We start from the raw sequence: 144179 nt of genomic DNA, 5'->3' as shown, positions 1-144179 counted from the left end.
AGAATTACCGCGTCGTCCGCATATAAAAGGAGAGGGCAGCGGTAGTCCGCAAGTCTAGGCGCGTGTGTACTTGGAGATGAGTTAACTAGGGATGCTCGCATGTCGCTGATGAATAGGTTGAATAGACAGGGAGCCAATATACATCCTTGGCGCACTCCCTTGTTTATTGGTATCGGATTAGTGAGGTCGCCCGCAGGAGTAAGTCTCACTCTAGCAAGGTTACCTTCGTGGAGCTGACTTATAAGCCATAGGAGTCTTCTATCAAGGCTGTGGCTCTAGGCTCCGTCTGTGGCTCTGGCTCTCTTTCAGGGTGTGGTTCTGAATGAAGATCTGGTTCTGACTCTGATTCAGGGTCTCATGATGGCTCCTCCTCTGCCTCTGACCCAGCTATATTTCAGGGTCTGGCTCTCTTTCAGGCTCTGGTTCTGAATTAGGGTTTTGTTCTGGCTCTGGCTGTGTCTCTGGCTCTGGCTCCGGCTCCAGCTCCGGAACTGTATCAAGTACTGTTGCAGACTCAGGCTGTGGCTCTAGGCTGTGGCTGCAGCTATGTTTTGCGCTCCGGCCCTGTATCAAGCCCTATTTCTGGCTCTGGCTCTGGCTCTGGCTCTGGCTCTGGCTCTTGGTCTCACTCTGACTCTGATTCAGGGTCTCTCTCTGGCTCTGGCTCTGGCACTCTATCAAGGACTGTTTCAGACTCAGTCTCTGGCTGTGGCTGTGGCTGTGGCTGTGGCTCTGGCTCTGGCTCTGGCTCTTGGTCTCACTCTGACTCTGATTCAGGGTCTCTCTCTGGCTCTGGCTCTGGCACTCTATCAAGGACTGTTTCAGACTCAGTCTCTGGCTGTGGCTCTGCCTCTGTTTCAGGCTCAGGCTCTGTTTGAGGCTGTGTCTCTGTTTCAGGCTCCGGCACTGTATCAAGTACTGTTGCAGACTCAGGCTGTGGCTGTTGCTCTGGTTCGGGCTGTGGCTCTTTTTTAGGGTCTGGTTCTGAATGAGGGCTTGGTTATGGCACTGATTCAGGGTCTCGCTCTGTCTCTGGCTGTGTCTCTGTTGCACCACAAAGGGTGGGTTGTTGTTCTTGTTGTTATTTTCTTTCTGGGGTGAGACAAATGTTTAGTTGGGGCGGGGATTATTTTAAGTTTAGCATAACTGTTTCTTGCTTTGTTTTTCTTTTACTATTTTTTTAGGTTATTGTATAGTTTGTATTTTGCATTTTAAGGGGAAAGGGTCAGGGCTTCCTGGGAGGGGGCCTCAGCCAACAGAATGGCTGGGGCAGGTTCCCTACGGGGGGATGTATTGGAACACCCAATCTCTGTTATTGTGGGTGGGAGGAGCAGTTGCGCTAAGACCAGACCACGTCTTTACCGAAGATCTGGTTCTGACTCTGATTCTGATTCTCTGATTCTGGCTCTCTATCAAGGGCTGTTTCAGACTCAGGCTGTGGCTGTGGCTGTTGCTCTGGCTCTGGCTCTGGCTCTGGCTCTGGCTCTGGCTCTGGCTCTTTCTCAGGCTCTGGTTCTGAATGAGGGCTTGGTTCTGGCCCTGATTCAGGGTCTCGCTCTGGCTCTGGCTCTGGCTCTGGCACTCTATCCAGGACTGTTTCAGACTTAGGCTGTGGCTGTGGCTGTGGCTCTGTTTCCATTCCTACAATGGAATGTACACAATGGAATATACTTCATAGAAATGCCTCCGTTTTTTTCGTAAATGTTATCCCCAACATCTTTTTTAATTCATCGTATATTCCCCCCCCAAAATCTTAATCTTTTCACACGTCCACCACATGTGGCTCATGTCACCGTTATTTCCTCCACATCTCCAACAAGCATACGCTAAATTTTTATACATTCTTGAAGGAGTGAGGTACCACCTATGAGCCATTTTCATCATGTTCTCTCTTATATTATAGCTGGCTGTAAATTTCAAATTTACATTCCATCAGTTTTCCCCATCTTTTAGCATAATTGGACGGCCCACATCTTGGGCCCACTTTATCATTGAAGCCTTAACCTCCTCATCCATTACTTCGTAGTCTAAAAGAAGTCTATAGATTTTTGCAATTAATTTGGTTTTACTATTCAGTAGTTCTCTTTCAAATCTTGAAGGCTCCTTTTCAAAACCTATCTGCTTATCGTGTCTGAACACTTCATTCACCTGGAAGTAATCTAGCCTACTAGAAAAGTGATCTTTTATTTTCTCATAACTTATCAATATTAGTTGACCCTCCTCCTCCCCCCTTAATATTGTGTTTAATGGTTATATGGGGTTGCGCTTGGGAGCCCTGCCTCCACTTCTGGCTCCGATGTCAGTTCACTGACATCCACCCTCCCCAGGACCCCCTCCACCCCCGGCCCGACCTTTTGACCCAACTACGTCCTTTTCCTCAGCCGACGTTGCAGGGAATCCCTTGAAGGAGCTGTCGCCATCCCCTGATGATTCAAACTCCGCTTCCCACCCGCTCCGATCTCTTCCCGCCGGGTGGCCCTCCCAGTCCGATTCCTCTGACACCTCTACTCCCTCCTCTTCGGAGGCAGGAAAACCCACAAAATCCTCTTCATCATCTGTGGTTCCAAATTGCTCCTCCCAGAATCTCGCTAGTGGTTTAGGTTTATCTGGGAACAGGCTGTGGAACTCCTCCGCAAGATACCCATCATTGATAGCCTCCGCTGGAACCCACATGTTTTCTGACTCGGGTTCTCCCTCCCAAGCTACCAAGTACTCCACCTGGCGCCCTCACCATCTTGAATCGAGTATTTCCGTGGCTTGGTTGTGGTGTTCCCTCTCCTCTACCTGCGGGTGTGTGGTGACTTCTCCCTCTCGCCCCGGGAATTCCCTGTTGGGGTAAGCAGTGTCCAGTGCACAGCGGAATGATGAAAAATATGTGCCAACATGCTCTATACTACTTTATTTACAGTTCAAAGCTGGTAAGTTACAGAAAAACATCTTCCCTCTGCCGGAGCAGAGAAAGCGTCATCTCTCCTCTGAAGCACGGAGAGAATCACTAACTGAAACTGCAAAGAACAGTGAAAAACAGGAAACCAGTGTACGTCATATCCAGTCTCCCGTTCCCGTGGGAAAACCTCCAACAGTGCATTTACTGTGGAATGTAAACAACCTGTCTCGTGACAAGCACTTCGCTGCACAGAGAAGAAAGCAGAAACCAACATCCTCCCCCTTTCTGTGAACATCACTGGGCAGCGTGTTCGTACAATATCAGTACAAACCCAACTTCTGCACATAGGTACAGTGTTGATCCCTTGATACAATCTTGGACAATACATCAGCAGGAATTTCATTACCTGGCATATAGGACACCGTTACGAGTCCCTTCTGAATACATTCCCTAGCATGTTGCAACTTCAATTGCAAGTGCTTCGTGCTTTGCTTACAACCTTCAGAATTCAGCAAAGCCAAACATGCTTTGTTGTCCTGGTAAACCTGGATTGGACATTTGACAGGAATTTTCATATCTTTGCACAATTGTAACAACCATTCACAATCCTTACGTGAATAAGACAGTGCATTCAGTTCAGCTTCACAAGTACTTAAGCTAACTGTTGTTTGCTTCTTGCATGACCAATCAAATAGACCCTGATTGTACTTATAGCAAACTCCAGACGTACTTTTCCTGTCTGTAGTGTCACTTCCAAAACTTGCATCTGCAAATATCTCAAGACCACCAGACTTCTGATTGTTAAATCTTAGTCTGTAATGCATAGTGCCTTTCAAATACCGCGCTATGCGTTTCAGAGCTTTCCAATCCTTAACAGTAGGATTGTTGACTTGTCTGCTTAGCAAATTACAGCTAACAGCAATGTCTGGTCTTGAACATCTAGCAATGAAGTTTAGCTTGCCTAGCACACTTCTGTACAGTGTAGTGTCAGAAAATGCTTCTTCAGTGTTATCTACCTGATAACCTGTTGTCATTGGTGTGTCTACAGGGTTAGCATCCATCAGGTTTAGCTTGCTTAACACATCAGCAATTTTCCGTGACTGGTGTACTAGAATGTTACCATCTTGATCTCTCTCTATTTCCAGAGATAGGTAGTTGTTTACCTCACCAAGATCTTTCATGTCAAAGTGCTCTTTCAGTTGAGCTAGGGCGTTATTGTACATTGTGACATCTTTCCAAAAGAATAAAAGATCATCAACATAAAACAAACAATACAGTTTCTTTTGCCCCTCCTCTTTGACAAATACACATGGATCAGATTTCCCTTGCTTAAAACCTAGAGAAAACAACACTTCAGTGAGTTTTGTGTGCCAACACCGTGCACTTTGTTTGAGACCATAAAGGGACTTTTTCAGAGCACAAACAAATCCCTGTTTTACCTGTACGCCATCAGGTGGAAGCATATAAAGTGATTCACCTAGAGATCCGTACAGAAAAGCTGTATTCACATCATGGTGACTAATGTGTAGATTTTCTTCTGCAGCTAGCTTGAGCATAAGCCTAATGCTCTCATACCTCACTGTAGGTGAGTAGGTCTCGTGATAGTCTTCACCTGGTACCTGTGCAAATCCTCTGGCTACCAATCTGGCTTTGTGTCTGACTATCTTGCCATTTTGATCAGTCTTCGCTTTGAAGACCCATTTGCTTCCAAGCAGTTTCATTCCTGGAAGTACTGGAACTAGGTCCCATGTTTTGTTCCTTTCCAAGGAATCAAGCTCAGCCTTCATGGCATTTAACCATGGCTCAGCTTCCTTTGAATCCAAATCCTGGATTTCTTGGAAACTTGAAGGTTCAAAAACCTTCTTGGAGCTTTTAACAGCTGTTACTGCTATCTTAGCAAACTCATCAGCAAATCTCTTTGGAGGTCTGCCTTTTGTGGCTCTCTGTGACCTGTGAATTAGCCTTAAGTCTTCAACACTCTCCTCTTCCTTCTTAGGAGAAAAGTGACCTATTGTGAACAATGGTTCCTCCAATTCTTGATCAGAGCTTTCAGAGGGTCGCATAGAGGCTTTCGCACTCTTGAAATCCTCTGAATCATCTGATTCAGTTTCAGACTCAGAATCAGAACCTTCATCAGTGGGTGTGGGTTGTTGCGGTTGCTTTTGACTATCCTCAGTCTCATCACTGTCATCAGGATAACATTGGAAAATTCCCACATTCTCCCCCCACTTGGCATTGTACTCAACACTTCTTGTGAGCTTAATTTCCTTAGAGTCAGTCATCATTATTCTGTAAGACCCTTTCTGATAACCTAGAAAGATACCATGCAATCCACGCTTGTCTAACTTGGAGTGTTGTGGTGAGTGAACCCACATGTCCGAACCAAAAATTTTCATGTGTTTGATGTATGGCTTCTTGCCAAACATCTTCTCATAGGGGGTACAACCAATCGCTGAAGATAACCTGCGATTATAACTGTAAGTGAAACATGAGAGAGCTTCGGCCCAATAACTCTCTGGAAGATTTGCATCATGCAGCAAGGTTTTTAACCCTTGAAGCAATGTTTGATTTGCTCGTTCCGCAAGTCCATTCTGCCATGGCGAGCGAGGACTAGACAAATCGTGTTGAATTCCTTTCTCAGCCAGAAAAGCTTCAAACTGCTGAGAAGTGAATTCTCCCCCCCGGTCAGTGAAAAGAATTTTTATCTTCTTACCATGCACATTTCCCAACCAAGCACAGAATTCCTTGAACCTAGGAAAAGCCTCTGATTTCTGCTTGAGATTGTACACATAAATATACCTGGAAAATGCATCAATAAGAACCATGAAGTACCTATTTCCACCCAAAGAGGGCGCTAGTGGTCCAACCAAATCAGCATGAATAATTTGGTATGGTTCTGTAGCTTGCCTACTAGACACCTTACCTTTTGCAGCCATTTTCACCTTGTTTGCTGCGCATGCCTTGCACTTCATGTGGTACCTGCAGGGTTTAATAGTCATACCTTCAACCAAGGCAGGCATTTTTGATACTGCCTCAAAATGCAAATGACCAAATTTTCGATGAAAATCGTGAATACATTCTGCATGCAAACTTTTGTTAGAACCTGCAATGCAACAAGTGTCATCCTGCACAACATCATCATAATACAAAAGAAACAAACGACCAACAAATTCAGCATACAATTGATAATCATTTTTCTTGGTGATGATGCATCTATTGTTCTTAAAGGAAACGTCAATTTTCTTCTCAATCAGCTGTCCAACGCTGAGCAGATTATGTTTCGCATCCGGCACATAAAGAACATCCTGTATCGATAAGTCCAAACTGTGAAGAACAACAGTTCCGTAGCCTTTACTGGGAATGGTGTGGTCATCCGCCTGGTGAATCGCACCTTCCTGCGGTGTAAAAGACACGAACAGTCGCTTATCGTTGCACATGTGATGGGTCGCCGCTGAATCAACAACGAAGAAAGATCTAGACGTCTTCTGGACCTCTGCAACCTCTGCAACCTTTGGAGCGTAGCGTGAGACCATTGCCTTGTGCTGCGTTGTCCTGGACACCGGACCTTTGCCTTTGCTCTGGCCTTTTCCACGCGATGAGCTTTCGCTGCGCTGCTCTGTCTTGGCCCTGGGATATTTGCATTCCCTCTTCATATGGCCTAGACGTCCACACGTGTAGCATTTCACTGCCTTCAAAGCTTTGGCGCCATCTGGTGGTTCCACTGCACTATGGGATGACGACTGTGAAGTCTCCCCCTTGTTGATGCAGCTAGCACCCCGCCGATCTGCTTCATTCTGAATCATGGCAGTATCACAAGCTACTGTGAGTTGAGCATTTGGCTGATCAGTGGTATCAAATTCCCCACTTGCTTCATCCAGCCTTCTGCAGCTAGCCATCATGACTTTGGCATTTGCCTCTTGCGTCATCTATGCTGCTTTAAATCAAGCTGCTGTATACATGCTGCTTCTGTGTACAGCTGCTTCAATCCAAAAGCAATTTCAAAACAGCCTCTGCCTTGTCTGTGCTGCTGTTCTCTTTAACTGCTTTGCTTATCTGCAGCTGCTTGAAACCTCATTCCCAAAGGCAAGTTCAATAGCGAAAGTCCCCAAGTGCTTTCTCTACTGCCCTAAATTCTTGCTGCGTCACATCTGCAGCTGCTTTGAAACTGCAGCATTTGTAAAAGTTACTGTCAGAGACTGCCTCCAGGTCCCAGCTCACAGAAGACCAACGCTAGCCAGCGGAACTGTACAAAGTCTTTATTGAAGTTTAGTTCCCATTTTCAAACCCTAGCGTGCATCTCTACGTCTAGACCCTAGACCAGCGAAGCCTCATCTGAGTCTCCGCCCCCTGTACACCAGTTCAACACTCTAGCCTTACTCCACCTTCTGCGTTTCTCCTTCCGCCTCTGGGTCCTACTACCCCCCTGGGTGCCTTCCTTCCTGGACGCTTCGGATGCGGACCCCTCGGACTCCTCCCCCTCTCTTCGGCGGGCTTTGGGACCCGGCTCCCTCTCCGGGCTGCTTATGGCGCCACCCTCTTGTACATTTGAACTTGGCGCGCGCGCGCTGCCCCTGACCTTCCTTTTGACCGTTTCCTCGCTCTCTGATGCAGGCGTGGCTAACCCTGACTCCTGTCCTTCCGCTGACGGAGAGCTGCCTGCTCCCGATGCCTGGGGCTCCTCCCCCCTACTGCTCTCCGGTGGGGAAGCTGGTCCCGATTTCCAGCTGCTGCTCTCTGAGCCCTCTCTGGCCCCTCCCTCCTGGGGTGTTCCCCTTGGCAACCCCCTTGCTCTGATCACGGGAGCCCCTTTCTGTGAATCCTCTGATTCGCTGGAGAGACTTAGAGACCTCGGACGGCTATCATCGCTGACTTCTCCCTCGGATTCCTCTCCCTCGGTCTCTAATTCCTCCCTTCCCTGTCCCTCTGCTCCTGAACCCCTGACATCCATCCCCCCCTCGAAGCCCCCCCTTCCCCCCTCCCCTCCTTCCGGTGTGGGTACTGGGTGCTCCGTCGTAGCGGGGGTGCGTGCAGGATACAGTTCGTCCCCCATGTACTCGTCGACATCTCTCTCCTCTGCTTCCATCTCTCTGTCTCCGTGCTCGAACCCCACGTCTTCCCCCAACACGTCCATGTCCGTCTCGCCCCCCTCCCCCTCTTCGGGTGATCCCAGCCAAGGACCACTCAGCCACTTCCTGCGCCACTGCTCCTCTGGTCGATCGTCCCACCAATAAGAGCTGTCTGAGGCAGACCCCGGTGGCGAACCCACCCGGGAGCTCGGGACTGGGGCCTGTTCTTCGTCCGAGTCGAACCCCTGGAATGTGCTGGCCGAAAGAGTGGTTGTGAAGAGCCAGTCGTCAAAATACTCGGCTGGCATGGGCCTGTGTGGGAAGAGGGCATGAAACTCCTCTTTGAGCAGAGGCTCCTCCAAAGCATAGTCCGGAACCCAGCTGTTCGCAGTGGCCGGGGTACCCTCTCTGGCTAGGAGATATTCTACTCCTTCTTCCCCCCATCTCGAGTCTAAAATCTCTGTGACCTCGTTGATGTGCCCCCTCCTTGGCGACCCCCCCTGTCTGGGCCCTTCTCTGGGCGGGTCCGGTGCTGTGTCTGGCTCCTGAAATCTATGAGGTGCTTTGTAGGGCGTGAGCACTGATCTATGGAACACCGGATGCATCCTGGAACCCTCCGGAAGCGCTAACCGGAAGGCCACTGGATTGACCTGTGCCTGGACTTGGTAAGGTCCTAGCTGCTTATGTCCTAGCTTCTTCTTCGCTAACGATCTGGTCGGCACTGCTTGCGCTGCTAACCAGACCCAGTCTCCCACCTGTATGTCTTCCCCAACTCTTCTGTGTCTGTCTGCCTGCACTTTGTATGCGTGTTTTGCGAGTTCTAACTGCCTCCTGAGCTGTTCGTGGACTTCCTGCAACTCCGACGCTAAGGCTTCCGCTGCCTGTGGCTCCCCCTCCCCCACTCTCTCTAAACTCGGGAAGGTTCTGGGATGCCTCCCGTTGTTGGCAAAGAACGGCGTCACCCCCGTCGACACGTGCTTCGTATTGTTGTAAGCGAACTCAGCGAGTGGCAGGTAGTCCACCCATGTCGTGGGCTGCTGATTGGCGTAGCATCTCAGGTACTGCTGCATGATGGCGTTGACCCTCTCCGCTTGTCCGTTGGTCTGTGGGTGTCTCGCCGACGCCAAATTGACTTTGACGTTCAGAATGCCCATCAGCTTCTGCCAGAAGTTCGAGATGAACTGTCGCCCCCGGTCGGAGAGAATAGATCGTGGCAGACCGTGAACCTTGAACACGTGGTCAATGAACAGTTTGGCGGTCTGCTCTGCCGTGGCTACCTTCGCACACGGAATGAAGTGTGCCATTTTAGTAAACATGTCCACCACCACTAGCACTGCTGTCTTTCCCCTCGAACTGGGCAGATCCGTGACGAAGTCCAGGGCCACCCTCTCCCACGGTTCAGCCGGTGTTTGCAGCGGTTCCAGCAATCCCGCCGGCGGTTTGTGAACTGACTTGGCCCTTTGGCAGGTGTCACATCTCGCGACGTAATCCGCGACTTCCCCCCGCATCTTGGGCCACCAAAAGTCTCTGGCTACTAGTTCGACAGTCTTTTCTTTGCCAAAGTGCCCGGCTGTGGGAGCGTCGTGTAGCTGCTGCAGAACCCTTGCGCGGAGGTTGTCTCCCGGCACGTAGAGTGCTCCCTTGTGGAGGAGCAACCCATCGCGTATCTGGAACTCGTCGGCCCTCGCTGTGCCCCTGTGCACCTCCTCCATCCTGGCCTGTGCGAAGGGGTCTTCCCGCAGCGCTCGACGGACGGCCTCCAGGTCCACGGTTGCCGACGCGCATGCCCACGCTTCCGGTGCGAAAATGTGCTTGGCCGCCGGCGGTGCCGCCTCCTCCAGGTATTGCGGCTTTCTGGACAAAGCATCCGCCATCACGTTGTTGTCGCCCGGAATGTACTCTATCTTAAAGTCGAAGTCCGCGAAGAACTCCGCCCATCTAATGTGTCGCTGGTTGAGGAACCTAGCCGTGCGCCAGTACTCCAGATTCTTGTGGTCCGTGTGGACCTGCACTGTGTGTCTGGCTCCGATAAGGAAGTGCCGCCATGCCTTGAACGCTGCATGGATGGCTAGCAACTCCCTGTCCCAGATGGTATAATTCTGCTCCGACTTGCTGAGCTTCCTCGAGTAGAAGGCGCACGGCCTCCAGTCCCCCTGCTGGTCTTGTTGCAACAGGACAGCTCCCACGGCTCTGTCTGAGGCGTCTGTCTCCACCCTCATGGGTCTGCTGGGATTCACATGCAGCAGCTGCTCCTCTGACGCGAAGAGCCGCTTGAGTCTCTGAAAGGACTGCTCCGCTTGCTCCGTCCAGATGAATTTCTTCTTCTTGGAGCTGAGCGTGTCGGTGATGGCCGCTGTCTGCATGGCAAATCCCTTGATGAACTTGCGGTAAAAGTTGGCAAAGCCGACAAACCGCTGGACTTCCTTCCGATTGCGTGGGCTTTTCCAGTCCAAAACTGCGCTAACCTTGGCGCTGTCCATGGCGAGCCCCTTGTCTGACAGCTTGTAGCCCAGGAAATCCACCTCCGTCACGTCGAACTGGCACTTCTCCAGCTTGGCGTACAGCCTGTGCTCCTTCAGTCTCTGCAGAACTTCCCTGACATCCCTCTCGTGCGCCTCGCGCGATTCTGAAAAAATCAGGATGTCGTCCAGGAAGCATACGCACTTCTTGTAAAGGAGCCCCGCCAGCACATGATGCATAAAGGCTTGGAAAGTGTGAGAGCCATTTTGCAATCCGAAGGGCATAACTCTGTATTCGTAGGTGCCCAGTGGCGTGAACATGGCCGTCTTCCACTCGTCGCCCTCGCGCATGCGAATCAGGTTGTACGCCCCACGTAGATCCAACTTGGTGAAAACGCGTCCTTTCCGCACCGTCGCGAGCAGGTCGTCTATCTTGGGCATGGGGAAAGCTGAGGGCTTGGTTTTCGAGTTTAAGATCCTGAAATCCACCACCAGCCTCCGTTGGGGCGTGTCCCGCTTCTTCACAAAGAATACTGGACTGCCTCCCACCGCTTTCGACTCCCGGATGAACCCACGCTGCAAATTGTGATCTATGAACTCCCTGAGTTCCTGCAGTTCATCCTCAGACATGGAGTACAGTTTCCCCGTTGGCAGCGTCGCCCCCGGCAGGAGGTCAATCTTGCAATCATAGGGTCTGTGAGGAGGTAGCTTGTCCGCCTCCTTCTCGCAGAAAACCTCCAAAAACTCCGCATACTTGTGGGGTACTGCTTGCAGCGTGCCCAACTGTAACTGCGGGTCCTCCTCTTCCTCCTCTGGGCTGGGTATGATGCAGTGTTCTGCACAGTAGGAGGATCCAAACGTTAGTTGGCGCTGGTACCAAGCCAACGCTGGGCTGTGCCTGTGCAGCCAACTCATGCCTAATACTACAGGCGTGTCTGACAGTTGGGTGACATTGAAGCTGATGACCTCCCGGTGATTCCCAATTTGCATCACCATCGGCGGCGTCTGCTGCACCACCTGCCCCCCTAGCAGTTCCCTGCCATCCACCGTGACAACCTTCAGGGGCAGCGTGGCTGGCAGTAAAGCTATGTTGTGTCGTTGAATGAACTCCAGTCCTATAAAGTCTGCATTACTGCCAGAGTCAATTGTGATAGGCACTTCTAAGGTGAGTCCATTGGGCAGCTGGAGCGATGCGGTGAGCTGCACCACTGGTTTGGGCGGGAGGGGGTCTGTGGGCTGCAAAATCTCCGGGGACTTCTTCACTGACTTGTCTGGCTGGGCCCCAGTGCCTCCTATTCCAGCCAGACTTCGTCGTTTCCCTGCTGTGGTTCTCTCTGCTGAGTTGTTTCCAATACTGTCACTGAGGCTGCAGTTTGCTTGCGGAGCCTCTGGGGACACTCTTTCGCCAGATGCTCCTCACTCTCACATATATAGCACTTCCTGTTCCTTCTAGGCAGCTTCGGTTTTACTGCTCCCGGTGTTAAGGCTCTATTAGCTGAGAGAGCCCTAGCACCTCCAATCTCCATCTGCTCTTCGCCCCCTCCCTGTGGAGGCGTGGACTGCGCACGCGCTGTCTCTCTAGACAAGAGGGGGGGCACCCTCCCTGGTGTGCGTCCCCAACGTCCTTCTTCTTTGCTCCATGGCCGTTCTTCCTGCCTCACCCCAATCGACAGCGCTCTTTCCACCACTTGCTGAGTGGTTGTGGGTCTCTCTCCCCGTGCCATCTCATCTTTGATCTGTGGGCTCAATCCCTCCAAAAAAAGGTCTCTAACTGGCGGAGAATCCTTATCCCAATTCAGCGCGTTGACCAATGCAAAAAACCTGGAATGATACTGCCTGACGCTGGCTTTCCCTTGTCTTAGCCCAAATATGTCCTTTCTGGCAATATCAATGTCTATGTTTGATAAGAAACAGGAATCCATCGCCTTAATGAATGCATCTGCGCTTTGGAGCGCTGGATCCTTGTCCCTCCACAGATTTCGCAGCCATGCTTTCGCGTCCCCATGCAAATGGGACAGGATGAACCCCACTTTCTCTTGCTCATCTCTAAAGTCTCTCTCCAACAGCTGCAGCGCAAACAGCACGTCTGCTCGGAAATTGGGGTACTGCTGCAAATTCCCATCAAAATGAGATACAATGCTGGCTCCTCTTTTCCCCAACCCAATCCCCTCGGATCTGGGTCCCGGTAGCCCCTGCTTCGCAAGCCCCTCTAACCTGGCTTGAAGATCTCTGCAGGCAGCCGCCGCTTCTTCCTCTCTCTTCCTGGATGCGATTATTTCAGCGCTGAGTTGTGTCACCGCTTCTTGCAGGGAAGCTATTTTCTGTTCTGTAGTCATCTCGCCTGACTTTTGTGAGCTCGCAAGGCACCAGTCTTCTGCCCTCCCTGCCTCGCTCCCGTAGCGATGCTTGAGGCGAAGAAAACCGGTGAAAATTTGAGATGAGGCTTACTGTCAGAGACTGCCTCCAGGTCCCAGCTCACAGAAGACCAACGCTAGCCAGCGGAACTGTACAAAGTCTTTATTGAAGTTTAGTTCCCATTTTCAAACCCTAGCGTGCATCTCTACGTCTAGACCCTAGACCAGCGAAGCCTCATCTGAGTCTCCGCCCCCTGTACACCAGTTCAACACTCTAGCCTTACTCCACCTTCTGCGTTTCTCCTTCCGCCTCTGGGTCCTACTACCCCCCTGGGTGCCTTCCTTCCTGGACGCTTCGGATGCGGACCCCTCGGACTCCTCCCCCTCTCTTCGGCGGGCTTTGGGACCCGGCTCCCTCTCCGGGCTGCTTATGGCGCCACCCTCTTGTACATTTGAACTTGGCGCGCGCGCGCTGCCCCTGACCTTCCTTTTGACCGTTTCCTCGCTCTCTGATGCAGGCGTGGCTAACCCTGACTCCTGTCCTTCCGCTGACGGAGAGCTGCCTGCTCCCGATGCCTGGGGCTCCTCCCCCCTACTGCTCTCCGGTGGGGAAGCTGGTCCCGATTTCCAGCTGCTGCTCTCTGAGCCCTCTCTGGCCCCTCCCTCCTGGGGTTTTCCCCTTGGCAACCCCCTTGCTCTGATCACGGGAGCCCCTTTCTGTGAATCCTCTGATTCGCTGGAGAGACTTAGAGACCTCGGACGGCTATCATCGCTGACTTCTCCCTCGGATTCCTCTCCCTCGGTCTCTAATTCCTCCCTTCCCTGTCCCTCTGCTCCTGAACCCCTGACAGTTACTTTCGATTTCCCCCAGCATAGGAAATTGTTGCTTTTAGCCATTTGCCTGTGCCACGGCAAAACCGGCTATAAAAGTTCAAAGTCCAGCCATAAAGCCATTAATTAGAAGCTGGCAGGCTGCCCGGAGCAGTAGCACATACCTTCATCAATCATTTTGACGCGCAGAGCAGATACCGTGATCCGTCCCTCTGCTGCTGTTCCGATGCTTTGCCGGCACTTCGTTTCTTGCTCCTTTGTTCCTTTGCCAGGAGCCCGACTTCTAGAGTCCATTCTCAAAACACTGCGTTTTTCTGGGCCCGGAACCAAATGTTGGGGTAAGCAGTGTCCAGTGCACAGCGGAATGATGAAAAATATGTGCCAACATGCTCTATACTACTTTATTTACAGTTCAAAGCTGGTAAGTTACAGAAAAACATCTTCCCTCTGCCGGAGCAGAGAAAGCGTCATCTCTCCTCTGAAGCACGGAGAGAATCACTAACTGAAACTGCAAAGAACAGTGAAAAACAGGAAACCAGTGTACGTCATATCCAGTCTCCCGTTCCCGTGGGAAAACCTCCAACAGTACAGACTCTGTGGAATGTAAACAACCTGTCTCGTGACAAGCACTTCGCTGCACAGAGAAGAAAGCAGAAACCAACATTCCCGCCCGTCCCTGTACGGTGAGAGTAGGGGCCTATGGAACACCGGGTGTATTTTCATGCTGTCAGGCAACTTGAGCTTGAATACCACGGGGTTCACCTGCTGTGTTACCTCAAAACGTCCCAGCCGCCTTGGCTGCAACTTCTGACACCCCCCCTAAAAGGGTAACCCTTGGGTTGACAACCACACCCAGTCTCCCACCCTTATGGTCTCCCCTTCCCGACGGTGCTTGTCTGCCTGCCTCTTGTAAATTTCCTTGGCCCGTTCCAAGTTCATCTTAAGTTGCTGGTGCAAGGCCTCCATTTCTTCCACAAACTGCTCTGCCGCAGGTACGCTCCCCCCTTCCTCCCCCCTCCCCGGGAAGGCCCTGGGGTGACACCCATAATTGGCCATGAACAGGCTCATTCCCGTGGAAGCCCACCTCGACCTGTAGCAAGCCCATGAGCTTCCTCCAGAACCGGGAAGTAAATTGTTTCCCGCGATCCGAGATGACCCTTGAGGGAGCCCCATGCAGCCTGAAGATGTGATCTACAAACAACCTGGCTGTTTCCTCTGCCGTTACCGCATGCGAGCAAGCTATGAAATGGCACATTTTTGTTAGCAGATCGACTACTACCATGACTGCTGTCTTCCCCCTTGATTTGGGCAAATCTGTCATAAAATCTATGGATACCACCTCCCAGGGTCTTCCCGGCGTGGGTAAGGGTTCCAGTAACCCTGCGGGTGCAGCCCTCTCCCCCTTTGCCCTCTGGCAGCGGTCGCACCCCCGTACATATTCCCGTACATCTTCCCTTACCCTTGGCCACCAGAACTGCCTGGTGACAAGCAACATGGTTTTGTGTTGACCAAAATGTCCCGCTGTTGGGTTGTCATGGAGTTGTTTGAGTACCCTTCCCCTCAAGGTCTCCCCCGGTACGTACAGTGCTCCCTTGTAGTACAGTACCCCTTCCTTTTCCTCAAACCCTCCCTGGTTTTCCCTTCCGTTCCAGAGTTCCCTGATTTTTGTTTGAGCGAATTCGTCGTTTCTAGTAAGCCCGGCTAGTTCTCGTTTCCCAACCAACACTCCCCCCCACACCCATCGGTTCTCGGGGAACACGTGTCTGACTTCCGGCGGTCTCTCTCCTTCCATGTACTCCGGCTTCCGAGAGAGAGCATCTGCTCTTACGTTCTCCTCCCCCGGCACGTACCGGATCTCAAAGAAAAACTTGGAGAACTCCTGTGCCCATCGAATCTGTCTCTGGTTGAGTACTCGCGCAGTCCTCCAGTATTCCAAGTTCTTGTGATCCGTACACACCTGGATCTCGTGCTGCGCCCCTATTAGCAGATGTCTCCATCGTCAAAATGCTGCATAAATTGCAAGCAGTTTGCGGTCATACACCGTGTAGTTTTGCTCCGACTTGCTCAGCTTCCTCGAGAAAAAGGCGCACGGCCTCCAGCTCTGCTGGGGCCCCGGCTGCAACAGTACCGCTCCGATGGCCCGGTCTGACGCGTCGGTCTCCAGCCTCATTGGCTTCTGCAGATCCACGTGCAGGAGCTGCTCTTCCGAAGCGAACGCCTTCTTCAGCCTTTCGAAGGATTGCTGGGCACTTTCTGTCCAGACGAACTTCTTTTTGCTACTGAGACAATCTGTGATAGGCGCTGTCAAGTGGGCGAAGTTCCTGATGAACTTCCGGTAGAAGTTGCTGAACCTCTGCCCCTGACTACGTTTAAGCGTCAGGCTCAGTTTCAGACAGTATCTCTGTTTCAGGATCCAGCACTCTATCAAGCACTATTTCAGACTCAGGCTGTGGATCTCGGCTGTGGCTCTAGGCTCCGTCTGTGGCTCTGGCTGTGGCTCTGGCTCTCTTTCAGGGTCTGGTTCTGAATGAAGATCTGGTTCTGACTCTGATTCAGGGTCTCATGATGGCTCTTCCTCTGCCTCTGACCCAGCTATATTTCAGGGCCTGGCTCTTTTTCAGGCTCTGGTTCTGAATTAGGGTTTTGCTCTGGCTCTGGCTGTGTCTCTGGCTCTGGCTCCAGCTCCGGCACTGTATCAAGTACTGTTGTAGACTCAGGCTGTGGCTCTAGGCTGTGGCTGTGGCTGTTGCTCTGGTTCGGGCTGTGGCTCTTTTTCAGGCTCTGGTTCTGAATGAGGGCTTGGTTATGGCACTGATTCAGGGTCTCGCTCTGTCTCTGGCTGTGTCTCTGTTGCACCACAAACGGTGGTTTGTTGTTGTTGTTGTTATTTTCTTTCTGGGGTGGGACAAATGTTTAGTTGGGGCGGGGATTATTTTAAGTTTAGCATAATTGTTTCTTGCTTTGTTTTTCTTTTACTATTTTTTTAGGTTATTGTATAGTTTGTATTTTGCATTTTAAGGGGAAAGGGTCAGGGCTGCCTGGGAGGGGGCCTCAGCCAACAGAATGGCTGGGGCAGGTTCCCTACGGGGGGATGTATTGGAACACCCAGTCTCTGTTATCGCGGGTGGGAGGAGCACTTGCGCTAAGACCAGACCACATCTTTACCGAAGATCTGGTTCTAACTCTGATTCTGATTCTCTGATTCTGGCTCTCTATCTGGAAGGAGCCATTTTCATCATGTTCTCTCTTATATTATAGCTGGCTGTAAATTTGAAATTTACATTCCATCAGTTTTCCCCATCTTTTAGCATAATTGGACGGCCCACATCTTGGGCCCACTTTATCATTGAAGCCTTAACCTCCTCATCCATTACTTCGTAGTCTAAAAGAAGTCTATAGATTTTTGCGATTATTTTGGTTTTACTATTCAGTAGTTCTCTATCAAATCTTGAAGGCTCCTTTTCAAAACCTATCTGCTTATCCTGTCTGAACACTTCATTCACCTGGACGTAATCTAGCCAACTAGAAAAGTGATCTTTTATTTTCTCATAACTTATCAATATTAGTTGACCCTCCTCCTCCTCCCCCCTTAATATTGTGTTATACGTTATCCAGTTCTCTTTGATGTTGTTCCTTTTTTTAACAGCGATTGCTTCTAGTGGAGAGTTCCATCTTGGGGTTTTCTGTTCCAAATATCTTTTGTATTTTCCCCATACCTTATTGTAATGGGAATTGGGGTTGCTTGTGCGTAAGCCACAAACTGCTCCAAGCTGGTTGTATGGCTAAACCTTTCCCTGGCTTGACAGCCCTTACAACGCGACTGTCTCAGTCACTGGCAGAATCCGTCAGTGGGCGTTTCCTGAATTTCTTCCAACATAAAAATTCCTTGACTCCAAGTCCGCCTAGTCTCTGCGCGGAAGGTTTCTGCGCAGCGTAGGCGTGCCAAGCGGAGGTCCTGTGTGTTACCATAAAGCACCAAAGCTGCAGCAAGCAAAGGCTCTAGCAGCTCAGTCAGCTGCTTGTGGCTGGAAAGCCAAACAGGATGTTTGTGACTGTTGCCATGGGAACAAAGGGGCAGTCCATTCTGTACTGAGCACCGGATGTTAGCTCAGTGTGTGTGTCAGATGACCCGTACTGGAAGTACATGGGTGGAGTTTATTCTTACTGCTGTGGAGTGCAGACATGTTTCTCTGTACTGATGTAAAGAGACAGAAATAAAGGATGTAAATAGATTTCTGTCTGAATCTTTCCCCTCCCTGGGGGACACCAAAGGGGAGAGAGGAAGAACGGTGTGTTCCTCTCACACATCTGAGATGAATCACCGAGACCTCGCCTGCTTATCAGCAGAGTGGCGCAGCGGGGAGGTCGACAAGGAATATCTGCCGGTGCCTACGTTGTGGCACATTCCTCTGACCCAGGCAGAATTCCAACAGTGGTAGCAGATGCCGGTTGCTGGTTTCCTCGATCCATGGAAGTCTGCAAAAAGAGTAGCAGAGCTGCTGTTTTCATCACTCCATGGAAGCCTGAGGTGAGAAAGCTGATCCTCTGCAGCCAGAAGCTGACCAGAAGAAGCTGACAGCCAAAGCCACGGAGCCCAAGGTATGAGATTTTCGGGCTTAAAAGAGTGAACACAGATTGAGTTATTCTCTGCTTCACGGGGAGCAGCGTTTGGGAAAAACAGCTCCGAGTGGGAAGAGGCTTGCATTCCAGAGATTCTTGTGGTTTCCTGTACAAGGGAAGGAATGCACTGTTGCTAAGCAACGCCCGCCAGTCAAGTGGAAAGTTACTCGAGAGGGCTGGACAGTCAGGCTATGCCTCAGAGAGGCAAAAGCAAAGTTTGTTGTGACTAGGCTCTCATGAAGTCCCTTTTGAAAGGGACTTTCCAAAGCAGCTAGCGTTAAGAGCTGCCAGGTGCACAAGAGTGCAAACAAACAAGCTTTTGGATTTTAGAGGCTTGTGTTTGAGAGTTAATGCAAGGACTCAAAAATGGATGCTAAGAAGGGCGGAGGCTTGCCTTCTCCACCCCTCCTGACCAATGACAATTATGCATCTTGGTCTATTAAGATGAAGGGCCTGTTGCAGAATCAGAGACTATTTCAGGTGATTGAGAACCCCATCCCTGCAGCACCAACACGTGCTTGGGAGTCACAGAATGTGAAGGCCAGAACGGCTATAATTCTGTGTGTGTCAGACTCGCAGCTTGTGCATATTCAGGATTTAGAGCACGCGAAAGAGGTTTGGGACACGCTGAGAAGGACACATCAGAGAGATGCAGGTTCTTCAGCGTTGCTGTATTTTGAGAAGCTGACCAATCTGAGGCTTGCGCCTGATGGAGATGTTCAAGAGCACCTGACGGAAATGAAATATCTGCGTCAACAGATGGTGGAACGTAATTTCCGTCTGCAGGAGGAAGTGTTTTGCTTCATGGTGATAAACAGCCTGAATCGGACTTACAAATCCCTTGCCAGTCAGCTTGGTTCGCTACCGGTGGCGCAGTTAACTTCGGAGAGGGTCTTTGCTGTGGTTCTGAATGAACATTACAGACTTGCTGCCCTGGAGGTCAAGGACAGGGGGAGGGAAGAACGGAGTTCTAACGCCCCCACTGCTGTTGCTACTGGAGAAAATGCTGTAGCTTTAAACGTTGTCCGATGTTACAATTGTGGCCAGACTGGGCATCTTCAGCGGTACTGCAAGAAGCCACGTCAGCACAAAGGAGCCAAGGCGAGCTCTACAAAGTCTGAGGCGTCAGGCAAAGGTCATACCATCCCAAAGGCAAAGACTGCAAAGGCTTTGATGTCGAAAGGAACCACGCCAAAAGTGGAGTTGAAGTTCAATCTGCTCAGCGTTTCGCAGATTGCCAAGAAGGGACTAAAACTGTCCTATGATGATGAGAACTGCGAGATCTACAAAGATGGAGAGTTGTATCTTTCTGCCAAAGAGAAAGATGGACTATATTTGTTGACTTTTGATCAAAGTGATTACATGGAATGTAATTCTTGTGATTCTAACATGATCTCTTTTGCAGGTCTGACCAAGAAGAACACCAAGAAGGTGACCTCGAGGGTCGACAGAGAATTTCAGCGGGTGTATGCTGATGTGATTGGTCCTCTAGCACCATCTAGAGGCAATGCAAAATATTACCTTGTGTGTGTGGATTCTTTCACAAATTATGTCTGGATTTATGTTTTGAAGAGACCTAAAGAAGCCTTAGAAAGGTTTAAAGAGTTTTGTGACAAAGTTAAAAATATGCATGATGCTGACATAGATTGTCTTTGCACAGATAAGATGCCAATTTTTCTTTCACAGGATTTCCAGAGGTTCCTGAAGAAGAAAGGGATAAGACACAAAATTGCTAGTTCCGAAGAATCTTGGAAAAGATGTGTCTGTGTTAGGGTGAACAAAGAATTGCAAAAGGGAATGCATGCGCAATTGCTTAGTTCGCATCTGCCAAATGAATTCTGGGTGGAGTCGCTAATGTCATTTTGTAATAATAATAATAATAATAATAATAATAATAATAATAATAATAATAATAAATTTTATTTATATCCCGCCCTCCCCAGCCGAAGCCGGGCTCAGGGCGGCTAACAACACCAAAATAGTGCGACATTATAAAAACATTATAAAAATTAATTAAAATCAAGATTGATGGCAGCCATAAAGTTTTGTAAAGGTTGCCAAAGGAGGGCGTCAGGCTGCGCCCTAACCAAAGGCCTGGCGGAACAGCTCTGTCTTGCAGGCCCTACGGAAAGATGTCAAGTCCTGCAGGGCCCTTGTCTCTTGTGACAGAGCATTCCACCAGGTTGGAGCCGCAGCCGAAAAGGCCCTGGCTCTAGTTGAGGCCAGCCTAACCTCTCTGTGGCCTGGGACCTTCAAGGTGTTTTTGTTTGAAGACCGTAAGTTCCTCTGTGGGGCATACCAGGAGAGGCGGTCCCGTAGGTACGAGGGCCCTAGGCCGTATAGGGCTTTGAAGGTTAAAACCAGCACCTTAAACCTGATCCTGTACTCCACCGGGAGCCAGTGCAGCTGGTATAGCACCGGATGAATGTGATCTCTAAGCGAAGACCCCGTAAGGAGTCTCGCTGCGGCATTCTGCACCCGTGGTTGAGAAAGGTTTCAAAAGAGTTGGGATGTTCTCCGTTTGAGAAACTGTTCCATAGAAAACCTTCAGTTGCCCATTTCAAGGTTTTTGGGTCTCATGTGAGAACAGAAACTCCAGGTGGGGTAAAGAATGCCAGAGGCATTTTTGTGGGTTATGAAAAGGGTCTCTACAGAGTAATTTTGTCTGAATCTGGTCACGTGATTCTCACAAAATTTCTAGAGAGTGCTCCTGAACAGGAGAGAGTGATTGATCACACATTTCTCACTGCAGATGATTCTGATGATGATGATGATGAGTTTGATCTTATTGAGTTCAGTAGTACTGATGATGACAGCGATAGCTCAGGGAGCTCAGTTGACACAGTCATTGAGAGGAAATCTCACATAATGACAAGACCCTCAGAAGAGGAGGATGAACCACTGATTAAGCTTAGTACTGGTTCTCCAGAGAGTTCAAAGGTTGAACCAGAAAGCAAAGAAGAGCAGCAACTCTTACGTAGGTCTGAGAGAGCAACGAAGGGTGTACCACCCAAGAGGTATTCAAAGGAATTTGCCAACCTAGCTATTGCATGTGTTGCTGTTGTAAACGACCAAGGACAAATTGAAGCTGTGTCTGAGTCAGAGACAAAGGCACAACAGAAAGTTGTTAACCAAGGTAATGCAGAAGCACTCATTCCTTGGAAGTCACACAACCAGAGAGGTACATTGGTAAAACCAGTGGTGGGTAGTTCCAAGGGTGGAACTGAAACAACAGGGGAATGTTATTAGTATAACAACTGTTTGTTTCTCTGGATGACGCTTTGCTCGCAGCACGCATTGATACTTTAGGGGGAGTATGTTACCATAAAGCACCAAAGCTGCAGCAAGCAAAGGCTCTAGCAGCTCAGTCAGCTGCTTGTGGCTGGAAAGCCAAACAGGATGTTTGTGACTGTTGCCATGGGAACAAAGGGGCAGTCCATTCTGTACTGAGCACCGGATGTTAGCTCAGTGTGTGTGTCAGATGACCCGTACTGGAAGTGCATGGGTGGAGTTTATTCTTACTGCTGTGGAGTGCAGACATGTTTCTCTGTACTGATGTAAAGAGACAGAAATAAAGGATGTAAATAGATTTCTGTCTGAATCTTTCCCCTCCCTGGGAGACACCAAAGGGGAGAGAGGAAGAACGGTGTGTTCCTCTCACACATCTGAGATGAATCGCCGAGACCTCGCCTGCTTATCAGCAGAGTGGCGCAGCAGGGAGGTCGACAAGGAATATCTGCCGGTGCCTACGCTGTGGCACATTCCTCTGACCCAGGCAGAATTCCAACACTGTGCTCTCCCCGCTGATCTCACTGGAAGAGTCTCGGAGCCTTCCCTCCGAAGTACTCTCAGCCTCCCCTTTCTTCCTGGTGTCACCTTGATTTCCTTCCCCAGCGGAAGCTCTCCCTCTCTCCTTGCTAGTTCCCTCTCCGGCATCATTGGGGAGCCTTACCTCTCCTCTTGGCTCCGATGGCAGTTCCCTGACATCCACCTCCCCCCCAGGGCCCTCCTCTCCCCCCGTCCGTTCCTTGGACGGTGATGCGGGGAATCCCTGGAAGGAACTATCCCCTTCCTCAGATGATTCAAACACCGCTCTCCACCTGCTGCTGTCTCTTTCCGCTGCCCAATCTCCCCAGTCGGATTCCTCTCCCTCGGATACCCCCCCTTCCTCCTCTTCGGAGGCTGGAAATCCCATAAACTCTTCTTCATCATCCGTGGTGCCAAATTGCTCCTCCCAGAACCTCCCTAGTGGTTTCGGCTTCCTTGGGAACCTGCGATGAAACTCCTCCTGCAGATACTCATCCTTGATCTCTTCTGCAGGAACCCAAGTGTTTTCCGACTCGGGCTCCCCCTCCCAAGACACCAAATATTCCACCCGTCTCCCTCTCCACCTTGAATCGAGAATTTCCGCGGCTTGACTACTGAGTTCCCTTTCCTCCACCTGTGGGTGCATGGGGATTTCTCTTTCTCGCCCCAGAAATTCCCTCCCTTCCCGGTACGGTGAGAGTAATGACCTGTGGAACACCGGGTGCAGTTTCATGTTGGTGGGCAAGTTGAGTCTAAAGGCCACAGGATTCACCTGTTGTGTTACCTCGAAAGGTTCCAGTCGCCTTGGCCGTAATTTCTTACAACCCCCTTTGAACGGTAGCCCTTGGGTTGACAACCACACCCGGTCCCCAACCCTTATTGTCTCCCCTTCTCTGCGGTGCTTGTCTGCCTGCCTCTTGTACGCTTCCTTCGCCCTCTCCAGGTTAACCTTAAGTTGTTGGTGTAAAGCCTCCATTTCTTCCACAAACTGCTCGGCCGCCGGCACACTCCACCTCCCCTCCCCCTCCCCTGGGAAGGCCCTGGGGTGACACGCGTAATTGGCCATGAACGGACTCATCCCCGTGGACACATGTTCAGCGTTATTGTATGCAAATTCGGCCAGCGCTAGTTTTTCCACCCAATCGTTCTCCCTTTCGTTGACGTAGCAGCGTAGGTACTGTTGGAGTATGCTATTAGCTCTTTCTGCTTGTCCGTTGGTCTCCGGGTGTCTGGCCGTCGAGCAGCTCACCTCGACGTCCAGCAGGCTCACAAGCTTCCTCCAGAATCTGGAAGTAAATTGCCTTCCTCTGTCGGACAAAACCCTCAAGGGGGCGCCATGCAACCTGAAGACGTGATCTACAAACAGCCTAGCTGTTTCCTCTGCCGTCACTGCATGCGGGCAAGCAATGAAATGGCACATTTTGGTCAACAAGTCAACTACCACCATGACTGCTGTTTTCCCCCTGGACTTGGGTAAATCGGTCATAAAATCTATGGATACCACCTCCCATGGTCTTTCCGGGGTGGGTAAGGGTTCCAGTAACCCTGCGGGTGCTGCCTTCTCCCCTTTTGCCCGCTGGCAGCATTCGCACCCCCGTACGTATTCCCGCACATCTTCCCTCACCCTTGGCCACCAGAACTGCCTGGTGACAAGCAACATGGTTTTGTGTTGACCAAAATGCCCCGCCGTGGGGTTGTCATGTAGTTGTTTGAGTACTCTTCTCCTCAAGTCCCCTTCTGGTATGTACAATGCTCCCCTATAGTACAGTGCCCCTTCCTTTTCCTCAAAACCCCCCTGATTTTCTTCTGCGTCTCTGATCTCCCTGATTTTTGTTTGGGCGTACTCGTCATTCCTTGTCAACCCGGCTAGTTCTCGTCACTCTACCACTACTCATCGGTCCTCCGGTATCACATGTGGTAGTTCCGGCACTCCCTCTCCTTCCAAGTACTCCGGTTTCCGGGAGAGGGCGTCTGCTCTGACGTTTTCCTTCCCCGGCACGTAGTGAATTTCAAAAAAAGAACTTGGAAAACTCCTGTGCCCATCGCACCTGTCTTTGGTTGAGGACTCGTGCAGTCCTCCAATATTCCAGGTTCTTATGGTCCGTGCACACCTGGATCTTGTGTTGTGCGCCTATTAGAAAATGTCTCCAGCGTCGACAGGAAGTTTTTTTTCTTTCCGCCCGACTGTGTGAGTTACTAAGTAACTGTCTTGGACTTCTAATGTAACGAACGTAAAAATTTGAAACATTCCACAACCCTGGACAGCCAGCCTCTTTGGAGAGGAGCGGCTTAAATCTAAAATCTAAAAAGAGAGAGTAAATAACGGAAGGCTGCAGAGCAGTTTGAAATGGAGCTTTGCAGATCAGGAGAGAAGAGCTGCCTATGGAACTCTATGTAGACGGTCACAGAAAAAACGGCTCGAGAAAACCGTCGGAAATATTAATAAAAAGAACTCTCCCTAACTTGTTGGCTCTCGTGGACACGCTGGAGGTTTGCTCAAGGCCTCTACGACTGAAACTAAAAACCATACGAAGCTAAAATATATTCCTCCAGCCTACCTCTGTCAAAACTGTACATATACCATGCTCATAAGTTCGTGATTATCATTCTTTTCCCCTCCCCTGGTCCCCCCTTCTATCCCACGTTCTTGCTAAGAAGGTAAAATATCTAGGAGTGTGGATCACAGCAAAAAATATAAACTTATACAAAGATAATTAATAGACTACTTGGAAGGGTATCAAAAAAGATTTAGAAATCTGGGAGAGATTGAAACTTTCCTTCTTAGGGAGGATATCGGATATTAAAATGAATGTCCTGCCCAGAATGTTATTTTTGTTTCAAACTATACCAGTAATGAAAGGACTAAAACAGTGTAAAGATTGGCAAAGGATCTTAGCGAGATTCATTTGGCAGGGGAAAAGATCACATATAAAAATGAAAATTGTGCTGGTCCCGGGGGGAAGGTTACCGTTGGCGTAGTCAAAGTCCGGTCCTGGGTCACTAGCCTGGAAACAGTTCACAAGGAGCGGGGCGAGGTCCGAAGCAGGAAGCCGGGCGGGGACAGGAACACTGGAGGGTCAGGTCCGGGTCCGGGCAGGAACAGGTACTCAACAACGACGTTGCTCCCACAACCTGGGACCGGGCTGACTGGCCTTTATCTTCTCTGAGGCCAGGGGTGGTCCCGGCCCCCAGGAGACCCGCCTCTCCTGGCCTTAAGGCGAGCACTCCTCCTGGGAGAAATCAGTTCCCTTCGCCTCTCTGCCCTTCGCCTCTGCAGTTCAGGAGAGGCTGAAGGGTTACTGGGCCCAGGGGGAGACTCACCTGTAGGCACTGAGTCCTCAACCACCTCTGGAGCCAGAGTGGATTCACCTGGTGCCTGCTCCTGAGGATCCGGCACAGGTGCAGGCGCTTCAGAATCAAGGCTCTGCCCCAGTTCAGCCGGCCCTGGAGGCGGGGACTCCGGTGCAGGCTGGGATTCCTCCGGTTCAGCCTCTGAATCGGATTCCCAGGCCATCACAAAATTACTTGTAGATAAAAAAGAAAGAGGGGGTTTTTTATTACCAGATTTGAGTTTATATTACGAAGCGGCTTGTTTAACGTGGGTGAAAGACTGGCTAAAGCTAGAGAATACTGATATCTTGGATTTAGAGTGCTTTGATAACAGGTACGGGTGGCACTCGTACCTGTGGTACGAAAAGGTGAAAGTTCATAGAGGCTTTCTAAATCATATAATTAGAGGACCATTATTTCAAGTATGGGAAAGAAATAAGAACCTGCTGGAAAAGAAAACCCTGTGGTGGATCTCACTAATAAATGCCTTAACTGTCAAAAAAAACTAACATGGAGGGGGGGAAAGCTACCTATGAAGATCTTATCAATAAAACTGATCAGGGCATAAAACTTAAGCCCTATGAGGAGGTAAAGAATGTACTCACAGGGTGGCTGCAATACCATCAAGTGAATGATCTGTTAAAAGATGTTAAAAAGAAACTGGGATTTGAAGATACAAAATCTAAATTTAATGTGGAAGTCATAGAAGGTAAAAACAAAACATTATCTAGGATGTATGACCTCTTACTGGATTGGTATACAAAAGACGAAGAGGTGAAGGAGGCCATGATAAAATGGGCCATAGATATTGGTTACAAAATTGACTTTGTGAAGTGGCAAGAATTGTGGAATGTAAATATGAAATTCACGGCGTGTACAGCACTAAGGGAGAACCTCTGGAAGATGATTTATAGGTGGCATCTCACACCAGTGAAATTGGCTAAGATTTATAAACCGAAGATTAAGAAATGCTGGAAATGTGGAGAGGGGGATGGTGAGTTCTATCATATGTGGTGGACATGCAGTAAAGTAAAAGGCTTTTGGGAACTGATTTACAACGAACTTAAAAAAAAAATTAAGTATACTTTTCCCAAAAAGCCTGAAGCTTTCCTGCTAGGAATAGTTGGCAAGGAAATCAAAAGAGGACAAAAATCTTTTTCTATATGCCACAACGGCCGCTAGAACTATGTTAGCCCAAAGCTGGAAAATGGAATTAATACCTACTATAAATGACTGGCAGATCAAGATGATAAATTATGCTGAACTAGCTAGAATAACAGGAAGAATAAGAGACCAGGATGACCAGAAGTTTCATGAAAATTGGAACAAATATCTGACGTATATAAGAGATAGGTATAGAACTTCGATGACTCTGGCAGGGCTGGAACAACTCTAACAGTGTTTGGCAACTATGTAAAGGAGATAAAACACGTAACTTTAGAAATTATCTGATACTTACCAATGAAGTGAAGAGAAGTCCGAGGCTCGGCGGAGCCCAAAATAACGGTGTACTATATAAATGATTCTTGTAACAGCTATTTATATAGAAAGGATTATTGTTTTGTGTACATTCCATTGTAAGAATGGAAACAGAGCCAGAGCCACAGCCTGAGTCTGAAACAGTCCTTGATAGAGTGCCAGAGCCAGAGCCAGAGCGAGACCCTGAATCAGTGCCAGAACCAAGCCCTCATTCAGAACCAGAGCCTGAGAAAGAGCCAGAGCCAGAACCAGAGCAACAGCCACAGCCTGAGTCTGAAACAGCCCTTGATAGAGAGCCAGAATCAGAGAATCAGAATCAGAGTCAGAACCAGATCTTCGGTAAAGACGTGGTCTGGTCTTAGCGCAACTGCTCCTCCCACCCGCGATAATAGAGATTGGGTGTTCCAATACATCCCCCCGTAGGGAACCTGCCCCAGCCATTCTGTTGGCTGAGGCCCCCTCCCAGGCAGCCCTGACCCTTTCCCCTTAAAAAGCAAAATACAAACTATACAATAACCTAAAAAATAGTAAAAGAAAAACAAAGCAAGAAACAGTTATGCTAAACTTAAAATAATCCCCGCCCCAACTAAACATTTGTCCCACCCCAGAAAGAAAATAACAACAACAACAAACCACCGTTTGAGGTGCAACAGAGACACAGCCAGAGACAGAGCAAGACCCTGAATCAGTGCCATAACCAAGCCCTCATTCAGAACCAGAGCCTGAAACAGAGCCACAGCCCGAACCAGAGCAACAGCCACAGCCTAGAGCCACAGCCTGAGTCTACAACAGTACTTAATACAGTGCCGGAGCCTGAAGCAGAGACACAGCCTCAAACAGAGCCTGAGCCTGAAACAGAGGCAGAGCCACAGCCACAGCCTGAGTCTGAAACAGTCCTTGATAGAGTGCCAGAGCCAGAGCCAGAAATAGGGCTTGATACAGGGCCGGAGCACAAAACATAGCTGCAGCCACAGCCTAGAGCCACAGCCTGAGTCTGCAACAGTACTTGATAAAGTTCCGGAGCTGGAGCCGGAGCCAGAGACACAGCCAGAGCCAGAACAAAACCCTAATTCAGAACCAGAGCCTGAAAGAGAGCCAGACCCTGAAATATAGCTGGGTCAGAGGCAGAGGAAGAGCCATCATGAGACCCTGAATCAGAGTCAGAACCAGATCTTCATTCAGAACCAGACCCTGAAAGAGAGCCAGAGCCACAGCCAGAGCCACAGACGGAGCCTAGAGCCACAGCCGAGATCCACAGCCTGAGTCTGAAATAGTGCTTGATAGAGTGCTGGATCCTGAAACAGAGACACTGTCTGAAACTGAGCCTGACGCTTAAACGTAGCCAGGGGCAGAGGGAGAGGCAGAGCCTGATACAGTGCTTGAAACAGCGTAGGAGCCTGAAGCAGAGACACAGCCAGATCCAGAGACACAGCCAGAGCCAGAACAAAACCCTAATTCAGAACCAGAGCCTGAAAGAGAGCCAGAGCCAGAAACAGTGCTTGATAGAGTGCCAGAGCCTGAAACAGAGGCAGAGGCAGATACAGGGCTTGAAACAGTGTCGGAACCTGAAACATAGAAACAGCGTGAAACAGAGACAAAGGCTGAGACACAGGCCAAGCCTGAAATAGAGCTAGAATAGACTAAGAGGTTAAATCGGTAATGATACAGTGGGCAAAAGATTTTGGGTATAATATCCACTTTGATGAATGGGGAAACTTGTGGAAAGAGAATATAAAATTTACTGCATGCACGATATTGAAAGAAAATGTTATGAAAATGTTTTACAGATGGTACATCACACCTGTAAAGTTAGCAAAGATGTATAAGACGTGTAACAAATGTTGGAAATGTAAAGAAAAAGAAGGGACGTTTTTTCATGTGTGGTGGGAATGTAAGAAAGTGAAAAGCTTTTGGGAAATGATATATAATGAAATGAAAAAAATGTTAAGATATACTTTTGTAAAAAACCCGGAGGCCTTTCTTTTAGGGATTGTAGGAAAGGATATAAGAAGAAAAGACTGTAAACTCTTCCAATATGCAGTAACGGCAGCCAGAATCTTGATGGCCCAGAAATGGAAACAAAAGGAAATAGAAGAATGGAGACTGAAAATGACAGACTATGCGGAATTGGACAAATTAACTGGGAAAATCAGATACACCAAAGACCAAAAGTTCATCGAAGACTGGGGAAAGTTTGTAGATTATCTGAAAAACATATGTGGCGTGAACACAACGCTAGTGGGATTTCAAGAGGCACTGTAAAAATGGAGAAGTATTGTTAATATGAAATAGTGGGAGAAGGGAAGTATAATGGCAATACGAAAGAAGGGAATGTGTAACCAAAGTTATAAATACGGATGATTGTCAGAGACGCTGAAGGAAGTTCAAAAAAGAAACAATTTGTTGTATTTTGGGTAAAATTGTATAACTGTTTGGAAAATCAATAAATTTATTTATATATATATATATATAAAAGAAATAGAGCTAGAATAAGACTTCCAGATATAGCGCCATCGGTAATGGCGGAATCCTTCTGACTAGGGGGGATTTGCCTCGGGGGAATCGGGTCTTACAGCTACGGCGAAACCGGAGACCCTTCAAAAACCACAGGCAGGCGAAGCCTGTGAGCGTGGGATTCAGCGGGCACCCTTTGCGCCCCCCAAATTCGCGGGGAACCTCGACTACGGGTTCCGGAGCGAAGCGGGTGAGCGGCGCGGTGCTGTGAATTGATTGCTTCTTCCCCGGAGTGAAGCCACACAGCCGTTACTGGAGAGCGCTGACTTCTTCTTGTGAAAATTATAAAAGCAACTACCTGTGAGTAGGGGAAATTTGGAAGTATAAGAGAGACTTAATTTGACACCGAAGTGGGGAAGGTTTAAACAGGAAGTCCGCCTTCCTCTTTTGTAAATAGATCAAAGCAAAGAGAAAACAAGCTAAAGCCTGGGAAAACTGACTGGAAAGGACTAAATTTCTAACACTAAAATATCGTAACCCCCCCCCCAAGGAAGCAGGGGCAGGAGGGGGGAAGTTTTGGACCGTATATACCTACAAGAGAGAGGGGAAAAACCTAAAATTCACCGCTCTAAACTTGGGAACGGCTGCCAATAGACAAAGACTGCCGTGCTTTGAACTGAGCTTTGACTGTGAACAGGGGACTTGCTGACAGTTAGTTCAGCAAGAGAGATACATTGTGGCCAGTTTCCTCTGCTGCTGCTAAGAAAGAGGGAAAGTAACTGAAAAGAGGGAAAGTAACTGAAAAGTAACAAAAATTTGAACTGTTTATTTCTTTTATTGCTTGAGTTTAAAAAGAGTTTTTCCTGGATTATTGCAACTGTTTCCCCCTAGAGGAAGATTCTGAAACTGTTAAACTGTTACCAGGGGAATTTTCCACTTGTAAAGACAAACTGCGTAGCTGGGATTGACCTTAGCCTCTCTATTGTTTAAGTGTTATGGCAGATGGGAGAGAAAAAGTAGATTCACAATTCCCAGACAAAACAACAAGATCTGGGAAGAATTGGGCACGAAGACAATCAGTTGCTGGCCTTCCCACTTCATCAGTGACTGTACCATCACAACCTAAACCTAGTGGAATGTCATCAGAAGATACTCTGGTGGCTGCATTGGCTAAGATTAATGAATCTTTGGAGAGACTTAATAAAAGGGCTGAAGAGACAAATAAGAGGGTCGAAGAGACAAAGGTGATAGTGGATGAGACAAAATCGAAGGTAGATGCAGCAACTACTAAAATTGATTTAAATACAGAAAGCTTAAATAGTTTGGGACAAAAGGTGAACACCAACACATAATCTATTCAGAAATTGCTGCAGGAATCAACTCTGACCCGACAGACCGCAGAGGAAGCCAAGAAGAAAGCTGATGCCGTGGAATTCAAGACAACTCAATTGGAAACGGAGAAAGTCCCAGATTTGGAGAGGCAAATTAAGGATCAGAAATTGACGCTTTCTATGATTGAACTCAAGGGAAAACAGACGAACTTAAGGATTAGAGCAGTACCTGAATTGGAGAAGGGCAGTTTGATAGACTTTTTGACACAGGAATTTGCAGAGTTTTGGAAGTCGGATTTGAAACAAGAAGACTTTAAAATCGTGAGGGCCTTCAGACTGGGAAGAGGAGGAAAGAAGATTAAAATAAGAGATTGTCTGATTACTCTCCGATCTAAGGAAGAGAGAGATAAAATCTTGGGTCTGCACTTTCAGACTCCTTTGACAATTCTGCAGTAAAGAGTGGAAATCTTTAAAGATATACCGAAACATCTTTTGGATCTTAGGTCCAACTTTGGAGATTTGGTTGCCCTTCTGAGAAGGAACAAAATTATCTTCAGGTGGGAATTCCCCCAAGGCCTATTCTTTAGCTTTAAAGGAAGGAAGATAAAAATAAGATCAGTTGAGGAAAAATACAAGTTTTTGAGAGACCACGGAGAAGATCTGCAGAAAGAACTTGGAAAAGAGCCAGGAGTTTTGGACAGAAGCCCACCAAAAGGAGGGAAACCAACATCATTGTTAGAACTAAAGCAACTACTAGGTGCTGAAGGAGGAGAAGCAAAGTAACTACATCATGGCACTGCAAGTATTAAGCTGGCATGTGAATGGACTTAACTCCCCAGAAAAGAGACGGAGAGTCTTTCATTTTTTAAAAAATGAACAATTGGACCTGATTTGTTTACAAGAAACACATGTGATAAGGCTACACAGGAAGATTCTAAGTAATAAAAGATTAGGACATGAAGCCTATCACCGAAATTTTTATTTAAAGATGATCAAGGAAGATTTGTTGCAATTGAAATTCAATCACAGGGAGAGAAATTTTTGATATTAGGTATTTATGCACCAAATGAGGGGAAATCGGAGTTTTTCAAGAAGCTACACGAGATTCTGATGGACTATTTGGACTATAATATGATTTTGATGGGAGATATGAATGGAGTAGTGTCCACTAATATGGATAAGGCACAGAGACAGGTAGTAACAAAAGATGGTAGACTACCAAAGATGTAATTTGATATGACTGACAATATGGACATAGTTGACATTTGGAGAACTAAGAACCCCATGGGAATAGAAGGAACTTTCTATTCTGAGGCCAAAATGACATGGACAAGAATTGACCAAATTTGGCTAACTAGGGGGCTGGCCCCGAAGATTAGAAAAGTGGAAATTTGCCCTAAAACTTGCTCCGACCACAATGCGGTGAAGATGGAAATGAAACTAACACCAATTGGTTCCTTTAGATGAAGGATGAATGACACATTGTTTAGGAATGAAGAAGTGACTAAAAAGGCTCAAAAGAACTTGAGAGACTATTTTGGGATAAATTTGAACACCACAGTTGAAAAAAGAGTAATCTGGGACGCCAAGTAAAGCAGTCATGAGAGGGTTTTTGATACAGCAGAACGCAATTAAGAAGAAAACCCAAAATGAAAAAAAAGGATAAAATTCTGGAGAAAATAAAGGAAGGAGAAAAGAGACTGAGAGCAAAACCAAAATCACAGGAAATCCTGAAAGAGATAAAGTTATATCAAGTACAATACACGAAACTGATCAATCAGGAAATCAAATGGAAGATCAAACAGATGAGACAAAAGACATTTGAATCGGCAAATAAATGTGGGAAATTGTTGGCCTGGCAAATGAAAAAAAGACAAAAGCTTAATACTATTACCAATTTGGAAGTGGAGGGAAAGAATATACAGAATCCAGTGGAGATTAGGACGTGCTTTCAGAAGTATCTTAAACATTTATATACACAAGAGACTCAGAAAGAAATTGACATTGACCGATTTTTGAAAACAAATGGATTACAAAAAATCTCTCAAGAAAATAAGCTAATGCTGAACTATAAAATAACAGACCAGGAGGTTGAAGGAGCCATTCAGAACATGCAATTGGGCAAATCCCCAGGGCCGGACGGCTTGACCTCAAGATATTACAGATCCTTGAAAGAATGGTTAGTACGGCCTTTAAATGATATCTGCAATGAAATACTGGAAGGGGGAAAGGCACCAGAGTCGTGGAAGGAAGCATATATTACACTTATACCGAAAACGGAGTCTGAGAAGACACAGCTTAAGAACTACCGCCCTATATCATTGCTCAATGTGGATTACAAAATTTTCGCTGATATCATGGCTAAAAGGTTAAGAAAGATATTGGTAGAAGAAAGCCATAAAGACCAAGCGGGCTTTCTCCCGGGGAGACACTTGTCTGACAATACGAGGAATATAATTAACATCTTAGAAAAATTACAAGTGAATATCAATACAAAAGCAGTTTTGATATTTGTGGACGCGGAGAAAGCCTTCGGCAATATTTCTTGGAGTTTTATGAAGAAAAATTTACAGGGAATGGGGGTAGGCCAAGGTTTTGAAAACGGTATAGGTGCAATTTATTCAGAACAAAAAGCTAAATTGATTGTGAATAACGTAGTTACAGAAGAGTTTAAGATTGAGAAAGGAACACGACAGGGGTGCCCATTCTCTCCATTGCTTTTTATATCGGTCCTGGAGGTTTTGCTAAATATGATTAGAAAGGACCAATTGGTTAAAGGTATACAAGTCGGAGCTAAACAGTACAAATTGAAAGCATTTGCGGATGATTTGGTATTGACATTACAGGAGCCAGAATCTAGTACTAAAAGAGTATTGGAATTGATTCAAGAATTTGGTCAGGTAGCAGGTTTTAAGTTGAATAACTTGAAAACTAAGGTCTTAGAGAAAAATCTAACACCGGTTGAGAGAGAGAGGTTTCAGAAAGAGACAGGATTAACATTGGTTAAGAAAGTGAAATACCTTGGGGTTAACATGACTGCTAAGAATGTGAACCTATTTAAAGATAATTATGAAAAATGTTGGACGGAAGTGAAAAAGGACTTAGAAATATGGTCAAATTTGAAGTTTTATTGCTAGGCCGAATTGCAGCGATAAAAATGAATGTATTGCCAAGGATGTTGTTTTTGTTTCAAACATTGCAAATTTTGGACAAAATGGAATGTTTCAAGAAGTGGCAGAAAGATATTTCTAGATTTGTCTGGCAGGGCAAGAAGCCCCGAATAAAATTTAAAATACTAACTGATGCTGAAGAAAGGGGTGGTTTTGCCCTGCCAGACCTTAAACTATATTATCAGTCAGCCGCATTTTGTTGGCTGAAGGAATGGCTATTTCTTGAAAACACTGATGTATTGGATTTGGAAGGGTTTAATAATGTATTTGGTTGGCATGCATACTTGTGGTATGATAAGGTCAAAGCACATAAAGTGTTTAAAAACCATATTGTCAGGAAAGCTTTGTTTATTGTTTGGATAAGATTGATTGTCACCAATGGAAGCAAAGGCTCTGAAAAAGCTCAATATGGAGGCCAATTGGCCGAAATATTGGGAGATATTGGAACAAGAAGGATACAGGTTAAAGCTGCAGAGTTTTGAAAAATTAAAAAACAAAGTATGGGATTGGCTTCATTATTATCAAATAACGGAGGTTTATAATTTGGATAAGAAAATTGGGTTTCAGGTGGAGAAATCAAAATTGGAAACAGAATTGTTAGATCCTAAAACTAAGAATTTGTCAAGAATGTATAACTTGCTGTTGAAATGGAATACTCAGGATGAAATGGTGAAATCAGCTATGATTAAATGGGCTCAAGATGTTGGACATAACATTATGATGGCTGACTGGGAACAGTTATGGACCACAGGTATTAAGTTTACGGCATGTATTTGTTGATTGTGCAGAGTCCTTTACACAGCAGAAGAATGAGTAGTACATGCTACATGCTTAAGTTTTCGTTTATTTACACTTCAATGCTGAGAGATTACAAGCAGGCATCTTGCCTCTGCTAGAGCAGAGAGGCAACCCCTCTCTCCTCGGAAAACAAAGAACTCCGAGAGAACTGTGAAAAACAGGAAACCAGTGTACGTCACATCCAGTCTCCTCTTCCCGTGGGAAACCAACAGTGCATTTACTGTGGAATGTAAACAACCTGTCTCGTGACAAGCACTTCGCTGCACAGAGAAGAAAGCAGAAACCAACATCCTCCCCCTTTCTGTGAACATCACTGGGCAGCGTGTTCGTACAATATCAGTACAAACCCAACTTCTGCACATAGGTACAGTGTTGATCCCTTGATACAATCTTGGACAATACATCAGCAGGAATTTCATTACCTGGCATATAGGACACCGTTACGAGTCCCTTCTGAATACATTCCCTAGCATGTTGCAACTTCAATTGCAAGTGCTTCGTGCTTTGCTTACAACCTTCAGAATTCAGCAAAGCCAAACATGCTTTGTTGTCCTGGTAAACCTGGATTGGACATTTGACAGGAATTTTCATATCTTTGCACAATTGTAACAACCATTCACAATCCTTAAGTGAATAAGACAGTGCATTCAGTTCAGCTTCACAAGTACTTAAGCTAACTGTTGTTTGCTTCTTGCATGACCAATCAAAAAGACCCTGATTGTACATATAGCAAACTCCAGACGTACTTTTCTTGTCTGTAGTGTCACTTCCAAAACTTGCATCTGCAAATATCTCAAGACCACCAGACTTCTGATTGTTAAATCTCAGTCTGTAATGCATAGTGCCTTTCAAATAGCGCGCTATGCGTTTCAGAGCTTTCCAATCCTTAACACTAGGATTGTTGACTTGTCTGCTTAGCAAATTACAGCTAACAGCAATGTCAGGTCTTGAACATCTGGCAATGAAGTTTAGCTTGCCTAGCACACTTCTGTACAGTGTAGTGTCAGAAAATGCTTCTTCAGTGTCTTCTACCTGATAACCTGCTGTCATTGGTGTGTCTACAGGGTTAGCATCCATCAGGTTTAGTTTGCTTAACACATCAGCAATTTTCCGTGACTGGTGTACTAGAATGTTACCATCTTGATCTCTCTCTATTTCCAGAGATAGGTAGTTGTTTACCTCACCAAGATCTTTCATGTCAAAGTGCTCTTTCAGTTGAGCTAGGACGTTATTGTACATTGTGACATCTTTCCAAAAGAATAATAAATCATCAACATAAAACAAACAATACAGTTTCTTTTGCCCCTCCTCTTTGACAAATACACATGGATCAGCTTTCCCTTGCTGAAAACCTAGAGAAAACAACACTTCAGTGAGTTTTGTGTGCCAACACCGTGCACTTTGTTTGAGACCATAAAGGGACTTCTTCAGAGCACAAACAAATCCCTGTTTTACCTGTACGCCATCAGGTGGAAGCATATAAAGTGATTCACCTAGAGATCCGTACAAAAAAGCTGTATTCACATCATGGTGACTAATGTGTAGATTTTCCTCTGCAGCTAGCTTGAGCATAAGCCTAATGCTCTCATACCTCACTGTGGGTGAGTAGGTCTCGTGATAGTCTTCACCTGGTACCTGTGCAAAACCTCTGGCTACCAATCTGGCTTTGTGTCTGACTATCTTGCCATTTTGATCTGTCTTCGCTTTGAAGACCCATTTGCTTCCAAGCAGTTTCATTCCTGGAACTACTGGAACTAGTTCCCAAGTCTTGTTCCTTTCTAAGGAATCAAGCTCAGCCTTCATGGCATTTAACCATGGCTCAGCTTCCTTTGAATCCAAATCCTGGATTTCTTGGAAACTTGAAGGTTCAAATACCTTCTTGGAGCTTTTAACAGCTGTTACTGCTATCTTAGCAAACTCATCAGCAAATCTCTTTGGAGGTCTGCCTTTTGTGGCTCTCTGTGACCTACGAATTAGCCTTAAGTCCTCAACACTTTCCTCTTCCTTCTTAGGAGAAAAGTGACCTATTGTGAACAATGGTTCTTCCAATTCTTGATCAGAGCTTTCAGAGGGTCGCATAGAGGCTTTCGCACTCTTGAAATCCTCTGAATCACCCGATTCAGTTTCAGACTCAGAATCAGAACCTTCATCAGTGGGTGTGGGTTGTTGTGGCTGCTTTTGACTATCCTCAGTCTCATTACTGTCATCAGGATAACATTGAAAAATTCCCACATTCTCCCCCACTTTGCATTGTACTCAACACTTCTTGTGAGCTTAATTGTCTTAGAGTCAGACATCATTATTCTGTAAGAACCTTTCTGATAACCTAGAAAGACACCATGCAATCCACGCTTGTCTAACTTGGAGTTTTGTGGTGAGTGAACCCACATGTCAGAACCAAAAATTTTCATGTGTTTGATGTATGGTTTCTTGCCAAACATCTTCTCATAGGGGGTACAACCAATCGCTGAAGATAACCTGCGATTGTAACTGTAAACAAAACACGAGAGAGATTCGGCCCAATAACTCTCTGGAAGATTGGCATCATGCAGCAAGGTTTTTAACCCTTGAAGCAATGGTTGAATTGCCCTCTCGCAAAGTCCATTCTGCCATGGCGAGCGAGGACTAGACAAATCGTGTTGAATTCCTTTCTCAGTCAGAAAAGCTTCAAACTGCTGAGAAGTGAATTCCCCCCCCCCCCCCCGTGATCAGTGAAAAGAATCTTTATCTTCTTACCATGCACATTTTCCAACCAAGCACAGAATTCCTTGAACCTAGGAAAAGCCTCTGATTTCTGCTTGAGATTGTACACATAAATATACCTGGAAAATGCATCAATGAGAACCATGAAGTACCTATTTCCACCCAAAGAGGGCGCTAGTGGTCCAACCAAATCAGCATGAACAACCTGGTATGGTTCTGTAGCTTGCCTACTAGACACCTTACCTTTCGCAGCCATTTTCACCTTGTTTGCTGCGCATGCTTTGCACTTCATGTGGTACCTGCAGGGTTTAATAGTCATACCTTCAACCAAGGCAGGCATTTTAGATACTGCCTCAAAATGCAAATGACCAAATTTTCGGTGAAAATCGTGAATACATTCTGCATGCAAACTTTTGTTAGAACCTGCAATGCAACAAGTTTCATCCTGCACAACATCATCATAATACAAAACAAACAAACGATCAACATATTCAGCATGCAATACATAATCGTTTTTCTTTGTGATGGTGCACCTCTTGTTCTTGAAGGAAACGTCAATGTTCCGTTCATTCAGCTGCGCAACGCTGAGTAGATTATGTTTGGCATCCGGTACATAAAGCACATCTCGTATTGATAAGTCCAAACTGTGAAGAACAACAGTTCCGTAGCCTTTACTGGGGATCGTGTTGCCATCCGCCTGGTGAATCGCACCTTCCTGCGGTGTAAAAGACACAAACAGTCGCTTATCGTTGCACATGTGATGCGTTGCAGCCGAATCCACCACGAAGAAAGATCTAGACGTCTTCTGGACCTTTGCAACCTTTGGTGTGAAGCGTGAGACCATTGCCTTGTGCTGTGTTGTCCTGGACACCGGACCTTTGCCTTTGCTCTGGCCTTTTCCACGCGATGAGCTTCCGCTGCGCTGCTCTGTCTTGGCCCTGAGATATCTGCATTCCCTCTTCATATGGCCTAGACGTCCACATGAGTAGCATTTCACTGCCTTCAAAGCTTTGGCGCCATCTGGTGGTTCCACTGCACTCTGGGATGACGTCTGTGAAGACTTCCCCTTACCCATGCAGCTATCACCCTGGCGGTCTGCTTCATTCAGAATCACGGCAGTATCACAGGCTACTCTGAGCTGAGCATGTGGCTGATTGGCATCAGATTCCCCACTTGCATCAGCCAGCCTTCTGCAGCTAGCCATCATGACTCTGGCATTAGCCTTCTGCATCATCTCTGCTGCTTTAAATCAAGCTGCTTTATACAAGCTGCTTCTCTGCTGCTTCAAACCTCATTCCAAAGGCACTTTTAAACGTTACTTTCGCTTTCCCCCAAGCCTCTACGCTTGTGCCGTGGCAAACGGCCTTAAAAAGTTCAAAGTCCAGCCATAAAGCCATTAATTAGGAGCTGGCAGGCTGCCCGGAGCATGAGCACATACCTCTCAATCAATCAACTTGACGCAGAGAAGATAAGACCGGTCCGTTTCTCTGTTCCTTTGCCGGAACTCCCACTCGACCCACGGAGTCCATCCGTCAGATTGATCGCGTTTTTCTGGGCCCAGGACCAAAAATGTTGATTGTGCGGAGTCCTTTACACAGCAGAAGAATGAGTAGTACATGCTACATGCTTAAGTTTTAGTTTATTTACACTTCAATGCTGAGAGATTACAAGCAGGCATCTTGCCTCTGCTAGAGCAGAGAGGCAACCCCTCTCTCCTCGGAAAACAAAGAACTCCGAGAGAACTGTGAAAAACAGGAAACCAGTGTACGTCACATCCAGTCTCCTCTTCCCGTGGGAAACCAACAGTGCATTTACTGTGGAATGTAAACAACCTGTCTCGTGTCAAGCACTTCACTGCACAGAGAAGAAAGCAGAAACCAACAGTATTGCCTTAAGAGAGAATATAATGAAAATGGTGCCAAAGAAGGATAGAACCTTTTTTATGTATGCAACAACAGCAGCAAGAATACTCATCGCAAAGTATTGGAAGACACAAGATTTACCCACCCGGGAAGAATGGCAGATGAAAGTGATGGACTATATGGAACTGGCGGAGATGACTGGCAGAATCCGAGACCAAGGTGAAGAGTTGGTGGAAGAAGATTGGAAAAAAATTAAAGTTTATCTACAGAAACATTGTAAAATTCAGGAATGTTAGAAGGATGTTGGAATGAAGTAATGTGGTATTAGCAGAAATGATACAAAAGATTAGGTAAAAATTGATTTTTTAACTGTTGAAAGATCAGAATGTAATATTATACTACATTAGGATAAACTATTAGGATAAAAACCAAGTTGGAAAGGATTTGCTGGAATACTTAAGTGAACTAGAGTACAAAAAAGGGAGGTGTGAGAAGGTCAGGGAAATAAGTCAATGAAAGATAAGACATGGAAATGTTTTTAACTGCTTTTATTTTTCTGTATTTTGTATCCTTTTTTCTTTTTTCTTTTTTTCTTTCTCATTTTTGTAACTTTTTTGAAACTTTAATAAATATTTTTTTAAAAATGAAATAGAGCTAGAATAAGTGCTAGAGCCAAAGACTGAGACAAAGCCTAATAAAGAGCAGAAGCCTGAGCCTGAGCCTGAAACAGTGCTTGATACAGTGCCAGAGCCTGAAACAGAACCAGAGCCACAGCTACAGCCATAGCGCCACAGCCTGAGTCTGCAACAGTGGTTGATACAGCGCCAGAGCCTGAAACAGAGACACAGCCCGAAACAGAACCTGAGCCTGGTTATTAGCATGGCAATTAAAGAAGAGAGAGGCAGAAAGGCTTATAAATAGAGTTAAGGGCGAAGGCAAAATAATAAACAACCCTAAAGAAATAGAGAAACGATAAGGATAAATCTATAAGGAAGGAAATGAAACAAGAAGAAGTTAAAGAACATTTAGAACACAACTGTCTTCCGAAACTTACTAAAGAACAAAAAGAACTGTTGAATGCCCTTATTACATCGTACGAAATTCAAAGAGCAATTAAGGAAGCAAAGATAGGAAAGCCACCAGGGCCAGACGGCCTACCGGCAATATATTATAAAAAAATTAAAGAATTACTGTCTGACCCATTAAGAAGTATCTTAAAAGACGGAACCATGCCGGATTCTTGGAAAGACAGCCTTATTGCATTAATTCCAAAACAGGGAATGGACAATCTACTTATTAACAACTATAGGCCTATCGCACTTCTAAATAACGATTATAAATTAGAGGCAAATATTTTAGCCGAAAGATCAAAAAAAGTCTTCCAGATGATGATACACAATGACCAAGCTGGCTTTTTGCCCGGGAGGCACATTTATAGCAACACTAGAAACATTATAAACTTATTAGCGTATTTAGACTTAAGAATAGAAAAGAAGGCTGTCTTAATGGCTATAGATGCAGAAAAGGCTTTTGACAGGGTATTCTGGAAATTTATGAAAGGTCTATTACACCATATGGATTTTGGTATACAGTACAGTATATAAAAGGGATTGAAGCAATATAATCAAAACAAAAAGCTAAAATCATAATCAATGGAAATTTATCACAGGAGTGTGAAATCAGTAAAGGGGTCAGACAAGGTTGCCCACTATCCCCCTTAATTTTCATATTAACATTGGAAGTTTTATGTAAACAAATTAGGGAAGAAAAAGAAATAAAAGGGATTATGCTAGGAAATAGAAGTTACAAAATGAGGGCATTTGCTGACGATTTAATTATAACTACGGAGCAACCAAAACAGAGTTTAAGAAAGGCGTTGGAAATAATATATGGCTACGGTAAAGTTGCGGGGTTCAAAATGAATTTAAACAAGACAAAACTATTAGTTAAAAATATGTTGCCAGATGAAAAAGCAGAATTAGAACAAATAATACGCATTAAAATCTACCCCCAAATCAAGTATTTAGGATTATGGATAACACCAAAGAATATTAACTTATAAGAAGATAATTATACCAATTGTTGGAAAGATATCAAAAGACAGTTGGAGACATGGACAAGGTTAAATTTATCATTCCTGGGCCGTATTTCGGTAATTAAAATGATAGTTTTACCGAAGCTACTCTTTCTATTCCAAACGATTCCAATTACAGGAAAGACCAGCAGTATCAACAAGTGGCAAAAAGAAATTTCTAAATTTTTGTGGAAGGGTAAAGGACCAAGAGTAAAGCATAAGATATTAATAGATACTGTAGAAAGAGGTGGCTACGGGTTACCGGATTTGAAGCTATATTACGAAGCCTCATGTCTTCTCTGGTTGAAAGATTGGTATTTATTAAAAAATTGGGATATTTTAGATCTAGAAGGTCATGACACCCGTTTTGGGTGGCATGGCTATCTTATTTATGGGAAAATAAAGACGCATAGGAGTTTTTCAAATCATATAATAAGAAATGCTATATATAAGGTATGGGGAAAATACAAAAGATATTTGGAACAGAAAACCCCAAGATGGAACTCTCCACTAGAAGCAATCGCTGTTAAAAAAAGGAACAACATCAAAGAGAACTGGATAATCTATAACACAATATTAAGGGGGGAGGAGGAGGTGAATTACTTCCAGGTTGCTTCCAGGTGAATGAAGTGTTCAGACAGGATAAGCAGATAGGTTTTGAAAAGGAGCCTTCAAGATTTGATAGAGAACTACTGAATAGTAAAACCAAAATAATCGCAAAAATCTATAGACTTCTTTTAGACTACGAAGTAATGGATGAGGAGGTTAAGGCTTCAATGATAAAGTGGGCCCAAGATGTGGGCCGTCCAATTATGCTAAAAGATGGGGAAAACTGATGGAATGGAAATTTGAAATTTACAGCCAGCTATAATATAAGAGAGAACATGATGAAAATGGCTCGTAGGTGGTACCTCACTCCTTCCAGATGATCAAGAATGTATAAAAATTTGGCGAATGCTTGTTGGAGATGTGGAGGAAGTAACGGTGACATGAGTATTTTAGATAAAGAGATCCCAAAAAAATCTAAGAGAGGATTATTGTTTTGTGTACATTGCATTGTAAGAATGGAAACAGAGCCAGAGCCAGAGCCAGAGCCAGAGCCAGAGCCAGAGCCAGAGCCAGAGCCAGAGCCAGAGCCAGAGCCAGAGCCAGAGCCAGAGCCAGAGCCAGAGCCAGAGGGGGGTCAACCTTGTGTCGGAACCAGTGACCTTCCCAATGCCCAGAATTGATGACATTTTGAGCAGGGTAAGGAAGGGGAAGGTTTTTACCAAGTTGGACCTTCGGGGGGAGTACAATTTGATAAGGATGAGGGAGGGGGATGAATGGAAAACCACCATGTTCACCCCTCTGGGGGCCTTTGAGTACTTAGTTATGCCCTTCGGATTACAATCAGGCTCGGCCTGCTTTCAAGCTTTCATGCACCACGTGTTGGGGTCCCTGCTGTACAAGAATTGCGTGGCTTTCCTAGATGACGTGTTAATCTACTCGGAGAACGAGGAGCAGCATGTTAAGGATGTCAGGGAAGTGCTGAAAAGGCTGCAGGAGCACCAGCTGTGGGTCAAACTGGAGAAATGCCAATTCCACGCCCGAGAGGTTGAGTTCCTGGGCTACAGGTTGTCGGACAAACGCTTAGCCATGGACCCAGGCAAGGTGCAGGCGGTGCTAGAATGGAAGACTCCCAAGAACCGGAAGGATGTGCAGAGGTTCCTGGGGTTTGGGAACTTCTATAGGAAGTTTATCAAGAACTTCGCCCACTTAACTGCACCCATCACCGATTGTCTCAGCAGCAAAAAGAAGTTTGAATGGACAGAAGAGGCACAGCAGTCCTTTGAAAGGCTAAAGAGGGCGTTCGCTTCGGAAGAGCAGCGCTTACACGTGGATCTGCAGAAGCCTATGAGGCTGGAGACCGACGCGTCAGAAGTTGCATGAGACTTTAATGGACTTTATGGACTTTAAAATTATATTGATGGGCGATTTCAACGGAGTTGTCTCCACAAATATGGACAAAGCACAAAGACAAGTAACATCTAAGGACGGGAGACTACCAAAGACTTTCTTTGAACTGACTGACACCATGGACCTGATCGATATTTGGAGAACAAGGAACCCTCTGGAAAGAGAGGGGACCTTCTTCTCTGAAGCAAAAATGACCTGGACTAGAATTGATCAAATTTGGATTTCTAGCAATCTGGCACCAAGAGTGAAAAAAACAGAAATCTGCACAAAAACCTGTTCCGACCATAATGCAGTTAAGATGGAAATGAAATTAACAACGGCTGGAACCTTTAGATGGAGAATGAATGACACCCTATTTAGAGATGAAGAAATCTACCAAAAGGCCCAAAAAATATTGAAGGACTACTTTGAGATAAATTTGAGAACGGAGGTGGAAAAAAGAATAGTATGGGACGCAAGTAAGGCCGTGATGCGTGGATTCCTAATTCAGCAGAATTCTATAAAGAGGAAGAAACAAAATGAGAGGAAGGAAAAGATTTTGAACCAGATAAAAGAAGGAGAGAAGAAATTGAGATCTAAACCAAAGTCTCATGAGATTTTAAGAGAAATAAAATATTATCAGACGCAATACATGGAATTGATGAATCAAGAAATAGAATGGAAGATAAAGCAAATGAGGCAAAAGACATTTGAATCGGCAGATAAATGTGGAAAACTGCTGTCATGGCAACTGAAAAAGAGACAAAAGCTAAACACTGTGACATCCTTGGAAATAGATGGGAAACTTATTAACAAACCAAATGAAATAAGTAACTGCTTTCAAAGTTTCTTTAAAAAATTGTATGCACAAGGGCCTACAAACGAACAAGAAATAGAGGAATTCGTCAAAAAATATGGATTATCAAAGATTTCAGAACAAAACAAAAGGATTTTGAATGAAAAAATTACAGAACAAGAAATAGAGGGTGCCATCCAGAATATGAAATTGGGGAAATCACCAGGACCAGACGGTCTGACTGCGAAATACTACAAAGCTCTTAAGGAATGGTTAATACAACCATTGAAGGAAGTATGCAATCAAATATTAGAGGGGGGAAAAGGCTCCCGAATCGTGGAAAGAAGCATTCATCTCACTTATACCGAAGACAGAAACTGAGAAACATCAAGTTAAGAACTACCGCCCTATATCACTCTTGAACGTGGACTATAAAATCTTTGCAGACGTTTTGGCGAAAAGATTTAAGAGAGTTTTGGTGGAGGAGATTCATAAGAATCAAACAGGCTTTCTCCCAGGGAGACACATGTCAGATAATGTGAGGAACATTATAGACATTTTGGAGTTGCTGGAGGTGGACATTAACAGAAAGGCAGTTTTAATATTTGTGGATGCGGAGAAAGCCTTTGACAACATTTCTTGGAATTTTATGAAGAAGAATCTCCATGGGATGGGGGTAGGCCAAGGGTTTGAAAATGGTATAGGTGCAGTATACTCTGAACAAAGAGCTAAACTAATTGTGAACAATGTGGTAATGGATGAAATACCAATAGAGAAAGGGACACGACAGGGATGCCCTATATCTCCTCTACTTTTTATATCTGTCCTGGAGGTTTTGTTAAATATGATAAGAAAGGACCAGCTGGTTAAAGGAATACAGGTCGGAGCCAAACAATACAAATTAAGGGCATTTGCAGATGATTTAGTGTTAACTTTGCAACAGCCAGAAGCTAGTACCAAAAGAGTCTTAGAATTAATTGAGATATTCGGCCAGGTAGCAGGATTTAAACTAAATAAACAGAAAACAAAGGTGCTGGAAAAAAATTTAACAAATGAAGAAAAAGATAGGGTTCAAAGTGAAACTGGGTTGGAAATAGCAAAAAAGGTTAAATACCTGGGGGTAAATTTAACATCTAAAAATGTGAACTTATTTAAAGATAACTATGAAAAATGTTGGTCAGAAGTAAAAAAGGATCTAGATATATGGTCTAGGCTGAAACTTTCCTTGTTAGGCCGAATTGCTGTTATCAAGATGAATGTATTGCCGAGAATGCTGTTTTTGTTCCAGACGTTGCAGATCCTAGACAAAATGGACTGCTTCAAGAAGTGGCAGAAGGATATATCTAAATTTGTCTGGCAGGGCAAAAAGCCCAGAATAAAATTTAAGATTTTAACTGATGCGAAAGATAGAGGGGGCTTTGCCCTGCCAGACTTAAGACTTTATTATGAATCAGCAGCATTTTGCTGGCTGAAGCAATGGCTACTTCTGGAGGATGCAGACATTTTGGACTTGGAAGGATATGACAATAGTTTTGGTTGGCATGCATATTTGTGGTATGACAAGGCAAAGGTGTATAAAAGTTTCAAAAACCATATTGTAAGGAAAGCACTGTATAATGTTTGGAATAGATATAAGGATTTATTGGAAAGTAGAACCCCCAGGTGGTTGTCACCAATGGAAGCAAAGGCAGTGAAAAAACTTAACATGGACTCTAATTGGCCCAAATACTGTGAAATCTTAGAACAAGATGGTGAAAAGTTGAAGCTTCAAAGTTTTGAGAAGCTAAAGCATAAAGTTCGAGATTGGTTACATTATCGTCAGATAAATGAGACATTTAAGCAGGACAGGAAACTTGGCTTTCAGAAGGAGAGGTCAAAGTTAGAAACAGAATTGCTAGAATCCAATACTAAGAATCTATCTAAAATGTATAATTTGCTGCTGAAATGGAATACACAGGATGAAACGGTGAAATCAGCTATGATTAAATGGGCACAGGATATTGGTCATGATATTATGTTTGCTGACTGGGAACAGTTATGGACCACTGGAATTAAATTTACGGCATGTACTGCCTTGAAAGAGAATATAATGAAAATGATCTATAGGTGGTACATGACCCCAGTCAAGCTTGCAAAGATCTACCATTTGCCCAATAACAAATGTTGGAAGTGTAATGAGACTGAAGGCACTTTTTACCATCTTTGGTGGACCTGCCCAAAGATTAAGGCCTACTGGGAAATGATATATAATGAAATTAAGAAAATCCTTAAGTGGACATTTGTAAAGAAACCAGAGGCTTTCCTCTTGGGCATGGTCGGCCAATTGGTACCAAAGAAAGATAGGACATTCTTTATGTATGCAACTACAGCAGCAAGAATCCTGTTGGCAAAGTATTGGAAGACGCAAGAACTACCCTCTCTGGAAGAATGGCAGACGAAGGTGACTGAATACATGTGTGTTTTGATGTGTGTGTTTTGTTTTGTATTGTCTTTTATTTGTGTAAAAAACTAATAAAAATATATTTTTTTTAAAAAAAAGGAAGACTCCCAAGAACCGGAAGGACGTGCAGAGGTTCCTGGGGTTTGGGAACTTCTATAGGAAGTTTATCAAGAACTTCGCCCACTTAACTGCACCCATCACCGATTGTCTCAGCAGCAAAAAGAAGTTTGAATGGACAGAAGAGGCACAGCAGTCCTTTGAAAGGCTAAAGAGGGCGTTCGCTTCGGAAGAGCAGCTCTTACACGTGGATCTGCAGAAGCCTATGAGGCTGGAGACCGACGCGTCAGACAGAGCGGTGGGGGCCGTACTGCTTCAGACGGGAAATCAGTCCGAGTGGAGGCCGTGCGCTTTTTTTTCAAGGAAGCTGAACAAGTCAGAACAGAACTACACGGTGTATGACCGGGAACTGCTTGCAATTCATGAAGCTTTTCGACGCTGGAGACATTTTTTTTAAAAAAATATTTTTTATTGCTTTTTAACATACATATCATACATATCACAAACATACTTACACAGCCAAGATAAAAGAAAAAAAGAAAAAAAAAGAAAAACGAAACATGTAATACATAAAAACATAGGCAACTCAACTTACATTGACAAACACTCATCGACTTCCCTTTATCTCGAATTCGGAATAAAGTTATCATATTTTTTATCTGCAGTGTCTCATTTTTCAAGCAATTTTTACGTAGTAAGCGTTATCTCATACCTACTGTGAATTTTTCAAATATATATTTGTTTTTTATCAACATTTTTATTTTCCTTTTATTTCTGATTCCATATATAACTTAAATTTATCCCATTCATTATTAAATTTTGTACTTTTTTTATTTATTTTCTGTGTCAATTTTGCCAGTTCTAAATAGTCAAATAGTTTAGATTGCCACGCTATTATCGTTGGGATTTTAGACGTCTTCCAATACTGTGCTATGAGGGTTCTGGCAGCCACTGTTGCGTATTGAAAAAATGTTTTATCTTCCTTTTTAATTTCTTCGCCAATTATCCCCAGGAGGAAAGCTTCAGGTTTTTTGCTAAAGGTGTATTTGAGGACTTTTTAAAATTCATTATAGATAGATTCCCAAAATTTTTAAAGTGTCTCACATGACCACCACATATGTATAAAGTCGCCCTCCTTACTCTTGCATTTCCAACACATTTTATCACCTGTTTTATAAATTTTATCCAATTTTACCGGCGTCATGTACCATCTGTACATCATCTTATACATGTTCTCCTTGAGTGTTGTACATGCCGTGAAGTTCATACCTTTACACCATAAAGCCTTCCATTTGTCAAATTCTATATTATAACCCAAGTCCACTGCCCACTTCACCATCACCTCCTTCACTTCCTCATCTTTGGTGTCCCACTCAAGTAACTGGTTATACATTTTTGATAATAATTTTGTTCTTCCTTCTATTATTTCAATCTGAAATCTAGATTTCTTCTCATTTATCCCAATCTTTTTATCTTCCGTCCACATGGAGTTAATTTGGTGATATTGAATCCAGCCAGTCAACTTGTTTTTTATTTCTTCATATGGTCTGATTCTCCACCCGGATTCATTTCTAACTAATAGATCTTCATATGTCCATCTTTCCCCTTCAGTGTTTATTTTCTTTTTTGTCAGTATATCGATTGGTGATAACCACCAGGGGGTTTTCTGTTCCAATAATTTTTTATTCCTTTCCCACACTTCTAACAGTGGCCCTCTAATAATATGGTTAGAAAAATCTTTATGTTTCTTTCCATTATCCTGCCACAGATAGTCATGCCATCCAAATCTTAAGTTAAAACCCTCTAGATCTAACAAATCTTTATTTTTAATGACAATCCATTCTTTTACCCAACAAAGGCATGCTGCTTCATAATATAACTGTAAATTTGGGACAGCAAATCCCCCCCTGTCTTTTTGGTCTGTGAGCAATTTGAATTTAATCCTTGGTCTTTTTCCTTGCCAAATAAATTTAGAAAGTAGTCTCTGCCAATCTTTAAATAGTGAAACTCCCCTAATTATCGGTAAATTTTGGAATAAAAAGAGTAATTTTGGTAATAGATTCATTTTGATCGCAGCCATTCTCCCCAACCAAGAGAGGTGTATTCTGTTCCAAGTATCCAAGTCCTTTGTTATTTCTTTCCATGTGTTCTTGTAGTTATTTTCAATCAGATTTATGTTCTGCCTCTAGGTCCCAGCTCACAGAGGGCTGCCTCTAGGTCCCAGCTCACAGAGGACCAACGCTAGTCAGTAATAACGTACAAAAGTCTTTATTGACGATTAGTTTCCACTTCCAAACCGCAGCGTGCAGCTCTACGTCTAGAAGCTAGACCGGCGAAGCTCCATCTGAGTCTCCGCCCCCTGTACACCAGTTTAAGACTCTAGCCTTACTCCACCTCTTCCGTTGCTCTTTCCTCCTCTGGGTCCTTCTGCCCCCTGGGGTTTCCTCCTTTCTGGACTCTTCTGACGCTGACCCCCCTGATTCTTGCCCCTCCTTTCGGCGGGCTTTAGGACCTGGCTCCCTATCCGGGCTATCTGCTGTGCCGCTCGCCTGTACATTTGAACTTGGCGCGCGCGCCCAGCCGGCAACCTTCCTCTCGACCGTTTCCCCGCTCTCCGATGGAGGCGTGGTCAATCCTGACTCATCTCCTCTCGCTGGTGGTGGGAATACTGGTCCCGATGCCTGGGATTCCTCCCCCCCACTGCGCTCTGGTGGGGAAGCTGGTCCTGATTTCCAACTGCTGCTCTGGGAGTCCCCGCTGGCCCCTTCCTTCTGGGGTGTCCCCCTTGGCACCCCCCTTGCCCTGGCCATCGGCGCTCCCTTCTGCGAGTCTTCTGATTCGCTGGACAGACTCCAGGAATCCCTCGGGCCACTGTCACCCCCTACACTGCCCTCGGATTCCTCCCCCTCGCTCTCCATTTCCTCCCTCTCCTGTGCCTCTGCTCCTGAGCCCCTGACATCCATCCCCCCTCGAAGCCCCCCCTTCCCCCCTCCCCCTCTTCAGGCGCGGGTTCTGGGTGCTCCAGTGTCGTGGGGGTGAGTGCAGGATAGAGTTCGTCCCCCGTGGTGTGCATCCAGCCGGATAAGTCCGGGTAGTCCTCCATGGTCTCGTCGACGGTGATCTCCTCTGCCTCCATCTCCTGGGCGGTGTGTTCGAAACCGGGATCTTCCCCCAACTCGCCCATGACCCCCTCTTCCCCTGTCTCCTGGGGTGACGCTGCGTGCAATGGCCCTCTCGGCATTTCTCTGCGCCACCCCACCTCAGGTTGATCCTCCCACCAATAGGAGCCCCCTGTGCCAAACCCCGAGAGTGATCCCTCTGGAGAGCTAGTCTCTAGCGTCGTGTCCTCAGCTGAAGAGAACCCCTGAAACGTGCTGTCAGAGAGTGTGGGTGTGAAAAGATATTCATCGAAATAATCTGCCGGCATGGGCCTGTGTGGGAAAAGTGCGTGGAACTCGACCTTGAGGTAGTGCTCCTCCACCGCATAATACGGTACCCAGCTGTTGGCGCTGGCCGGGGTACCTTCCCTGGCGAGGAGATATTCAACCCCCTCTTCCCCCCATCTTGAGTCCAAAATCTCTGTGACCTCGTTGAGCGGCTCCGCCCTCGGCGACCCCCCTTTAGTGGGCGCGTCTCTGAGTGGGCATGGAGCCTTCCCTGGCGCCTGGAACCTGTGAGCTGCCTTGTAGGGCGTGAGCACCGATCTATGAAAGACCGGGTGCATTCTGGATCCCTCCGGGAGTGTCAACCGGAAGGCTACTGGGTTGATCTGTGCCTCGACTTGGTAAGGGCCTAGCTGCTTGTGTCCGAGCTTCTTCTTAGCTAACGATCTGGTTGGCACTGCCTGGGCCGCTAACCAGACCCAGTCCCCCACCTGGATGTCTTCCCCCACTCTTCTGTGTCTGTCTGCCTGCATTTTGTAAGCGTGTTTTGCTAGCTCTAACTGCCTTCGGAGTTGCTCGTGGACTTCCTGTAACTCCGCTGCTAAGGCCTCTGCTCCGTGTGGCTCCCCCTCCCCCGCTTTCTCTAATCCCGGGAAGGTTCTGGGATGCCGCCCATTGTTGGCGAAGAACGGTGTCACCCCCGTGGACACGTGCTTCGTGTTGTTGTAGGCAAACTCGGCCAGCGGTAGGTAGTCCACCCATGTCACAGGCTGCTGATTAGCGTAGCATCTCAGGTACTGCTGCATGATGGCGTTGACCCTCTCCGCTTGTCCGTTGGTCTGCGGGTGTCTCGCCGACGCTAGGTTAATCTTGACGTTCAGGATGCCCATCAACTTCTGCCAGAAGTTCGAGATGAACTGGCGCCCCCGGTCGGACAGGATAGACCGCGGTAGACCGTGAACCTTGAACACGTGGTCTATGAACAGCTTGGCGGTCTGCTCCGCTGTGGCCACCTTCGCACACGGAATGAAGTGGGCCATCTTGGTGAACATGTCCACTACCACGAGAACTGCTGTTTTGTCCCGCGAACTGGGCAGATCCGTGACAAAGTCCAGGGCCACCCTCTCCCACGGTTCGAGCGGGGTCTGTAGCGGTTCCAGCAGTCCTGCCGGCGGTCTGTGTATTGGCTTGGCCCTTTGGCATGTGTCGCACCTCGTGACGTAATCTGCGACTTCCCCCCTCATCTTGGGCCACCAAAAGTCTCTGGCTACTAATTCTACAGTCTTCTCTTTGCCGAAGTGTCCAGCGCTGGGCGCGTCGTGCAACTGCTGCAGTACCTTCACGCGGAGATCGTCTCCCGGCACGTAGAGGGCCCCTTTGCGGATGAGCAGTCCGTCGCGTATCTGGAACTCGTCGTCCTTCGCTGTCCCACTGCGCACCTCCTCCATCTTGGCTCGTGCGAAGGAGTCCGTCTGCAACGCGAGACGTACCGCATCCAGGTCCACCGTGGCTGAGGCGCATGCCCACGCTTGCGGTGCGAAAATGTGCTTGGCCGCCACCGGTGCCTCTTCCTCGAGATACTGCGGCTTCCTGGATAGCGCATCCGCCATGATGTTGTTGTCCCCCGGGACGTATTCTATCCTGAAGTCGAAATCAGCAAAAAACTCCGCCCAGCGGATGTGTCTCTGGTTCAGGAACCTCGCCGTGCGCCAGTACTCCAGGCTCCGATGAGGAAGTGCCGCCACGCCTTGAAGGCCGCATGAATGGCCAGCAACTCTCTGTCCCAGATGGTGTAGTTCTGCTCTGACTTGCTGAGTTTCCTGGAGTAGAAAGCGCACGGCCTCCAGTCCCCTTGCTGATCTTGCTGCAGTAGGACTGCCCCCACGGCTCTGTCGGAGGCATCCGTCTCAACCCTCATGGGTTTGCTGGGGTTCACATGTAGTAGTTGTTCTTCGGACGCGAAGAGGCGCTTGAGCTTCTGAAAGGACTGCTCCGCCTGTTCCGTCCAGATGAACTTCTTCTTCTTGGAGCTGAGGGTGTCGGTGATGGCCGCCGTCTGCATAGCGAAACCCTTGATAAACTTGCGATAAAAGTTGGCAAAGCCGACAAACTTCTGGACCTCCTTTCGATTGCGTGGGCTTTTCCAGTCCAGCACTGAGCGGACCTTGGCGCTGTCCATGGCGAGCCCCTTGTCGGACAGCTTGTAGCCCAGGAAATCCACCTCCGTCATGTCGAACTGGCACTTCTCCAGTTTGGCGTAAAGCCTGTGCTCCCGTAGCCTCTGCAGGACTTCCTTGACGTCCCTCTCGTGCGCCTCCTGCGATTCTGCGAAGATCAGGATGTCGTCCAGGAAACAGACGCACTTCTTGTAGAGGAGACCCGCTAAGACGTGGTGCATGAAGGCTTGAAAACAGTGGGAACCATTTTGTAATCCAAACGGCATAACTCTGTACTCATAGGTGCCTAGCGGCGTAAACATGGCCGTCTTCCACTCGTCGCCCTCCCGCATGCGTATGAGATTGTACGCTCCGCGTAGATCCAACTTGGTAAAGATGCGACCCTTCCTCACCGTCGCCAGCAGGTCATCGATCTTGGGCATGGGGAAGGCTGTGGGCTTGGTTTTCGAATTTAAAATTCTGTAATCAACTACAAGCCTCTTTTGGGGCGTGTCCCGCTTCTTCACAAAAAACACGGGACTGCCCCCCACTGCCTTGGACTCTCGGATGAATCCCCGCTTCAAGTTGTGATCTATGAACTCCCTGAGTTCCTTTATTTCATCCTCAGACATGGAATACAGCTTCCCCGTCGGCAGCGTCGCCCCCGGCAGGAGGTCAATCTTGCAGTCGTAGGGCCTGTGGGGAGGTAGCTTGTCCGCCTCCTTCTCGCAGAAGACCTCCAAAAACGCATTGTACTTGTCGGGTACCGCTTGCAGCATGCCCAGTCGTAATTGTGGGTCATCCTCTTGCCCCTCATCTTCCTGGTTAGTCAGGATGCAGTGCTCTGCGCAGTAGGAGGAGCCGAAGGTCAATTGGCGCTGGTACCATGCTAATGTCGGGCTGTGCCTGTCGAGCCAACTCATGCCCAACACTATGGGGGGTGTCCGACAGTTGGGTGACGTTGAAGCTGATGACTTTGCGGTGATTTCCAATGCGCATCACCATTGGCGGCGTTTGCTGTACCACCTGCCCCCCCAGCAATTCTCTTCCATCGACTGTCACTACTTTCAGGGGCATCGTGGCCGGTAGGAGCGCTATGCCATGTTGATTGATGAAATCCACTCCTATGAAGTCTGCATTGCTACCAGAGTCAATGGTAATAGGGACTTCCATGGTGAGCCCATTGGGTAGCTGGAGGGATGCAGTGAGTTGCACCACTGGTTTGGGTGGGAGGGGGTCTGTGGGCTGCAAAATTCCTGGGGACTGCTTCACTGACTTGTCTGGCTGGGCCCCAGTGCCTCTGCTTCCAGCCAGACCCTGTCGTTTCCCTGCTGTGGTTCTCTCTGCTGAGTTGCCTCTGTTACTGTTGCGGAGGCTGCAGTGTGCTTGTGGAGCCTCTGGGGACACTCTCTTGCCATGTGCTGAGCACTGTCGCAGATGTAACACTTCCTGTTCCCTCTAGGAGGCTTCGCTTTGACTGCTCCCGGCGTTAGGGCTCTGGCTGCTGACTGAGCCTTAGCACCACCTAACTCCATCGGCTCCTCTCCCCCTCCCAGTGGAGGCGTGGATTGAGCGCGCGCTGTGTCCCTGGGAAAGAAAGAAGGTGCTCTCTCTGGTGTGCGTCCCCAACGCCCTTCGTCTTTGCTCCAAGGACGTTCCTCCAGCCGCACCCCAATCGTCAGCGCCCTCTGGACCACTTCTTGAGTGTTTTGGGGTCGTTCCCCCCTTGCAATTTCGTCTTTCACAGCCCCATTCAACCCCTCCCAGAACAGGTCTCTGACGGCAGCTGAATCTTTCTCCCATCCCAGCGCGTTGACCAATGCAAAAAAGCGGGAGTGATATTGTCTTACAGTGGCTTTGCCTTGTTTTAATCCATGTATCTGTCTTCTGGCGATATCTACATCTATTTCTGATAAAAAGCACGCATCCATCGCTTTAAGGAAGGCATCCGCACTTTGGAGGGCTGGATCTTTATCTCTCCAGAGATTGCGCAACCACGCTTTAGCTTCTCCATGGAGATGACTTATTATAAAGCCCACTCTCTCCTGCTCGTCTCTAAAGTCCTTCTCCAGCAGCTTCAGCGCAAAAACCACGTCTGCTCTGAAGTTAGGGTATTGCTGCAGATTCCCATCGAAATGAGACACAAGGCTACCTCCTCTCTTTCCCAGCCCAATCCCTTCTGGTCTGGCTCCCGGTAGCCCCTGTTTAGTCAGCATGTCTAACCTGGTTCGCAGATCCTGGGAGACAGCGGCTGCGTCTGCTTCCCTCTTCCTGGATGCTAGTATTTCCGAGTTGAGTTGTGTCACTGCTTCTTGCAGGGCAGCTATTTGTTCTTCTGTAGTCATCTTGTTCCGCTTGTGTGAGCTCGCGAAGCACCAATCTTCGCCCCTCGCGGCGTCCACTCACGTTGCGAGGTTTTATTTTTTTAGAGATGGAGCTTACTGTCAGAGCTGCCTCTAGGTCCCAGCTCACAGAGGACCAACGCTAGTCAGTAATAACATACAAAAGTCTTTATTGACGATTAGTTTCCACTTCCAAACCGCAGCGTGCAGCTCTACGTCTAGAAGCTAGACCGGCGAAGCTCCATCTGAGTCTCCGCCCCCTGTACACCAATTTAAGACTCTAGCCTTACTCCACCTCTTCCGTTGCTCTTTCCTCCTCTGGGTCCGATGGAGGCGTGGTCAATCCTGACTCATCTCCTCTCGCTGGTGGTGGGAACACTGGTCCCGATGCCTGGGATTCCTCCCCCCCACTGCGCTCTGGTGGGGAAGCTGGTCCTGATTTCCAACTGCTGCTCTGGGAGTCCCCGCTGGCCCCTTCCTTCTGGGGTGTCCCCCTTGGCACCCCCCTTGCCCTGGCCATCGGCGCTCCCTTCTGCGAGTCTTCCGATTCGCTGGACAGACTCCAGGAATCCCTCGGGCCACTGTCACCCCCTACACTGCCCTCGGATTCCTCCCCCTCGCTCTCCATTTCCTCCCTCTCCTGTGCCTCTGCTCCCGAGCCCCTGACAACCAGATTTCGAGATATTTTACTTTTTTGGCAATTTTAATCCCTGTTTGAGTTTCAAGATCATTTTTTGTCTTTTCTTCCAGATTTTTGGTCATTATTTTGGTTTTTGCTCTGTTCAATTTAAAACCGGATAGTTTTCCAAATTCCTCTAGTAGTCCCACTACTTTACCAACACTCTTTTTTGGGTCTTCCAGCGACAACATAAGATCATCAGCATATGATTTCAATTTGTGTTCTTTCACTCCTATTTTTATACCCCGAATATCTTGAGTTTTCCTTATCTTATTTGTAATTATCTCTAGCACCATAATGAACAGTAACGGGGACAGAGGGCACCCCTGTCGGGTACCTTTCGCTATCTTTAACGGATCTGTCAAATTGTTATTTATGATTAGTCTAGCACTTTGTTGTGTATAAATCGCTTTAATTCCTTCCAGGAATGTGCCCTCTATCCCCGACCTTTCCAAACATTTTATCATGAAAACCCAAGACACATTATCAAATGCCTTTTCGGCGTCAACGAACATTAAAACTGCTGGAATTTCATTATGACATTCTAGATATTCAATGATGTCTATTGTATGTCTTATGTTGTCTTTAATTTGTCTATTGGGTAGAAAACCGGCCTGGTCAGTATGGATGAGATTACTCAGACACTTTTTAAGTCGGTGTGCCATTATATCGGCAAAGATCTTATAATCATTATTCAATAATGAGATCGGTCTGTAGTTCTTGATGTTAAGTTTGTCTGAATCTGGTTTCGGAATCAACGTGATGTATGCTTCTTTCCAAGATATTGGTGTTTTTCCTCCTCTTAAAATCTCATTCATTACATCACATAATACCGGTGTTATATATTCTTCTAGGGTCTTGTAATACTTAGCAGATAACCCGTCTGGGCCTGGGGCTTTCCCCAGTTTCATCCTCTTAATTGCCTCTCTAATTTCCTCTACTTTTATAGGTTTATTTAAATCGTTTCTTTCCTCTTCTGATATGTTATTTGGGCTGTTTTCTTCTAAATATTTTTCTATACTTGTTAAGTCTTCTTCCTCTATTTTATATAACTTTTCATAGAATTTAAGGAAGTTCTTTTTTATTTTGTTGGGGTCCTCTAGCACTTGCTCTTCCACTTTTATTTTGTTGATAAGACCCCATTCTACTTCTTGATTTATTAATATTGAGTATTGTGTTTGGAGCATCTTATATTCTTGTTTATAACCATTGTTGTTCGAATTTTTTATCATGTTTTTCTCACATATTCTCATTTTATTAATTACTTCTTCTTTTTTCTGTTCTTTGGCCTTTTTTCTTTGAATATTTTGCTGTATCAGGAGGCCTCTTAACACTGCCTTGCTAGCGTCCCACACTACATCTATGTCTGTCCCTTTATTCATATTTAGGTCAAAATAGTCTTTTATAGTAGTTTTTGCTTTTTCAATCACTTCTTCTGTTTCAAATAAGTAGTCATTCATTCTCCATCTGTATAGCCCCTGGGTGTTCCACTTTAGTTGTAGTGTTATTGGGTTATGGTCCGACAGAGTTCTGGGTTGGATCTCACAATTCACCACTCTTGTTGTTAATTCTCTTGAGATCCAGATCTGATCCAACCTACTCCAGCTCTGGTGTGGTTCAGAGAAGTGGGTGAATTGTTTTGTCGTAGGGTTTTTGTATCTCCATATATCTATTAGATCTAAATTTTCCTCAAGGTCATTGAAGGATTTTGGTAATTTCCCTTGGTTTAACTTCTTTTTTCTTACACTTCTATCTAGTTCTGGTGTCGGTACTCCATTTAAATCTCCAAGTAAGACCAATTTGTTGTTATCTAAGTCTAATAAGATTTGCTCCAATTTTTTAAAAAACTCCAGTCTATTTGAGTTTGGGGCATAAACTGTAACCACATTTATTTTTTCTCCCTGGTATTTAATTTGTACTCCTAGGATTCTTCCTTCCTCATCCTTACATATTTGCTTGGGTTCTAATTTTTCTTTCACATAAATTGCTACCCCTCTTTTCTTTTTTGAGTCTGAGTTGATAAATTCTATTCCAAGCTTCTTATTTATTAAAATATGCTTGTGTTTTTTGGCAACATGAGTTTCTTGGCAACAAATGACATCAATATTTTTTTTCTTTATAATTTTTTCAAATTTATTCCTCTTGGACTTATCGTTAAAGCCATTCACATTCCACAATATAAACTTAATGGTCATTTCAAGTTATGACTAAGTACACTTTATCCTACTTTCTGATTTAAAGTCTGGTGCTTCCCTTTCTGTTGAACTCTCTGTCTTCTCCCTCCTCCTCTTCCTCCGATCTAAAATCCTCCGTTTCCTCCTCTGACTCCCCCCCTCCTCGACTCCACCCCCTCCACTCCCCCCTGTGACCAAGTCGCCTCCTCGCTGTCCTACTTCTTCTTTACCCAGGTCTTTCTCGTATCTTCTCACGAACTTTTCTGCTTCATGAATATCTGTCAGCTTGAATTTTTTATTTTTATGATAGAAAGAAACCCCCTCTGGGAATTCCCATTTGTATTGTATTGCGTTCCTCTTCCAAACACTTGTTAACTGTCTGTATCCTTCCCTTTTGCGCAGGATCCTAATTGGAATTTCTTTAAAGATGGTGATTGGACGGTCTCCAATCATCAACTTTCTTTTAAAACTATTTCTTAATATTATATTTTTCATTTCAATGGAGTTGAATATTACTAAACAGTCTCCGGGGATTCTTTTGGAATTAAATTGTTGTGGTTTTCCTCTTATTCTAAACGCGTTCTCTATTGTATATGCTATTTGTTCTTCTTTCATCTCCAACCATTTTGCAAGTTCCTGAACTATTTTTCCTCTTATGTTTTCATTTGCTTCTTCGGCGATCCCTTTAAATTTTAAATTAAGATTTTTTTGACGCATTTCTGTCATAGCTAAATTGTCCAATAATTGGTCTTGTGTTTTATTTAATTTTTTTATTTCTTCCTTCAGCTTTTCTGTTTCCTTCTTTTGGTCCCTCAAATCTTTTTGTGTTTTTTTTATTGGAGTTTTCAATTATTTTTGATTTAACTGTCAAATCTTGTATCTTTTTCGAGAGTTCGCCTACAGCACTTTCTATTTTCCTATCAATTTGCTCCTGTATTTCTCCTAGTTTGTTTTCCATGTGTGTTTCCCTTTGCTTAAATTCCTCTTTAATCTTAAACCACAAAAAGTCTAAGTCTTTAATTTCCTCTTGTCGAGATGTTTTTCTTTCTCCCGGGGTCCCTCCAGCTTTTTTACCATTTTTCCCCGACATCCTGTGGTTTATATTTCTCTCCCCTAGAGGGCTCACAATCTGTTTTTCCCCCTTTTTTATGTTTTCCAAACCATAAACACCTTAAACTGTATTAGTTTAAAACTCTTGCCCTCCTGACCTCCTATCCTCTTTTGTTTTCTTAATATCAAGGGGGCTTCCAATACCTTATTTCAGTTTACTTACATCAATTATTCACACAATATTAACCAGTCCCACTTATATTTCCAGAAACTTTTTGTTGTTAAATATTTGCTTTGTATTAGTATATTAGTATAATTGTTTCAGAGACAGAGGGGGGATGAGCAAAAAATAAGAAAGCGTAAACAAAAATCGGTGTCTTTCTGTTATATTCCAGGGGGGAAAAAGAAGAAGTTGTATAGTCTCTATATATTCAGTAGTTTCAGCCACTTGTATAATCCTGTAATTTTCAGCCACTTATTTATTTAGTCCAGTTCGCGGGGGCTGTGCAAAGTTTTATTGCACTCTGGGGGCTGTGCGAAGTTTCATTGCACTCTGGAATTTCCAGTTCCAAATTCCAATGCGTCTCTTTGTTCGGTCTTGGTGAGGTGTAGTTATATCCAGGAAACCACACTGGGTGCCTCAGATGTTAGCTGTTATCCCATTGGTTGTGTTTTCAGGAGATAAGGGATCATCCTAAATTAAATGTTATGATTCCGATGATTTAGAGTTCCTCCAAAAATTGGTGAGTAGAAAATAGGTTGGATAAGTTGTTAGTTATGTTATTAAAATAAAGAGGAAAGAGAAACAGACAGTAAAACAGAGTTGGAGGGGAGGGAGGAGGGAGAGAGGGGACAGGAGAGGGGAAGGAAAAAAATATAGAGTAACCAATTTATTTTTTGACTTAACGCAAAAATGTAAATGTCATAAATGGTATAACAGAACGTGGGATAGAAGGGGGGGGACCAGGGGAGGGGAAAAGAATGATAATCACGAACTTATGAGCATGGTATATGTACAGTTTTGACAGAGGTAGGCTGGAGGAATATATTTTAGCTTCGTATGGTTTTTAGTTTCAGTCGTAGAGGCCTTGAGCAAACCTCCAGCGTGTCCACGAGAGCCAACAAGTTAGGGAGAGTTCTTTTTATTAATATTTCCGACGGTTTTCTCGAGCCGTTTTTTCTGTGACCTTCTACATAGAGTTCCATAGGCAGCTCTTCTCTCCTGATCTGCAAAGCTCCATTTCAAACTGCTCTGCAGCCTTCCGTTATTTACTCTCTCTTTTTAGATTTTAGATTTAAGCCGCTCCTCTCCAAAGAGGCTGGCTGTCCAGGGTTGTGGAATGTTTCAAATTTTTACGTTCGTTACATTAGAAGTCCAAGACAGTTACTTAGTAACTCACACAGTCGGGCGGAAAGAAAAAAAACTTCCTGTCGACGCTGGAGACATTTTCTAATAGGCGCACAACACAAGATCCAGGTGTGCACGGACCATAAGAACCTGGAATATTGGAGGACTGCACGAGTCCTCAACCAAAGACAGGTGCGATGGGCACAGGAGTTTTCCAAGTTCTTTTTTTGAAATTCACTACGTGCCGGGGAAGGAAAACGTCAGAGCAGACGCCCTCTCCCGGAAACCGGAGTACTTGGAAGGAGAGGGAGTGCCGGAACTACCACATGTGATACCGGAGGACCGATGAGTAGTGGTAGAGTGACGAGAACTAGCCGGGTTGACAAGGAATGACGAGTACGCCCAAACAAAAATCAGGGAGATCAGAGACGCAGAAGAAAATCAGGGGGGTTTTGAGGAAAAGGAAGGGGCACTGTACTATAGGGGAGCATTGTACATACCAGAAGGGGACTTGAGGAGAAGAGTACTCAAACAACTACATGACAACCCCACGGCGGGGCATTTTGGTCAACACAAAACCATGTTGCTTGTCACCAGGCAGTTCTGGTGGCCAAGGGTGAGGGAAGATGTGCGGGAATACGTACGGGGGTGCGAACGCTGCCAGCGGGCAAAAGGGGAGAAGGCAGCACCCGCAGGGTTACTGGAACCCTTACCCACCCCGGAAAGACCATGGGAGGTGGTATCCATAGATTTTATGACCGATTTACCCAAGTCCAGGGGGAAAACAGCAGTCATGGTGGTAGTTGACTTGTTGACCAAAATGTGCCATTTCATTGCTTGCCCGCATGCAGTGACGGCAGAGGAAACAGCTAGGCTGTTTGTAGATCACGTCTTCAGGTTGCATGGCGCCCCCTTGAGGGTTTTGTCCGACAGAGGAAGGCAATTTACTTCCAGATTCTGGAGGAAGCTTGTGAGCCTGCTGGACGTCGAGGTGAGCTGCTCGACGGCCAGACACCCGGAGACCAACGGACAAGCAGAAAGAGCTAATAGCATACTCCAACAGTACCTACGCTGCTACGTCAACAAAAGGGAGAACGATTGGGTGGAAAAACTAGCGCTGGCCGAATTTGCATACAATAACGCTGAACATGTGTCCACGGGGATGAGTCCGTTCATGGCCAATTACGCGTGTCACCCCAGGGCCTTCCCAGGGGAGGGGGAGGGGAGGTGGAGGGGAGGGGGAGTGTGCCGGCGGCCGAGCAGTTTGTGGAAGAAATGGAGGCTTTACACCAACAACTTAAGGTTAACCTGGAGAGGGCGAAGGAAGCGTACAAGAGGCAGGCAGACAAGCACCACAGAGAAGGGGAGAGAATAAGGGTTGGGGACCGGGTGTGGTTGTCAACCCAAGGGCTACTGTTCAAAGGGGGTTGTAAGAAATTACGGCCAAGGCGACTGGAACCTTTCGAGGTAACACAACAGGTGAATCCTGTGGCCTTTAGACTCAACTTGCCCACCAACATGAAACTGCACCTGGTGTTCCACAGGTCATTACTCTCACCGTACCGGGAAGGGAGGGAATTTCTGGGGCGAGAAAGAGAAATCCCCATGCACCCACAGGTGGAGGAAAGGGAACTCAGTGGTCAAGCCGCGGAAATTCTCGATTCAAGGTGGAGAGGGAGACGGGTGGAATATTTGGTGTCTTGGGAGGGGGAGCCCGAGTCGGAAAACACTTGGGTTCCTGCAGAAGAGATCAAGGATGAGTATCTGCAGGAGGAGTTTCATCGCAGGTTCCCAAGGAAGCCGAAACCACTAGGGAGGTTCTGGGAGGAGCAATTTGGCACCACGGATGATGAAGAAGAGTTTATGGGATTTCCAGCCTCCGAAGAGGAGGAAGGGGGGGTATCCGAGGGAGAGGAATCCGACTGGGGAGATTGGGCAGCGGAAAGAGACAGCAGCAGGTGGAGAGCGGTGTTTGAATCATCTGAGGAAGGGGATAGTTCCTTCCAGGGATTCCCCGCATCACCGTCCAAGGAACGGACGGGGGGAGAGGAGGGCCCTGGGGGGGAGGTGGATGTCAGGGAACTGCCATCGGAGCCAAGAGGAGAGGTAAGGCTCCCCAATGATGCCGGAGAGGGAACTAGCAAGGAGAGAGGGAGAGCTTCCGCTGGGGAAGGAAATCAAGGTGACACCAGGAAGAAAGGGGAGGCTGAGAGTACTTCGGAGGGAAGGCTCCGAGACTCTTCCAGTGAGATCAGCAGGGAGAGCACAGTGTTGGAATTCTGCCTGGGTCAGAGGAATGTGCCACAGCGTAGGCACCGGCAGATATTCCTTGTCGACCTCCCTGCTGCGCCACTCTGCTGATAAGCAGGCGAGGTCTCGGCGATTCATCTCAGATGTGTGAGAGGAACACACCGTTCTTCCTCTCTCCCCTTTGGTGTCCCCCAGGGAGGGGAAAGATTCAGACAGAAATCTATTTACATCCTTTATTTCTGTCTCTTTACATCAGTACAGAGAAACATGTCTGCACTCCACAGCAGTAAGAATAAACTCCACCCATGCACTTCCAGTACGGGTCATCTGACACACACACTGAGCTAACATCCGGTGCTCAGTACAGAATGGACTGCCCCTTTGTTCCCATGGCAACAGTCACAAACATCCTGTTTGGCTTTCCAGCCACAAGCAGCTGACTGAGCTGCTAGAGCCTTTGCTTGCTGCAGCTTTGGTGCTTTATGGTAACATACTCCCCCTAAAGTATCAATGCGTGCTGCGAGCAAAGCGTCATCCAGAGAAGAAAACAAACAGTTGTTATACTTATAACATTCCCCTGTTGTTTCAGTTCCACCCTTGGAACTACCCACCACTGGTTTTACCAATGTACCTCTCTGGTTGTGTGACTTCCAAGGAATGAGTGCTTCTGCATTACCTTGGTTAACAACTTTCTGTTGTGCCTTTGTCTCTGACTCAGACACAGCTTCAATTTGTCCTTGGTCGTTTACAACAGCAACACATGCAATAGCTAGGTTGGCAAATTCCTTTGAATACCTCTTGGGTGGTACACCCTTCGTTGCTCTCTCAGACCTACGTAAGAGTTGCTGCTCTTCTTTGCTTTCTGGTTCAACCTTTGAACTCTCTGGAGAACCAGTACTAAGCTTAATCAGTGGTTCATCCTCCTCTTCTGAGGGTCTTGTCATTATGTGAGATTTCCTCTCAATGACTGTGTCAACTGAGCTCCCTGAGCTATCGCTGTCATCATCAGTACTACTGAACTCAATAAGATCAAACTCATCATCATCATCAGAATCATCTGCAGTGAGAAATGTGTGATCAATCACTCTCTCCTGTTCAGGAGCACTCTCTAGAAATTTTGTGAGAATCACGTGACCAGATTCATACAAAATTACTCTGTAGAGACCCTTTTCATAACCCACAAAAATGCCTCTGGCATTCTTTACCCCACCTGGAGTTTCTGTTCTCACATGAGACCCAAAAACCTTGAAATGGGCAACTGAAGGTTTTCTATGGAACAGTTTCTCAAACGGAGAACATCCCAACTCTTTTGAAACCTTTCTCAACCACGGGTGCAGAATGCCGCAGCGAGACTCCTTACGGGGTCTTCGCTTAGAGATCACATTCATCCGGTGCTATACCAGCTGCACTGGCTCCCGGTGGAGTACAGGATCAGGTTTAAGGTGCTGGTTTTAACCTTCAAAGCCCTATACGGCCTAGGGCCCTCGTACCTACGGGACCGCCTCTCCTGGTATGCCCCACAGAGGAACTTACGGTCTTCAAACAAAAACACCTTGAAGGTCCCAGGCCACAGAGAGGTTAGGCTGGCCTCAACTAGAGCCAGGGCCTTTTCGGCTGCGGCTCCAACCTGGTGGAATGCTCTGTCACAAGAGACAAGGGCCCTGCAGGACTTGACATCTTTCCGTAGGGCCTGCAAGACAGAGCTGTTCCGCCAGGCCTTTGGTTAGGGCGCAGCCTGACGCCCTCCTTTGGCAACCTTTACAAAACTTTATGGCTGCCATCAATCTTGATTTTAATTAATTTTTATAATGTTTTTATAATGTCGCACTATTTTGGTGTTGTTAGCCGCCCTGAGCCCGGCTTCGGCTGGGGAGGGCGGGATATAAATAAAATTTATTATTATTATTATTATTATTATTATTATTATTATTATTACAAAATGACATTAGCGACTCCACCCAGAATTCATTTGGCAGATGCGAACTAAGCAATTGCGCATGCATTCCCTTTTGCAATTCTTTGTTCACCCTAACACAGACACATCTTTTCCAAGATTCTTCGGAACTAGCAATTTTGTGTCTTATCCCTTTCTTCTTCAGGAACCTCTGGAAATCCTGTGAAAGAAAAATTGGCATCTTATCTGTGCAAAGACAATCTATGTCAGCATCATGCATATTTTTAACTTTGTCACAAAACTCTTTAAACCTTTCTAAGGCTTCTTTAGGTCTCTTCAAAACATAAATCCAGACATAATTTGTGAAAGAATCCACACACACAAGGTAATATTTTGCATTGCCTCTAGATGGTGCTAGAGGACCAATCACATCAGCATACACCCGCTGAAATTCTCTGTCGACCCTCGAGGTCACCTTCTTGGTGTTCTTCTTGGTCAGACCTGCAAAAGAGATCATGTTAGAATCACAAGAATTACATTCCATGTAATCACTTTGATCAAAAGTCAACAAATATAGTCCATCTTTCTCTTTGGCAGAAAGATACAACTCTCCATCTTTGTAGATCTCGCAGTTCTCATCATCATAGGACAGTTTTAGTCCCTTCTTGGCAATCTGCGAAACGCTGAGCAGATTGAACTTCAACTCCACTTTTGGCGTGGTTCCTTTCGACATCAAAGCCTTTGCAGTCTTTGCCTTTGGGATGGTATGACCTTTGCCTGACGCCTCAGACTTTGTAGAGCTCGCCTTGGCTCCTTTGTGCTGACGTGGCTTCTTGCAGTACCGCTGAAGATGCCCAGTCTGGCCACAATTGTAACATCGGACAACGTTTAAAGCTACAGCATTTTCTCCAGTAGCAACAGCAGTGGGGGCGTTAGAACTCCGTTCTTCCCTCCCCCTGTCCTTGACCTCCAGGGCAGCAAGTCTGTAATGTTCATTCAGAACCACAGCAAAGACCCTCTCCGAAGTTAACTGCGCCGCCGGTAGCGAACCAAGCTGACTGGCAACGGATTTGTAAGTCCGATTCAGGCTGTTTATCACCATGAAGCAAAACACTTCCTCCTGCAGACGGAAATTACGTTCCACCATCTGTTGACGCAGATATTTCATTTCCGTCAGGTGCGCTTGAACATCTCCATCAGGCGCAAGCCTCAGATTGGTCAGCTTCTCAAAATACAGCAACGCTGAAGAACCTGCATCTCTCTGATGTGTCCTTCTCAGCGTGTCCCAAACCTCTTTCGCGTGCTCTAAATCCTGAATATGCACAAGCTGCGAGTCTGACACACACAGAATTATAGCCGTTCTGGCCTTCACATTCTGTGACTCCCAAGCACGTGTTGGTGCTGCAGGGATGGGGTTCTCAATCACCTGAAACAGTCTCTGATTCTGCAACAGGGCCTTCATCTTAATAGACCAAGATGCATAATTGTCATTGGTCAGGAGGGGTGGAGAAGGCAAGCCTCCGCCCTTCTTAGCATCCATTTTTGAGTCCTTGCATTAACTCTCAAACACAAGCCTCTAAAATCCACAGCAGTAAGAATAAACTCCACCCATGCACTTCCAGTACGGGTCATCTGACACACACACTGAGCTAACATCCGGTGCTCAGTACAGAATGGACTGCCCCTTTGTTCCCATGGCAACAGTCACAAACATCCTGTTTGGCTTTCCAGCCACAAGCAGCTGACTGAGCTGCTAGAGCCTTTGCTTGCTGCAGCTTTGGTGCTTTATGGTAACACAGAGGACCTCCGCTTGGCACGCCTACGCTGCGCAGAAAACTTCCGCGCAGAGACTAGGCGGACTTGGAGTCAAGGAATTTTTATGTTGGAAGAAATTCAGGAAACGCCCACTGACGGATTCTGCCAGTGACTGAGACAGTCGCGTTGTAAGGGCTGTCAAGCCAGGGAAAGGTTTAGCCATACAACCAGCTTGGAGCAGTTTGTGGCTTACGCACAAGCAACCCCAATTCCCATTACAATAAGGTATGGGGAAAATACAAAAGATATTTGGAACAGAAAACCCCAAGATGGAACTCTCCACTAGAAGCAATCGCTGTTAAAAAAAGGAACAACATCAAAGAGAACTGGATAACGTATAACACAATATTAAGGGGGGAGGAGGAGGGTCAACTAATATTGATAAGTTATGAGAAAATATAAGATCACTTCTCTAGTTGGCTAGATTACGTCCAGGTGAATGAAGTGTTCAGACAGGATAAGCAGATAGGTTTTGAAAAGGAGCCTTCAAGATTTGATAGAGAACTACTGAATAGTAAAACCAAAATAATCGCAAAAATCTATAGACTTCTTTTAGACTACGAAGTAATGGATGAGGAGGTTAAGGCTTCAATGATAAAGTGGGCCCAAGATGTGGGCCGTCCAATTATGCTAAAAGATGGGGAAAACTGATGGAATGTAAATTTCAAATTTACAGCCAGCTATAATATAAGAGAGAACATGATGAAAATGCCTCCTTCCAGATAGAGAGCCAGAATCAGAGAATCAGAATCAGAGTCAGAACCAGATCTTCGGTAAAGATGTGGTCTGGTCTTAGCGCAACTGCTCCTCCCACCCGCGATAACAGAGATTGGGTGTTCCAATACATCCCCCCGTAGGGAACCTGCCCCAGCCATTCTGTTGGCTGAGGCCCCCTCCCAGGCAGCCCTGACCCTTTCCCCTTAAAAAGCAAAATACAAACTATACAATAACCTAAAAAAATAGTAAAAGAAAAACAAAGCAAGAAACAATTATGCTAAACTTAAAATAATCCCCGCCCCAACTAAACATTTGTCCCACCCCAGAAAGAAAATAACAACAACAACAACAAACCACCGTTTGTGGTGCAACAGACACACAGCCAGAGACAGAGCGAGACCCTGAATCAGTGCCATAACCAAGCCCTCATTCAGAACCAGAGCCTGAAAAAGAGCCACAGCCCGAACCAGAGCAACAGCCACAGCCACAGCCTAGAGCCACAGCCTGAGTCTACAACAGTACTTGATATAGTGCCGGAGCTGGAGCCAGAGCCAGAGACACAGCCAGAGCCAGAGCAAAACCCTAATTCAGAACCAGAGCCTGAAAAAGAGCCAGACCCTGAAATATAGCTGGGTCAGAGGCAGAGGAAGAGCCATCATGAGACCCTGAATCAGAGTCAGAACCAGATCTTCATTCAGAACCAGACCCTGAAAGAGAGCCAGAGCCACAGCCAGAGCCACAGACGGAGCCTAGAGCCACAGCCGAGATCCACAGCCTGAGTCTGAAATAGTGCTTGATAGAGTGCTGGATCCTGAAACAGAGACACTGTCTGAAACTGAGCCTGACGCTTAAACGTAGCCAGGGGCAGAGGTTCAGCAACTTCTACCGGAAGTTCATCAGGAACTTCGCCCACTTGACAGCGCCTATCACAGATTGTCTCAGTAGCAAAAAGAAGTTCGTCTGGACAGAAAGTGCCCAGCAATCCTTCGAAAGGCTGAAGAAGGCGTTCGCTTCGGAAGAGCAGCTCCTGCACGTGGATCTGCAGAAGCCAATGAGGCTGGAGACCGACGCGTCAGACCGGGCCATCGGAGCGGTACTGTTGCAGCCGGGGCCCCAGCAGAGCTGGAGGCCGTGCGCCTTTTTCTCGAGGAAGCTGAGCAAGTCGGAGCAAAACTACACGGTGTATGACCGCAAACTGCTTGCAATTTATGCAGCATTTTGACGATGGAGACATCTGCTAATAGGGGCGCAGCACGAGATCCAGGTGTGTACGGATCACAAGAACTTGGAATACTGGAGGACTGCGCGAGTACTCAACCAGAGACAGATTCGATGGGCACAGGAGTTCTCCAAGTTTTTCTTCGAGATCCGGTACGTGCCGGGGGAGGAGAACGTAAGAGCAGATGCTCTCTCCCGGAAGCCGGAGTACATGGAAGGAGAGGGACCGCCGCAAGTCAGACACGTGTTCCCCGAGAACCGATGGGTGTGGGGGGGGGATTGTTGGTTGGGAAACGAGAACTAGCCGGGCTTACTAGAAACGACGAATTCGCTCAAACAAAAATCAGGGAACTCCGGAACGGAAGGGAAAACCAGGGAGGGTTTGAGGAAAAGGAAGGGGTACTGTACTACAAGGGAGCGCTGTACGTACCAGGGGAGACCTTGAGGGGAAGGGTACTCAAACAACTCCACGACAATCCAACAGCGGGACATTTTGGTCAACACAAAACCATGTTGCTTGTCACCAGGCAGTTCTGGTGGCCAAGGGTAAGGGAAGATGTACGGGAATATGTACGGGGTGCGACCGCTGCCAGAGGGCAAAGGGGGAGAGGGCTGCACCCGCAGGGTTACTGGAACCCTTACCCACGCCGGGAAGACCCTGGGAGGTGGTATCCATAGATTTTATGACAGATTTGCCCAAATCAAGGGGGAAGACAGCAGTCATGGTAGTAGTCGATCTGCTAACAAAAATGTGCCATTTCATAGCTTGCTCGCATGTGGTAACGGCAGAGGAAACAGCCAGGTTGTTTGTAGATCACATCTTCAGGCTGCATGGGGCTCCCTTGAGGGTCATCTCGGATCGCGAGAAACAATTTACTTCCCGGTTCTGGAGGAAGCTCATGGGCTTGCTACAGGTCGAGGCGGGCTTCCACGGGAATGAGCCCGTTCATGGCCAATTATGGGTGTTACCCCAGGGCCTTCCCGGGGAGGGGGGAGGAAGGGGGGAGCGTACCTGCGGCAGAGCAGTTTGTGGAATAAATGGAGGCCTTGCACCAGGAACTTAAGATGAACTTGGGAACACCACAACCAAGCCACAGAAATACTCGATTCAAGATGGTGAGGGCGCCAGGTGGAGTACTTGGTAGCTTGGGAGGGAGAACCCGAGTCAGAAAACACGTGGGTTCCAGCGGAGGCTATCAATGATGGGTATCTTGCGGAGGAGTTCCACAGCCTGTTCCCAGATAAACCTAAACCACTAGTGAGATTCTGGGAGGAGCAATTTGGAACCACAGATGAATAATAATAATAATAATAATAATAATAATAATAATAATAATAATAAATTTTATTTATATCCCGCCCTCCCCAGCCGAAGCCGGGCTCAGGGCGGCTAACAACAATAAAACAGTACAAAAGTACAGCACAAACAACACTCTAAAATCATTCATTATAAAATTGGTTCAAATCAAGCCACTGGCAACCATTGTGCCAGAGCTCCATGAAGATTGCCGAGGGAGGGAGTCAGGCTGTGCCCTGGCCAAAGGCCTGGTGGAACAGCTCTGTCTTGCAGGCCCTGCGGAAAGATGACAAGTCCCGCAGGGCCCTAGTCTCTAGTGACAGAGCGTTCCACAAGATCGGAGCCACAGCCGAAAAAGCCCTGGCTCTAGTTGAGGCCAGCCTAACTTCTCTGTGGCCTGGGACCTTCAAGATGTTTTTATTTGAAGACCGTAAGTTTCTCTGTGGGGCATACCAGGAGAGGCGGTCCCGTAGGTACGAGGGTCCTAGGCCGTATAGGGCTTTAAAGGTTAAAACCAGCACCTTAAACCTGATCCTGTACGTCACCGGGAGCCAGTGCAGCTGGTATAGCACCGGGTGAATGTGGTCTCGCAGCGAAGACCCCGTAAGGAGTCTCGCTGCAGCATTCTGCACCTGCTGGAGTTTCTGGGTCAGTCTCAAGGGCAGCCCCACGTAGAGCGAGTTACAATAATCCAGGCTGGAGGTGACCGTTGCATGGATCACAGTGGCTAGGTCAGGGCGAGAGAGGTAAGGAGCCAACTGCTTAGCTTGGCGGAGATGAAAAAATGCTGCCTTTGTTATAGCTGCAGTCTGCACCTACATGGAAAGGGAGGTGTCGAAGATTACACCCAAACTCTTAACGGATGGTGCTGGCACTAAGTGCACCCCCGCAAGAGATGGGAGTTGCCCCCCCCAATCCCATATCGTCCCGTCCCAGCCACAGGACCTCTGTCTTCGAAGGATTTAGCTTCAACCGGCTCCCTCGTAACCATCCAGCCACAGCTTCCAAACATCTGGTCAGTGTGTCTGGGGCCGAGTCAGGATGGCCATCCATCAACAGATAGAGTTGGGTGTCATCAGCATACTGATGGCAACCCAGCCCAAAACTCCGGACAAGCTGGGCGAGGGGGCGCATAAAGATGTTGAAAAGCATCGGGGAGAGTATTGCACCCTGAGGTACTCCACACACCAAGGAGTGGCGCGATGACAATTCCCCCCCAAGCGCCACCCTCTGTCCCCGACCAGAGAGAAACGAGCGCAGCCATTGAAGGACTGTGCCCTGAATCCCCACGTCGGCAAGGCGGTGGTCCAGGAGTTCGTGATCGACCATGTCGAAAGCTGCTGACAGATCTAGAAGAATCAGCAGCCCTGACCCGCCTCGATCCAGCTGTCTACGAAGATCATCTGTTAGGGCAACCAGAGCCGTCTCGGTCCCATGACCCGCGCGGAAGCCGGACTGGAATGGATCCAGAGCCGATGTTTCATCCAGAAACCTACCAAGCTGTTCGGCAACCGCTCTCTCAATCACCTTACCCAGGAACGGAAGATTTGAAACCGGGCGGTAATTGGATAGATCTAAAGGATCTAATGATGTTTTCTTTAAGAGCGGGCGCACCACTGCCTCCTTCAGTTCTGCAGGGAATGTCCCCGTGCCAAGGGACAAATTGATGATATCCCCCAGGAGGGCCCGCACCTCGTCTGGACACGCTCTAATCGGCCAAGACGGGCACGAGTCGAGAGGACAGGTGGTGGCCTTTCCAGCTTGGAGGAGTCTGTCCACATCGGCTGGGGATATCCGGTCGAAGTGGTCCAATACTGGACCCGAGGACAGTCGAGGGTCCTCCAGTTCCTTTATTGTATCCAAATTGGCAGGGAGGTCATGGCGGAGCACCAAGACCTTCTCCGCAAAAAAGCTCGCAAATGCCTCACAGCTATGTGCCAAATTATTATTTAAATTTGGCTGTCCCTCAAGGGACGTTAAAGACCTGATTATACTAAATAATTGTGCCGGGCGAGAGCTAGCGGATGCAATGGAGGCCGAGAAGTAAGACTTCTTAGCAGCCTTCACCACCATCTCATAGGTTTTCATAAAAGCCCTATAAGATGTTCTTGAGGCTCCGTCACGGGCACCCCGGCATACTCGCTCTAGCCGTCTGAGGTCCCGCTTCATTTTCCGGAGCTCTTCGGTAAACCAGGGAGCCCGGTTTCTGCGGGGTCGCAGAGGGCGCTTAGATGCGATCTCATCAATGGCTGCCAGGAGCTGGATATTCCAGCCCTCAACAAGCTCAGTCAATGAGTCGCCAGGGGGAGCAAGGTCCTGCAAGGCTTGACGGAATCTATCAGGGTCCATCAGCCTCTGCGGGCGAGCCCAAATTGGCTCGCCACCTAAGCAGGGTGGGGGTGGAAAGTCAATCCTGGCTTTCAGAGCGTAGTGATCAGGCCATGGCAGTTTCATCGAAGGAGACATGATCACATCTATACCTACGCCAAAGATCAAATCCAGCGTGTGGCCTGCTTGATGTGTGGGGCCCGAAACAAACTGGGAGAACCCTAGTGTCGCCATGGAAGACACCAGGTCAAGAGCATGTGAGGAGGGAGTGGCATCAGCATGGATGTTGAAGTCCCCCAATACCAATAGGTTAGGGAACTCCAAGGCCCAGCCAGCCACCGCCTCCAATAGGCCTGACAGGGTGGCTGCTGGTGCGCTAGGTGGCCGGTACACCAGCCAAACAGCCAAGCTCTCCTCGGAGCCCCACACTAGGCCAACACATTCAATGCCGGGGATCGATGGCGATGGTAGAGCCCTGAAAGGACAATCTTGAAGAGGATTTTGTGGGTTTTCCTGCCTCCGAAGAGGAGGGAGGAGAGGCGTCAGAGGAAGAGGAATCGGACTGGGAGGGCCACCCCGCGGGAAGATATCGGAGCGGGTCACTTTTCTAGTTGACTAGATTACTTCCAGGTGAATGAAGTGTTCAGACAGGATAAGCAGATAGGTTTTGAAAAGGAGCCTTCAAGATTTGAAAGAGAACTACTGAATAGTAAAACCAAAATACAACAACAACAACAATATTTATTACGGCCATAGGCCCATACAAGTAAAAACAACACATAAATAACAGCTTGTGTGCGTGGGAAGAAAAAAAAAAAGCCGCTAGAACACCACAATAACAATAAAATACTATAAAATAGAATGGCATACTACGCCTTAGTTAGCTTGTAGTGCTCCTTGGCGTCGCTTTTGGGTAAGGACAGCGACCAGGAACCTTGCCACTTTCAGGGTCGTATGAGTATCCTTATCCTGCAAGATTTGGGCAAGGTGGAATTTTGGTGGGGTACCCTCTAGTTTCTGTATGATTGATCCCAACAAATTTGCCCGTGGCACATTGAACAGGGGGCAAGTGAACATGATGTGCTGGAGCGACTCCGGCGTCTCCTTATCACAAAACCAAAATAATCGCAAAAATGTATAGACTTCTTTTAGACTACGAAGTAATCTAAGAGCAGAGTCAGAGTGAGACCATGAGCCTGAGCCAGAGCCAGAGCCAGAGCCAGAGCCAGAGCCAGAAAAAGGGCTTGATACAAAGCCGGAGCGCAAAACATAGCTGCAGCCACAGCCTGAGTCTGCAACAGTACTTGATACAGTGCCGGAGCTGGAGCTGGAGCCAGAGCCAGAGACACAGCCAGAGCCAGAACAAAACCCTAATTCAGAACCAGAGCCTGAAAGAGAGCCAGAGCCAGAAACAGTGCTTGATAGAGTGCCAGAGCCTGAAACAGAGGCAGAGGCAGATACAGGGCTTGAAACAGCGTCGGAGACTGAGACAAAGCCTAATAAAGAGCAGAAGCCTGAGCCTGAGCCTGAAACAGTGCTTGATACAGTGCCAGAGCCTGAAACAGAACCAGAGCCACAGCTACAGCCATAGCGCCACAGCCTGAGTCTGCAACAGTGGTTGATACAGCGCCGGAGCCTGAAACAGAGACACAGCCTGAAACAGAACCTGAGCCTGGTTATTAGCATGGCAATTAAAGAAGAGAGAGGCAGAAAGGCTTATAAATAGAGTTAAGTGCGAAGGCAAAATAATAAACAACCCTAAAGAAATAGAGAAACGATTTCTCGAATTCTTTAGAGAAGAAGGAAAGAAATGAAACAACATTTCATTTCGGCGCCAGCGCTTAATGGCGGCTCTCTCTCTGATCTCCGGAGAGAGGGCTGCTCCACGAGTTCGGGTCTGACCGCTACGGCAAAGCGGGGACCCCTAAAATCACAGGCGCAGAAGCCTGTGAACAAGGAGACTCGGTGGGCACCATTTGCGCCCCCCCCTTACTGCAAAAGAGCCTTTTTAAAGGCTCCGGAGGAGCATTGGGGGATCGCGCGGTGCTGAGAGTCGCTACCCAGCCCGTGGAGTGAAGCCGCGTCGCCACAAGCGGAGAGCGCTGACTTCTTCCTGAAATTTGGACTGAAATTCAACATCCGTAAGTAGGATTGAGAAACCTATTGGGACTATAAAATTTCTTTGAAATTCGGCTGAAAACGGGGACGGTAAATAAAGGAAGTCTGCCTCCCCCCCCCCCCCCCGGCTGCATGATCTTTAAAGCAACGGAATTTAAAGCTGCAATTGAAGGAGAAGTAATTTTGAACTTTTTAAAGTGGTTTAACCCTGGCATTGAGTTTGAACCTCCCCCCCAGCAAGCAGGAGCAAGGGGGGAAGAAAAGGGAACTTGATTTAACCTGCATGAAAGGAAGCAAAGGGAAAAACTTTCCGCTGTCTCTGACTCTGGGAGCGAGCTGCCTGGGTGAAACACTTGACAGGGACTGTCAGAAAGGATAGACTGTGACTTTATTTGATACAATCTTGGTTTTCGTGACTTTGGGATTTTGCTGAAAGATCAATTTGATAGCTTGTTGCAACTAGAAGACTCTGGTTAAAAAATTTCCTCTTTGGGGACTTTTGGCTTCTTTGTCTTTTCTCTGCCTTGTGGATACATTGAATTGCTCCCTCTAGAGGACCTAAGGACAATAGTTGCAACATAGACTGTAAAAAAAATAAAATAAAACAAGTCACTGGATTTTTCCATTCAAAGCTGCTCCTGTGGGAACGACCTTGGGACATGAGCGGCCCAGCAGAGGAGATAGCAACAAGGTCTAAAGCTAAAGCCGCACAAAAGAAAAGGGGCTCTACATCAGGTACATTGTCAACAGGCGCAGCAGGACAGGAAAGAGGGACAGATATATTGATGGATTCAGTGACACAAGCTTTGCTTAAGATAAATGAATCTTTAGAAAATCTGACAAAGCAGAGTACGGAAAATACCAAACAGCTGACAGAACTTACTACAAAATTGGACTTGAACACCAAAAGTATAACATCCAACACAGCAACTATAAATAAATTAATTGAGGAAAATGCAACAACCCGAAAAATAGCGGAAGAAGCGAAATCCACTGCAGACAATACACAGGAAAAATTAGCACCAGTTTGTAAGAGGTTGGACGAACATGAGGCCGCTTTGTCTTTATGGGAGATGCAGAGGAAAGAGAGGAATTTAAGACTTAGATTGGTCCCAGAAAGTTAGGGGGACAACTTAGTGGACTTTCTCACCAAAGAACTTTCAGAATTCTGGCAGGTAAACACAGAGGAGGAAGATTTTAAGATAACGGCAGCCTTCAGATTGGGGAGAAGGCAGAATAGAAAGATTCCGAGGGATTGCCTGATAACTTTGAGATCAAAGGAGGAAAGAGATAAAATATTAGATCTACACTATCAAAGAACCCTTGAGATTGAGAAGGTTTTTGTGCAAATTTACAAGGACATCCCGAAATATATTCTGGAGGCTAGATCTCATTATAAGAACCTGGTTTACCTGCTGAAACAGAATAACATTCCTTTCAGGTGGGAGTTTCCACAGGGTTTGTCCTTTAGTTACAAAGGAAAGAAAGTCAAGATAAGAACAGTACAAGATAAAGAACAATTTCTGGACAGAAACGAAGAGGACCTACAGAAAGGAGTGGTAGAATTGACCTCTGAGACAGATCTTGGAAACCTGACATTTGGACTTAAATCACCAACGGAAGAAGAACAGCCGCAGGGAGCGGCTGGAGGTAACTAATTAATGATGTCTCTGCAATTTTTGACTTGGAACTGTAATGGACTGAACCTTCCCAGAAAAAGGCGCGAAGTTTTCCATATTCTGAAAAGAGAACAATTGGATTGGATTTGTTTACAAGAGACCCACATAACAAGGACACATAGAAAATTGCTTATAAACAAAAGGTTAGGACAGGAATTCATTTCGTCGGATAAAGTTAAGAAAAGAGGAGTGGTGATCTATGTAAAGGAGAAATTGGCCCCTAAATTGATCTTTAAAGATGAACAAGGAAGATTTTTGGCAATTGAAATACAAATCCAGGGAGAAAATTTTTTGACAGTTGGCATTTATGCACCTAGTGAAGGGAAGGCAGAATTCTTTAAGAAACTGCATGAGACATTAATGGACTATCTGGATTATAAGGTAATTTTATTAGGAGACATGAATGGTGTGGTTCCCACTAACATGGACAAAGCACAAAGACAGGTGGTCTCTAAGGATGGGAGATTACCCAAGACTTTTTTTTGAAATGACAGAGAATTTGGACTTGATAGATATTTGGAGAACTAGAAACCCTCTTGAGAGAGAGGGAACGTTCTTTTCCGAGGCACAAATGACATGGACAAGAATTGATCAAATTTGGATTACGAGTGGCATGGCTCCAAGGATAAAAAAAGTAGAAATCTGCCCAAAGACATGCTCCGACCATAACGCGGTGAAGATGGAAATGAAACTAACAACAGCTGGCTCCTTCAGATGGAGAATGAATGACACCCTATTTAGAGACGATGAGATCTACAAAAAGGCCCAAAAAACTTTGAAGGATTATTTCGAGATAAATTTGAGGACGGATGTTGAAAAAAGAGTGATTTGGGATGCAAGTAAAGCCGTGATGCGAGGTTTTTTAATACAACAGAACACTTTAAAGAGGAAAAAGCAAAATGAGAAGAAAGATAAGATTCTGGAAAAAATAAAAGAGGGAGAAAAGAGATTGAGGTCTAAACCAAAGTCTCATGAGATTCTGAGAGAAATTAAATTTTACCAGATGCAGTATATGGAACTGATGAATCAAGAGATAGAATGGAAAGTTAAGCAAATGAGACAAAGGACATTTGAATCAGCAGATAAATGTGGGAAACTACTCGCATGGCAATTGAAGAAGAGACAAAAACTGAATACAGTCACAAATTTGGAGGTGGATGGAAAGAACATCATCAAACCAAATGAGATTAGCAACTGTTTTCAGAGTTATTTCAGAAGATTATATGCACAAGGGCCGGAGAATGAACGAGATATAGAAGACTTTCTTAAGAAATATGGACTACAAAAAATTTCTCAACAAAGTATGTTGGTTTTAAATGAGAAAATAACAGATAAAGAAATAGAGGGTGCCATTCAGAATATGCAACTAGGTAAATCTCCAGGACCAGATGGATTAACCTCCAGATACTACAAAGCTTTGAAAGAATGGATAATACAGCCGTTGAAGGAGGTTTGTAATGAAATATTAGAGGGGGAAAAGGCTCCTGAATCGTGGAAAGAAGCTTTTATTACACTTATACCAAAGTCTGAAACTGAAAAAAATCAGATTAAGAACTACCGCCCTATATCATTACTTAATGTGGATTACAAAATATTTGCTGACATTTTAGCAAAAAGACTTAAGAAGGTGCTGGTGGAGGAGATTCATAAAGACCAGGCAGGCTTTCTCCCGGGAAGATACTTGTCGAACAATGTAAGGAATATAATTGATATTATGGAAATGTTGACAGTAAATATCAATACGAAGGCAGTTTTAATATTTGTGGACGCGGAGAAAGCCTTTGATAATATTTCTTGGAACTTTATGAAGAAGAATCTCCATGGGATGGGGGGTAGGCCAAAGGTTTGAAAATGGTATAGGTGCAATATATTTGGAACAAAAGGCAAAGTTAATTGTAAATAATGTGGTGACTGATGAACTTCCGATAGAAAAAGGGACACGGCAGGGGTGCCCAATATCCCCATTACTCTTTATATCAGTCCTGGAGGTTTTATTAAATATGATCAGGGGGGACCAGTTGGTAAAAGGAATTCGGGTCGGAGCCAGACAGTACAAATTAAAGGCATTTGCAGATGACCTGGTATTGACTTTACAAGAGCCAGACACTAGCACTAAAAGAGTTTTGGAACTAATTCAATTCTTTGGCCAGGTTGCAGGATTTAAACTGAATAAACAAAAAACTAAGGTCTTGGGAAAAAATTTAACAAATGGCGAAAGGGAGAAGTTTCAAAGTGAAACTGGGCTGATGGTGGCCAAGAAAGTGAAATATTTGGGGATTGACATGACATCTAAAAATGTGAATTTATTTAAGGACAATTATGACAAATGTTGGACGGAGGTAAAGAAAGATCTAGAAATATGGTCGAAATTGAAGCTTTCCTTGTTAGGCCGAATTGCGGTGATCAAAATGAATGTTTTGCCAAGAATGCTATTTTTGTTTCAGACATTACAGATTGTGGATAAACTAGATTGTTTCAAGAAGTGGCAGAAAGATATATCTAGATTTGTCTGGCAGGGCAAAAAGCCCAGAATAAAATTTAAGATATTAACTGATGCAAAAGATAGAGGGGGGTTTGCCCTGCCGGACTTAAGACTTTATTATGAAGCAGCAGCTTTCTGCTGGTTGAAGGATTGGCTACTTCTTGAGAATACTGATATTTTGGATCTGGAAGGGTTTGACAATAGGTTTGGTTGGCATGCTTACATATGGTATGACAAGGTTAAAGCTCATAAAGGTTTTAAAAATCATGTGGTTAGGAAAGCATTATATAATGTCTGGATTCGATATAAGGATTTGTTGGAAAATAAAACTCCTAGGTGGTTATCACCAATGGAGGCTAAAGAAGTGAAGAAACTTAATATGGAATCTAATTGGCCAAAATATTTTGAAATTTTAGAACAAGAAAGTGGTAAATTCAAACTAAAGAGATTTGAAGAAATAAAGTCTAAGGTAAGAGATTGGCTCCATTATTATCAAATAATGGAGACCTTTCAACAAGACAGGAAAATTGGCTTCCAGGTGGAGAAATCTAAATTAGAAACAGAACTGTTAGAACCCAATACTAAGAATTTATCAAGAATGTATAATCTGTTGCTGAAGTGGAATACAATAGATGAAACAGTCAAATCAGCTATGATTAAATGGGCACAGGACATCGGTCATGACATTATGTTTGCGGACTGGGAACGGTTATGGACCACCGGTATTAAATTTACGGCATGTAATGCCTTAAGAGAAAATATTATGAAAATGATTTATAGGTGGTACATGACTCCAGTCAAGCTTGCAAAGATCTATCATTTGCCCAATAATAAATGCTGGAAATGTAATGAAATTGAAGGTACTTTCTTCCACCTTTGGTGGACCTGCCCAAAGATTAAAGCCTTCTGGGAAATGATCTATAATGAAATCAAGAAGATACTTAAATGTACTTTTCATAAGAAACCAGAGGCATTTCTCTTGGGCATGGTTGACCAATTGGTGTCAAGAAAGGATAGGATTTTTTTTATGTACGCTACCACAGCAGCAAGGATACTTCTAGCAAAGTATTGGAAGATGCAAGAATTACCCACACTGGAAGAATGGCAGATGAAAGTGATCGACTTTATGGGATTGGCAGAAATGACCGGCAGAATCCGGGACCAAGAGAAAGAGACGGTGGAGGAAGATTGGAAGAAATTTAAAGTTTATCTTAAGAACAGTTGTAAAATTGTTGAGTGCTAAAATGTCAAGGGGAAGGAAGATGCAGAATTGCAGCTGAAACTGTCTGATAAATTATGATGAAACTCAAAAAATAAGTTATTAATATAATGGGACCAAGGGGTTGCTGAAAAATTGTAAAATAAGGATGCAGAGAGGGGGAGGTATGGGGAAGTTCATGAAAGAAGGCTTATGAAAAGGAGGATATGAAAATATACATGTTTGTATGTGTTTGTTTGTCTTGCTTGTTTTAAAATGAAAAACCAATAAAAAAATTTATATATAAAAAAAGAAATGAAACAACAGAAGAAGTTAAAGAACATTTAGAACAGAACTGTCTTCCGAAACTTACTAAAGAACAAAAAGAACTGTTGAATGCCCCTATTCAGTGGCGTAGCGTGGGGGTGCAGGGGGGGCCGGCCGCACCGGGCACAACATCTGGGGGTTAGGGTTAGGGGGCGCAAATCCACGGGTTAGGGGGCGCAAATTACTTGCCTTGCCCCGGGTGCTGACAACCCACGCTACGCCACTGCCCCTATTACATCGTACGAAATTCAAAGAGCAATTAAGGAAGCAAAGATAGGAAAGATAGGAAAGCCACCAGGGCCAGACGGCCTACCGGTAATATATTATTAAAAAATTGAGGACTTACTGTCTAACCCATTAAGAAGTATCTTAAAAGATGGAACCATGCCGGATTCTTGGAAAGACAGCCTTATTGCATTAATTCCAAAACAGGGAACGGACAATCTACTTATTAACAACTATAGGCCTATCGCACTTCTAAATAACGATTATAAATTATATGCAAATATTTTAGCCGAAAGATTAAAAAAAGTCTTCCAGATATATAATCTATATAATCTATATAATAATATATAATTTATATAATATAACATATATAATATATAAAATAACCGCAAAAATCTATAGACTTCTTTTAGACTACGAAGTAATGGATGAGGAGGTTAAGGCTTCAATGATAAAGTGGGCCCAAGATGTGGGCCGTCCAATTATGCTAAAAGATGGGGAAAACTGATGGAATGTACATTTGAAATTTACAGCCAGCTATAATATAAGAGAGAACATGATGAAAATGGCTCATAGGTGGTACCTCACTCCTTCCAGATGATCAAGAAAAGATTACCGTACAGGAATTGGTGGAGACGGCTCAATTGACTAGCAAACTCAGAGGAATCTCAAAGCAAAAATTTGCAGGAAAATGGGATGGTTATACAAGATATGTTCAGATAGATAATACTTTATTCGGCTATAAGCCCACAAGGTAAAACAAATCAATAGATAAAATAGCATTTTACAATCTAAAATATCAACTAAAATATTTCAACGCATAATCTCCTTCACATTACTTACAATCTCTAGATGTACCGTGTTATGGCCTTGAAGATAAAGATGGTGCATAGAGTTTACTGGATTTTTAATAGTCATGCAGCATTCCATGAAGTCTTTTATATGAAAGAACTGAAATCAGGAATCTAGCAACCTGTAATGTTCTGTAAGAGTCAGTGTCCTGGAGTAGATAGGCTAGATGTAATTCAGGTGGTTTAGCAGCAATTTCCAGAATGATTGAACTCAGGATCCTTGATCGGGGAACAATGTATAAGGGGCAATTAAACAAGATGTGATAGAGGGATTCTATTGATTTGTTGTCACATGCGCATAAAACAGAGGTTTTACCGTTAGAAAATCTATTGCTCAGCACATTTGAGGGGAACACATTTAAATCTGGCTCTAACAAATGCGAGTCTATGCGACGCAGCCGATAAAGTACACAGATATCGAGGTATCTGGGACATAGATGTAATGCCCTGATTTATCGGGGAACATGTACCTCCACCTGTAGTAAGATTTTGTTGCAAATCTACCTCCTCCAATCTTTGTTTGATGACCTTTTTAGCAGTAATTAGATCTAAATTAAGTATATCGGAAGGAGAGATTCCATAAGACAACAGTTTGGAATGGATTTTTGTTGCCCATGGGCTGGTGAATTCATCTCTCCAAAGGCACTGAATAAGATGGTAGTTTGGCAATTTATGCCAAAGGGACAGCCAATAATTAAAGTCATGTCTCCACATCAGAATCTCTAGGGAGGGGATCTTAAGTTCTAGGCGAATGGCAGAGTTGCTTACACAGGAGGGTAGTTTCAAAAGGCGTCTTAGAAAAAGATTTTGCAATGTCACCAGAGGCAAGAGGTTTACAAAGGGTTTATAAAGGGACCGCATAGGCCATAGTTGCAACCACTTTCGCACTATAAACTTTTAAGGCAGATGGAACATGCATAGCCCCCTCCGTAAAGAAGAAGCGTAATAGAGCATAGATAAGGGCTTTAACCTTATTTTGTAAATATGTGATATGCGCTTTCCATCCCATATTATACTGGAAGTAAATTCCTAGATATTGAAATTTGTAAACTTGTTCAATTGGCTTCCCCTCGAGTTCCCATCTATACAGTTTACGACTCCTGGAAAAAATTAGGACTTTAGATTTGGAATGGTTAATAGTAAGTAAATTTGTTTGGCAGTATAACGCAAAAATCTTAAGGGCCCTCCTCAAACCGATTCGAGAATAAGAGAGGATCACCGCATCGTCAGCGTACAATAATAAGGGGCAGCGATAGTCTGCAAGCCTGGGTGCATGAATGGAGGTTTGGGCCTCAGCTAGGGGCGTTCTCATGTCACTAATATAGAGGTTAAAAAGATAGGGGGCAAGGATGCACCCTTGTCGTACCCCCTTATTTATTGGTACAGGGTTTGTGAGATCGCCCTCAGGTGTTAACCTCACCCTAGCGGGTGCCTGCTCCTCACCTTTTATAGACCCTTCAGGTCTATAAAAGCGGCACATAGAAGACCATGAGTAGGGGAAGAATACTTCCGCGCCAAATGATATAGAATTATAGCATGGTCAATAGAAGCGCGATTTGGTCTAAACCCGACCTGTTCATGACCTATCAGATTGGAATCTTCGGCCCATTGGGTTAGTCTGGTTAGCAGGAAGCGAGTATAGATTTTCCCGATGATTGATAATAAACTGATGTTACGATAGTTTCCTGGGTCCTCTGATGGTCCTTTTTTATATATAGGAATTATGATGGACTCCTTCCATGATCTAGGTATCTGGCCCGTGGCATTGATTGCATCAAAGATTTTTGCAAGAATTTTAGCCCACCATGTTGGGTGTTGTTTAATAGCTTCCGCCGGGATCAGATCGGGCCCTGGGGCTTTATCAGTTTTCAGTTTAGCAATTAAATCTACTATTTCCTCCGGGTCAGTATCTGGCCATATGGGCAAGTGACTTGAAAGAGTATCAGATTGAGTGTTAGAGATATCTGTCTGGGAGAAATATTTTCTTAGAAATTGTTCCCATGTCGGGGCTGGGATAACCGTCAATGGGTATTTCCTCGATCTTTTGTTGATTAAATTCCAAAAACCGCGAGAGCTGTTTCTTTTTCTAGGTACATTCATGTGTTTATGCTTGAGCAGAAATCGCAAGCATTCCCTAAGTTCAAGGCATTCTGTGCTTGGTTGGAGAATGTTCGTGGTAAACGTATCGGCTGTCTTTTTACCGATCGGGGCGGGGAGTTCACTTCTCAGCAGTTTGAAGCTTTCCTGACTGAGAAGGGAATCCAGCATGACTTGTCAACGCCTAGATCGCCATGGATGAATGGACTTGCGGAGCGAGCAAATCAGACTTTGCTTCAAGGCCTGAAAACCTTGTTGCATGATGCCAACCTCCCTGAGAAGTTTTGGGGGGAAGCTCTGTCAACGGTTGTTTATACCGTTAATCGGAGACTGTCATCGCCCATAGGTTGCACTCCGTACGAAAAGATGTTTGGTAAAAAACCGAACGTCAAGCACATGAAAATCTTTGGTTCTGACATGTGGGTACACACCCCACAAAGCAACAAGCTTGGGAAGTGTGGGGCACATGGTTTGTTCATGGGGTACGAAAAGGGTGCATACAGGGTATGGATGACTAACTCTAAGTCCATTAAGTTCACCAAGAGTGTTGAGTACAATCCTAAGTGGGGGGGAAATGTGGGAATTTTCCAGAGTTACCCAGAGCAGGATGAAGGTGATGTGAAAAAGGCAGATGATGTTGAGGAAGCTGAGGATGATGATGATGATGATGATGATGATGATGATCAGAGTTCGGATTCCAGTTCAGTTGGTGGCGCTGCTGCTGGTGTCAGTGACAGTGATGACACAGCAGACTACAAGAGCACAAAAGCCTCAGTCAGACCATCTGATGCGTCTGACAATGAACTGGAAGAACCACTGTTCACCATTGGTCACTTTTCTCCTAAGAAGGAGAAGATGAGTCCAGAAGACTTACGTCTAGTTTGCAGGTCTGAAAGGGCGACCAAAGGCAGACCTCCAAAGAGATTTGCTGATGAGTTTGCTAAGACAGCAACTGCTGTTCTTAGTAGCTCAGAGAAGGTGTGGGAACCTTCAAGCTTCAAAGAGGTTCAGGAGTTAACCTCTAAAGATGCTGAGCCTTGGCTTAATGCCATGAAGGCTGAAGTTGATTCCTTGAATAGGAACCAAACTTGGGAATTGGTACCAGTAGTCCCAGGAATGAGACTGGTTGGCAGCAAATGGGTCTTCAAGGCCAAGACAGACCAGAATGGCAAGGTTGTCAGACACAAAGCCAGATTGGTTGCCAGAGGTTTTTCACAGGTACCAGGACAGGATTACCACGAGACCTACTCGCCCACTGTCAAATATGAGAGCATTCGACTGATGCTCAAGATCGCTGCAGAGGAGAAACTGCATGTTTCCCATCATGACATTAATACAGCTTTTTTATACGGGATTTTGGGGGAGGAGCTGTATATGCTTCCACCTGATGGAATGCAGATACAGAAGGGAATGGTCTGTAAACTGCGGAAATCCTTATATGGTCTCAAGCAGAGTGCCAGGTGTTGGAACACAAAGCTCACTGAAACATTGCTTTCTCTAGGTTTTCACCAGGGCAAAGCTGATCCATGTGTGTTTGTCAAGGAGGAGGGGCAAAACAAACTGTATTGTTTATGTTTTGTTGATGATCTTCTGATGTTTTGGAAGACTCAGGCTTTTTACCAAAGCACCCTAGCTCAACTGAAGGAGCACTTTGACATGAAGGTGAGGTATCCAACTATCTTTCTCTGCAGGTGGAGAGGGACCAAGCAGGTAATTTTCTGGTACACCAAACACAGAAAATTGCTGATGTATTAACCAGGTTGAATTTGGTTGATGCAAACCCAGCAGACACACCGATGGTGACAGGTTACCAGGTAGATAGTACTGCTGAAGCGTTTTCTGACACTACGCTGTACAGATGCATTCTAGGCAAGCTGAATTTCATTGCTAGATGCTCAAGACCTAGAGTGAAGGCCTTCTGGGAAATGATATATAATGAGCTGAAAAAGGTGTTTAAGTATACCTTTACCAAGAAACCAGAGGCCTTCCTTCTGGGCATTGTCGGCCAGAATGTGTTAAAGAAGGACAGAACATTTTTTATGTATGCAACAACGGCAGCAAGGATACTGATCGCTAAGAACTGGAAAACTCAAGATCTACCCACACTGGAAGAATGGCAGATGCAGCTGATGGACTATATGCAACTAGCTGAGATGACTGGCAGAATTCGAGACCTGGGAGAGGAGAAGGTTGAAGAAGATTGGAAGAAATTTAAGATTTACTTACAAAAGTATTGTAATTTGGCTGAATGTTAACAAGGATGTCAGAGTAGAAATAACTGTCTACCATCAAACAATATTTGAGTTAAACCTAAATTTTTGGATTTAAGATTGTAAACAAAATGATAATTTGCTTGGAAACAATTTTATAACGATACAAGTGGAAGCGGGAGGCGTGAGGGAGTCCACAGTAGTAATGAAAAGATGTTATAAAAATAATGTGGTTTGTTAAATATGCATTTGTATTAAAAAACCTTAATAAAAATTTATATTAAAAAAAAATGAAGCGTTTTCTTATATTAAAAAAAAAATGAAGCGTTTTCTGACACTACGCTGTACAGATGTATTCTAGGCAAGTTGAATTTCATTGCTAGATGCTCAAGACCTGACATTGCTGTAAGCACTAACCTGCTTAGCAGACATGCTAACAATCCTACTGTTCAGGATTGGAAAGCTCTGAAGCGCATAGCCCGCTATCTGAAAGGGACAATGCACTACAGGCTGAGGTTCACCAGTCAGAAGACTGGAGGTCTTGAAATCTTTGCAGATGCAAGTTTTGGAAGTGACACCACGGATGGTACATGCGCTTCTGGAGTGTGCTACATGTACAACCACTGTCTGTTTGACTGGCTGTGCAAGAAGCAGACGACAGTGAGCCTAAGTTCCTGTGAAGCAGAACTCAATGCTCTGTCATTTTCACTCATGGATTGTGAATGGTTGATGCAACTGTTTAAGGACATTGGGGTTTCTGTGAAATGTCCTATACAAGTGTATCAAGACAATAGATCCTGTTTGGCTTTGCTGAACTCAGAGAGTTGCAAGCAAAGAACCAAGTACTTGCAGATTAAGCTACATCGTGCAAGAGAGTGTATTCAGAAAGGACTCATTCAAGTGTCCTACATGGCAGGAAATGAAATTTCTGCTGATCTGTTGTCTAAGGTTGTTAACAGAGAACAACTTAAGGTTTACGTACAGAGGTTGCAATTGGGTTGAACCACAGGTACTACAGGTTACACGGAAAGGGGGAGGATGTTAGGATATTTCCGTTCCACCTTAAGAGAGAGCAGGCTTGTGAGACACAGAGTCTGCGCATTTCCTTTTACAGGATGTTTATGTTTGCTATTGCTTTCGTTTTTTCTCTCTCTGCGCCAGAACACGCTAGCAGGCGGTCATGCTTTTCTTTGTTCTGACCAACGCTGAATAAACATTCTAAATGATACCCTCCTGAGTGCAACTTTTGCTGTGTGAATTCTGCTGACAGAGTGTGCACCAGCCCAAGAATGTGGCAAGCTATTTCTTAGGCTTCGTGTCGCTAATTGCTGATACCTACGGGAGGTCGATGGATCGTCCGGCAGCCGGCTTGGGGGCTCAGATGGACTTTATCTCCCTGGCAGTATCCCAACATTATGGTCCCGGTATGTCTATACCCTCCAGGTGGGCCCTGGATTCTTACCCATGCTCTGGTGGATTCGAGGGCAACCCGCTCCTATATGGACGCTGCTTTTGCTGCCCATCACCAGCTGTCGGGAAATTCAAGCCCTTCTCAGGAGAAGCTGGCAGCAGTCCCAGGCACCCGGCTTGATTCCCTGTTGACCTCCCTGGCTGCATTCCCCAGCAAGCGCAGCCAAGGTCTCGATCGGCGATTCTTCTCAAATGTGAGAAGAACACACACCCTCTTCCCCTGGCAGGGGAAAGAGATAGACAGAAACGTATTTACATGCTTTTATGTCTGTCTTTGCAGTGTTACAAAAAACATGACTGCTCTCTCCATACTCCAGCAGTGTTGAGACAAAACACTTCCTGTACTTCCTGTACAGCTCATATTACACTCTGAGGTAATTCCGGTGCTTCGCACTGTGAAATGACTGCCCCTCTGTTCCCACAGACAGTCCCATCACGTTTACTCTTCAAGCTAGGACTTTGCAGCAGCATTGCTTCATTATCGTAACATCAGGTGCCACTTCAGAACAAGCCAGAACCGGTACAGGTGGAGGCAATTGACGGACGGCTCCTGCGTTCAGGTGCCATTACTCAGGAGACCCAGCCCTTGGTCCTGTGTCTCCAGCAGCACCGGGAGATGCGAACTTTGGACATTGCCTCCATGCCCCGGTTCCCCCTGGTGCTCGGGATGGACTGGCTGGAGGCTCACAATGTTCAGATTGACTGGGTCAAACGGACTGTGCACTTCCCAGACCCATGTTCCCATGCTCAGTCCGAGATGCTAGCAGCTGCGCCCACTGAGGAGGCTGCATCAACGCTCCCCGCCAAGTACCGGGACTATCACGACGTGTTCGAGGAACGGGGGGCAGACCAGCTGCCGCCGCATCGGTCTTTTGACTGCGGCATAGACCTCCAGCCCGGAGCGTCCCTGCCGGTGAGTCGCTTATACTCTCTAACAGAGCCAGAGCGCGAAGCTTTGCAGGACTTCCTGCGCAAGAACCTGGAGCGTGGTTTCATTAGGCCTTCTACCTCGCCCACCGCTGCACCAGTGCTCTTCGTTAAGAAGAAATGTGGGGAGCTTCGCCTTTGCCATGATTACCGGGCCCTGAACAAAATTACCATCCCAGACCGGTACCCCTTGGCCCTTATTTCGGAGTTGCTGGAGCGGGTGCAAGGGGCGCAGGTGTTCACCAAGCTAGATCTCCGGGGGGCCTACAATTTAATTCGGATCCGAGCCGGGGATGAGTGGAAGACAGCATTCGGGACCCGGTACGGGCAGTTCGAATACCTGGTTATGCCCTTCGGATTGTGCAACGCGCCCGCTGTGTTCCAACGGTACACAACCACATGTTCCAGGACTTGCTAGACAAGTACGTGGTGGTGTCCTTGGATGACATTCTGGTTTTCTCCCGTGACCCGGCTCGCCATGAGGGTCAAGTCCGGACCGTGCTGCAGCGCTTGCGGGAGCACCGCCTGTATGCGAAGCTCAGCAAGTGCGAGTTCCATCAGCGGTCAGTGGACTTCCTTGGTCACCGACTCTCTCCAGATGGGGTGCAGATGGATCCTGGGAAGGTGGCAGCGGTTCAGGATTGGGCAGCACCTCGGAACCGCAAGGACCTACAGCGATTCCTGGGGTTCGCCAACTATTATGGACCTTCATTGCAGATTATGCTCATCGCACCACCCCGTTGACCTGGCTACTGCGCCCCAAGATGCCGTTTTCCTGGGACAAGGAGGCAGAGGAGGCGTTTCAGGGGTTGAAGGCCTGTTTCCAGAGAGCGCCGATCTTGCAACATCCTGATCCCTCTCGACCCTTTGTGGTAGAGACCGACGCCTCCAGTACAGCTCTCGGTGCCGTCTTGTCTCAGCAGTACGGACCTGATGCGCCACTCTTACCCTGCGCCTTCTATTCCCGCCAGCTCCTTCCAGCGGAGCGTAACTATACCGTGTGGGAGCGGGAACTACTGGCCATCAAGGTGGCCTTTGAGGTCTGGTGCCACCATCTTGAGGGGGCACGACACCCGGTGGAGGTGAGAACCGACCACCGGAACCTGGAGTACCTCCAGACCACCCGCAAGCTGAACCAAAGGCAGATCTGGTGGGCGTTCTTTTCCCGTTGCCAGTTCCGGATCCGCTACATCCCTAGCTCCCAAAACCAGAAGGCGGATGCCCTGTCCCGGAAACCTGAAGACAACGCAGACACGGTACAGCAAGCAGTACCCACCACAATCCTACCACCGGCTGCATTCCTGGCCACCCAGGAGGCTGAGCCACTGTAGGCTCGGGTGCTGGAACAGCAGCGGGTCGACGCTTGGGCCCAGGAACGACTCCGGGAACTGTCCAAAGGGTCATGCCCTCAGTATCCAGGGCTGGTCTTGCATCAGGGCCTTCTGCTGCACCACGGTCGCCTGTACATCCCGCCAGGGCCACTGCGGGCTGAGGTTCTCCGGATGACCCATGATGCCCCAGCAACGGGACACTTTGGGCGGTATCAGACCACCCATCTGGTAAGCCGTGAGTTTTGGTGGCCCCACCTGAAGGCTGACGTGGCTCGCTACATCGCTGGTTGTGATGTCTGCCGGCGGGCCAAGGGCCCTACCGGGCGACCCCCCGGCCTTCTTCAGCCGTTGCCAGTTCCACCACGTCCTTGGCACACGGTTTCTCTGGACTTTGTAGTGGACTTACCCCCGCCTCGTGGCTGTACCTGCCTTCTAGTTTTTTCCGACTATTTCACTAAGATGGTGCACTGTGCCCCCTGCCCATCCGTACCCTCAGCTCAGGAAACCGCTCAGCTGTACCTTCAGCATGTCGTCCGCCTGCATGGCCTACCTGTGCGTGTGGTGTCCGACCGGGGCGTTTAGTTCACATCCCGGTTCTGGCGAGCTTTGCACCAGACCCTCGGGACAGAGGTCTGTCTCTCATCAGCCTACCACCCACAGACCGATGGCCAGACGGAACGGGCGAACGCGGTGCTGGAGCAGTACCTCCAGTGTTACTGCAGCTACCAGCAGGATGACTGGGTCGACCACCTAGCATTGGCGGAGTTCGCCTACAACAACGCGGTGAATGCGTCCACCCAGCAGACCCCATTCCAGGCCAGTTACGGTTATCATCCACAGCTGTTTCCGGATGTGCTGCCGGCATCCGCGGTCCCTGCTGTGACGGAGTGCCTTCAGGAGCTCCAGTCCCAGCAACAGCTATTGATGGAGCAACTGCGCCAGGCCAAGGAGGCGTACAAGGCCCAGGCTGACCGCCACCGCCAGGTGGGGCCGGAACTCCACGTCAGTGTCCTGGTATGGCTCTCCACTCGCCACCTCCACCCCTGGACGCCCGTTTCACCGGCCCGTTTCCTATCGTGGACCAGGTCTCGCCTGTGGCATTCCGTCTCCGTTTGACCACTACCCCCCTTAATTTTCATATTAACATTGGAAGTTTTATGTAAACAAATTAGGGAAGAAAAAGAAATAAAAGGGATTATGCTAGGAAATAGAAGTTACAAAATGAGGGCATTTGCTGACGATTTAATTATAACTACGGAGCAACCAAAACAGAGTTTAAGAAAGGCGTTGGAAAGAATATATGGCTACGGTAAAGTTGCGGGGTTCAAAATGAATTTAAACAAGACAAAACTATTAGTTAAAAATATGTTGCCAGATGAAAAAGCAGAATTAGAACAAATAATACGCATTAAAATCTACCCCCAAATCAAGTATTTAGGATTATGGATAACACCAAAGAATATTAACTTATATGAAGATAATTATACCAATTGTTGGAAAGATATCAAAAGACAGTTGGAGACATGGACAAGGTTAAATTTATCATTCCTGGGCCGTATTTCGGTAATTAAAATGATAGTTTTACCGAAGCTACTCTTTCTATTCCAAACGATTCCAATTACAGGAAAGACCAGCAGTATCAACAAGTGGCAAAAAGAAATTTCTAAATTTTTGTGGAAGGGTAAAAGACCAAGAGTAAAGCATAAGATATTAATAGATACTGTAGAAAGAGGTGGCTACGGGTTACCGGATTTGAAGCTATATTACGAAGCCTCATGTCTTCTCTGGTTGAAAGATTGGTATTTATTAAAAAATTGGGATATTTTAGATCTAGAAGGTCATGACACCCGTTTTGGGTGGCATGGCTATCTTAATTATGGGAAAATAAAGACGCATAGGAGTTTTTCAAATCATATAATAAGAAATGCTATATATAAGTGTCAGGGAACTGCCATCGGAGCCAAGAGGAGAGGTAAGGCTCCCCAATGATGCCGCAGAGGGAACTAGCAAGGAGAGAGGGAGAGCTTCCGCTGGGGAAGGAAATCAAGGTGACACCAGGAAGAAAAGGGAGGCTGAGAGTACTTCGGAGGGAAGGCTCCGAGACTCTTCCAGTGAGATCAGCGGGGAGAGCACAGGACCTCCGCTTGGCACACCTACGCTGCGCAGAAAGCTTCCGCGCAGAGAAGCTAGGCGGAGACTTGGAGTCAAGGAATTTTGATGTTGGAAGAAAATCAGGAAACGCCCACTGACGGATTCTGCCAGTGACTGAGACAGCCGCGTTGTAAGGGCTGTCAAGCCAGGGAAAGGTTTAGCCATACAACCAGCTTGGAGCAGTTTGTGGCTTACGCACAAGCAACCCCAATTCCCATTACAGCAATCCGTCAGTCTTCTAAGTTGTTTGTGCGCAGAGCAGAAGAGGCAGCATCATGAGTCAAACAGGAGGAGCAGGCGCCGGAGAGGGGGCCAGGGGAGGACCAACTCTGGAGGAGAGAAAAAGAGATTTGGAACAGCAACTGGCTCTACTAGCGGCGCGGCTCGATGAAACGCTGCCCAGGGGAAGCCCACCCCCCATCGCAAGGAAGGTACCGGGACTAGTGCAGAAGTTTGGGGGCAATCCCAGAGATTATGATGCATTTAAGACAGAGGTGCAGTACGCGCTGGACCTGCAGTATGATGACTTTGTAGACGATGGGGGGAGAGTCGCTTTTGTGATAGGGCATCTGGAAGGCGATGCCAGAGAATGGATCAGACCCTTAATGGCATCGGAGAATGCTGCCTTAAAGGATTTGAGAAAAAATTTTAGCGCCATGGACCATATGTTTTCGAGTGATGTGGAGCAGAGCGTGACGCGCAAGGAACTGATGGGGTGCAAACAAGGGAACCAATCAGTGAGAGAGTACTGGTCGCGATTTGCGATGCTTATCCACAAACTCGGTAGGGAACTGGGTTCAGAACCAGTGCAGATCCCCTTGGGTAAAAGACGAACTTTCCCGCTTGCCCCGCCCGCAATCGATGGACCAGCTGACTAAAATGGCGCTTGCGTGGCAAGGAATGGTGGGGGCAGCTGGTGGTGAGGAGGAGGGGAATAAGGAGCAGGGAAACGCCAATGCTTGGCTGCAGAAGAGCGGGCACAGCAGCCAGGCGAGCAACCAGTAAAAGTGCCCAAGCCAGACCCCCCCCCCGGGCAGCCATAGCCATAGAGGTGGTGCTAGAACTCCCTAACGGACACCCAATTAAGGTGAAGGCATTGCTGGATTCAGGCAGCTCTTGCAACTTCTTTAGCAGGGATTTTGCACTAGAACACCAGCTCCACGTGGTGCCTCTAGAACACCCCTTGCAAGTAACGAACATTGATGGGAGAGAACTGCTTACAATTCATGAAGCTTTTCGACGCTGGAGACATTTTCTAATAGGCGCGCAACACAAGATCCAGGTGTGCACGGACCATAAGAACCTGGAATATTGGAGGACTGCACGAGTCCTCAACCAGAGACAGGTGCGATGGGCACAGGAGTTTTCCAAGTTCTTTTTTGAAATTCGGTACGTGCCGGGGAAAGAAAACGTCAGAGCAGACAACCTCTCCCGGAAACCGGAGTACTTGGAAGGAGAGGGAGTGCCGGAACTACCACATGTGATACCGGAGGACCGAGGGGTGTGTGGGGGAGTAGTGGTAGAGAGACGAGAACTAGCCGGGTTGACGAGGAATGACGAGTACGCCCAAACAAAAATCAGGGAGATCAGAGACGCAGAAGAAAATCAGGGGGGTTTTGAGGAAAAGGAAGGGGCACTGTACTATAGGGGAGCATTGTACATACCAGAAGGGGACTTGAGGAGAAGAGTACTCAAACAACTACATGACAACCCCACGGCGGGGCATTTTGGTCAACACAAAACCATGTTGCTTGTCACCAAGCAGTTCTGGTGGCCAAGGGTGAGGGAAGATGTGCGGAAATACGTACGGGGGTGCGAACGCTGCCAGCGGGCTAAAGGGGAGAAGGCAGCACCAGCGGGGTTACTGGAACCCTTACCCACCCCGGAAAGACCATGGGAGGTGGTATCCATAGATTTTATGACCGATTTACCCAAGTCCAGGGGGAAAACAGCAGTCATGGTGGTAGTTGACTTGTTGACCAAAATGTGCCATTTCATTGCTTGCTCGCATGCAGTGACGGCAGAGGAAACAGCTAGGCTGTTTGTAGATCACGTCTTCAGGTTGCATGGCGCCCCCTTGAGGGTTTTGTCCGACAGAGAAAGGCAATTTACTTCCAGATTCTGGAGGAAGCTCGTGAGCCTGCTGGACGTCGAGGTGAGCTTCTCGATGGCCAGACACCCGGAGACCAACGGACAAGCAGAAAAAGCTAATAGCATACTCCAACAGTACCTACGCTGCTACGTCAACGAAAGGGAGAACGATTGGGTGGAAAAACTAGCGCTGGCCGAATTTGCATACAATAACGCTGAACATGTGTCCACGGGGATGAGTCCGTTCATGGCCAATTACGCGTGTCACCCCAGGGCCTTCCCAGGGGAGGGGGACGGGAGGTGGAGTGTGCCGGCGGCCGAGCAGTTTGTGGAAGAAATGGAGGCTTTACACCAACAACTTAAGGTTAACCTGGAGAGGGCGAAGGAAGCGTACAAGAGGCAGGCAGACAAGCACTGCAGAGAAGGGGAGACAATAAGGGTTGGGGACCGGGTGTGGTTGTCAACCCAAGGGCTACTGTTCAAAGGGGTTTGTAAGAAATTACTGCCAAGGCGACTGGGACCTTTTGAGGTAACACAACAGGTGAATCCTGTGGCCTTTAGACTCAACTTGCCCACCAACATGAAACTGCACCCGGTGTTCCACAGGTCATTACTCTCACCGTACCGGGAAGGGAGGGAATTTCTGGGGCAAGAAAGAGAAATCCCCATGCACCCACAGGTGGAGGAAAGGGAACTCAGTGGTCAAGCCGCGGAAATTCTCGATTCAAGGTGGAGAGGGAGACGGGTGGAATATTTGGTGTCTTGGGAGGGGGAGCCCGAGTCGGAAAACACTTGGGTTCCTGCAGAAGAGATCAAGGATGAGTATCTGCAGGAGGAGTTTCATCGCAGGTTCCCAAGGAAGCCGAAACCACTAGGGAGGTTCTGGGAGGAGCAATTTGGCACCACGGATGATGAAGAAGAGTTTATGGGATTTCCAGCCTCCGAAGAGGAGGAAGGGGGGGGTATCCGAGGGAGAGGAATCCGACTGGGGAGATTGGGCAGCAGAAAGAGACAGCAGCAGGTGGAGAGCGGTGTTTGAATCATCTGAGGAAGGGGATAGTTCCTTCCAGGGATTCCCCGCATCACCGTCCAAGGAACGGACGGGGGGAGAGGAGGGCCCTGGGGGGGAGGTGGATGTCAGGGAACTGCCATCGGAGCCAAGAGGAGAGGTAAGGCTCCCCAATGATGCCGGAGAGGGAACTAGCAAGGAGAGAGGGAGAGCTTCCGCTGGGGAAGGAAATCAAGGTGACACCAGGAAGAAAGGGGAGGCTGAAAGTACTTCGGAGGGAAGGCTCCGAGACTCTTCCAGTGAGATCAGCGGGGAGAGCACAGGACCTCCGCTTGGCACGCCTACGCTGCGCAGAAAGCTTCCGCGGAGAGAAGCTAGGCGGAGACTTGGAGTCAAGGAACTTTGATGTTGGAAGAAATTCAGGAAACGCCCACTGACGGATTCTGCCAGTGACTGAGACAGCCGCGTTGTCAAGCCAGGGAAAGGTTTAGCCATACAACCAGCTTGGAGCAGTTTGTGGCTTACGCACAAGCAACCCCAATTCCCATTACAATAAGGTATGGGGAAAATACAAAAGAAAACCCCAAGATGGAACTCTCCACTAGAAGCAATTGCTGTTAAAAAAAGGAACAACATCAAAGAGAACTGGATAACGTATAACACAATATTAAGGGGGGAGGAGGAGGGTCAAATAATATTGATAAGTTATGAGAAAATAAAAGATCACTTTTCTAGTTGGCTAGATTACGTCCAGGTGAATGAAGTGTTCAGACAGGATAAGCAGATAGGTTTTGAAAAGGAGCCTTCAATATTTGATAGAGAACTACTGAATAGTAAAACCAAAATAATCGCAAAAATCTATAGACTTCTTTTAGACTACGAAGTAATGGATGAGGAGGTTAAGGCTTCAATGATAAAGTGGGCCCAAGATGTGGGCCGTCCAATTATGCTAAAAGATGGGGAAAACTGATGGAATGTAAATTTGAAATTTACAGCCAGCTATAATATAAGAGAGAACATAATGAAAATGGCTCATAGGTGGTACCTCACTCTGAAACAGTCTGAAACAGTCCTTGATAGAGTGCCAGAGCCAGAGCCAGAGCGAGACCCTGAATCAGTGCCAGAACCAAGCCCTCATTCAGAACCAGAGCCTGAGAAAGAGCCAGAGCCAGAACCAGAGCAACAGCCACAGCCACAGCCTGAGTCTGAAACAGCCCTTGATAGAGAGCCAGAATCAGAGAATCAGAGTCAGAACCAGATCTTCGGTAAAGACGTGGTCTGGTCTTAGCGCAACTGCTCCTCCCACCCGCAATAACAGAGATTGGGTGTTCCAATACATCCCCCCGTAGGGAACCTGCCCCAGCCATTCTGTTGGCTGAGGCCCCCTCCCAGGCAGCCCTGACCCTTTCCCCTTAAAAAGCAAAATACAAACTATACAATAACCTAAAAAAATAGTAAAAGAAAAACAAAGCAAGAAACAATTATGCTAAACTTAAAATAATCCCCGCCCCAACTAAACATTTGTCCCTGTGGAGTTTGGAACAGACAGGGTTAAAACTCCGTGGTGTCCTGTATCTGGGAGGAGCTTGACGAAGAGAAGTGCGTCACAGTCTGTGAGCAGACTTGCTTTCGCTTCTGCCTGAGAGACACAGCTCAGCTCCGAGGCTGCAGGCTGTGTGTGCTTTTGGCACAGAGAAATGCCGGAAAGCTCTGATGGAAAGAGACTGATTTATGGCTTGTAAATAAACGCTACTAGAGATAAGAACCGAACTGTCTCTGGACTTGATTTATCCCTTTTTCTCACACGGACGCAGGACCCGCTGCTACTCTGCTATCCTGCTAGGCCAGCTTCGGAGACACAGAGGCTGCGCAGGGAAGCCTGGCTGGACGCAGGATTTATATTCACACGAACAGGTTATGGAAGTTCCGTGTTTCCTGACAAGTGTGAGAAGGGAGGAAGACTGCCAGCTTTGAGTTGCTGTGATCTCCTGCCAGGAAGGGCAGTGGGAGATGCTGGTGATCGGAGCCAAGAGCCAAGAGAGACGGCTGCTTCGGAGGTCCAGCTTGCTGGCAGAGTTAGTACGTTTTAAGCCCTGGTGGGTGGAAGATGGCTGCTCAGGCACAGCAGGGCCATGAGAGTTTCAATATCCCCCTCGAAAGATTAAATGGGGCCAATTGGGAGGCCTGGTCAAGAAGAGCCAGGGGGTGGTTTGTGGCCACAGGGCTCTGGAGTCCAGTCCAGAAGGAGCCGGCCCCACCCACGCTAGCTACTGCTCTGCTGAAGGAGAGAGAGCAGAGGCAGCTTTGCATGTTGCAAGCATCTCTGGACGCTTTGCTGTTGCCTCATCTGGAGGGCATTAAATTGGCCCAGGCCGCCTGGCAGGCGCTGAGGAGTCTGTGTGAAAGCTCAGCGGGAGCCAGACCAGAAGGGGATGGAAGCCCAGGAGGGGCTGAAGGATGCCCAGAAAGCCCAGTGGGGGCTGGCACTATGTTGGGAAGCTGTTGCAATGCTTCAACACGTCTGTGTAATGGACTGTGTACAGGAGAAAGGCTGAGAGCTGAAAAGAGGAAAGCAGTGGCAAGCTGTTCCTCAGGCAACAGTGCACCCAAGAGTGGGGGTGCAGGCCGATCCAAGAGCTCTGAGAAAGCGAAAGTCTCCGAAAGTTGTTTGTGCTTTGCTGCGACCTCCAACAGCGCTGGGAAGCATCCACTTGAAGCCCAGGCTGCCAAGGACACCAGCTGGAGTGGAATGTCAACAAAGCAGTTTCCCAAGGCCGGTTCTCAGCAGCGACGTGGGAAAGCGGCAGGCCAGGAGAAAAACAAAGACAAGGCGTCTTATCACCTCACAGCTGCGACGGCGTCTCTGGGAAAAGGCAAAAGCCTTGGTCGGGGGGAGGCTGTGTCCATGGCAACCGGTGGGGGTGCGAGCAACGCCATGGCAGCTTTGGAAAACAGCCAGAGAGACACTTTATCTCTTATTATCGACTCTGGAGCTTCTCACAGTCTAGTGCCATCTAGAGAGTTCCTGAGGAACTGCAAGACAGTTAAAACTGAACGCTATGTCAAATTAGCAGATGGGTCTCAGAGACCATTGACTGAATCTGGGTTTTTATATTGTTCTTTCTTGGATCATTGGGTGCAGGCTTTTGTGGTCCCAGAGCTTGCACACTCTCTTTTAAGTGTGCCAGCACTAAATGATGATGGGTTCGATGTTCTGTTCTCTAACAATTTGTGCTCCTTTTACAGGGATGGGAAGAAGGTCTACAGTGTTGAGCGAAAAGACAGGCTCTTTCTGGTGCAAATGCCTGTTGAAAATGGGACTGGTGGAAAAATGGGGCTGGTGGAAAATGGGGCTAGTGGAGAGTCCATTGAAGATGCCCATGTGCAGTGTGCAAACGTCCCACCACACAATTATTGTATACACATGTGGCACCGAAATTTTGGGCACGCTGGGTGGTCGCTTGTGCGAAAAGCTGCAGAAAACACCATTGGTTGTAGGTTCAAGGCTTGTGACAAATACCTAGATTGTCAAGCCTGTAAGCAGTCGAAGGTCACAACATGCACATATCCCAGGTCAGAGAGGAGAACCAGCAAACACTTTAAACTTGTGCGTGCAGATTTGTCAGGTCCCATGCCAACACCTTCTTTAGCTGGGTCAAAATGGATTCTGGTTCTGATTGACGATTTTTCAAAATTTTCTTGGGTTTTTGCGCTTAAATGTAAGTCAGAAGCAGCTGCGCTGATCAGGGATTGGATCACAGCGATAGAGCTGCAGTTCACTACCAGGGTGATTTCCTTTCAATCTGATCGGGGGGGGGGGGGGGTTCACAGGTTCTGCGCTGCAATCGTTTTTCAGGCAGAAGGGCATCAGTCATCGACTGACGACCCCCCACTCTCCGCAACAGAATGGGGTTGCAGAGAGAAAGTTTCTCACACTACAGGAATCTGCAAACGCTATGCTGGCAGACTCGGGTTTACCACAGCGCTTTTGGGCTGAGAGTTATAAGACAGCATGTTTTTTGCAAAACGGGGTGTACAATTCCAGTGTAGGCAACACACCGTATTTCTTGTTGCATCAGAAGAAGCCGAAAGTACACAACTTTCATGTCTTTGGTTCTCAGGCTTGGGTTCTCATTCCAAAGGCCATGCGCAGAAAGGGTGAGCCAAGGTCCAGGAAGATGATCTTTGTAGGCTATGAGCCGGGTTCAAAGGTGTGGCATTTTGCATACCCTACTGGCAACCAGTCTAAGCTGCTTATTAGTGGCAGTGCTGAGTTTTGTGAGCAGAGTGGGTGGAAACGTCTTCATGGGAACCCGGATGTTCTGTTAGACTCAGGTGTGGAAGAGGAGGAGGACGAGGCTGAACCTGTTGCTGAGATGCACGGTCCACAGCCACAGAGTCCAGAGCAGGGATCTCCAAGGGGGAGGCTCCGTATCGCTCCAAAAGGGAGTCCCAGGACCCCTCCACAGGTTTCTGTCAAGTCTGAGCTAAGGAGTGAACCATCCTCGCCAGCAGAACCAGCTGTACGCCCGAAACGGCGCAGCAAGTCAGAGGGGGATGTTTCAGACACAGAGGATAGTAGGGCTGATCCAGGTGAATCAGGCGCAGTTCCAGAATTCACGCTGAGGAGGTCAGCAAGATCAACCAAGGGAAAGCCACCTGAAAGGTATGAAGCCACTAGTGTCTGGGTTGGTGTGGCTAGATGTGAACCTGAATCCTTTGAGGATGTTCAAAAGTTGCCTCAGGAAGAAGCCAGCAAATGGCGTGAGGCGATGCAGAAGGAGATGAACTCAATGGAGTCTCTTGGTGTGTTCTCACTCACTCAGCTGCCGGCTAACCAGAGAGCTGTTAGTTGCAGGTGGGTTTACCGTTTGAAACCCACAGAAGCGGGAGAACCACAGTATAAAGTGAGATTAGTGGCCCGAGGATTCACACAGAAAAAGGGTGTCCACTTCACGGAGGTGTATTCGCCAACGTCACGAGCGGAGACTCTAAGAACGCTTTTGGCGATAGCAGCACAGAGAGGTTGGAAGGTGAACCATTTTGATGTAGATGTCGCCTACCTGAACTCAGATCTCAAGGAGGAGTTGTACATGCTTCCTCCTCCAGGGTTTGAAGTCAGTGAGCCAGGCATCGTGTGGCGGTTGCACAAATCCATCTATGGATTACGCCTATCTGCCAGGAATTGGAATATGTGCCTACATGAAGCCTTAGAAGAGCTAGGTTTTAAGAGATCTCTTGCAGACAGTTGTCTTTACATTAGAGGTTCAGGCGTAAAACAGCAAGTGGTGCAGGTGTTTGTTGATGATATCTTAGTCATGACACAGACAGGTGAACAGGTGGAGAAGTTTGCTAAAGAGCTTGGAAAGCGGTTCAAGCTAAAGCAGCTTGGAGATGTCAAGTCCTATTTAGGCGTGCAGATCACAAAAGCAAGTGATGGAAGCTTCTTGCTTTGCCAGAAAGGTAAGATTGAACAGTTGCTTGAGAAGTTCAGAATGTCTGATTGTGCAGGTGCCAGATCACCCATGGAGACTGGATACGTGAAGGAGTGTCAGCAAGTAGAACGCGTGGTGTTCGAAAATACTGAACTCTTTCAGTCAGCTCTGGGTAGTCTGTTGTATCTGTCACAGTGGAGCAGGCCAGACATTGCATTTGCTGTCAATCTGCTCAGTAGAGAGGCTTCAAGTCCTAGTGTGCAGGTCTGGAACGGTATAAAGCGGGTGCTGCATTACCTGCAAGATACCAAAGATTTTTGTCTTAGGTTGCCAGCCCAAGGAGAAGTCAAACTGACTTGCTTTGTGGACGCAGATTAGGGTAACTCTGAGGACTGCAGATCAGTGTCAGGCCTAGTGGTGAAGTTTGGGGACTCAGTGATTGGGTGGAGGTCCCGGAAGCAAAATCTCATAGCGCTTTCGTCTACTGAAGCTGAGTTCAGTGCGCTATCAGATGCTTGCAGAGAGCTGGAGTTCTATGTGTGTTTGGTCGAGGAAATCTGTGGAGAGAATTGTCTGCCCGTTGTGGTGCATGAAGACAATCAACCGTGCCTTAAATTGGCTGAGACGGGGCAATTAAAGGTGAGGACCAAACATTTGGACATACGTTTTCAAAATGTGTGTCAGAGCGTTCGTGAGGGGCTAGTTGCTCTGAAATACTGTCCCTCAACAAAGAACCTCGCTGATGGTTTCACAAAACCATTAACCTTCCAGAAGCACGAGGAGTTCTGTGAGGGTCTGTGTATGGGGAAAGCATTGTTGGCTATTGTCCCCAGATGCAATACAAGAGGGGGTGTGGAGTTTGGAACAGACAGGGTTAAAACTCCGTGGTGTCCTGTATCTGGGAGGAGCTTGACGCAGAGAAGTGCGTCACAGTCTGTGAGCAGACTTGTTTTCGCTTCTGCCTGAGAGACACAGCTCAGCTCCAAGGCTGCAGGCTGTGTGTGCTTTTGGCACAGAGAAATGCCGGAAAGCTCTGATGGAAAGAGACTGATTTATGGCTTGTAAATAAACGCTTCTAGAGATAAGAACCGAACTGTCTCTGGACTTGATTTATCCCTTTTTCTCACACGGACGCAGGACCGCTGCTACTCTGCTATCCTGCTAGGCCAGCTTCGGAGACACAGAGGCTGCGCAGGGAAGCCTGGCTGGATGCAGGATTTATATTCACACGAACAGTCCCACCCCAGAAAGAAAATAACAACAACAACAAACCACCGTTTGAGGTGCAACAGAGACACAGCCAGAGACAGAGCGAGACCCTGAATCAGTGCCATAACCAAGCCCTCATTCAGAACCAGAGCCTGAAAAAGAGCCACAGCCCGAACCAGAGCAACAGCCACAGCCTAGAGCCACAGCCTGAGTCTGCAACAGGACTTGATACAGTGCCGGAGCTGGAGAATCAACAGTCTCTGATTCTGCAACAGGGCCTTCATCTTAATAGACCAAGATGCATAATTGTCATTGGTCAGGAGGGGTGGAGAAGGCAAGCCTCCGCCCTTCTTAGCATCCATTTTTGAGTCCTTGCATTAACTCTCAAACACAAGCCTCTAAAATCCAAAAGCTTGTTTGTTTGCACTCTTGTGCACCTGGCAGCTCTTAACGCTAGCTGCTTTGGAAAGTCCCTTTCCAAAGGGACTTCATGAGAGCCTAGTCACAACAAACTTTGTTTTTGCCTCTCTGAGGCATAGCCTGACTGTCCAGCCCTCTCGAGTAACTTTCCACTTGACTGGCAGGCGTTGCTTAGCAACAGTGCATTCCTTCCCTTGTACAGGAAACCACAAGAATCTCTGGAATGCAAGCCTCTTCCCACTCGGAGCTGTTTTTCCCAAACGCTGCTCCCCGTGAAGCAGAGAATAACTCAATCTGCGTTCACTCTTTTAAGCCCGAAAATCTCATACCATGGGCTCCGTGGCTTTGGCTGTCAGCTTCTTCTGGTCAGCTTCTGGCTGCAGAGGATCAGCTTTCTCACCTCAGGCTTCCATGGAGGGATGAAAACAGCAGCTCTGCTACTCTTTTTGCAGACTTCCATGGATCGAGGAAACCAGCAACCGGCATCTGCTACCACTGTTGGAATTCTGCCTGGGTCAGAGGAATGTGCCACAATGTAGGCACCGGCAGATATTCCTTGTCGACCTCCCCGCTGCGCCACTCTGCTGATAAGCAGGCGAGGTCTCGGCGATTCATCTCAGATGTGTGAGAGGAACACACCGTTCTTCCTCTCTCCCCTTTGGTGTCCCCCAGGGAGGGGAAAGATTCAGACAGAAATCTATTTACATCCTTTATTTCTGTCTCTTTACATCAGTACAGAGAAACATGTCTGCACTCCACAGCAGTAAGAATAAACTCCACCCATGCACTTCCAGTACGGGTCATCTGACACACACACTGAGCTAACATCCGGTGCTCAGTACAGAATGGACTGCCCCTTTGTTCCCATGGCAACAGTCAGAAACATCCTGTTTGGCTTTCCAGCCACAAGCAGCTGACTGAGCTGCTAGAGCCTTTGCTTGCTGCAGCTTTGGTGCTTTATGGTAACACACAGGACCTCCGCTTGGCACGCCTACGCTGCGCAGAAAGCTTCCGCGCAGAGACTAGGCGGACTTGGAGTCAAGGAATTTTTATGTTGGAAGAAATTCAGGAAACGCCCACTGACGGATTCTGCCAGTGACTGAGACAGTCGCGTTGTAAGGGCTGTCAAGCCAGGGAAAGGTTTAGCCATACAACCAGCTTGGAGCAGTTTGTGGCTTACGCACAAGCAACCCCAATTCCCATTACAATAAGGTATGGGGAAAATACAAAAGATATTTGGAACAGAAAACCCCAAGATGGAACTCGCAACTAGAAGCAATCGCTGTTAAAAAAAGGAACAACATCAAAGAGAACTGGATAACGTATAACACAATATTAAGGGGGGAGGAGGAGGGTCAACTAATATTGATAAGTTATGAGAAAATAAAAGATCACTTTTCTAGTTGGCTAGATTACGTCCAGGTGAATGAAGTTGTCAGGGGCTCAGGAGCAGAGGCATAGGAGAGGGAGGAAATGGAGAGCGAAGGGGAGGAATCCGAAGGGAACGTAAGCGATGACAGTGGTCCGAGGTCTCTGAGTCTTTCCAGCGAATCGGAAGACTCACAGAAAGGGGCTCCCATGGTCAGAGCAAGGGGGTTGCCTAGGGGAACACCCCAGGAAGAAGGGACCAAAGGGGACTCAGAGAGCAGCAGTTGGAAATCAGGACCAGCTTCCCCACCAGAGAGCAGTAGGGGGGAGGAGTCCCAGGTATCGGGATCAGGCTGCTCACCGCCAGCGGGAGGAGATGAGTCAGGATTGGACACGCCTTCATCCGAGAGAGAGGAAACGGTTGAGAGGAAGGTTGGAAACTGGGCGCGCGCGCGCCAAGTTCAAATGTACAGGCGAGCGGCACAGTGGGTAGCCCGGGTAGGGAGCCAGGTCCTAAAGCCCGCCAAAAGGAGGGACAGGAGTCCGGGGGATCAGCGTCAGAAGAGTCCAGGAAGGAGGAGACACAGGGGGGCAGAAGGACCCAGAGGAGAAAGGAGAGACGGAAAAGGTGGAGTAAAGCGAGAGTCTTAAACTGGTGTACAGAGGGTGGAGACTCAGACGGGGCTTCGCCGATCTAGCGTCTAGACGTAGGGCTGCACGCTGCGGCTTGTAAATGGAAACTGAATCTCAATAAAGACTTTTGTACATTACTACCGGCTAGCGTTGGTCCTCTGTGAGCTGGGACCTGGAGGCAGCTCTGACAGTAAGCCCCGTCTCTGGTTGTCACCAAGAACCTCGCAAGTGAGTGGACGCAGCGAGGGGCGAAGATTGGTGCTTTGCGAGCTCACAAAAGCAAGGAAAGATGACTACCGAACAGCAAATGGCTGACCTGCAAAATGCAGTGACGCGACTCAACCAGGAGATTCTCGCATCTAGGAAGAGAGAAGACGAAGCAGCTGCTGCCTGCAGAGATCTACAAGCCAGGTTGGACGCGTTTACTAAGCAGGAGCACCCCCCCCCCCAAAAAAAACCGGAGGGGATTGGGTTGGGGAGGAGAGGAGCCAGCCTTGTGTCTCATTTTGATGGGAATTTGCAGCAGTACCCTAACTTCCGAGCAGACGTGATGTTTGCGCTGCAATTGCTGGATAAAGACTTTAGAGATGAGCAGGAGAGAGTGGGATTTATATTATCTCATTTGCATGGAGAAGCTAAAGCGTGGCTGCGCAACCTGTGGAGAGATAAGGATCCGGCGCTCCAAAGTGCGAATGCCTTCATTAAAGCGATGGATTCGTGTTTTTTATCAACAATAGACATTGATATCGCCAGAAAAGAGATTCATGGACTGAAACAAGGGAGAGCCACTGTGAGGCAGTATCATTCCCGCTTTTTTGCATTGGTGAATGCTCTGGGATGGGAGAAAGATTCAGATGCAGTCAGAGAACTTTTCTGGGAAGGGCTGAATGGAGCTGTGAAAGACGAAATCGCAAGGGGGGAGAGACCACAAAGCACTCAGGAAGTTGTGCAGAGGGCACTGACGATTGGGGTGAGGCTGGAAGAGCGTCCCTGGGGCAAAGAAGAAGGGCGTTGGGGATGCGCGCCAGCGAGAGCACCTCCCCTCTTTCCCAGGGATGCAGCGCGTACGCAATCCGCACCTCCGCAGGGAGGGGGAGAAGAACCAATGGAGATTGGAGGCGCCAGGGCTCAGTCAGCAGCCAGAGCCCTAACACCGGGAGCAGTCAAAGCGAAGCCTCCTAGAGGGAACAGGAAGTGCTACATCTGCGACAGTGCTCAGCACATGGCAAGAGAGTGTCCCCAGAGGCTCCACAAGCACACTGCAGCCTCAGCAACAGTAACAGAAGCAGCTCAGCAAAGAGAACCACAGCAGGGAAACAACCAAGTCTGGCTGGAATCAGAGGCACTGGGGCCCAGCCAGACAAGTCAGTGAAGCAGTCCCCAGAGATTTTGCAGCCCACAGACCCTCTCCCGCCCAAACCAGTGGTGCAACTCACTGCATCGCTCCAGTTACCCAATGGACTCACAATGGAAGTACCCATTACCATTGACTCTGGTAGTAACGCTGACTTTATAGGACTGGATTTCATTAAGCAACACAGCATAGCGCTCCTGCCTGCCACGCTGCCCCTGAAGGTTGTCACGGTGGATGGCAGGGAATTGCTGGGGGGGCAGGTGGTGAAGCCAACGCCGCCGATGGTGATGCAGATTGGCAATCACCGGGAAGTCATCAGCTTCAATGTCACCCAACTGTCAGACACGCCTGTAGTATTGGGCATGAGTTGGCTGCACAGGCACAGGCCAGCGTTGGCATGGTACCAGCGCCAACTGACTTTCGGCTCCTCCTACTGTGCAGAACACTGCATTCTGCCTAGCCCGGAAGGGGAAGAGGATGACCCGCAGCTACAATTAGGCACGCTGCAAGCAGTGCCCCACAAGTACACAGCTTTTTTGGAGGTTTTCTGCGAAAAGGAAGCGGACAAGCTACCTCCCCACAGGTCCTATGACTGCAAGATTGACCTCCTGCCGGGGGCGACGCTACCGACCGGGAAACTATATTCCATGTCTGAAGACGAACTACAGGAACTCAGGGAGTTCATAGATCACAACTTGAAGCGCGGTTTCATCAGGGAGTCCAAGGCAGTGGGGGGCAGCCCCGTATTCTTCGTGAAGAAGAAAGACACGCCCCAAAAGAGGCTTGTAGTTGATTACCGGGTCATAAACTCGAGGACGAAGCCCACGGCATTCCCCATGCCCAAGATCGACGACCTACTCGCGACGGTGAGGAAGGGACGCATCTTCACCAAGCTGGATCTTCGAGGGGCGTACAACCTCATACGTGTGCGGGAGGGCGATGAGTGGAAGACAGCCATGTTCACGCCCCTGGGCACCTATGAATACAGAGTTATGCCGTTTGGATTACAAAATGGCTCCCACTGTTTTCAAGCCTTCATGCATCACGTGTTAGCGGGACTCCTCTACAAAAAATGCGTCTGCTTCCTGGACGACATCCTGATATTCTCAGACTCGCAGGAGGCGCACGAGAGGGACGTCAAGGAAGTTCTGCAGAGACTGCAGGAGCACAGACTGTACGCCAAGCTGGAGAAGTGCCAATCGGACAAGGGTCTCGCCATGGACAGCGCCAAAGTTCGTTCGCTGTTGGACTGGAAAAGCCCGCGCACTCGGAAGGAGGTCCAGCGGTTTGTCGGCTTTGCAAACTTTTATCGCAAGTTCATCAAGGGGTTCGCTATGCAGACGGCGGCCATCACCGACACGCTCAGCTCCAAGAAGAAGAAGTTTGTCTGGACGGAGCAGGCGGAGCAGTCCTTTCAGAAACTCAAGCGTCTCTTCGCGTCCGAAGAGCAGCTACTGCATGTGAACCCCAGCAGACCGATGAGGGTGGAAACGGACGCCTCAGACAGGGCCGTGGGTGCAGTCCTGTTGCAGCAAGACCCGCATGGGGACTGGAGGCCGTGCGCCTTCTACTCCAGGAAGCTCAGCAAGTCGGAGCAGAACTACACCATCTGGGACAGGGAGTTGCTGGCCATTCATGCAGCATTCAAGGCGTGGCGGCACTTCCTCATCGGAGCCAAGCACACAGTGCAGGTCCGCACTGACCATAAGAACCTGGAGTACTGGCGCACGGCGAGGTTCCTGAACCAGAGAAACATATGCTGGGCGGAGTTCTTTGCGGATTTCGACTTTAAGATAGAGTACATCCCAGGCGACAACAACGTCATGGCAGATGCACTGTCCAGGAAGCCGCAATACCTCGAGGAGGCGGCTCCAGCGGCGGCAAAGCACATTTTCGCACCGAAGGCGTGGGCATGCGCTTCGGCAACCGTGGACCTGGATGCTGTACGTCGCGCGCTGCAGGAGGACCCCTTCGCGCAAGCCAAGATGGAGGAGGTGCACAGTGGCAAGGCGAAGGACGACGAGTTCCAGATACGCGCCGGATTGCTCATCCGCAAAGGGGCCCTCTACGTACCGGGGGACGACCTCCGCGCGAAGGTACTGCAGCAGCTGCACGACGCACCCACCGCCGGGCACTTTGGCAAAGAGAAGACTGTAGAATTGCTAGCCAGAGACTTTTGGTGGCCCAGGATGCGGGGGGAAGTAGCGGACTACGTCTCGAGGTGCGACACCTGCCAGAGGGCCAAGCCAGTGCACAAACCGCCGGCGGGACTGCTGGAACCGCTGCAGACTCCGCTCGAACCGTGGGAGAGGGTGGCATTGGACTTTGTCACGGATCTACCCAGCTCGCGGGGCAAGACAGCAGTTCTAGTAGTGGTGGACATGTTCACCAAAATGGCCCATTTCATTCCGTGCGCGAAGGTGGCCACAGCGGAACAGACCGCCAAGCTGTTCATAGACCACGTGTTCAAGGTTCACGGTCTACCACGATCTATCCTGTCCGACCGGGGGCGACAGTTCATCTCGAATTTCTGGCAAAAGCTGATGGGCATCCTGAACGTCAAGATCAACCTAGCGTCGGCGAGACACCCGCAGACCAACGGGCAAGCGGAGCGGGTCAACGCCATCATGCAGCAGTACCTAAGATGCTACGCGAATCAGCAACCTGCGACATGGGTGGACTACCTGCCGCTCGCCGAGTTTGCATACAACAACACGAAGCACGTGTCCACGGGGGTGACACCGTTCTTCGCCAACAATGGGAGACATCCCAGAACCTTCCCGGGATTAGAGAGAGTGGGGGAGGGGGAGCCACAGGCAGCGGACGCCTTCGCGTCAGAGTTGCAGGAGATCCACGAACAGCTCCGAAGGCAGTTAGAACTAGCAAAGCATGCATACAAACTACAGGCTGACAAACACAGAAGGGCCGGGGAAAACATACAGGTGGGAGACTGGGTTTGGTTAGCAGCCCAGGCAGTGCCGGCCAGATCGTTAGCGAAGAAGAAGCTCGGACATAAGCAGCTAGGGCCGTACCAAGTCGAGGCACAGGTCAATCCAGTGGCCTTTCGGTTAACACTTCCGGAAGGTTCCAGAATGCACCCGGTCTTTCATAGATCAGTGCTCACGCCCTACAAGGCACCTCACAGATTTCAGGAGCCAAGAAAGGCACCAGAACCACTCAGGGAAACGCCCACAGACAGGGGGTCGCCAAGGGGGGAACCCATCAACGAGGTAACAGAGATTTTAGACTCGAGATGGGGGAAAGAGGGGGTTGAGTATCTCCTCGCCAGGGAAGGTACCCCGGCAAGTGCCAACAGCTGGGTGCCGTACTATGAGGTGGAGGAGCACTACCTCAAGGACGAGTTCCACGCACTCTTCCCACACAGACCTATGCCGGCAGATTATTTCGACGAATATCTTTTCACACCCACACTTTCAGCCAGCACGTTCCAGGGGTTCTCCTCGGACGAGGAACCGGCAATGGACACACGTTCCCCGGAGGGATCGCCCTCGGGGTTTGCACACACACTTATCAAACCTTTATTAGGCATTATGCGAATAAAACCATAGAAGAGAAAATAACATATAAAAGCCTTAAAATATATATAAAAGGGCAGCAGTTGGCTACATACATATATATATATATACATATAGAATCAATGGTTTTCTTTGTTAACCTGCTCCTTGGAGGACTGCTACCAAAAACTCGGCTACCCCCGCCGTTACCCTTTGGTCAACGTCGGATAGGTAGAGTCCCACACATTCACCTTGCTGGGGTTCCAGACCACCCAAGAGAGGGGACAGCACGCGTTGACGGAGCGTACTGTACAATGGGCAATGAAAGAGAATATGCTCTACAGTGTCCGGGACATTCATAGAACATCTGCAGAATCTCTTGTTTCTAGGAATGTTTTGATATCTTCCCCTGACAAATGCTGAGGGAAAAACATCCAAACGGGCCAGCATAAAAGCCCTACGTTGGGCTGGGATTATTAATTTAGTGACGTAATTGGCTCTGCTATCTAAGATATTTAAATCATAGAATATGGGGGAGCAAATTTTGTTTACAGCTGCCATAATATTTTGTCTCTCGACATCCTTTAGTCTAGTTAGGATATTATGGAAAATGTATTGCTCATTAGAATTGTACAGGGGCTCCAGCTCGATGCCTAAAGATTCAATCTTTTTTTCGAGGTGCTGATACCATCTTGATTTATAGGAGTCATTGAGCAAATCAGCGAGCAGACTTGATGGAGGGCAGCGAAAATGGCAGCGTAACCAGTACTTTATTGAGGTGGACCATGCCCAATATTCCATTGTGTGTATGCCTATTTCTGCACACATTGTTTCATATTTGATCATAGCTGGGAGTCCAAGAATACGTCTCAGAAAGCTGGAGTGGATCTTTTTTAAATCACTGTTATATGCTTGGACCCATAGCGGGATTCCATAGAATATCTGGGATTGGACTTTGGTTTGAAATATCTGATTGGCCGCAGGAATAAATTGATTACCTTTCTGATAATAAAAACGGGCAACTGCTGATGAGGTGCACTTTGCCTGTTTTATGGCATTTGTGCGATGGGTTGCCCACCCTAAATTGCTCTGGAATAAAATTCCCAGATACCTATAGATTTTCACTTGTTGGATTTCTTGCCCTCTTATTTTCCATTTCTCTAATTTCCAACCATTCGAGAAGACCAAAATTTTTGTCTTCTCATAATTTATAGAGAGTTTGTTGCATTCGCAGTAAAGGATCAGTGAAGATATAAGACGTTTCAGACCCAAGCTCGTTAATGATAGTAGGACAGCATCGTCTGCGTATAATAAGAGAGGAACTGGTTTCTGATTAAGTTTAGGGGCATGTGATTCTATTTTTTGAAGGTAATCTGGCAAGTCTGATAAAAATAAATTAAATAGGAAGGGGGCAAGAATACACCCTTGTTTTACCCCTTTCGAGATTGGGATGTCTGATGAAAGGTGACCTTTGGTGTTAAGTTTGACTTGACAGGTATTAGAAGAGTGCAGATTTTGCATTAGAATCAATAAGCGCTGGTCAATTTTTAATTCTGCGAGTTTCCTCCACAACTTTGGGCGGTCAATTGAGTCGAATGCACCACGAAAATCTACAAAAGCAGCATATATCTTAGATTGCCTTTGGGATCTGTATTTTTCAACCAAATGCATAAGTATAAGACAGTGGTCTAGTGTAGAGCAACCTTTGGAGAAACCTATTTGTTCTTTCCCTGGTAATTTTAGATTTTTCATCCAGGTAAGGAGTTTAGATAAGAGGTGCTTGGCGTAGATTTTCCCTATCACTGATAATAGGCTTATCGGTCTATAATTCCTTGGTTCTTTTGGGTCGCCATTTTTAAAGATTGGAATAATTATTGATCTTAACCATATCTCAGGTATGATCCCATATTTATCTATGAGAGTAAACAGTTGAGCTAAGGGTTCTGCCCACCAATCTATATAGGTCTTAAATAATTCTATTGGTAGACCGTCTGGCCCAGGAGATTTCCCCGATTTGAAATTTTTAACTATCTCTCTAATTTCCTCTTCCTTTACCCTTGGCCACTCCTGGAGTTTATTAATTTTATTTTTAGTGGTTTCATTTCCTTTAAGTTCACTGTGTAGATTGTTAAATACAGATGTAAAATATTGGGACCATTTGGATTCTGCAATTGGTGGTAGAGTTAGTTGATTTTCGGCTTTCAATCCTCCGTACACTAAGTTCCAGAACGCTTTGTTGTTTTTACTCTGAATTGAGTCGAATAATTGTAGCCATTTTTGGGTTGCGTATTTCTGTTTCTTTTCGGCCAGAATGTAATGATATTTTCTTTTTTCATCAAGATAAAAGGGCTCTAGTTTAGTGCGATTATTTTTAAATGTTTGGCGCAGTTTTCTTTTTAGCTGGAAACATTCATCATCAAACCAAGGGCTAGCGCTATGTTTAAGTACCCAAACTTTAGGTGGAGTACTAAGCTCTACGAACATTTGGAAGATTTCATTATAAATTTTCGGTATATCACTGTAGAAATTAGTGGTCTTTAATTTGGATAATACTTGTTTTCTCAGGTTGGCTGTAAGTTTTTGCCCCACTGCTGCACTCATTTCCTGGGACCATTTTAATTGGGTCATTTGTTTATATTGAGAAGGTTCTATGATATTGTGCTTAGTTATTTTAGTTTCATCCTTTAAGTTTATAGACAACGATAATGGCTGATGGTCGCTTTCAGTGCGCGTTCCAATTTTGAGGTCCATGATCGAATTTATGATATTATAAGGGACAAGAATATAGTCGATGACACTGCATCCTCGGGGGGAGAAGTATGTAAACTCCCCACTTCTATCGCCTTTTGTTGAACCATTCACAATCTGCAAATTAAAGTTGTTACATAATTCAAGTAGGCGTAAGCCTTCGTTGTTTACAACCCTGTCTCTGGAGAATCGTCCTATTTTCAGGGCGTGTGCGATATCATTATCAGTATTCCAATTTAGTTTGCTACATAGTAGTTCATTGTTGGTTCCCACTCTGGCATTAAAATCACCTGCTATTATCAGTGAGGCATTTGGGTATTTATCGGTCAAATTTTCTATATAAAAGGTTAGTTGTGACCAATTTTCACTGCTGCTGTTGTTTTTGGTTGGGGGGATATAGACATTTACAAGTAGCAAAGTATCATTTTTTTGGGTTAAAAGTAGAGCTTGTGCAAGTGGTAAGCATTTTTCTAGTTGCTTGATTTCAAACCCTAAGTTGTCTTTGATCATACAACAGAACCCTGCTTTCGGCCGACCCTTCGCGTTTGTTTTCAATGCGGGTTTCGTATAGGAGGTGAATCCATTGATTTTAATATCTCTAGTTGACCATGTTTCTTGTAGAAGTATTAATTCAAAGTCTTTAAAGAAGTTCATTAGGTCTGGGTCTCCGTCTTTGTTTCCCCACCCTGCGATATTCCAGGACAGCAAGCGTAGGATCCGTTTTTGAGTTGGTGGCTGGTTGACAGCATTTAGTCATTCTAGTTCTGTCATTGAGTCCAGCGAGGGATTTTGTCTTGTGCAGATACAGCCATTTGTCGCTGCTTTCGGTGGGGAGCATAATGATGGATCTTTTAGATTCTTTTTTAAAGTGCGGGGAATTAAAATTTCCTCCCTTTCTTGATTTTCTTCCTTAACTGTTCCTTGTTCCTGAGAAATTTCTGTGGTTGGTGGACTATTATGGACAGTAGGGCTGTTTTCAGTCTCTACTTCCATTTCTTTGGCCTCATTTGGTGTTGAACTCAGTGTGTCAGGTCTATTGGAGGTCATCTTTTGTTCGGCAATGTTAGAGTCCTTTGTAGTACTTAAATAAGGGGTACCTATTTCGTTTGGAGCTAGTATTTGATATCTCAGCCAGGAATTTGTGGTCTCATTACTGGAGTTTTTCCTTGCCATTTCGTATTCTAAAGGCGGCTGGATTTGAAGCTCTGCATCTATACATTTGAAAGTTCCATTAGTAGCTCTCTTTTTGACTATGCATTTTGGGGAAAGGGCTGGTAAGTGTAAAGTTTGATTGTGTATTGTTTCTACTGCATTTTGTTGACCCTGTTGGTGAATTTCGGTCAATCTGGCCTGTAACTTCGTCAATTTACTGAGTATATTTATTTGTTCTTTATCTGGTAACTTGGTAAAGTTACTCAGCAGATCTTCTTCTTCTGGGACTGTCCAGTCTGTTGTGTCAAGGGCGAGGTTGTTATTTGATGCTACAGTCGCATGGTTTGGGAGCTTGGATTTTTCTTGGGTGATTTCCCGGATAGCTGGCTGCGGTTTCTCCCATCTACTGGGCTCTTCCACGGGAGTAGGGCAGATGTCGGCTTCTGGTGGAATGGCCTTGTTCATCTTGTTCTGTCTTTTAGATGCAATCAATGGTCTGGGTGATATATCTTCGAAGTGTCGGCGCGGAATAATTCCTTTCTGGGCTAAATGAGCCTTTTCCCTTAAGATTTTGGTTGGAATTCTATGACTACCAAATCTTAGTAGTACTTTTTTGGAATATCCATCGTTAGTGAGCCTCTTGACTGCTTTTAAGTCAATGCTTCCACCCTCAAGGCCTAGGAGCAGATTAAGATGATGTCTGGCCCAGAAAGATGACTCCCAATAAGGTAGGGGCCCTCTATATGGAAAAATGTGAAGAACAATCTCACATGGCCTCAGTATCAGGTTGATTGAGTGAGGGGGGCTTCCTCTGGTTTTTGGCTGGTTTAGAGGTATAAATTTGTATTTGTTCTGTTTATCTCCAGGGCTTGTTAAGGATGGCAAAAAGGGAGTGAGTTGCCTCCTTTCATCTGGGTTATCCAGCTTCTTGGAGATGTTTTGTAATTGTTCAAAGATTTTTTGAACTGTTTGAGCAGTCAATAGGCAGCATTCCTCCAGCAGCTCCACCTTTCTATCAATTAGTGCTTGTGCCTCGGTTATGGGAGTAGTAGCCTTGTCCTCATTTATTCCTAGGGATATCTCTTCAGTTGTCTTTCCATGTAAAGAGTTGAGAAAGGTTTTAGGAGGAGATACGTGCTGTTTTTGAGGTAGCAGGTAATTATCTAGAGTACTCTGTTTGAAACCAGAGGGCTCTGTGTCAGTTTCTGTATCGAGACATCTGAGTCTTTTGGCTCTTCTCATTGCTAGATTCTTCTTAAATCAATGAGATCAGACTTCTAAATAGAGTGATAAAGCGCTAAAGTTCTCAGGTCGCAATCTCGTTTGATTCTCATTCAGTCCTGGCTGGGCTGCTGCGAGGAGTTTAAAACTGGGTCCAATTATAGCACTCCTTTGGAGTCAACGAGAAACTAGGAGGGAGTGCCTTAATGCCCGGGAGGGAATGTCTGAGAGCCTTCGTTAAAACTTCATTAACTTCATTAAGTCCCGGCACCGAGGAGGATAAGATAAGATGTTCAAAAGCACAGCGAAATAGTGAAAGGAAATAAAATCCAAAGGAAGGAGGAGAGCCAGCAACATTTAGTTAAAAGATCTCTTTGAGCTCCGATAAGAGCGTCTTACCTCGGCGCCATCTTGGTAGGACTGAGGGGTTTGCCTCAGACCGCTCTTATTGGTGGGACGATCGACCGGAGGAGCAGTGGCGCAGGAAGTGGTTGGAGGGTCCCTGGCGGGCAACATCTCCAGAGGAAACCGGGGGAGAGGCGGACATGGACGCGTTGGGAGAGGACCTTGGTTTCGAGCACGGAGGCGAAGAGATGGAAGCAGAGGAGATCGATGTCGACGAGAACATGGAGGACGATCAGAACTCCTCCAGCTGGCTGCACGCCACGAGAGACGAACTGTATCCGGCACTCACCCCCACAACAATGGAGCGCCCAGTACCCACACCTGAAGGAGGGGAGGGGGGAAGGGGGGGCTTCGAGGGGGGGATGGATGTCAGAGGCTCAGGAGCAGAGGCACAGGAGAGGGAGGAAATGGAGAGCGAAGGGGAGGAATCCGAAGGGAACATAAGCGATGACAGTGGTCCGAGGTCTCTGAGTCTTTCCAGCGAATCGGAAGACTCACAGAAAGGGGCTCCCATGGTCAGAGCAAGGGGGTTGCCTAGGGGAACACCCCAGGAAGAAGGGACCAGAGGGGACTCAGAGAGCAGCAGTTGGAAATCAGGACCAGCTTCCCCACCAGAGAGCAGTAGGGGGGAGGAGTCCCAGGTATCGGGATCAGGCTGCTCACCGCCAGCGGGAGGAGATGAGTCAGGATTGGACACGCCTTCATCCGAGAGAGAGGAAACGGTTGAGAGGAAGGTTGGAAACTGGGCGCGCGCGCGCCAAGTTCAAATGTACAGGCGAGCGGCACAGTGGGTAGCCCGGGTAGGGAGCCAGGTCCTAAAGCCCGCCAAAAGGAGGGACAGGAGTCCGGGGGATCAGCGTCAGAAGAGTCCAGGAAGGAGGAGACACAGGGGGGCAGAAGGACCCAGAGGAGAAAGGAGAGACGGAAAAGGTGGAGTAAAGCGAGAGTCTTAAACTGGTGTACAGGGGGTGGAGACTCAGACGGGGCTTCGACGATCTAGCGTCTAGACGTAGGGCTGCACGCTGCGGCTTGTAAATGGAAACTGAATCTCAATAAAGACTTTTGTACATTACTACCGGCTAGCGTTGGTCCTCTGTGAGCTGGGACCTGGAGGCAGCTCTGACAGAAGTGTTCAGACAGGATAAGCAGATAGGTTTTGAAAAGGAGCCTTCAAGATTTGATAGAGAACTACTGAATAGTAAAACCAAAATAATCGCAAAAATCTATAGACTTCTTTTAGACTACGAAGTAATGGATGAGGAGGTTAAGGCTTCAATGATAAAGTGGGCCCAAGATGTGGGCCGTCCAATTATGCTAAAAGATGGGGAAAACTGATGGAATGTAAATTTCAAATTTACAGCCAGCTATAATATAAGAGAGAACATGATGAAAATGGCTCCTTCCAGATAGAGAGCCAGAATCAGAGAATCAGAATCAGAGTCAGAACCAGATCTTCGGTAAAGATGTGGTCTGGTCTTAGCGCAACTGCTCCTCCCACCCGCGATAACAGAGATTGGGTGTTCCAATACATCCCCCCGTAGGGAACCTGCCCCAGCCATTCTGTTGGCTGAGGCCCCCTCCCAGGCAGCCCTGACCCTTTCCCCTTAAAAAGCAAAATACAAACTATACAATAACCTAAAAAAATAGTAAAAGAAAAACAAAGCAAGAAACAATTATGCTAAACTTAAAATAATCCCCGCCCCAACTAAACATTTGTCCCACCCCAGAAAGAAAATAACAACAACAACAAACCACCGTTTGTGGTGCAACAGAGACACAGCCAGAGACAGAGCGAGACCCTGAATCAGTGCCATAACCAAGCCCTCATTCAGAACCAGAGCCTGAAAAAGAGCCACAGCCCGAACCAGAGCAACAGCCACAGCCACAGCCTAGAGCCACAGCCTGAGTCTACAACAGTACTTGATACAGTGCCGGAGCTGGAGCCAGAGCCAGAGACACAGCCAGAGCCAGAGCAAAACCCTAATTCAGAACCAGAGCCTGAAAAAGAGCCAGACCCTGAAATATAGCTGGGTCAGAGGCAGAGGAAGAGCCATCATGAGACCCTGAATCAGAGTCAGAACCAGATCTTCATTCAGAACCAGACCCTGAAAGAGAGCCAGAGCCACAGCCAGAGCCACAGACGGAGCCTAGAGCCACAGCCGAGATCCACAGCCTGAGTCTGAAATAGTGCTTGATAGAGTGCTGGATCCTGAAACAGAGACACTGTCTGAAACTGAGCCTGACGCTTAAACGTAGCCAGGGGCAGAGGTTCAGCAACTTCTACCGGAAGTTCATCAGGAACTTCGCCCACTTGACAGCGCCTATCACAGATTGTCTCAGTAGCAAAAAGAAGTTCGTCTGGACAGAAAGTGCCAGCAACCTTCGAAAGGCTGAAGAAGGCGTTCGCTTCGGAAGAGCAGCTCCTGCACGTGGATCTGCAGAAGCCAATGAGGCTGGAGACCGACGCGTCAGACCGGGCCATCGGAGCGGTACTGTTGCAGCCGGGGCCCCAGCAGAGCTGGAGGCCGTGCGCCTTTTTCTCGAGGAAGCTGAGCAAGTCGGAGCAAAACTACACGGTGTATGACCGCAAACTGCTTGCAATTTATGCAGCATTTTGACGATGGAGACATCTGCTAATAGGGGCGCAGCACGAGATCCAGGTGTGTACGGATCACAAGAACTTGGAATACTGGAGGACTGCGCGAGTACTCAACCAGAGACAGATTCGATGGGCACAGGAGTTCTCCAAGTTTTTCTTCGAGATCCGGTACGTGCCGGGGGAGGAGAACGTAAGAGCAGATGCTCTCTCCCGGAAGCCGGAGTACATGGAAGGAGAGGGACCGCCGCAAGTCAGACACGTGTTCCCCGAGAACCGATGGGTGTGGGGGGGGGGAGTGTTGGTTGGGAAACGAGAACTAGCCGGGCTTACTAGAAACGACGAATTCGCTCAAACAAAAATCAGGGAACTCCGGAACGGAAGGGAAAACCAGGGAGGGTTTGAGGAAAAGGAAGGGGTACTGTACTACAAGGGAGCGCTGTACGTACCAGGGGAGACCTTGAGGGGAAGGGTACTCAAACAACTCCACGACAATCCAACAGCGGGACATTTTGGTCAACACAAAACCATGTTGCTTGTCACCAGGCAGTTCTGGTGGCCAAGGGTAAGGGAAGATGTACGGGAATATGTACGGGGGTGCGACCGCTGCCAGAGGGCAAAGGGGGAGAGGGCTGCACCCGCAGGGTTACTGGAACCCTTACCCACGCCGGGAAGACCCTGGGAGGTGGTATCCATAGATTTTATGACAGATTTGCCCAAATCAAGCGGGAAGACAGCAGTCATGGTAGTAGTCGATCTGCTAACAAAAATGTGCCATTTCATAGCTTGCTCGCATGCGGTAACGGCAGAGGAAACAGCCAGGTTGTTTGTAGATCACATCTTCAGGCTGCATGGGGCTCCCTTGAGGGTCATCTCGGATCGCGGGAAACAATTTACTTCCCGGTTCTGGAGGAAGCTCATGGGCTTGCTACAGGTTGAGGCGGGCTTCCACGGGAATGAGCCCGTTCATGGCCAATTATGGGTGTTACCCCAGGGCCTTCCCGGGGAGGGGGGAGGAAGGGGGGAGCGTACCTGCGGCAGAGCAGTTTGTGGAATAAATGGAGGCCTTGCACCAGGAACTTAAGATGAACTTGGGAACACCACAACCAAGCCACGGAAATACTCGATTCAAGATGGTGAGGGCGCCAGGTGGAGTACTTGGTAGCTTGGGAGGGAGAACCCGAGTCAGAAAACACGTGGGTTCCAGCGGAGGCTATCAATGATGGGTATCTTGCGGAGGAGTTCCACAGCCTGTTCCCAGATAAACCTAAACCACTAGCGAGATTCTGGGAGGAGCAATTTGGAACCACAGATGAATAATAATAATAATAATAATAATAATAATAATAATAATAATAATAAATTTTATTTATATCCCGCCCTCCCCAGCCGAAGCCGGGCTCAGGGCGGCTAACAACAATAAAACAGTACAAAAGTACAGCACAAACAACACTCTAAAATCATTCATTATAAAATTGGTTCAAATCAAGCCACTGGCAACCATTGTGCCAGAGCTCCATGAAGATTGCCGAGGGAAGGAGTCAGACTGTGCCCTGGCCAAAGGCCTGGTGGAACAGCTCTGTCTTGCAGGCCCTGCGGAAAGATGACAAGTCCCGCAGGGCCCTAGTCTCTAGTGACAGAGCGTTCCACAAGATCGGAGCCACAGCCGAAAAAGCCCTGGCTCTAGTTGAGGCCAGCCTAACTTCTCTGTGGCCTGGGACCTTCAAGATGTTTTTATTTGAAGACCGTAAGTTTCTCTGTGGGGCATACCAGGAGAGGCGGTCCCGTAGGTACGAGGGTCCTAGGCCGTATAGGGCTTTAAAGGTTAAAACCAGCACCTTAAACCTGATCCTGTACTCCACCGGGAGCCAGTGCAGCTGGTATAGCACCGGGTGAATGTGGTCTCGCAGCGAAGACCCCGTAAGGAGTCTCGCTGCAGCATTCTGCACCTGCTGGAGTTTCTGGGTCAGTCTCAAGGGCAGCCCCACGTAGAGCGAGTTACAATAATCCAGGCTGGAGGTGACCGTCGCATGGATCACAGTGGCTAGGTCAGGGCGAGAGAGGTAAGGAGCCAACTGCTTAGCTTGGCAGAGATGAAAAAATGCTGCCTTTGTTATAGCTGCAGTCTGCACCTCCATGGAAAGGGAGGTGTCGAAGATTACACCCAAACTCTTAACGGATGGTGCTGGCACTAAGTGCACCCCCGCAAGAGATGGGAGTTGCCCCCCCCCAATCCCATATCGTCCCGTCCCAGCCACAGGACCTCTGTCTTCGAAGGATTTAGCTTCAACCGGCTCCCTCGTAACCATCCAGCCACAGCTTCCAAACATCTGGTCAGTGTGTCTGGGGCCGAGTCAGGATGGCCATCCATCAACAGATAGAGTTGGGTGTCATCAGCATACTGATGGCAACCCAGCCCAAAACTCCGGACAAGCTGGGCGAGGGGGCGCATAAAGATGTTGAAAAGCATCGGGGAGAGTATTGCACCCTGAGGTACTCCACACACCAAGGAGTGGCGCGATGACAATTCCCCCCCAAGCGCCACCCTCTGTCCCCAACCAGAGAGAAACGAGCGCAGCCATTGAAGGACTGTGCCCTGAATCCCCACGTCGGCAAGGCGGTGGTCCAGGAGTTCGTGATCGACCATGTCGAAAGCTGCTGACAGATCTAGAAGAATCAGCAGCCCTGACCCGCCTCGATCCAGCTGTCTACGAAGATCATCTGTTAGGGCAACCAGAGCCGTCTCGGTCCCATGACCCGCGCGGAAGCCGGACTGGAATGGATCCAGAGCCGATGTTTCATCCAGAAACCTACCAAGCTGTTCGGCAACCGCTCTCTCAATCACCTTACCCAGGAACGGAAGATTTGAAACCGGGCGGTAATTGGATAGATCTAAAGGATCTAATGATGTTTTCTTTAAGAGCGGGCGCACCACTGCCTCCTTCAGTTCTGCAGGGAATGTCCCCGTGCCAAGGGACAAATTGATGATATCCCCCAGGAGGGCCCGCACCTCGTCTGGACACGCTCTAATCGGCCAAGACGGGCACGAGTCGAGAGGACAGGTGGTGGCCTTTCCAGCTCGGAGGAGTCTGTCCACATCGGCTGGGGATATCCGGTCGAAGTGGTCCAATACTGGACCCGAGGACAGTCGAGGGGCCTCCAGTTCCTTTATTGTATCCAAATTGGCAGGGAGGTCATGGCGGAGCACCAAGACCTTCTCCACAAAAAAGCTCGCAAATGCCTCACAGCTATGTGCCAAATTATTATTTAAATTTGGCTGTCCCTCAAGGGACGTTAAAGACCTGATTATACTAAATAATTGTGCCGGGCGAGAGCTAGCGGATGCAATGGAGGCCGAGAAGTAAGACTTCTTAGCAGCCTTCACCGCCATCTCATAGGTTTTCATAAAAGCCCTATAAGATGTTCTTGAGGCTCCGTCACGGGCACCCCGGCATACTCGCTCTAGCCGTCTGAGGTCCCGCTTCATTTTCCGGAGCTCTTCGGTAAACCAGGGAGCCCGGCTTCTGCGGGGTCGCAGAGGGCGCTTAGGTGCGATCTCATCAATGGCTGCCAGGAGCTGGATATTCCAGCCCTCAACAAGCTCAGTCAATGAGTCGCCAGGGGGAGCAAGGTCCTGCAAGGCTTGACGGAATCTATCAGGGTCCATCAGCCTCTGCGGGCGAGCCCAAATTGGCTCGCCACCTAAGCAGGGTGGGGGTGGAAAGTCAATCCTGGCTTTCAGAGCGTAGTGATCAGGCCATGGCACTTTCATCGAAGGAGACATGATCACATCTATACCTACGCCAAAGATCAAATCCAGCGTGTGGCCTGCTTGATGTGTGGGGCCCGAAACAAACTGGGAGAACCCTAGTGTTGCCATGGAAGACACCAGGTCAAGAGCATGTGAGGAGGGAGTGGCATCAGCATGGATGTTGAAGTCCCCCAATACCAATAGGTTAGGGAACTCCAAGGCCCAGCCAGCCACCGCCTCCAATAGGCCTGGCAGGGTGGCTGCTGGTGCGCTAGGTGGCCGGTACACCAGCCAAACAGCCAAGCTCTCCTCGGAGCCCCACACTAGGCCAACACATTCAATGCCGGGGATCGATGGCGATGGTAGAGCCCTGAAAGGACAATCTTGAAGAGGATTTTGTGGGTTTTCCTGCCTCCGAAGAGGAGGGAGGAGAGGCGTCAGAGGAAGAGGAATCGGACTGGGAGGGCCACCCCGCGGGAAGATATCGGAGCGGGTCACTTTTCTAGTTGACTAGATTACTTCCAGGTGAATGAAGTGTTCAGACAGGATAAGCAGATAGGTTTTGAAAAGGAGCCTTCAAGATTTGAAAGAGAACTACTGAATAGTAAAACCAAAATACAACAACAACAACAACATTTATTACGGCCATAGGCCCATACAAGTAAAAACAACACATAAATAACAGCTTGTGTACGTGGGAAGAAAAAAAAAAGCCGCTAGAACACCACAATAACAATAAAATACTATAAAATAGAATGGCATACTACGCCTTAGTTAGCTTGTAGTGCTCCTTGGCGTCGCTTTTGGGTAAGGACAGCGACCAGGAACCTTGCCACTTTCAGGGTCGTATGAGTATCCTTATCCTGCAAGATTTGGGCAAGGTGGAATTTTGGTGGGGTACCCTCTAGTTTCTGTATGATTGATCCCAACAAATTTGCCCGTGGCACATTGAACAGGGGGCAAGTGAACATGATGTGCTGGAGCGACTCCAGCGTCTCCTTATCACAAAACCAAAATAATCGCAAAAATGTATAGACTTCTTTTAGACTACGAAGTAATCTAAGAGCAGAGTCAGAGTGAGACCATGAGCCTGAGCCTGAGCCAGAGCCAGAAAAAGGGCTTGATACAAAGCCGGAGCGCAAAACATAGCTGCAGCCACAGCCTAGAGCCACAGCCTGAGTCTGCAACAGTACTTGATACAGTGCCGGAGCTGGAGCTGGAGCCAGAGCCAGAGACACAGCCAGAGCCAGAACAAAACCCTAATTCAGAACCAGAGCCTGAAAGAGAGCCAGAGCCAGAAACAGTGCTTGATAGAGTGCCAGAGGCAGAGGCAGATACAGGGCTTGAAACAGCGTCGGAGACTGAGACAAAGCCTAATAAAGAGCAGAAGCCTGAGCCTGAGCCTGAAACAGTGCTTGATACAGTGCCAGAGCCTGAAACAGAACCAGAGCCACAGCTACAGCCATAGCGCCACAGCCTGAGTCTGCAACAGTGGTTGATACAGCGCCGGAGCCTGAAACAGAGACACAGCCTGAAACAGAGACACAGCCTGAAACAGAACCTGAGCCTGGTTATTAGCATGGCAATTAAAGAAGAGAGAGGCAGAAAGGCTTATAAATAGAGTTAAGTGCGAAGGCAAAATAATAAACAACCCTAAAGAAATAGAGAAACGATTTCTCGAATTCTTTAGAGAAGAAGGAAAGAAATGAAACAACATTTCATTTCGGCGCCAGCGCTTAATGGCGGCTCTCTCTCTGATCTCCGGAGAGAGGGCTGCTCCACGAGTTTGGGTCTGACCGCTACGGCAAAGCGGGGACCCCTAAAATCACAGGCGCAGAAGCCTGTGAACAAGGAGACTCGGTGGGCACCATTTGCGCCCCCCCTTACTGCGAAAGAGCCTTTTTAAAGGCTCCGGAGGAGCATTGGGGGATCGCGCGGTTCTGAGAGTCGCTACCCAGCCCGTGGAGTGAAGCCGCGTCGCCACAAGCGGAGAGCGCTGACTTCTTCCTGAAATTTGGACTGAACTTCAACATCCATAAGTAGGATTGAGAAACCTATTGGGACTATAAAATTTCTTTGAAATTCGGCTGAAAACGGGGACGGTAAATAAAGGAAGTCTGCCTCCTCCCCCCCCCCCCCGGCTGCATGATCTTTAAAGCAACGGAATTTAAAGCTGCAATTGAAGGAGAAGTAATTTTGAACTTTTTAAAGTGGTTTAACCCTGGCATTGAGTTTGAACCTCCCCCCCAGCAAGCAGGAGCGAGGGGGGAAAGAAAAGGGAACTTGATTTAACCTGCATGAAAGGAAGCAAAGGGAAAAACTTTCCGCTGTCTCTGACTCTGGGAGCGAGCTGCCTGGGTGAAACACTTGACAGGGACTGTCAGAAAGGATAGACTGTGACTTTATTTGATACAATCTTGGTTTTCGTGACTTTGGGATTTTGCTGAAAGATCAATTTGATAGCTTGTTGCAACTAGAAGACTCTGGTTAAAAATTTTCCTCTTTGGGGACTTTTGGCTTCTTTGTCTTTTCTCTGCCTTGTGGATACATTGAATTGCTCCCTCTAGAGGACCTAAGGACAATAGTTGCAACATAGACTGTAAAAAAAATAAAATAAAACAAGTCACTGGATTTTTCCATTCAAAGCTGCTCCTGTGGGAACGACCTTGGGACATGAGCGGCCCAGCAGAGGAGATAGCAACAAGGTCTAAAGCTAAAGCCGCACAAAAGAAAAGGGGCTCTACATCAGGTACATTGTCAACAGGCGCAGCAGGACAGGAAAGAGGGACAGATATATTGATGGATTCAGTGACACAAGCTTTGCTTAAGATAAATGAATCTTTAGAAAATCTGACAAAGCAGAGTACGGAAAATACCAAACAGCTGACAGAACTTACTACAAAATTGGACTTGAACACCAAAAGTATAACATCCAACACAGCAACTATAAATAAATTAATTGAGGAAAATGCAACAACCCGAAAAATAGCGGAAGAAGCGAAATCCACTGCAGACAATACACAGGAAAAATTAGCACCAGTTTGTAAGAGGTTGGACGAACATGAGGCCGCTTTGTCTTTATGGGAGATGCAGAGGAAAGAGAGGAATTTAAGACTTAGATTGGTCCCAGAAAGTTAGGGGGACAACTTAGTGGACTTTCTCACCAAAGAACTTTCAGAATTCTGGCAGGTAAACACAGAGGAGGAAGATTTTAAGATAACGGCAGCCTTCAGATTGGGGAGAAGGCAGAATAGAAAGATTCCGAGGGATTGCCTGATAACTTTGAGATCAAAGGAGGAAAGAGATAAAATATTAGATCTACACTATCAAAGAACCCTTGAGATTGAGAAGGTTTTTGTGCAAATTTACAAGGACATCCCGAAATATATTCTGGAGGCTAGATCTCATTATAAGAACCTGGTTTACCTGCTGAAACAGAATAACATTCCTTTCAGGTGGGAGTTTCCACAGGGTTTGTCCTTTAGTTACAAAGGAAAGAAAGTCAAGATAAGAACAGTACAAGATAAAGAACAATTTCTGGACAGAAACGAAGAGGACCTACAGAAAGGAGTGGTAGAATTGACCTCTGAGACAGATCTTGGAAACCTGACATTTGGACTTAAATCACCAACGGAAGAAGAACAGCCGCAGGGAGCGGCTGGAGGTAACTAATTAATGATGTCTCTGCAATTTTTGACTTGGAACTGTAATGGACTGAACCTTCCCAGAAAAAGGCGCGAAGTTTTCCATATTCTGAAAAGAGAACAATTGGATTGGATTTGTTTACAAGAGACCCACATAACAAGGACACATAGAAAATTGCTTATAAACAAAAGGTTAGGACAGGAATTCATTTCGTCGGATAAAGTTAAGAAAAGAGGAGTGGTGATCTATGTAAAGGAGAAATTGGCCCCTAAATTGATCTTTAAAGATGAACAAGGAAGATTTTTGGCAATTGAAATACAAATCCAGGGAGAAAATTTTTTGACAGTTGGCATTTATGCACCTAGTGAAGGGAAGGCAGAATTCTTTAAGAAACTGCATGAGACATTAATGGACTATCTGGATTATAAGGTAATTTTATTAGGAGACATGAATGGTGTGGTTCCCACTAACATGGACAAAGCACAAAGACAGGTGGTCTCTAAGGATGGGAGATTACCCAAGACTTTTTTTGAAATGACAGAGAATTTGGACTTGATAGATATTTGGAGAACTAGAAACCCTCTCGAGAGAGAGGGAACGTTCTTTTCCGAGGCACAAATGACATGGACAAGAATTGATCAAATTTGGATTACGAGTGGCATGGCTCCAAGGATAAAAAAAGTAGAAATCTGCCCAAAGACATGCTCCGACCATAACGCGGTGAAGATGGAAATGAAACTAACAACAGCTGGCTCCTTCAGATGGAGAATGAATGACACCCTATTTAGAGACGATGAGATCTACAAAAAGGCCCAAAAAACTTTGAAGGATTATTTCGAGATAAATTTGAGGACGGATGTTGAAAAAAGAGTGATTTGGGATGCAAGTAAAGCCGTGATGCGAGGTTTTTTAATACAACAGAACACTTTAAAGAGGAAAAAGCAACTCTTCCGGAGGCGGCGCAAAACGGCAATGGCGGTCCTCTTTACTGTGTGAAGAGGGGCTCCGCGAAAAAGGGTCGTCCGCGGCGGCAAAGCGGAGACCCATTAAGACAAACCGTAGGCAGAGCGAGCCTGCGGCCGTGGGACTCGGCGGGTGCCAGAAGCCCCCCCAGAAACGAGGAAGGGACCTCGTAAGAGGCTCCGGAACGTGAAAGGGGGAGCGGCGCTGTGAGTTCATCGCTCTTTTCGCGGAAGTGAAGCCGCGCTGCTGTTGCTGATGAGCGTCGACCTTTCTTCTTGAAAATCATCGGAATTGGCTGCAATTTACCCGTGAGTAAGGGGTACTAAAGATTGACTCAAATTTATTTAATTCGGCTGAAAACGGGAGGCGAGTAACAGGAAGTCCGTCTCCCGGTCCTGCTAATCAGAGCAAAGCAAAGAACCCGATGTGGGCTGAAGCGCTCAAAAGAGACTTTGAAATTAGTATGAAGGGGCATTAACAGACTGTGTTCTTTTAGAAATCAAAAAGATTGAAGGATTAAATCTTTTGGTTTACTGCGCTAAGGAACCTTCCTCCTATTGTGAAGTGACGTGGAATTGAAGGGATAACCGAGCTATCGGACTGCCAGTGTTGCAAAGGAGTACTGTCAGGCTGCTGAAACTTTTTCTTAAGTACAAATTGTTGCATTGATGGATACACTATCGCTTTAATACTGATATTGGAACCTTTCTGCTACCTTGTGGCACTATTTTGAAACAGAACTATCTGAAAGCCTCCTTTTTGAACTTGGGGACTATAAAAGTTGAAATAGGAACTTTGATGGTGGAAAAGAAACTTTCTTTCTTTTGAAAACCCCCCCTAGTGGATTTGCGGAGGCATAGAGGTCTGGGAACTGTACCTTATTGGGATTTTTTGTGGTTTAATTGTTTACATTCTGGACTTGCCTTTCTCATGGATTGAAAGACTATTTGACCTTGAACAGAGGCAGCTGGGGAATGAGTGGCCCAGGGAAAACAAGAGCATCTAAAGCTAAGGAAGCCTTGGCTGAGGAAGCTAAAGAAAAGAAAAAAGATAAGAGAGCTGGGCAGCTTGTTCAAACAACGTTGACTCATCAACGCAGATCCTCGGTACCAACTGTGCTGACGGCGCAGGAGGAAGAAGTTGAAACGCCTGCAACAGAAGATATGGCAACTGGAGGAACTGATCCAGTCTTGAAACAAATTTTGGAACAACTGGCACTTTTGAATAAGAAGGTGGACGATCAGTCATCTAAAATTGACAGAGCTACATCTACTATCAGTAAGTTAACAGATCAGGTTTCCCAGCATACTCAGGCTATTGAGAAATTGCAAGGAGCTACGGCGGAGAACTACAAATTAGCTGCGGAAGCCAATCAAAAAGCTGAGCAAGCGTGCAAAAAGGTGGAGGAGATCAAAGGGGAAGTAAGACCTCTGAAAAGACAGGTAGGAGAACAGCAAGCCTACCTGTCAATGGTGGAACTGAAAAGTAAGGAATGTAATCTTAGGCTGAGGGCCGTCCCAGAGCTGGAGCAGGGCAATCTAGAGGAATTTTTGACACAGTTGTTTTCTAAATTTTGGGGGGTTGAGGAAGATAAAGACTTCAAAATTGTGACGGCCTTCAGATTGGGAAGATCGGTTAAGAAAGACAAGTCCAGAGACTGTTTGGTTTGTTTGAGAACAAGAGAGGAAAGAGACAAGATACTAGGCCAACATTTTAAAAAATCTCTGGAAGTTGAAGGCAAAAGGGCAGAAATTTATAGAGACATTCCTAAATATCTGTTGGACCTTAGAGCTTCATATACAGACTTGGCTAAATTGTTAAGGTACAACGCAATCCCTTACAGGTGGGAATTTCCTCAAGGTTTATCATTCACCTATAAAGGAAAGAAGGTAAGAATTAAAACACCAGAAGACCACCAGAAGTTCCTACACGACAACGAGGAGGACCTCCAAAAGAGAGCTGTAGATTCTTGGCCTCCACCACCGGGATCACCACCAAGACCCGTACCATCTGGAGGCGGACCAGCACCACAGCCTTCGGGAACGGAGGACAAATTAGATACCCAACTGTGATATTTAAGAAGTAGACCAGGATGTCTCTACAGCTTCTTAGTTGGAACATAAATGGCGGGAATTCTCCAGAAAAACGGAGAAAAGTATTTCATATTTTGAAAAAAGAACAATTGGACATTATTTGCCTGCAAGAAACACATGTGACAAGACTCCACAGAAAAGTGTTAATTAACAAAAGGCTAGGCCAAGAATTTATCTCATCGGACAAAGTTAAGAAAAGAGGAGTGGTGATATATGCAAAGGAGAACTTGTCACCGAAATTCGTATTTAAAGATGAACAGGGTAGAATTTTGGCAATTGAAATTCAGACACAAGGAGAAAAGTTTTTAATTCTAGGAATATACGCCCCAAATGATGGAAAATCGGAATTTTTCAAGAAGCTGCATGAGACTATGCTGGACTATTTGGATTACAACAACATTATCATGTTGGGAGATATGAACGGAGTCGCCTCAGTGAATATGGATAAGTCGCAAAGTGCTAATATAACGAAAGACGGCAGACTACCAAAAACCTTTTTCGAAATGACTGACAATTTGGATTTGATTGACATATGGAGGATCAAGAACCCTCTAGGGAAGGAAGGAACTTTCTTTTCTGAGGCCCACATGACATGGACGCGAATCGACCAAATATGGATAACTAGAGGGCTGGCACCTAAGACCAGAAAAGTGGAAATCTGCCCAAAAACCTGCTCCGACCACAACGCTTTGAGAATGGAATTGAGATTAAATACAACCGGATCTTTCAGATGGAGAATGAATGACGCTTTGTTAAGAGATCAGGAGATTGTTAAGAAGGCCCAAAAAGTTTTAAAGGACTATTTTGAAATAAACTTAAAGACAAATGTGGAAAAAAGAACAATCTGGGACGCAAGTAAAGCAGTTATGAGAGGGTTTCTAATACAGCAGAACACGATTAAAAAAAGGCTCTGGAATGAAAAGAAGGAGAAGATTTTGGAGAAAATAAGAGAAGGAGAGAAAAAACTGAGATCCAGGCCTAAATCAAAGGAAGTATTGAGAGAAGTGAAGTTTTTCCAGGCACAATATTCGAAACTGATAAATCAAGAGGTGGAATGGAAAATTAAACAAATGAAACAAAGATCCTTTGAATCTGCTAATAAGTGCGGGAAGTTGTTGGCTTGGCAGTTGAAAAAGAGACAAAAACTTAATACAGTTACAAATCTAGAGATTGAAGGGAGAATGGTTCAGAAACCCGAGGAAATTAGAAAGTGTTTCCAGAGATATTTCAAAGAACTTTATTCACAAAGGCCACAAAAAGGCTCGGAGGTGGACCAATTTGTCACAACTAATGGATTACAAAAAATATCCCAGGAAATGAGAGCAACCCTGAACTGTAATATTACAATCCAAGAAATTGAATGCGCCATTCAGAACCTCCAACTGGGCAAGTCTCCGGGACCTGATGGACTTACTTCCAAATATTATAAGGCATTGAAGGATTCATTGATACAACCATTGTTGGAAGTTTGTAACCGGATTATGGAGGGGAGGAAGGCACCGGAAACGTGGAAAGAAGCTTTCATCACGTTGATACCAAAATCAGAAACTGAAAAAACTCAACTTAAAAACTACCGTCCTATCTCACTCCTAAATGTGGATTACAAAATCTTTGCAGACATTCTGGCAAGCAGGTTTAAGAAAGTATTAAATGAAGTGATTCATAAGGACCAAGCAGGCTTTCTCCCTGGCAGACATTTATTTGATAACACAAGAAATATCATTGACATTTTGGAATTTTTACAGACTAACTCAAATACAAGAGCGGTGTTGATCTTTATTGATGCGGAGAAAGCCTTTGACAACATTTCTTGGATGTTTATGAAGAAAAATTTGGAAAGGATGGGAGTAGGGCGGGGGTTTGAAAATGGAATAGAAGCAATTTATTCAGAACAAAAAGCTAAATTGATAGTAAACAACGTGGTGACAGAGGAGTTCAAAATTGAAAAAGGGACACGACAGGGGTGCCCTCTATCTCCTCTGTTGTTTATTTCAGTCCTGGAGGTGCTATTGAACATGATTAGAAATGACCGGTTGACACAGGGAATTGTGGTCGGAGAGAAACAATATAAACTGAAAGCTTTTGCAGATGACTTGGTATTAACATTACAGGAGCCAGCCTCTAGTACTAAAAGAGCGTTAGAATTAATTTCTGACTTTGGTCGGGTGGCGGGATTCAAGCTGAATAAACAAAAAACTAAAGTTTTAGCAAAAAACTTGACAACTACTGAAATAGAGGAGTTCAGAAAAGAAACAGAACTAAATGTGGTTAAAAAAGTAAAGTACTTAGGGGTGCACCTGACCTCCAAAAATTTGAATTTGTTTAAGGATAATTATGAGAAATGTTGGTCAGAGATCAAAAGAGACTTGGAAACATGGTCAAGACTGAAACTTTCCTTGTTGGGCAGAATAGCTGCTATAAAGATGAATGTTTTGCCGAAAATGCTATTTTTGTTTCAGGCCCTCCAGATCGTGGATAAGGTGGAATGTTTTGGAAAATGGCAGAGGGATATGTCTAAATTTGTCTGGCAGGGCAAAAAGCCCCGAATAAAGTTTAAAATACTAACAGATGCGAAAGAAAGAGGGGGGTTTGCCCTGCCGGACTTGAAATTATATTATGAATCTGCAGCCCTCTGCTGGTTGAAGGATTGGATTTTGTTGGAGAACACCGATGTCCTCGACCTGGAGGGATTTGATAATGCTTTTGGGTGGCATGCATATTTGTGGTACGACAAGGTTAAAGTTCATAAATCGTTCAAAAACCATATTGTCAGAAGGGCAATTTTTATGGTCTGGTCAAAATATAAAGACTTATTGGAGAGTAAAACTCCGAGGTGGCTCTCACCGATGGAGGCCAAAGCACGTAAAAGACTCAATATGGAGGCCCATTGGCCTAAATATTGGGAAATAATTGAAAAAAATGGAGATAAATGGAGGTTGCAGAGTATGGAAAAGTTAAAAAACAAGGTGCGAGATTGGTTGCATTATGCTCAAATTCAGGAAGTTTTTAAAGCGGACCAAAAAGTGGGTTTCCAGGAGGAAAAATCGAAACTAGAGACAGAGTTGCTTGAGCCAAAATCTAAGTTAATTTCGAGAATGTACAACTTGCTGCTTAAATGGAATACACAGGATGAGATTGTTAAATCCTCCATGATAAAGTGGGCGCAGGACTTGGGGCACAACATTATGTTTGAAGACTGGGAAAGGTTATGGAACACCGGAATGAAATTCACGGCATGTAGTGCCTTGAAGGAAAATATTATGAAAATGACATACCGGTGGTACATGACCCCAGTCAAGCTTGCAAAGATATATCACCTGTCTGACAATAAATGTTGGAAATGTAAAGAGGAGGAAGGGACATTTCTACACCTCTGGTGGACCTGCCCGAAGGTGAAGGCCTTCTGGGAGATGATACATAATGAACTAAAAAAGGTGCTTAGACTCACCTTACCCAAGAAACCGGAGGCCTTCCTCCTGGGCATGGTAGACCAGAGGGTGGCTAAGAAAGATAGAACTTTCTTTATGTACGCTACTACAGCAGCAAGGATTTTGATGGCAAAGCACTGGAAGACACAAAATCTACCCACATTGGAAGAATGGCAGACGCAGCTGATGGATTATATGGAACTGGCTGAAATGACTGGCAGAATTCGAGACTCGGGAGAAGAAGAAACGGAGGAAGTTTGGGAAAAATTTAAGGACTATCTGAAAAAACATTATAAATTGTATGAATGCTAAAAAATGCTTCTCTCTAGGAAATTATAGCTTCAGTATCGGTAAATCTTTGAATTGGTAAATAAGGCACAACAAGACAGAAGTGGTGTAATGAAATAATTTTATTGTGTTGAAACTAAAAATTAATGGATTTGGATTGAAATGTTTAGAGACCAGATATCACGATAAAATGGAAGATATATTATTATGTTTAAAATAAGTCAACAAATTGCTGAGGTTTTGGTTTTACAGAGAATGCAGTGTCCGGAAGATGGGGGGAGTCCATTAGATTTATGGAAACATGTATTTGGAATTTGAATTTTGTATATTATAAACCTAATAAAAATTATATTAAAAAAAAAAATAAAGAGGAAAAAGCAAAATGAGAAGAAAGATAAGATTCTGGAAAAAATAAAAGAGGGAGAAAAGAGATTGAGGTCTAAACCAAAGTCTCATGAGATTCTGAGAGAAATTAAATTTTACCAGATGCAGTATATGGAACTGATGAATCAAGAGATAGAATGGAAAGTTAAGCAAATGAGACAAAGGACATTTGAATCAGCAGATAAATGTGGGAAACTACTCGCATGGCAATTGAAGAAGAGACAAAAACTGAATACAGTCACAAATTTGGAGGTGGATGGAAAGAACATCATCAAACCAAATGAGATTAGCAACTGTTTTCAGAGTTATTTCAGAAGATTATATGCACAAGGGCCGGAGAATGAACGAGATATAGAAGACTTTCTTAAGAAATATGGACTACAAAAAATTTCTCAACAAAGTATGTTGGTTTTAAATGAGAAAATAACAGATAAAGAAATAGAGGGTGCCATTCAGAATATGCAACTAGGTAAATCTCCAGGACCAGATGGATTAACCTCCAGATACTACAAAGCTTTGAAAGAATGGATAATACAGCCGTTGAAGGAGGTTTGTAATGAAATATTAGAGGGGGAAAAGGCTCCTGAACCGTGGAAAGAAGCTTTTATTACACTTATACCAAAGTCTGAAACTGAAAAAAATCAGATTAAGAACTACCGCCCTATATCATTACTTAATGTGGATTACAAAATATTTGCTGACATTTTAGCAAAAAGACTTAAGAAGGTGCTGGTGGAGGAGATTCATAAAGACCAGGCAGGCTTTCTCCCGGGAAGATACTTGTCGAACAATGTAAGGAATATAATTGATAGTATGGAAATGTTGACAGTAAATATCAATACGAAGGCGGTTTTAATAATTGTGGACGCGGAGAAAGCCTTTGATAATATTTCTTGGAACTTTATGAAGAAGAATCTCCATGGGATGGGGGGTAGGCCAAAGGTTTCTAAATGGTATAGGTGCAATATATTTGGAACAAAAGGCAAAGTTAATTGTAAATAATGTGGTGACTGATGAACTTCCGATAGAAAAAGGGACACGGCAGGGGTGCCCAATATCCCCATTACTCTTTATATCAGTCCTGGAGGTTTTATTAAATATGATCGGGGGGACCAGTTGGTAAAAGGAATTCAGGTCGGAGCCAGACAGTACAAATTAAAGGCATTTGCAGATGACCTGGTATTGACTTTACAAGAGCCAGACACTAGCACTAAAAGAGTTTTGGAACTAATTCAATTCTTTGGCCAGGTTGCAGGATTTAAACTGAATAAACAAAAAACTAAAGTCTTGGGAAAAAATTTAACAAATGGCGAAAGGGAGAAGTTTCAAAGTGAAACTGGGCTGATGGTGGCCAAGAAAGTGAAATATTTGGGGATTGACATGACATCTAAAAATGTGAATTTATTTAAGGACAATTATGACAAATGTTGGACGGAGGTAAAGAAAGATCTAGAAATATGGTCGAAATTGAAGCTTTCCTTGTTAGGCCGAATTGCGGTGATCAAAATGAATGTTTTGCCAAGAATGCTATTTTTGTTTCAGACATTACAGATTGTGGATAAACTAGATTGTTTCAAGAAGTGGCAGAAAGATATATCTAGATTTGTCTGGCAGGGCAAAAAGCCCAGAATAAAATTTAAGATATTAACTGATGCAAAAGATAGAGGGGGGTTTGCCCTGCCGGACTTAAGACTTTATTATGAAGCAGCAGCTTTCTGCTGGTTGAAGGATTGGCTACTTCTTGAGAATACTGATATTTTGGATCTGGAAGGGTTTGACAATAGGTTTGGTTGGCATGCTTACATATGGTATGACAAGGTTAAAGCTCATAAAGGTTTTAAAAATCATGTGGTTAGGAAAGCATTATATAATGTCTGGATTCGATATAAGGATTTGTTGGAAAATAAAACTCCTAGGTGGTTATCACCAATGGAGGCTAAAGAAGTGAAGAAACTTAATATGGAATCTAATTGGCCAAAATATTTTGAAATTTTAGAACAAGAAAGTGGTAAATTCAAACTAAAGAGATTTGAAGAAATAAAGTCTAAGGTAAGAGATTGGCTCCATTATTATCAAATAATGGAGACCTTTCAACAAGACAGGAAAATTGGCTTCCAGGTGGAGAAATCTAAATTAGAAACAGAACTGTTAGAACCCAATACTAAGAATTTATCAAGAATGTATAATCTGTTGCTGAAGTGGAATACAATAGATGAAACAGTCAAATCAGCTATGATTAAATGGGCACAGGACATCGGTCATGACATTATGTTTGCGGACTGGGAACGGTTATGGACCACCGGTATTAAATTTACGGCATGTAATGCCTTAAGAGAAAATATTATGAAAATGATTTATAGGTGGTACATGACTCCAGTCAAGCTTGCAAAGATCTATCATTTGCCCAATAATAAATGCTGGAAATGTAATGAAATTGAAGGTACTTTCTTCCACCTTTGGTGGACCTGCCCAAAGATTAAAGCCTTCTGGGAAATGATCTATAATGAAATCAAGAAGATACTTAAATGTACTTTTCATAAGAAACCAGAGGCATTTCTCTTGGGCATGGTTGACCAATTGGTGTCAAGAAAGGATAGGATTTTTTTTATGTACGCTACCACAGCAGCAAGGATACTTCTAGCAAAGTATTGGAAGACGCAAGAATTACCCACACTGGAAGAATGGCAGATGAAAGTGATCGACTTTATGGGATTGGCAGAAATGACCGGCAGAATCCAGGACCAAGAGAAAGAGACGGTGGAGGAAGATTGGAAGAAATTTAAAGTTTATCTTAAGAACAGTTGTAAAATTGTTGAGTGCTAAAATGTCAAGGGGAAGGAAGATGCAGAATTGCAGCTGAAACTGTCTGATAAATTATGATGAAACTCAAAAAATAAGTTATTAATATAATGGGACCAAGGGGTTGCTGAAAAATTGTAAAATAAGGATGCAGAGAGGGGGAGGTATGGGGAAGTTCATGAAAGAAGGCTTATGAAAAGGAGGATATGAAAATATACATGTTTGTATGTGTTTGTTTGTCTTGCTTGTTTTAAAATGAAAAACCAATAAAAAAATTTATATATAAAAAAAGAAATGAAACAACAGAAGAAGTTAAAGAACATTTAGAACAGAACTGTCTTCCGAAACTTACTAAAGAACAAAAAGAACTGTTGAATGCCCCTATTCAGTGGCGTAGCGTGGGGGTGCAGGGGGGGGGCCGGCCGCACCGGGCACAACATCTGGGGGTTAGGGTTAGGGGGCGCAAATCCACGGGTTAGGGGGCGCAAATTACTTGCCTTGCCCCGGGTGCTGACTGTTATTCTAAAGCAGCAATGCGGCAGCAAGCAAAGGCTATAGCAGCCAAGTCTGCTGCTTGTGGCTGGAAAGCCAAACAGGAAGTTTGTGACTGTTGCCATGGGAACAAAGGGGCAGTCCATTCTGTACTGAGCACCGGATGTTAGCTCAGTGGGTTTGTCATATGACCTGTGCTGGAAGTACATGGGTGGAGTTTTATTCTAACTGCTGATGAGTGCAGACATGTTTTCTCTGTACTGAAGTAAAAGACAGGAATAAAAGATGTAAATAGATTTCTGTCTGCTTCTTTCCCCTCCCTGGGGACACCAAAGGGGAGAGAGGAGCAGTTGGTGTGTTTTCCTCACAGCCTGAGGAAAATCGCCGGAACGGACCTCGAGTATGTTTATTCCTGCCGGGAGTCGCCGGAGGGAGGTCTAAGGAATTCAGCCGGTGCCTGAACAGATAGGCACATACCTCAAGACGGGCTAGAAATCCAACAGTGGTAGCAGACGCCGGTTGCTGTTTTCATCGACCTCTGCATCAAGAAGTGGCCTCCATGGAAGCCTGAGGTGAGAAAGCTAATTCTCTGCAGCCAGAAGCTGACCAGAGGAAGCTGAAAGCCAAGCAACGGAGCCCAGGTATGAGATTTTCGGGCTTAGAAGTGTGAATGCAGATTGATTTATTCTCTGCTTCGAGGGAGAAACGTTTGGGAACACAGCTCCAGTCAAAAGAGAAACCACATTCCAAACATTCCTGTGGTTCCCTGTTCAAGGAAAAGGAATGTTGTTGCTTAGCAACGAAGGCCATGCCTCAGAGAGGAGAAGTGAAAGTTAAAATGGAATGTTTTGTCTTCAGAGTCTGAAGAGCTCTTGGAAATTTCCAATGCAGCCAGCGTTCAGAGCTGCCAGGTGCACAGAGTGTAAACAAGCCAGCTATTGGATTTTAGAGGCTTGTGTTTGAGAGTCAATGCAAGGACTCAAGATGGATGCAAAGAAGGGAGCTTTGCCTTCTCCAGTCCTCCTGACCAGTGACAATTATGCATCCTGGTCTATTAAGATGAAGGCCCTGCTGCAGAATCAGAGACTGTTTGGGGTGATTGAAAATCCCATTCCAGCAGCACCAACGCGTGCTTGGGAGTCACAGGATGTGAAGGCCAGAACTGCTATACCTCTGTGCGTGTCAGATTCGCAGTTGATCCACGTACACGATTTACTGCACGCGAAAGATGTTTGGGACACGCTGAGAAGGACACATCAGAGAGATGCAGGTTCTTCAGCGTTGCTGTATTTTGAGAAGCTGACCAACCTAAGGCTTGCGCCTGATGGAGATGTTCAAGCGCACCTGACGGAAATGAAATTTCTGCGTCAGCAGATGGTGGAACGTAACTTCCGTCTGGATGAGGAAGTGTTTTGCTTCATGGTGATCAACAGCCTGAATCGGACTTACAAAACAGTTGCCAGTCAGCTGGGGTCTCTCCCAGCAGCGGATCTCACTTCGGAGAGGGTCTTTGCCGTCGTGTTGAATGAACATGACAGACTTGCCGCCCTGGAAGTCAAGGACAAGGGGGGCAAAGAACGGAGTTCTAACGCCCCTACTGCTGTTGCTACTGGAGGAGACGCTGTAGCTTTGAACGTTGTCCGATGCTACAATTGTGACCAGACTGGGCATCTTCAGCGGTACTGCAAGAAGCCACGTAAGAACAGAGGAGCCAAGGCGAGCTCCACAAAGTCTGAGGCGTCAGACAAAAGTCACACCATCCCAAAGGCAAAGACTGCAAAGGCTTTGATGTCGCTAAGAGCCACACCAGAAGTGGGGAATTCTTTCGTTTTGGATACTGGAGCCACAGTTCACATGACAGGACACAGAGGACTATTTTCTACGTTTAAGAAGCAAAGCTTCGTGGTGCAACTAGCCAACGGTCAAAAGCTGGAAGCGACCGGAATTGGAACTGTGTATCTTAAAAGTCTGAACTTGACTATAAGCAGTGTTTATTTGGTTCCAGAGTTGAAGTTTAATCTGCTCAGCGTTTCGCAGATTGCCAAGAAGGGACTAAAACTGTCCTATGATGATCAGAACTGCGAGATCTACAAAGATGGAGAGTTGTATCTTTCTGCCAAAGAGAAAGATGGACTGTATTTGTTGACTTTTGATCAAAGTGATTACATGGAATGTAATTCTTGTGATTCTAACATGATCTCTTTTACAGGTGTAGCCAAGAAGAACGCCAAGCAGGTCACCTCGAGGGTCAACAGGGCATTTCAGCGGGTGTATGCTGATGTGATTGGTCCTTTAGCACCATCTAGAGGCAATGCAAAGTATTACCTAATATGTGTTGATTCTTTTACAGGTTTTGTCTGGATTTATCTTTTGGAGAGACCGAAAGAAGCCTTAGAAAGGTTTAAAGAGTTTTGTGACAAGGTTAAAAATATGCATGATGCTGACATAGGTTGTCTTTGCACAGATGAGAAGCCAATTTTTCTTTTACAGGAGTTCCAGAGGTTCCTGAAGAAGAAAGGGATAAGACACAAAATTGCTAGTTCCGAAGAAGCTTGGAACAAATGTGTCTGTAGTAGGGTGAACAAAGAATTGCAAAAGGGAATGGAAGCGCAATTGCTTAGTTCACATCTGCCACATGAGTACTGGGCTGAGTCGCTAATGTCATTCTGTTACACGTGGTTGAGAAAGTTTTCAAAAGAGTTGGGAAGTTCTCCTTTTGAGAAACTGTTCCACAGAAAACCTTCTGTTGCCCATTTCAAGGTTTCTGGGTCTCATGTGAGGACAGAAGCTCCAGGTGGGGTAAAGAATGCCAGAGGCATTTTTGTGGGTTATGAAAAGGGTCTCTACAGAGTAATTTTGTCTGAATCTGGAAAGGTGATTCTCACAAAATTTCTAGAGAGTGCTCCTGAACAGGAGAGAGTGATTGTTCCAACATTTCCCACAGGAGTTGATGATGATTCTGATGATGATGATGATGAGTTTGATCTTATTGAGTTCAGTAGTACTGATGATGACAGCGATAGCTCAGACAGCTCAGTTGTCACAGTCATTGAGAGGAAATCTCACATAATGACAAGACCCTCAGAAGAGGAGGATGAACCACTGATTAAGCTTAGTACTGGTTCTCCAGAGAGTTCAGAGGCTGAACCAGAAATCAAAGAAGAGCAGCACCTCTTACGTAGGTCTGAGAGAGCAACGAAGGGTGTACCACCCAAGAGGTATTCACAAGAGTTTGCTAACTTATGTGTTGCTGTTGTAAACGACCAAGGTCAAATTGTAGCTGTGTCTGAGTCAGAGACAAAGGCACAACAGAGAGTTGTTAACCAAGGTAATGCAGAAGCACTCATTCCTTGGAAGTCACACAACCAGAGAGATACATTGGTAAAACCAGTGGCGGGTAGTTCCAAGGGTGGAACTGAAACAACAGGGGAATGTTATAAGTATAACAACTGTTTGTTTTCTTCTCTGGATGACGCTTTGCTCGCAGCACGCATTGATACTTTAGGGGGAGTATGTTATTCTAAAGCAGCAATGCGGCAGCAAGCAAAGGCTATAGCAGCCAAGTCTGCTGCTTGTGGCTGGAAAGCCAAACAGGAAGTTTGTGACTGTTGCCATGGGAACAAAGGGGCAGTCCATTCTGTACTGAGCACCGGATGTTAGCTCAGTGGGTTTGTCATATGACCTGTGCTGGAAGTACATGGGTGGAGTTTTATTCTAACTGCTGATGAGTGCAGACATGTTTTCTCTGTACTGAAGTAAAAGACAGGAATAAAAGATGTAAATAGATTTCTGTCTGCTTCTTTCCCCTCCCTGGGGACACCAAAGGGGAGAGAGGAGCAGTTGGTGTGTTTTCCTCACAGCCTGAGGAAAATCGCCGGAACGGACCTCGAGTATGTTTATTCCTGCCGGGAGTCGCCGGAGGGAGGTCTAAGGAATTCAGCCGGTGCCTGAACAGATAGGCACATACCTCAAGACGGGCCCACGCTACGCCACTGCCCCTATTACATCGTACGAAATTCAAAGAGCAATTAAGGAAGCAAAGATAGGAAAGATAGGAAAGCCACCAGGGCCAGACGGCCTACCGGTAATATATTATTAAAAAATTGAGGACTTACTGTCTAACCCATTAAGAAGTATCTTAAAAGATGGAACCATGCCGGATTCTTGGAAAGACAGCCTTATTGCATTAATTCCAAAACAGGGAACGGACAATCTACTTATTAACAACTATAGGCCTATCGCACTTCTAAATAACGATTATAAATTATATGCAAATATTTTAGCCGAAAGATAAAAAAAAGTCTTCCAGATATATAATCTATATAATCTATATAATAATATATAATTTATATAATATAACATATATAATATATAAAATAACCGCAAAAATCTATAGACTTCTTTTAGACTACGAAGTAATGGATGAGGAGGTTAAGGCTTCAATGATAAAGTGGGCCCAAGATGTGGGCCGTCCAATTATGCTAAAAGATGGGGAAAACTGATGGAATGTACATTTGAAATTTACAGCCAGCTATAATATAAGAGAGAACATGATGAAAGTGGCTCATAGGTGGTACCTCACTCCTTCCAGATGATCAAGAAAAGATTACCGTACAGGAATTGGTGGAGACGGCTCAATTGACTAGCAAACTCAGAGGAATCTCAAAGCAAAAATTTGCAGGAAAATGGGATGGTTATACAAGATATGTTCAGATAGATAATACTTTATTCGGCTATAAGCCCACAAGGTAAAACAAATCAATAGATAAAATAGCATTTTACAATCTAAAATATCAACTAAAATATTTCAACGCATAATCTCCTTCACATTACTTACAATCTCTAGATGTACCGTGTTATGGCCTTGAAGATAAAGATGGTGCATAGAGTTTACTGGATTTTTAATAGTCATGCAGCATTCCATGAAGTCTTTTATATGAAAGAACTGAAATCAGGAATCTAGCAACCTGTAATGTTCTATAAGAGTCAATGTCCTGGAGTAGATAGGCTAGATGTAATTCAGGTGGTTTAGCAGCAATTTCCAGAATGATTGAACTCAGGATCCTTGATCGGGGAACAATGTATAAGGGGCAATTAAACAAGATGTGATAGAGGGATTCTATTGATTTGTTGTCACATGCGCATAAAACAGAGGTTTTACCGTTAGAAAATCTATTGCTCAGCACATTTGAGGGGAACACATTAAATCTGGCTCTAACAAATGCGAGTCTATGCGACGCAGCCGATAAAGTACACAGATATCGAGTTATCTGGGACATAGATGTAATGCCCTGATTTATCGGGGAACATGTACCTCCACCTGTAGTAAGATTTTGTTGCAAATCTACCTCCTCCAATCTTTGTTTGATGACCTTTTTAGCAGTAATTAGATCTAAATTAAGTATATCGGAAGGAGAGATTCCATAAGACAACAGTTTGGAATGGATTTTTGTTGCCCATGGGCTGGTGAATTCATCTCTCCAAAGGCACTGAATAAGATGGTAGTTTGGCAATTTATGCCAAAGGGACAGCCAATAATTAAAGTCATGTCTCCACATCAGAATCTCTAGGGAGGGGATCTTAAGTTCTAGGCGAATGGCAGAGTTGCTTACACAGGAGGGTAGTTTCAAAAGGCGTCTTAGAAAAAGATTTTGCAATGTCACCAGAGGCAAGAGGTTTACAAAGGGTTTATAAAGGGACCGCATAGGCCATAGTTGCAACCACTTTCGCACTATAAACTTTTAAGGCAGATGGAACATGCATAGCCCCCTCCGTAAAGAAGAAGCGTAATAGAGCATAGATAAGGGCTTTAACCTTATTTTGTAAATATGTGATATGCGCTTTCCATCCCATATTATACTGGAAGTAAATTCCTAGATATTGAAATTTGTAAACTTGTTCAATTGGCTTCCCCTCGAGTTCCCATCTATACAGTTTACGACTCCTGGAAAAAATTAGGACTTTAGATTTGGAATGGTTAATAGTAAGTAAATTTGTTTGGCAGTATAACGCAAAAATCTTAAGGGCCCTCCTCAAACCGATTCGAGAATAAGAGAGGATCACCGCATTGTCAGCGTACAATAATAAGGGGCAGCGATAGTCTGCAAGCCTGGGTGCATGAATGGAGGTTTGGGCCTCAGCTAGGGGCGTTCTCATGTCACTAATATAGAGGTTAAAAAGATAGGGGGCAAGGATGCACCCTTGTCGTACCCCCTTATTTATTGGTACAGGGTTTGTGAGATCGCCCTCAGGTGTTAACCTCACCCTAGCGGGTGCCTGCTCCTCACCTTTTATAGACCCTTCAGGTCTATAAAAGCGGCACATAGAAGACCATGAGTAGGGGAAGAATACTTCCGCGCCAAATGATATAGAATTATAGCATGGTCAATAGAAGCGCGATTTGGTCTAAACCCGACCTGTTCATGACCTATCAGATTGGAATCTTCGGCCCATTGGGTTAGTCTGGTTAGCAGGAAGAGAGTATAGATTTTCCCGATGATTGATAATAAACTGATGTTACGATAGTTTCCTGGGTCCTCTGATGGTCCTTTTTTATATATAGGAATTATGATGGACTCCTTCCATGATCTAGGTATCTGGCCCGTGGCATTGATTGCATCAAAGATTTTTGCAAGAATTTTAGCCCACCATGTTGGGTGTTGTTTAATAGCTTCCGCCGGGATCAGATCGGGCCCTGGGGCTTTATCAGTTTTCAGTTTAGCAATTAAATCTACTATTTCCTCCGGGTCAGTATCTGGCCATATGGGCAAGTGACTTGAAAGAGTATCAGATTGAGTGTTAGAGATATCTGTCTGGGAGAAATATTTTCTTAGAAATTGTTCCCATGTCGGGGCTGGGATAACCGTCAATGGGTATTTCCTCGATCTTTTGTTGATTAAATTCCAAAAACCGCGAGAGCTGCGAGGCTTAGAGGCAGCAATCAGCGCTTGCCAACGTCTTAGCTGCCACTCGTGCTTGGCTGACTTCTGTGCCTGTTTGTAAGCAATTTTGGCCTGCAAGTACTCTGGGGGGAGAGTTTCAGCTCCAGGAGATTTATATCTGTTGTAGATACAACAGAGAGAGAGTCTAGCTTGCTTACATTTGGCATCAAACCAAGGTGCACCGAACCTGGGTTGATCTCGGTTAACCGAGTCTGCAACAGTGGTTGATACAGCGCCGGAGCCTGAAACAGAGACACAGCCTGAAACAGAACCTGAGCCTGGTTATTAACATGGCAATTAAAGAAGAGAGAGGCAGAAAGGCTTATAAATAGAGTTAAGTGCGAAGGCAAAATAATAAACAACCCTAGAGAAATAGAGAAATGATTTCTCGAATTCTTTAGAGAAATCTATAAGGAAGGAAATGAAACAATAGAAGAAATTAAAGAACATTTAGAACAGAACTGTCTTCCGAAACGTACTAAAGAACAAAAAGAACTGATGAATGACCCTATCACATCGTACGAAATTCAAAGAGCAATTAAGGAAGCAAAGATAGGAATGCCACCAGGGCCAGACGGCCTACCGGCAATATATTATAAAAAAATGAGGACTTACTGTCTGACCCATTAAGAAGTATCTTAGAAGACGGAACCATGCCGGATTCTTGGAAAGACAGCCTTATTGCATTAATTCCAAAACAGGGAACGGACAATCTACTTATTAACAACAATAGGCCTATCGCACTTCTAAATAACGATTATAAATTATATGCAAATATTTTAGCCGAAAGATCAAAAAAAGTCTTCCAGATGATGATACACAATGACCAAGCTGGCTTTTTGCCTGGGAGGCACATTTATAGCTGTGATGGCCTGGGAATCCGATTTAGAGGCTCAACCGGAGGAATCCCAGCCTGCACAGGAGTCCCCGCCTCCAGGGCCGGCTGAACTGGGGCAGGGCCTTGGATCTGAAGAGCCTGCACCTGTGCCGGATCCTCAGGAGCAGGCACCAGGTGATTCCACTCTAGCTCCAGAGGTGATTAAGGACACAGTGCCTACAGGTGCGCCTCTCCCGGCCCTGCCAGAGGAAGGAGAGTCTCCCCCTGGGTCCAGTAACTCCCCAGCCTCTCCTGAACTGCAGAGGCTTAGGGCAGAGAGGCGGAGGGAACTGGTTTCTCCCAGGAGGTGTGCTCGCCTTAAGGCCAAGAGAGGCGGGTCTCCTGGGGGCCGGGGCCGCCCCTGGCCTCAGAGAAGATAAAGGCCAGTCAGCCCGGTCCCAGGTTGTGGGAGCAACGTCGTTGAGTACCTGCTCCTGCCCGGACCCAGACCTGACCCTCCAGTGTTCCTGTCCCCGCCCGGCTTCCTGCTTCGGACCTCGCCCCGCTCCTTGTGAACTGTTTCCAGGCTAGTGACCCAGGACCGGACTTTGACTACGCCAACGGTAACCTTCCCCCCGGGACCAGCAGTTTGCTCCCACCACACCCGCACTCCCCCTTCGTTGGGGTGTGTTCGGGACGAGCCAGAAGCCATGGCCGACCAGGCAGCTGCGCTGGTGGCATTGGCCCAGAAGAACCAGGCCTTGACTCACACCGTGCAGCAGCTCAGCAATGCGGTTACGGCACTTCAGCAGCGGTTGGACGCCCTACCGGCTCCTGGGGCCGACGCCCCGGCTCCTGGCAAGTACCCAGTGGCTTTGCCAGAGAAATTTGATGGGGCCCCGGCCAGCTTTCCCATGTTCCTTGCCCAGGCCAAGTTGTATATTCAGGGGCGAGCCCGGAACTTCCCTGACGACCGCACCAAGGTGCACTTTTTCATTAGTTTGTTAAAGGACCAGGCGGCCAAGTGGGCGTTGCCACTGCTCAGACAAGACTCCCCCTTGCTGACAGACTATATGGGGTTTTGCAATCATTTGGAGGCCGCATTCGGCAACCCCCAGAAGGGGAGTCAAGCCAACCGGGCAATCAGGCGGTTGAAACAGGGCAAGTCCACTGTGGCTGCATACACCACGGAATTCCGGCTGCTGGCACAGGACTTGACCTGGAATGACTCTGCTCTTCGGGACCAGTATCTCGAGGGGCTTTCAGACGAGATACTGGACCAGCTGGCCACAATGGAACGCCCCACCACGCTAGACACCCTCATTCAACGGAGTCTACAGATAGACGATCGGCTGGAGGACCGTCGTCAGGCCCGGGGCCACCGGCACTTCCAGTTCTCGGCGCCAGTTTCTACCAGCACCTCCACGGCCACAGCCAAGTCATCGGAGGAGCCTATGCAGCTTGGGGCAGAGCGGCCACGCCTCTCCCCCGCGGAGAAGATGCGGCGTCGGGAGGGGAATCTATGTGTCTACTGTGGCGGAAGCGGACACTACGCCCGGTCCTGTCCTGAGAAACGCCAGCCACAGGGAAACCGCCAACCCCAGTAGCTGATGGCCCTGGCTACCTGGGGTCCCAAACAGCGCAGAATGGGCCCGCACCAATGAAATTGCAACACCTTATGTGTTAGGATATTTCCGTTCGACCTTAAGAGAGAGCAGGCTTGTGAGTCACAGAGTCTGCGCATTTCCTTTTACAGGATGTTTATGTTTGCTATTGCTTTCGTTTTTTCTCTCTCTGCGCCAGAACACGCTAGCAGGCGGTCATGCTTTTCTTTGTTCTGACCAACGCTGAATAAACATTCTAAATGATACCCTCCTGAGTGCAACTTTTGCTGTGTGAATTCTGCTGACAGAGTGTGCACCAGCCCAAGAATGTGGCAAGCTATTTCTTAGGCTTCGTGTCGCTAATTGCTGATACCTACGGGAGGTTGATGGATCGTCCGGCAGCCGGCTTGGGGGCTCAGATGGACTTTATCTCCCTGGCAGTATCCCAACATTATGGTCCCGGTATGTCATACCCTCCAGGTGGGCCCTGGATTCTTACCCATGCTCTGTTGGATTCAAGGGCAACCCGCTCCTATATGGACGCTGCTTTTGCTGCCCATCACCAGCTGTCGGGAAATTCAAGCCCTTCTCAGGAGAAGCTGGCAGCAGTCCCAGACACCCGGCTTGATTCCCTGTTGACCTCCCTGGCTGCATTCCCCAGCAAGCGCAGCCAAGGTCTTGATCGGCGATTCTTCTCAAATGTGAGAAGAACACACCCCCTCTTCCCCTGGCAGGGGAAAGAGATAGACAGAAACGTATTTACATGCTTTTATTTCTGTCTTTGCAGTGTTACAAAAAACATGACTGCTCTCTCCATACTCCAGCAGTGTTGAGACAAAACACTTCCTGTACTTCCTGTACAGCTCATATTACACTCTGAGGTAATTCCGGTGCTTCCCACAGACAGTCCCATCACGTTTACTCTTCAAGCTAGGACTTTGCAGCAGCATTGCTTCATTATCGTAACATCAGGTGCCACTTCAGAACAAGCCAGAACCGGTACAGGTGGAGGCAATTGATGGACGGCTCCTGCGTTCAGGTGCCATTACTCAGGAGACCCAGCCCTTGGTCCTGTGTCTCCAGCAGCACCGGGAGATGCGAACTTTGGACATTGCCTCCATGCCCCGGTTCCCCCTGGTGCTCGGGATGGACTGGCTGGAGGCTCACAATGTTCAGATTGACTGGGTCAAACGGACTGTGCACTTCCCAGACCCATGTTCCCATGCTCAGTCCGAGATGCTAGCAGCTGCGCCCACTGAGGAGGCTGCATCAACGCTCCCCGCCGAGTACCGGGACTATCACAACGTGTTCGAGGAACGGGGGGCAGACCAGCTGCCGCCGCATCGGTCTTTTGACTGCGGCATAGACCTCCAGCCCGGAGCGCCCCTGCCGGTGAGTCGCTTATACTCTCTAACAGAGCCAGAGCGCGAAGCTTTGCAGGACTTCCTGCGCAAGAACCTGGAGCGTGGTTTCATTAGGCCTTCTACCTCGCCCACCGCTGCACCAGTGCTCTTCGTTAAGAAGAAATGTGGGGAGCTTCGCCTTTGCCATGATTACCGGGCCCTGAACAAAATTACCATCCCAGACCGGTACCCCTTGCCCCTTATTTCGGAGTTGCTGGAGCGGGTGCAAGGGGCGCAGGTGTTCA

This window comes from Podarcis melisellensis, assembly GCF_964234715.1.
Source record: "Podarcis melisellensis genome assembly, chromosome: W".
In the NCBI taxonomy this organism is placed as follows: domain Eukaryota; kingdom Metazoa; phylum Chordata; class Lepidosauria; order Squamata; family Lacertidae; genus Podarcis; species Podarcis melisellensis.
This window is presented reverse-complemented; position numbering follows the sequence as displayed.